Source organism: Archocentrus centrarchus, chromosome 14 (assembly GCF_007364275.1).
Source record: "Archocentrus centrarchus isolate MPI-CPG fArcCen1 chromosome 14, fArcCen1, whole genome shotgun sequence".
NCBI classification, from domain to species: domain Eukaryota; kingdom Metazoa; phylum Chordata; class Actinopteri; order Cichliformes; family Cichlidae; genus Archocentrus; species Archocentrus centrarchus.
The window spans coordinates 31,763,956-31,907,678 of record NC_044359.1 but is presented as its reverse complement, the minus strand read 5'-3'; the positions used below and the strand labels follow the sequence as shown (position 1 = coordinate 31,907,678).

Below are 143,723 nucleotides of genomic sequence, written 5' to 3'. Positions count from 1 at the left end.
GATGAAGTCCATATGCCTATCCTGCTGCTGGGACAGCACTGCAGCACCGCCCCCTATCGGTGCGGCACGGTACTTTCTACCTCACCCTGTGTATGTCCTCCGTGCATTTATGACCGATCACAAAGAATAAATATGTCACACATTCATTCAATCCACAGTATTCCTGACTTCGCGTCATTACCCCTAATTCATAGCGGAAACCGGTAGTTTACTTCCGTTTGCGCTGTTGTTTACGGTTGCGGGGTTACACGCTTGCCGTTCATTTAAACATTTTGACACTGCAGTTTCTTTTACCTGGCGTAAATGGTAAAAAGCAGCGAGGACAATTCAGTAACAGTGCCTCACCCGTCACTTCTCACTGACTGGGTAAATGATATGAAATTATGGCACGAAGTCAGCTACATCGACATTATCAAATACCTTGTTTTTTCCGAAGATGTTGATGGCGAGGATTCACGTAATTATAAGAGCACCAGATTACCTTCAAAACAATAAAATCAATAAAGTAATGCTGAACAAACAAGGCAACGTTGATTTTCCTTAAAGCAGCTGTAGAGCCGCACCAGAGCAATGGCCAAGCTAAGCACTTAGCATGGGTCATGCTAAGGGAAAGTGGAGTGTTTTTTTTTTTTTTTTAATTAATTAATTCGGACTGTTTACTGATACAAACAGAAAGAAATAGCATACAGTAAGTATCAGAAAAAACAATTCTACACACAATAGTCATACTGCACAGTCCAAGGAGATAATTAACTTAACAAAAAAGAAAAGAGAATGCTAGGGGGGTTCAGGATCATAAGAAAACATTCAAAGCAGTACATTCCTCAATGGTTCGAAGTGCCTTTTGTTTGTCTTTGATTGTCCGAATGTATTGCTTGACCTCACTGTGAAAAGCAATAAAATGTGGTTTCCTTCCAGAGTATTTGCAACAATGAATATGATATTTTGACATTAACAACAGAAGGTTTATCAAGTAGCCAGAGTTATTTCTCTGTGTACAGTTTTTAACAAGACCAAACAGTACTGCCTTCCACGATAAGACAAAGTTTTTTTCTATGTTACTGTGAATAAAGTCACACAGTTCTTGCCAAAATGCATTAACAAATGGGCAATACCAAAACAGGTGAACAACAGTTTCAGGACATGTATCACAAAAGCTACAGTTAGTATCTATATCTTTCTTGAATCTGCTTTTTACATAAGATTTAGCAGGATATATCTTATGGATAATTTTAAAAGAGACTTCTTTAACTTTATTTGTAATCAGATATGTATTTGGGAGAAGCCACACCTTTCTCCATGGTATCCCATCCACAAACCCATTCCAGTATGGAATAACATCCGGTCGTGTTGTGCGGTTATCTAGAAATAATGTTCTTATAGCTCTGTTATTTCTTCGCTGATCAGATAGACAAATTTTCCCTACAGGCGTGTCTGCTGGAGACAGACAGGTGAGGTCATAAACGTCAAGTCTCTTTTGGCCCTTAAAAAGCATACATACACCAGAGGGGATGGCTCCAAATACCCTGGCATAGTCTCCAGGAGTTACAGGGATATTAAATTTTCTAAGAAATTCTTCATAGGTGAGCAAAAGGCCTTTGCTATTGAATAGCTGGTCAACCCATATGATGTTGTTCTGAAACCAGTGTTCCAAAAACAGAGATTTCTGTTTATATAAGATGTCTTTGTTATTCCAAATCAGAAAGTTGTGGGGAGAGAAATTATGGTTGTAGATGAGGGACCATGAGAGAAAGGCCTGGCGATAAAAAGCAGATATCTTAACAGGGATTTTATCAATGTCATAGTTACAAATAAGAAAAAAGTCAATACCACCCAGCTTAGACAATATATGGAGAGGAATAATATTCCAAATTGAAGTTGGGTTTCTAAAGATTTGCTTTAAAGTATTAACTTTGAATGTATTGTTTAAAGTGTAAAAATCCAGGATATCGAGACCACCATTTTCACATGCATTCATGACAACTGACTTCTTCAAATAGTGATTCCTATTTTTCCAGACAAAGTTAAAGAGCATTTTATCAATAACTTTTAGGGTCTCATCAGAGAGATGCAGAGCCAAGGCTGCATATATTAGCCGAGATATTCCTTCTGCTTTGCTGAGCAAAACTCTTCCTCTCAGTGATAAGTCACGTAAGAGCCACTGATTTAATTTACTTTGGGTTTTCTGTATAATTGGGTTGAAATTTGCGGTGCTTCTTTTGTTTTGATCTTTTATTATTGAGATTCCTAAGTATTGCACTTCCTCCTTTATGGGAATGCGATACAGTTCAGGTTTTGTACAGTTCTTGATAGCCATAAGTTCACATTTATTAAGATTGAGGCACAAACCAGATGCCTTTGAAAAGTCCTGAATTACATTAATGGCTACAGGGATCTGGCCTTCATTTCTCAAAAAGAGTGTTGTGTCATCTGCAAGTTGTGTTAAAATTAGTTCTCTGCCAAGGAGGGAGATGCCTTCCACAGTACTATTTTTGATATATGCCATAAGCTGTGCCACCAACAGAAAGAGGTAGGGGGAGGCAGGACAGCCCTGTCTTATTCCTCTAGAAAGATTGAATCTGGGGGATGTGCCACTTGGTAATTTAATAGAGCTGCTGCTGTTCTTATAAAGTGTCTTTATAGCAGAAGAAAAATAAGTACCAAAGCCAAATTTATGCAAAGACTGTAGGATAAACTGGTGCTCCACTGTGTCAAAGGCCTTATAGAAATCTAGGAACAGAATAAATCCATCATCATCTAGAATATCAGAGTAATCTATAATGTCCATAACTAGCCTAATATTGTTTGTTATGTGTCTTTTAGACACAAAACCTGACTGTGTTTCTTCAATTACTGAGCCAAGTACCATTTTCAATCTTCTTGCAAAAATTAAAGCAAATATTTTATAGTCATTATTAAGTAATGATATTGGGCGCCAATTATCAATCAGGGAAGTGTCTTTATTGGATTTGGGAATTAGTGTTGTTAGTCCTTGCGTCATGGTTGGAGGAAGTTGTTCATTTTCTATACTTTCCAAATAAACCTCAAAGAGAAAGGGAGCCAGATCTTCCGTGAAAGATTTGTAAAATTCTGAGACCAGACCATCAGTGCCAGGTGACTTATTATTTTTTAGTTGATTGATTGCATCTATAACCTCCTCAAGTCTAATAGGATCATCACACAGCTCCATCTCATCTTCGGAGATGTTTTTAGCTGTTACGGAGTTCAGAAAGGCATCAGCCGACCTCTGGCAAAATTTGGAACTGTATAATTCTGCATAAAATTGACTACAGTATATGGATATTATCTTATGATCATCTGTAAGCACCCCATTCACATTTAGCTTATTGAGACTGTTAATCTTGGAGTGGTGTTTCTCTAAATTGAAAAAGTAGTGAGAATTTTGTTCTCCCTCCTCCAGCCATCTTGCTCTAGATCTGACAAAGGCACCTTTAGCTTTCAGATTATACAGTGTGTCTAATTTAGTTTGCAGAATTGAGAGTTCTAGTCTTTCACCCTCTGACAATGTATCTGGGGTTTTACTAGACAAACAAGTGATCCTTGACACCACATTTAACTCCTCAATTTTTCTAGATTTGGCTAAATCACTGCTGAATTTTCTTAAAAAAGTACCAAGCTCGAACTTCAGAAGCTCCCAGTTGACGCCAAATTGTTCCTCTTTTCTGGCTTTAGACCAAAAGTGTGAAATCATACGCATCACCTCTCTCTTTACTACCTCATTCGTTAGTACTGAGCTGTTAAGTTTCCAGTATCCTGAACGGAGAGCACCTAATTGAGAGATGGATAATTTTATTTTAACATATATAGCCTTATGATCTGTGAGGGGAGTGGGGTGTATGCCCACCTCAATTTCATTTTTGTTAAAACCCTGGGAAATTAACCAAAAATCAATTCTAGATTGCTTGGACCCTGTTTTATTGCTCCATGTAAAAGCATTTTTATTAGGATATTTTACTCTCCATATGTCTTCAAGATTAAATTTATCCATGAATGCAGTGAAATTTGTATTTTTTCTATTTGTTGACCTTGGAGGCCCTTTATCAATGGCACTATCTAGTACAATATTAAAGTCGCCTCCTAACAGTAACTTAGCATTTGGAAATTTGGATAAACAGCTTAGCAGTATATCCTCTATAGATGCAATGAGATTGTTATTTTCCTGTCTTGAATTGTACCCATACATGTTGCATATTATGTATATCTGGTCGTTACATTGTATGGTTTGGCAAATGAAATGACCAGCAGGGTCACACTTAGTACATAAAACATCCCCATTAAACCTGTTCTTTAATGTAGTGACCCCCGCTGAATGCTCTGTGCCATGAGAGAGCCAAATGGAGTTACCCCACTGCGATTTCCAGTAGTTGGTTAAATTTGGCACAGAGTGAGATTCTTGTAGATAGACAAGGTCTATTCTGAACTGCTTGGCAAAAAGAAATAAAGCTTTGCGCTTAACATTGTTAAGCAAACCCCTAGCATTAAGAGATATTAGAGATAGACTTAACAGAATTAAACAATAGTAAACAAAGAAAAAACTTCGAGTAAAATTTAAGTAGTTTTAGTGTGCAACGTTGAGATCAGCACCAATATGCTATATTACACTAAACAGGAAAAGTGATTGAACAGTAACTCAGTAAAACCTTTATTTTCCTTTTGAGTTCCTTAAATTTATAATAAAGCCTTAAACAGTTAAATATGTATATAGAGCCCCTCTTTTTAGAAAACACAGCTCTATTAGGGATAGAATAAACAGTGTTAACGACTTCTAATCTCCCCTCGTTATTATTATTTCTTAATTTTTTATTTATTTATTTTTTTTAAAGAAAATGGTGGCTAACTATACTCCAGGCAGACGAACCTAAGAACAAAATGAGCCTGACAAAATTGGTTAAACAGCTGCCGTACTTCTTTAGGATAAATAGATTCTCTTCACCACTATGGCCGTATCTCTGCGCCGTTGATAAAACCTCTCCCCCCAACGAAGTAGGCCGTCTTCCCTTCCTCTCGTGCTTTCTTAATCTCTGGCCACAGTTTTTGTCTGTGCTCCCTTTCTTCCATGGTCAGGTCCTCCGTGAAGCGCAGACCTCTTGACTGTAGAAAGGCACTGTTCTTCGCTGCTTTCCACAGCTCCTCCCTGTGCCGCCGGGACACAAACCTTTAAGATTTAAGATTAAGATAGTGTTTATTTGTCACATGCACAGTTATACACAGTACAATGCACAGTGAAATGTATTGTATGTAACCTGATGATAACACAACGAGGCCTCGGGTTGTCATGGCGCCTTTTCCCCAGCCGATGAGCTACATCTATGGCGTCGAGAAGTTTCTCTTTCTCAGATGGAAGCACCTGTTGACATATACTGATGACTTCCGCACGTACATTTTCCTTTTCGTCCTCTGGAAGTCCCTGCAGCCTCAGGTTCCACCGCCTGCCATAGCTTTCCAGGTCAGCGATGCGTATAAAGCATTTCAAAGCTGACGCCTCATTCTTCTCCACTCGTTTTTCAATTAGTCATTTTTTCGTTCATCACTTTTAAGTCAGTGCGAATGGTGTCTACCAAGCTTTCGAGCGCGTCGCTTCTGGAGTTGATCAGGTTTGATAATGTGCGGACAGCATTGTCCGAGCCAAAGACGTCTGTGTCATGGGATTTGAGTAGAGTGGGTTTCTTGGCAGGAGGAGGCTTACTTGGGGTGATCGGCAGCGGCGGGAAGTCCTCTTCATTCGGCGGAAGCACCGTGCAGTCCATGCTGCCATTATAGTTGTGGTCGTTAGCTGCGATGCTAGCTTGGTTTTGTTTCTCACCGCAGGCGTCACTTTTTCTGGCTGACTTGGGCATTTTTAAGGCTCCAAAAGTTGTCAGACTTAGTTCAAGCAGGAGTATATTTAGAATAAACTTTGCTTACAAATGTGGAAAGTTTATATTAAAGTTTGGTGCCGAGAGCTCAACAAACTACGTGTTATCACGCTGCCATCTTGGCCCCGCCCCCAACTGTCCGGGAAAGTGGAGTGGTGCCTCCCCTAAAGGCACGTCACTGACTCACACACGCACGCACACGCGCTCACACGCACGAGTTCGGAATGTGCTTTGATGCTTACATCAAAGCACATTCCGAACTACTTAGAATCCTACATCTTTTGATGATGTCATCGAATTGACTATGTAAGATCTTAAGCAGACCCCTCATATTTAACTTTCTTCCAGTGAATATCAGGCATTTTAAAATAATTTTTTAAAAGTTTCTCAACAATTACCTGAACAAAGACTGCTCAATATGTTGGTCAACAAATCATATGTCCTCCTTAATGATCTTGACATTGTGGAAGGAACCATACTGGGAAACTCCTACAAAGTGGAGGATTTCCTTGGAGAGGGCGGCTTTGGTTATGTAACAAAATGTCTCAATATCCAAACCAACAAAGCAGTGGCTATCAAAGTCAACAAGAATAACCCTGAAAGTCTGATACGGGCAAAATTGGAGATCTTCATCCTCGAACAGCTGCGATGCTTGGATCCAGACAGGTGCAACATTGTGAAATGGAATGGCTTTTTCCTCGACAGGGAGCGTATATGCTTAAATTTTGAACTACTCGATCAAAGCCTATATGATTACCTGAAGGACCGCAAGAACCAAGGTCTTCCCATAAGTGAGCTGAGGCCAATTTTATATCAGCTGACAAATGCCCTGTCCCACCTGAGTTCCGGGGGAATAGTACACACTGACCTGAAACCAGATAACCTGATGGTTGTGGACCGCCATCAGTCTCCTATCAAAGTCAAAATTATCGATTTTGGACTGGCCCGTCCTGTGTCTTCATTGAATCCATGTGAGGATCTGCAGGTCGCTTGGTACATGGCACCAGAGGTAATGGTCAGTGCTCCATTTAATCAAGCCATTGATATGTGGTCCCTGGGTCTGATAGCTGTGGATATGGCCATAGGTTTGCCACTCTACCCTGGTGAAACAGAATTTGATGTTCTCAGATTCATAATACGCACTCAGGGTCAGCCACCAGACTGTGTCCTAGACCGTGGATTTGATACAGAGCGTTACTTCATACAAGAAAATTGCGGCAGTCGGCACTGGAGATTCAAGTCTAAACAAGAAATTAAACGTGACGAAGGATACCGATTGCAAGAAACACGATATTTTAAGCTTAAGAGTCTTGATGGTCTTGAGAAATTAATGAAAAAGAGAACAGGACACCATAGTGGTCAGGATTTGTTGGTCAGCCTGATTAAACAGATGCTGCACTTAGATTGCAACCAGCGCATCACACCCTTGGAGGCTCTTCGGCATCCCTTCTTTGACTCCAGCCTCTCTCAGAATTCCTCCAGAGATGCTTGCATTGACATGCAGAACAAAGAAGACCAAAGCCTGGTTCCAAAGCCTGGTTGCCAATCAAAGAGCCCACACAGCATTGACTGTGGTGTCCAAAACCCAGTTAAATTACCTGAACAAACACCGCTCAACATGTCAGTCAAAAAACCATATGTCCTCCCCAATGATCTTGAGATTGCGGAAGGAACCATGCTGGGAAACTCCTACAAAGTGGAGAATTTCCTTGGAGAGGGCAGCTTTGGTTATGTAACAAAATGTCTCAATACCCAAACCAACAAAGCAGTGGCTATCAAAGTCAACAGGAATGACCCTGAAAGTCTGGAACGGGCAAAATTGGAAATGTTCATCCTCGAGCAGCTGCGATGCTTGGATCCAGACAGGTGCAACATTGTGAAATGGAATGGTTTTTTCCTCGACAGGGAGCGTATATGCTTAAATTTTGAACTACTCGATCAAAGCCTATTTGATTACATGAAGGACCGCAACAACCAAGGTCTTCCCATAAGTGAGCTGAGGCCAATTTTATATCAGCTGACAAATGCCCTGTCCCACCTGAGTTCCATGGGAATAGCACACACTGACCTGAAACCAGATAATGTGATGGTTGTGGACCGCCATCAGTCTCCTATCAAAGTCAAAATTATCGATTTTGGACTGGCCCGTCCTGTGTCTTCATTGAATCCATGTGACAATCTGCAGACTGCTTGGTACATGGCACCAGAGGTAATGGTCAGTGCTCCATTTAATCAAGCCATTGATATGTGGTCCCTGGGTCTGATAGCTGCAGAGCTGGCCATAGGACAGCCAGTCTACCCTGGTGAAACAGAATTTGATGTTCTCAGATTCATAATATGCACTCAGGGTCAGCCACCAGACTGTGTCCTAGACCGTGGATTTGATACAGAGCGTTACTTCATACAAGAAAATTGCGGCAATCGGCACTGGAGATTCAAGTCTGTACAAGAATTTCAACATGACGAAGGATACCAAATGCAAGAAACACGATATTTTAAGCTTAAGAGTCTTGATGATCTTGAGAAATTAATGAAAAAGAGAACGGGACACCATAGTGGTCAGGATTTGTTGGTCAGCCTGATTAAACAGATGCTGCACTTAGATTGCAATCAGCGCATCACACCCATGGAGGCTCTTCGGCATCCCTTCTTTGACACTGGCCCCTCACAGAGTTCCTCCAGGAATACTTGCATTGACATGCAGAACAAAGAAGACCCAAGCCTGGTTCTCTTTCAGCAGCCTTCCTATTGCCAATCAAAAACACCACACAGCATTGTCAAAAACCCAGTTGAATTACTTGAGCAAACACCACTCAACACGACATTCAACAAACCATCTGTCCTCCCCAATGATCTTGACATTGTGGAAGGAACCATACTGGGAAACTCCTACAAAGTGGAGGCTTTGCTGGGAGAGGGCTGCTTTGGTCAGGTAGCAAAATGTGTCAATATCCAAACCAACAAAGCAGTGGCTATCAAAGTCACTTGGGAAGACTCTGAAAGTCTGGAACAGGCAACAATGGAAATGTTAATCCTCGAGAAGCTGCGATGCTTGGATCCAGACAGGTGCAACATTGTGAAATGGAATGGCTTTTTCCTCGACAGGGGGAGAATATGCTTAAATTTTGAACTACTCGATCAAAGCCTATATGATTACATGAAGGACCGCAACAACCAAGGTCTTCCCATAAGTGAGCTGAGGCCAATTTTATATCAGCTGACAAATGCCCTGTCCCACCTGAGTTCCATGAATATAGTACACACTGACCTGAAACCAGATAACGTGATGGTTGTGGACCGCCATCAGTCTCCTATCAAAGTCAAATTAATTGATTTTGGACTGGCCTGTTCTGTGTCTTCACTGGATCCAACTCTCTGTGTGCAGCCTATATGGCGCAGGGCGCCAGAGGTAATGGTCAGTGCTCCATTTAATCAAGCTATTGATATGTGGTCCCTGGGTACGATAGCTGTGGATATGGCCACAGGATGGCCACTCTACCCTGGTGAAACAGAATTTGATGTTCTCAGATTGATAATACTCACCCAGGGTCAGCCACCAGACTGTGTCCTAGACCATGGATTTGACACAGGGCGTTACTTCATACGAGAAAATTGTGGCAGTCGGCACTGGAGATTCAAGTCTGAACAAGAATTTAAACTTGACAAAGGACACCAAATGCTAGAGCCACAATTTTTTAAGCTTAAGAGTCTTGATGATCTTGAGAAATTAATGAAAAAGAGAACGGGACACCATAGTGGTCAGGATTTGTTGGTCAGCCTGATTAAACAGATGCTGCACTTAGATTACAACCAGCGCATCACACCCATGGAGGCTCTTCGGCATCCCTTCTTTGACCCCAGCCCCTCACAGAATTCCTCCAGAGATGCTTGCATTGACATGCAGAACAAAGAAGACCAAAGCCTGGTTCTCTTTCAGCAGCCTTCCTATAGCCAATCAAAAAGCGCACACAAAATTGTCAAAAACCCAGTTGAATTACCTGAACAAACACCGCTCAACATGACATTCAACAAACCATCTGTCCCCCCCAATGATCTTGACATTGTGGAAGGAACCATACTGGGAAACTCCTACAAAGTGGAGGCTTTGCTGGGAGCGGGCTCTTTTGGTCACGTAGCAAAATGTGTCAATATCCAAACCAACAAAGCAGTGGCTATCAAAGTCAACAAGAACCGCTTAAAAAGTCTGAAACAGGCAAAATCAGAAATGTTCATCCTCGAACAGCTGCGATGCTTGGATCCAGACAGGTGCAACATTGTGAAATGGAATGGCTATTTCCTCGACAGGGAGCGTATATGCTTAAATTTTGAATTACTCGATCAAAGCCTATTGCATTACCTGAAGGACCGCAGAAACGAAGGTCTTCCCATAAGTGAGCTGAGGCCAATTTTATATCAGCTGACAAATGCCCTGTCCCACCTGAGTTCCATGGGAATAGTACACACTGACCTGAAACCAGATAACGTGATGGTTGTGGACCGCCATCAGTCTCCCATCAAAGTCAAATTAATTGATTTTGGACTGGCCCGTCCTGTGTCTTCACTGGATCCAATTGTCCGTGTGCAGCCTATATGGCGCAGGGCGCCAGAGGTAATGGTCAGTGCTCCATTTAATCAAGCTATTGATATGTGGTCCCTGGGTACGATAGCTGTGGATATGGCCATAGGATGGGCACTCTACCCTGGTGAAACAGAATTTGATGTTCTCAGATTGATAATACTCACCCAGGGTCAGCCACCAGACTGTGTCCTAGACCATGGATTTGATACAGAGCGTTACTTCATACAAGAAAATTGCGGCAATCGGCACTGGAGATTCAAGTCTAAACAAGAAATTAAACGTGACGAAGGATACCGATTGCAAGAAACACGATATTTTAAGCTTAAGAGTCTTGATGATCTTGAGAAATTAATGAAAAAGAGAACAGGACACCATAGTGGTCAGGATTTGTTGGTCAGCCTGATTAAACAGATGCTGCACTTAGATTGCAACCAGCGCATCACACCCTTGGAGGCTCTTCGGCATCCCTTCTTTGACCCCAGCCCCTCATAGAGTTCCTCCAGAGATGCTTGCATTGATATAGAAAACAAACAAACAAACAAAAAAAAAATAAGACAACACAGAAGACCAAATCCTTGTTCTGTCTCAGTGTCCATCCCATTGGACACAAATGTATACAAAAGCCCAAACAGCATTGACTGGAGTGTCCAAAACCCTGCTGCATACCTAAATTCTCCACTGAGCAGCAACAATGAAGAGTTTGACATTAAATTTTAAACCACAAACGAGAGTGGGCAATTTAGCAGGAAAAGTGCAGATGCCTTCCACTCCTGTTTCTGCTGAGCAATCCGTTCTCATCAAATTTGCCCAAATTGTCCACACAGCAAAACCCAGTACTAGTTGAGTTATGATTACACCGGCCCATTATTAAGTTGCTCCAAAAAATATCATTTGGGCTTTGTTTTTTCTTTCTGTTTTCACTTTCCCCTCACCCACCAGGCGGTCGTGGCAGATGGCCGTCCCTCTCTGAGCCTGGTTCTGCCGAAGGTTTCTTCCTGTCAACAGGGAGTTTTTCCTGCCCACTGTTGCCAAGTGCTTGCTCACAGGGAATCACCTGATTCTTGGGGTGGGGGACTCTTGTGGAAATTGAAACAAGAAAGAAAGAAAAAGCCTATTCAATAACAGATTTTATAATCTTGATCTTGAACAAATAACCATCACATTCATCACAGTTTGTCTATCTGGGTGGTCAATGCTTAAAATGGTGTTCCTGTTTTAACATACTGTTGTAACTGTTTTAAGTCATATTAAATAAATAAAAATTGAAAGTCAACTTACATCAAGTGTTGTTTTGGAATTCTTGTATTATATTGTATTATTACCTTGACAACTGACCTCAGGAAACTCAACTGTCACGTCTACAATTAGACAATATTTAGTACACAAAACATTCTGTCGTAGTAAATATTAGGGATGGTACGATACCACTTTTTTATGTCTGATACCGATACCTATATTTTACATTTGATATTGGCCGATACCGATATAAATCCAATCTTTTTTTCTTTTTTTTAGTCTCTCACACAAAAAAATCAAACACAATATCAGAATTTGATATTGTGTCTGCCAGGGAGACTGTCTCAGCCCCTTACTTTTCGCCATAAACATTGAACCTCTAGCAGCAGCAATTAGAATGAACAATGATATTAAAGGTATCAGAGACAAAAACAATAAGGAGCACAAGATCTCACTTTTTGCTGATGACATCCTGACCTCTATAAATGACCCGGTGGTATCTGCTCCCCTACTCATGGAAACCTTAGAGGAATATGGTAAACTCTCGGGCTACCAAATTAACCAATCAAAATCAGAAGCAATGGTAATACAGGGTCACCTACCTACAAATCTAACAGATAGATTTAAATTCAGAACATCCAACCAGGGATTCAGATATTTGGGAATCTTTATAACACCTCAGTTAACACAATTATTTAAAGCTAACTATGGAAAACTAATGGATGAGATTAAGAAAGATCTTATGAGATGGGATATCCTATCCCTGTCACTTATGGGAAAAATCGAAACCATCAGAATGAACATCCTCCCGAGACTGCTTTTCCTATTCCAATCCCTACCTATAAATATACCTATGGCTATATTTACCATACTAAACAAATGGCTCTCAAAATTTATTTGGCAAAACAAACGCCCAAGAATTAGATTGAAGACTCTCATGTGCCCTAAAAAGCTCAGAGGACTAAACGTACCAAACCTTAAAAAATACTACTGGGCTGCACCAAATTAGGGCAATGGTCACATGGATATGCCGAGATGAAGATACAATTTGGTATAAGATGGAACAAGGTGATTGCTAAGATATATTCCTTGATAATATCTCCTTTGTAAACCAAAACACATGGTCAAAGAACAAAAACAATAATCAGTGGGTTAAGTTCACTCTATCGACATGGCCAAAGATCAAAAAGATACTAAATCTACCCAGCTCCTTATGTAGAGTTATACGAATCATAACCCTGAATTCCCTCCTACAGCAGGGTTACACAACTGGACTGAGAAAGGATTAACACTGCTAGGTCAAATGATGGAGAATGGAAGACTAATGTCCTTCCAACAACTCCAACATAAATATAATCTTCCAGCCCATGACCTATATAAATACTTACAATTGAGACATTATTTACATCGGCGGTTTTCAAAGTGTGAGGCGCGCCTCCCCTAGGGGGCGCCAGAGCACTTTAGGGGAGGCGCGGTGCGAGGGAAAAAATTAACCGGGAAAAGAAGCTATCTGCTTGCTGTCTACTGATGTGAGAGAAAGAATGGACAAATAAGATGTGAAAACACTGTTGGTATCTCAAACATTAAACTCAGAATCTCAGATGTAACGTTTGTTTGAGAAAACGGTTGAAAAATGAGTTTGGGGTTGTTCTTATCATTAGAAAAATGAAAAAAGGGCGTATTTGCCATACAAAAGCCCTGATAAAATAATTAAAATGGGATTAAATGTTTTAAAATGTTCATGCGTTAAATTTCATTCAGATAAAGTGTCATTTTAAAAGATAAGATGGTTCTAAAATAAAAGCAATTAGAAGGTGTTTTGTAGTGGCATTTGTTTGTGTGTGGGTTGATTATTGGGGGGGGGGGGGGGGGGGGGGGGCGCAGCAGGCATTGTGCTCCTTGGAGGGGGGCTCACCCTTTCATACTTTGAAAACCCCTGATTTACATAAACATAAGGAACGGAACACCTTACAAATGCCACCCTCTAATATGGAGAACTTCTTCCTTTCTGTATTAAAAGGAAATATAACTACTAGATACATATCCCATATCTATAAAATATTACAAGAAGAAACTACAACAGACACAAAAGACATAAAAGGGAAATGGGAGCTGGAAATTAATGTAATAATTGAAGATGAGGACTGGGAGGAGATGTTTCAGGAGGGTCATAAATTATCAAATAGCCCAACACTGAGAGAATTTGAATGGAAAATCAAATTAAGGTTCTTTAGGACTCCTCTTTTCACATCCAGATTTGGCCACACCTCTAACAAATGCTGGAGGGGATGTGGACTGATTGGAGACTTCACCCATATATTTTGGGACTGTCCAAAACTATCAACTTACTGGAAAGGGATACAAAGTGAAATAAAGACATGTTTGGGCATTACAATTCCCCTAGAACCATCTTTAATAGTACTAGGAATCTTTCAGAATAACATTCTAGCTCACTATAGGTTTCACCTCATTCTTCATGTCCTTGCAAAGAAAATGATTACGGTCTCCTGGCTAAAGCCACAGCCCCCTACAGTCTCTCAATGGAAGAATAGGGTTAGGGAAGTCTATTATATGGAGCAGATTACAGCAAAACTACAGATGAAAAGCGACATATTTATAGAAAAATGGTCCCCAATCGAAGCATTGTTCTCAAACCGCAACTGACTGTGATTGTGACTGCTATGACCTCTCTGTATCCTGCATTTTCTTCTGCATTTTTCTTTTCTTCTTTTTTAATTTCAATCTCTTCTATTCTTGAACTGTGGATAAACAAAGCCTCCTATGGAGCACAATACAGATCGCTGTATATATATATATATATATATATATTTATTAGGGGTGGGACTCGATTAAAAAAATTAATCGAATTAATTACAAGCTTTGTAATTAATTAATCGAAATTAATCGCATTTTAATCGCATTTCAATATTTGACATGAGAAATATTAATTTAAGTTTAGTTGATGAATGAATCAATATACATAAGCTTAAACTTCAAAATGTTGTTTATTTTCCCACCAGTCTACTACACAGACCAATGAAGGGTGGAAGTGCTCCTGTGATAAGCAAACTCCTGAAATTAAAGTTAAGCATCATAACTGGATAGTTTTATTCAACATTAATGGCTCACTTGTTATAGTTGGAAATTAATCATTCTCTCAGCTGTATTCCTTGATGTTGAAATGTGTTATGCTTGTTTTAACAGCTTATTTTGAATTTTGAAAGAATTAACTCTTGTGAATATGAAAACATTTGCTCTTTATTTGCCAAAGTTACACGGGGGGAACCAAATATTTCAGCCATCCAAAATATTGTGTTCCCCCTCCATGAAATGGGAACAAATTAAATTACGAGCAAGTCTTTTACGGTGTCTTTTTACTGAGATCAGAAGCGCCGTGAAGACAGTCAGATCCGCCTCTCTGGCTGCATATCGCGCTCCTGACACAGGGGGAACAGATTTTCACGGGGGAACAGAATTTCGCACACAGGTGTCGTGCCAAAGTAGTTATCCCCGACATAATTTGTATCCCCACCCTCGAGAGCGCGCAGAGGAGGCGGAGCCAGTTGCCATGCCTCAAAGCAAGCTCTTACGTAGTTCTGTAAGCTACTTTTTCAGTGTATTCGCTCCAATAAACCTAAAACGCTGAAAAACAAAAGTATCGTATCGTTTTGTAAGTAAATTGAATGAATTTTAATACAAATTTCAGGACATTGCAGTGTACTACTAGTTTAAACTGCACTACACACACTGTGTTTCTCCGTCTGCCAACATCTGTGCCCCCCTGCTAGATAGTCACCGTGCCTGTGGTAATTTCTGGAGAAAATGTCGAGGTCGTAAACCAGTATAAATATCTGGGAACAACCCTTGACGATAAGCTGACCTTTGAAGCCCACGTAGATTTACTCTGCAAAAAGGCCCATCAGAGGATGCACTTTTATCGGAAGCTCCGTGGATTTTACATTCATGAAAATGTTTTACTTTTGTTTTATTGAGTCTGTTCTTACATTTAATCTTATCTGCTGGTTCGGATTTTTAAATGCTAAGAACAGGAATAAGCTGCTAGGAGTTGTAAAGGTGTATAGAAAAACTGCTGGCACAGCCTTAATCAACCTCGCTGACTTACAAAAGGTGAGGTCAGTGAAAAAGGCCAGACTGATCCTAGCAGACCCACACCACCCACTGCACCAGGAGTTTAAGTCCCTCTGGATGCAGATATCAGGTCCAAAGATGCAGGACAAATAGATTAAGAGAATCTTTTTGTTCCATCAGCAATTAGGTTTTTAAATCATTTGTTGTGATTCTATGCATTTTTATGTATGTTTTACGGTATAAATTTAATTTTATCTTTGTTGTACTGCTGGCTGTGGAAATAATTGCCCCCTTGGGGATAATAAAGATCTTTGAATTGAATTGAATTGCTATAATGCACCCTTATTGTCCTACCATGACTGCTTTTAGTTGATGAATCAAGCAGAGTATGCCTAATAATCTGGGTGATTTTCAAAATGATTCCTTTTTCCTACCAAAAGCTAGAGGGGGATACACATTTTATCAGGCTGTGTGTCTCCCTCTGCCAAGATCTGTGCCCCCCTGCTATAATGCACCCTTATTGTCCTACCATGACTGCTTTTAGTTGATGAATCAAGCAGAGTATGCCTAATAATCTGGGTGATTTTGGAGATAATGTTATTTGCCATTGAAAGGAGCCAGTTGAGGTGGCTCGGGCATCCGATTAGGATGCCTCCTGGCCGCCTCTTGGATGAGGTGTTCCGGGCATGTCCCACCGGGAGGAGGCCCCGTGGTAGACCCAGGATACGCTGGACAGATTATATCTCTCGACACTCAAACAATTTACACTACAGCTCAAAAGTTAGAATTGAATAAGAAGCACCTTGTTTTCTGCTTACAATTAAATTTTCATTTAAATTCATTTTCAGTGGCGCAGAGCCGTGTCTCTAATTCACTGAACCTCCAAAGCTCCCAACAAACCACATTAATTAAAAGTACCATCAGCACTAAAGGAGGCTGAGGAGCCACTAAACAAATACTAAAATAATGGACTGAATACACTGAGCAGGACAGAAAAAAGAAAAAACGTTTTTTCCAAAGATAGTACTGACCAAAACTATTGTGCTGATTAAGAAAACAATCAAAGTTTTCAGCTCTGTTAATGTAATTACTGAAAATATGTTTCTACACAACAACATAACACAGAATGTTACATGTTACAAATGCTACATTAAATCAGAGGTTATATCAAACCTATATAAAACTACTATAAAACACAGTTATGTATCATATCGTATAACTGTAACCCTTTAACATGACATTAACAAAAGGCACTGTGAAAAAATGCACATTTGCTTTTACTTTTGCACACAAACCTTCAGTCAAAATACTAGTACTTTGATACCAGAAAAGGAAACTCTTTCAGTGCATTACGCACACATGCAACTTACGTACCAAGTTATGTGGTCCAAGAAGAAAATACATTTGAAAAATCTGATTATAGCAAAAGACCTGACATGCCATCTGACCTGCTCTTTGGAATTTAACTGAAGAAAAAAGTAGTTTAACTACAAACCCTCATGGCCCTCAGCAGTGTTGTTCTTTTGGCTCTGCAGCAATGGTCACGGTGGCAGATTTAATTAGTTTAAGCACTTTTTGCACCATAGAAATCAGCTGATCTTTAGTGAGCCCCTTTGATATATGTGTAGACCTTCATACTTTTCAGGGTGCAGGAGTGGGCTGACTAAAGTGTTAGCTTTTATCTCCATCGCATCCTAAACATTTTACCACAGTATTCCTGACTTCGTGCCACTACCCATAATTCATAGCGGAAACCGGTAGTTTACTTCCGTTTGCGCTGTTGTTTACGGTTGCGGGCTTACACACTCGCCGTTCATTGAAACATTTTGACACTGCAGTTTCTTTTACCTGGCCTAAATGGTACCACATCGGAGGTGGATACATTGCAATGATGTTTTAAAAAGCAGCGAGGTAACAGTGCCTCACCCATCACTTGTGTAAATGACATGAAATTATGGCCTGAAGTCAGCTACATCGACATTATCAGATACCTGTTTTTTTTCCGAAGGTGTTGATGGCGAGGAATCACGTAATTATAAGAGCACCAGATTACCCTAAAAGCAATAAAATCAATAAAGTAATGCCGAACAAACAAGGCAACGTTATTTTCCTTAAAGCAGCTGTAGAGCCGAGCCAGCGCATCGGCCAAGCTAAGCGCTTAGCATGGGTCATGCTAAGGGAAAGTGGAGCGGTGGGGACAGTCAGCTGTTCCCAATCGCTGATTAGGGAAATCATGTAGTGATGCTGCAGCTAGTCTGTGGAAGGTATATCACTGATCTGGATATCAGAGTGTTCAGATCACTGAAACAGAAACACTGGACTGGCCGAAAGCTGCGATCGGGGAGACACGCAGCTGTCATCTTGCTAACTGCTACGTGTTTACATGAAGGCAGGCATTGTGTAGGCTGTATGCTGTATTGTCACACTATAAATAACGTAAAAAAAATAAGAGGCTGTACATTAAAGGAAAACTCAAAACATAAGGAAAAAATACGGTAATAGGATGTGCAACTGGGAAAAAGAACAAATTTACAGAATAAAATAATTTAAAAAAATGTACAGACTGATGTAGTGACACCCGGCAACAGCACAAGTTGAATCCGAGCTCATATTCCAACTAATAAAGCCGCCTGTTACAGCACAAAGTAACCGAATTTTGTCATTAACTCTGGGTAACCGGAAGTACAAAACCGAACAGCGGAAGTAGCAGTCTGTCATGGCAGCCTACCTGTGCTCTTCCAGAAACCCGTGGATAAGCAAGACCAAAAGACAACTAGCAATTATGAAAACATATTTACATCCACAAGATTTTAGTGATTATATATATATATATATATATATATATATATATATATATATATATATATATATATATATATATATATATATATATATTGTAGCGTCCCTCAAACAGACCACAGCGAAAGCTTGTGCCAGTTTACTTGCTGTTTATTTGGAACCAAACACAGGCTACCGTAGGCCGTAGCCAACGCCAAAACAACAGAACTGTTCCTAGGAACTACTGCAATGCTCATCAGCCGTCTCTCTCCCTCTCTCGCACGCGGGCCCCAGCCCACACTCCCACCCCCCATGCACTCAGCCAATCACCAGCATGTTCTCTTGTAGACTCTCTATTATAGGTAACTAGAATGATTGACAAGCTTTGCAGCCTCTAAGTCATTACACATTTAAGGACACTCAGTTAATCCTATTGCTGCAGTGTAAGAGTGCCTCTGCCTTAACTAAATAGGAATTCTGAACACTATAACGTTAACACATCAAGAACTTATAACTCAGTCTGTTACAATATATATATATATACACACACACACACAACTTGTATATTCTTGTTTGTTTGGATTATATTTTTATTTATTTATTTTCAATTCACAGGTAGTTCAAATATCTTGAATGACAATCCAGTTGGTGGCGGCAATGCACCATGTCCTGTGTGCTACTAAAAAATTAGCAGAAAGAAGAAGAAGAAGCGCACCCTGGCGGTTTCTGTTCAGGCAGCTGTTTGGGCAACTGCAATCGCGGGTCCTTCTACTGGAGGTGACATTCAGTGGGCTAGCAGAAACGGGGAATCGTTGGCATCGGTAAACGCCTCAAAATGGCACAGGCAGTGCAGAAGCTGGTCGCTAAAGTACCTACTCTGGTTAACGGTAAGTTAGCTTTATATTTGGATTCAGTATGAATCTCTGAGTGGAGGCTAAGGTGGGTAATGTAATCTGCATTGAGAAGACTTCAGTAGGCCGGCGCTGTCAGCTGCACGGTAACCCGGCCGTCAACTGAATGAAGCAGCTAATGCTATCAGATATAGAAGGCATTTAATGTTGATATACTTTATTTGACCTTTATTGTGGCTAGTAGGCACAACGTTTTGTTTATACTCAAACACAGTCCGTGTAGCCGATGGCTAATGCTACCAGCTAACATGGCAGAAGCTCTGCAGTAACCCTGAAGACGCGAGTTAACTGCATTATTTTTGTCTTTTATCTCAGCCGCTGTCACCTACTCCAAACCTCGCCTATCAACCTTTTGGTACTATGCCCGTGTTGAACTTGTTCCCCCTACCCCTGCTGAGATCCCTAAGGCCATCGAGGGGGCCACAAACCTCATCAAGGGGTTCCAGACAGGACGTCTCGGTCAAACCACAGTGAAGGTACGTGCATTAATCCAAGACGCCTGGTTGTTGTCTATATGCAGGTGTGTTACTAAAATTATCATTCCTTCCAGTTATATCTGAAACCTGTGCAGATAGAAAGAAAGAACATGGAAAAAGATCAATTTTGATACCAATATCACACCAATAGCCCAAACAATAACGAAGATTAACTGCTCAAATAGCGTGCATTGTTTTACCATTATGATAAATTATTATTTTTTTTTAATTTGTTGATTGTTTGGCCATTGTGGGATCTAGGTTTGACTGCGGACATTTTCTGGGTGAAGAAAACGTGATGAAACTTTAACAGTTTTATGGTGAAACTTAAAATTACACATCCATATACGGTACCTTAAATTAATGTCCATATGTGCTATCAGTGTTTTTTGACACATTAGGTTTGGCGAGTTTTTCAAAAGCTGTAACTCAATACTGGGAACTTGACAGAATGGGGAAAAAAATTTGAAAAAGAGGCTGTTCAGGGGGATTCCCCCTACATCATAGCAAAATAAAAATCATGGAAAATACCCACTTTTGTCTGATCAGAAACCCGCTTTTTGGCAGACCGCTTCGGCGTATTATCCGAGGTTCCAAACAGGTGAGCTCAGTGAACGTTGCTAGTTTATGACGCGGTGATTGTAACATACCTAGTATATGGGAGAAAGCATGTGCATTTTAAACAAACCTGCAAGGATCGGTTCAGAAACCACAGGCAGATGCCGCATCTTTAATTAGAAAGAATCTGTATGCTAATTTTAAATGTCTGTCATCTTCCAGATTCACTCACAGAACAGTAACTGTAGCATTTTGTAAAATAAAGACAAGTGGATACTAAGGGTGTAAATTCCACAGTTTGGTTCATATTGTGGTACAGAAGCCTCGGTTTGGTGAATTTCAGTTCATTTGCATATATGAAAGTGGGGGAAAAAAATGAAGCATCAGGCTAATCCATATTGCAGAAATTTTATTATGGTACTCAGTAGTTTTCACCCCCCACATGCCTGGAGGATCTCCTCCCAGATCTGGACCTGAGCATCACTGAGCTCCTGGACAGTCTGAGGTATAACATGGCATGTCAGATGGACCAAAACATAATGTCCCAGGACTTCATCCCAATACCTAATGGCAGTCAGGGTGCTGTTACCTTGCCTGTAGAGGTCTGTGTGTCCCTCCATGGATATGCCTCTCCACACATCACTGACCCACCACCAAACCAGTCATGCAGATACCAGTCCTGCTGATGGGTTAAGGACCTTCTATGGCCCTGTCCATCTCCGTGCTATTGAGACTGTGCTGGGAGACACAGCAAACCTTCTGGCAATGGCACGTATGGATGTGCCATCCTGGAGGACTACCTGTGCACCCTCTGTAGGGTCCAGGTATCACCTCATGCTGCCAGTATCGACACTGACCCTAGCCAGATGCAAAACTAGTTTTAAAAAAAAAAAAAAAAAAAGTCAGTGTCTTCCACCTGTAAAACCATTCCTGTTTTGGGGGTTGTCTCATTGTTGTCCCTCTAGTACAGCTATTGTTAATTTCATTAACACCAAAACAGCTGAAACTAATTAACAACCCAGGCTGCTACTTAACTGACCCGATCATTATCCCAGAGGTTTAACTGATTTGATGCTACACTCTGATTTTAAAAAGGAAAAAAAAGTGCCTTTAATTTTTTAAACACACACAAAACGAGTATCATTAGACCACCAATCAGTGTAAGGTTTGCCACAGCTGCCTTAGATTAACAGTATTGGTAATTACAAAATAATTTTTTGTTTCTGTAATGGTTAATCCACCAGTGTGCACAAGCTCTTTAATCAGAATGACTTTTTAATGCAAAAATATCATTTTTGTTGTTATCCATAAATTTTCAAATTTGGTGTTTTACAGAAAGCAGGGAAAAAGTAAAGCACATATTTTATTTTATTTTATTATTATTATTTATTTTATTTTATTTTATTTTATTTTATTTTATTATTATTATTTTTAAAAAAAAGATTAAATAAGATTGTGCCAGCTAAAATTTGGGTTTAAAAGTGTGAATTTTTAGTTTTAAATAAGTTTTTGACAGATTTCAAAAACATTTGTTTTTATTTTTTTCATGACAGGTTTGATGACTCTATGGTGAAGGGAATGTGATGACTTACTGTAGTATTTCATTAGGAGGTCCCTGCATCATCACATAGTAATCGATTACTGACTGTCTTAAAGCTGTAATTGGCCGGGCCACAAAACATCAGAGAATAAAATATTTTTAAATTTTTCAATGATAATGTTTTGTGGTGAATAAGTTGCAACTTAAATGGCTTGATGCATTTCTTCCTACGCTTATCAAATCTGTGTGTTTTTGTTTCCTCACAGGATGCTTTAAGGAACGGGCTGGTGGCCACAGAGGTGCTGATGTGGTTCTACATTGGAGAATGCATTGGCAAAGGAGGCTTAGTTGGCTACAATGTCTGAATTTTGGACTTTAAAGCAGTTTTTCTTTTGAGCATTGTATGTTCAATCTAATATAAGAATTCTGGGAACCAATAAAGATGTTTATTGTTTAAAAAGTTTTTGCACTCGTTGATTTAATCATAATCTTTGCAGCAAAATTCTAGACTAATACAGCGCCAATCTACTAAATCTGAGCACTCAAAACGCTTCCTACTAGAAGTCCCAGGTTCACACACACTCATACAGTGCTTTTATCTACATCTTAGCACTTCTAACATTCACACAGACACTAATGCTCCGATGGCTGCAGCGAGAGCAACTCAAGGTTCTATTTCTTGCCTAACGATACTTTGACATGTGCACTGGAGCAGCCAGGGATCAATCCATTTGGGACACAACCTGCTCTACCACCGGAACCACAGCAACCCCACTTTAAAGTAGTGTGTTTAAAATTGGTCTGTTGATTGTATCTTCTGATATATGATACATCTTTTAAAATGAAGTCACAACAGGACCGTGTTACTGATACGCTGGGTCCTAGAACTGAAAGTAGCTTTGATTTATTATTTTTTTTCTCCCGCAGTTCTTGTAATCTACCAGCAGGGGGGGATGTGAGTGTTAATACCACAGCATTGTTACTGCAAATTGTGGTTTGTTTTTTCAAAGGGTCATATAATTATTAATAGAAAAAAAAATTAAAAACAATGTGCCAATATCTATTTCTTTTCAAATCCATACAAAGTGACAAAGCAGACCCACCATTTCCAATCCAGTAGATCATTTAATTTGGTGAAATAGCTCAGCTGTAGATGTTTTTTTTTTTTTTTGAGTAACTTCAGACAAAGCTCTGTTCATTTAGTTCTTTATTTAAACACATTTTTTTCACATACACATTTTTTTCACACATAGAACCTTTGGGGCAGGCATGTTACTCAGAGGTTGATGAGGTGGGGCCACTGAGGTGGCCCCGCTCGGATCCTCGTCACTGTCTGTCCCCAAATTTTATTTGCACTTTAGACATGGAGGGTTTTGGGGGGGCAGTGTGGGCAAGCACTGACGACCAACAGTTGGTGCTTGTGGCATAACTGTCCCCTTAATTTTAACTGCACCCTATACACCCCATTCACTCACAAACATTAACACACAGACCTACAAGCTGGGGAGGAGGAGGGGTGGATGGGTCATCTTACACCCCGATTTCTTACACCTCGCCCAGGGTAGGGGTCGGGTGGTTCCTTGGGGACCGGGCTGGTGGCGTCCTGGGGTCGCTGTTGGCCCTGGGGTGGTTTCCACTTGCCCCGTCTTCAGAGGGTGGGTAGCTATGGATGAATGTGTGTCTTTGTGTATTTGTCACCGTCTCCGTGAGTATGGGTGGGTGAGTGAATGTGTATGTATGGCATATCTGTGTGTGGGTAAGTATGTATGGGCATGTATGAGTATCTGTGTATAAATGTGTACACGGGTGTCTGGGTGTGTTTGTATGTATGGCTGGACCTGGGTCTGGGCCTTGTGCCTTGCCTCCTGGCCGCTCCTTGCTGGTTGCCTCCTCCCCCCTACCCCCCTGGGATGGGGGTGCCTCAGGGTTCCTGGGTGGGGCTGGATGTTCTGGCGTGGGTGCTGGCCTGCCCCCCTTGGGGGTGCGGTGCAGGGCTGCGTTGGCTTCTTCGGCGTGGGGGGGGGCTCTGTGGAGGGTCGGGCGGTCCTTGGGTGCCGTGGGCCCGGGGGCCCTGCCGCCGGTCAGTGCAGGGGGCTGGCCGCTGGGGGGGGGACTGGCTTCTCATCGCCTTGGGTTCCCTGGAGCCCTTGCTCCTCGACTGGGGGGGCTCCGTCTGAGACCACCCTCTCTCGTCTGCTGGGGTGGGTGTGCGGTTGTCTTTGGACTGAGTAGCCGGGGGTCTTCCTGGCTCTTGATGGGCTGCTGGTGGCCTGGGTTTCCGGGGGCTTTCCCTACCTGCCTCTAGCTTCTGATGGGTGGAGCTGCAGCGTTTTGCCCTCATTGGTAAGTACGTTCCATGACACAGACACAAACATGACACAGACACAAACACCCACTCAATCACAACTCAACAAAATTGTTGGTGTGCGTAACATGCTTTGTTAGTTTTGTTTTTCACACACAAATTTATTTTTGCAAGTATTGATAGTATTTTTTTATGTTAAAGTGATGAACTATCTGATTAATAGACTTGTGCTCTTTCACCCTTTTTTTTTTCTCTCCTTTTTTTGCTCCCTTTCTCTCTCCCTTTTTCTTTTCTTTATTTTCCTCTTCTTCAGCCTGTCAGCTCTGGCTGTTACATTGTATGTGAAAAAATAACTCAGATAAATAAAATAAAGGGTTAAAACATCAACAAGAAGAGCCTATTGAGAACCTATAGAGCTCATCTTGAAATAGCAAATATGTTTGGCACAACAACACATTCAGATCACAGTTCTGCTTGCAAGATCTACCAGACATGACAGGCTTTAAAAAAAAAAAAAAAAAAAAAAAGAAGTCCCAGGTTCACACACACTCATACAGTGCTTTTATCTACATCTTAGCACTTCTAACATTCACACAGACACTAATGCTCCGATGGCTGCAGCGAGAGCAACTCAAGGTTCTATTTCTTGCCTAACGATACTTTGACATGTGCACTGGAGCAGCCAGGGATCAATCCATTTGGGACACAACCTGCTCTACCACCGGAACCACAGCAACCCCACTTTAAAGTAGTGTGTTTAAAATTGGTCTGTTGATTGTATCTTCTGATATATGATACATCTTTTAAAATGAAGTCACAACAGGACCGTGTTACTGATACGCTGGGTCCTAGAACTGAAAGTAGCTTTGATTTATTATTTTTTTTCTCCCGCAGTTCTTGTAATCTACCAGCAGGGGGGGTGTGAGTGTTAATACCACAGCATTGTTACTGCAAATTGTGGTTTGTTTTTTCAAAGGGTCATATAATTATTAATAGAAAAAAAATTAAAAACAATGTGCCAATATCTATTTCTTTTCAAATCCATACAAAGTGACAAAGCAGACCCACCATTTCCAATCCAGTAGATCATTTAATTTGGTGAAATAGCTCAGCTGTAGATGTTTTTTTTTTTTTGAGTAACTTCAGACAAAGCTCTGTTCATTTAGTTCTTTATTTAAACACATTTTTTTCACAAAAAAATTCTCGTCTTTATAGCAATTATACTCTGGTTGTCCATTATCTAAGTAAACATGCACAGAATTAAATAAGGGTTAGTTCAAGTGGAAAAACGTATAAAAAAACTCAACAACTCGTGACGACCATTAGATAATATCAAGACATGACAAAATGAAATATTCTTGGAATTATAGTGAAATTGTAACAAAACATCTTCATAAACTGACTGTAGTGCTCATACCTTCATTAGAGAGCGATTTTTAAAAATAATAATTCAATAATAATGGCCAACAATGTAATGACATCATCACCTTTAACTTTGGGTAAATCTAAAGATGTATAAGTTAAAATATTCAAACCTTTATTGACGTGTTACATACTGACATGTTGTAATATTATCCAGCAGATATCATCAGTTGCCAATGAGGATAATACTTTACTGTGACTGCAATAATTGTATATTTCAATAATATCTAATAATAAAAAAACTGTCAAGAAAATATGGTTTGACAGCACAATTCAAAATGTAATACATGCTGTGTTGCGTAGCGTTAAAAAATATATACACATTTGGAAGAAGCATCATCATCCTTAAAAAAATAAGCAGTGAGACAATTTTAAAATGGTTGCAAAAATATATATTCCAAAAGCATTGATGTATATTATGAAACATAGAAATCTTTTCAGAAAGAGCTCAAATATCAGCGTTCACTTGATGTTGCAGATCTTCACTGAGGTCCCAACTCCAAAGCCTGGATAGATGGGCTCCACAAATTTGGTCTCGAACCTGTGCAGGAGGGTCATGGTGTTGCGGATGCTGTAAAATGCCAGCACCCCCGCAGTGTGGTCCAGATACACACCTATCCGTGGGGAGTGGGGACCACTGACGGGTTTGTCTACGCGGTTGTGCCACGCAGAGTAACCGGAGTCGGAACAAAGCAGACTCCAGGATTTGTCGTTATAGCCCAGCAGACACAGCGAGCCTTTGCCCTTTCGGCTGATGCTCTTATAGGCCACTCCGATGGAGAACTCCCCGCTCCACTCAATCTCCCAGTAGAAACGGCCTGCGGATAAGGCTTCTCGGCACAGCACCTGGGCAAAGCTATCAAACCTCTCCGGATTGTCTCCGTAGGGCTGCAGGTCCCTGGTGCGGGTAACTTTCCTGCTGTTCTCAGAGATGTACAGCTCCTTGTAGGCTGTGTTATGATCCAGTTTCAGTTGGCAGAAGTCTGAAGAAGGAGAGTTAAAACAGTTTTTACAGCTTTCTGAGCGAGGTTAGATTTATTTTAGTTAGCAATTTAATATTGAAGCTTTTGAAAGTTGATCTTATTGTAACTATTTTACTGCTGAGTAGATCCCTGTTTGTCAAAGGAAGGCGGGCTTTGAAGCACAGCAGGTGCTACATGAGATATATTTTTTTAAAACAGCGATTAAAAAGTTCAAAAGTTAAATAAAAATGCACACTTTATTAGCTACATTTTAGATTCCATGTTAATGTTTTCAGCAGAATTGCTTCAAACATTACAAATACAGAATTTATGTGTTTGTCATTTACAGATTTATTGTTTAATATGCTGCACATTGATGGCACAGTGCTGTACTGCTGTATTACACCTCTTCATAGATAGGCTTTTTTCCACCTAAGTACTACTGCACTGGTTTGGGGGTATTTAGCTGAAAAAATATCTAAAAAGTGATAGCGATGTTGACTTATACTATAATTAACACATAAGATTATAATTAGCACAAATAATAAATGTGTGGTACCTCATTTACCAAATAACTTACATTTCAGAAAGTCCCCTCGGCTCTTTGGCTCAGGAGGAGGAGTGTTATCCACGGTCATTTCTTTGCCTGCAGATGAAGAAGCTCAGTGTGAGGTCAAGGTGAACTTCATGCGCCCACACAAATGCCTGTAATTCTTTCGCTGGTGTGGTTTTGGAATGTTATGCATTTTGCAGTTACCTTCGTTTTTTTGACTACACTGTCAGCCTCTATAATAATTAACCTCTTGCAGTCACGTATTGCTATGGAACACTCACCTCTGCTCCTTCTGTCCAATGTTCGACTCTCTGTAGTGTAGACTGGGACCTCGTTCACTACAAAGAGGAACATATTCATAGTTAGAAAATAGTTTTTGATATTTCTGCTCATCATGTGGAAACATTTTATTCCTGTTGCTCACACCTGACTTGGAAATCTTAAGCAGCTCCTCTCTGCCAAACTCCTCCAGGCGCTCCTTAATCTCAGCCACAGCTTTCCTGACAGCTCCGAAGGAGAAGTCGGGATTCACAGTCACTCTGGGTATGAAGCCGTCATCAGTGGGGGTGCAGAGGTAGTTGAAGTTCTGATGGAAAAAAGGAAAGCGAGGGTGGTGACATGAACATTAATGCATAGCGCTGAGCACCTACGTCCTTAACACTGTGACAAATGTGTCACGGTGTTAGTAATGTGGAAATCTCTTGTTCCACCCAGTTGTTAAGAAGGGCTTGATATTTCGTTATGGTGTCATTATGAATAATCATTACCTGATTTTGTTAATTAGGAATTCAATCTCTTATTTTAATTAGTTTAGTGTGCGATAACAATTAATATTGTGGCAATAAAGCATAAAAAATGACAGATTTACTGCAGCAGTGCGCCACCATTAATGTCCGCTATTGACACAGTTTGTGTAAAGCTGTGTGTTACCTGCAGAAAGTGGATGTGGTCCTCGGTGCTGTACAGCTGCTTGAGGCCCGTCTCCTTTTTCTTCAGCTCATCAATCTCTTGTTCCAGTCGCTCGATCAAAGCCTCGGACTGGTTGAAAGCAGCCTTTTCGTTGATTCCAATCAGCTTGGTCACCTCTGACCTCATCCTCTCAATGGAGCGAATCATTTCCTCAAACATCTTCTGGCTCTCCACCATGGCTCTTTGGGCCGAGTTCTGGATAAAACGGATGTCATTGCTTTACAGAGGAGACTAAAAGCCACTTCAGCTTGATCTTGGGTAAACGGGGTAATCTCGGGAGATTTGCTTTGTGTGAAAACGAGCTGGTCGTTTACGTCCTTACCTTGAGTGAATCCACTGCGGTCTTGAGTTCCTCCAGCTCTTTCACCCTTTCCTGGCATTTTTGTTTAATCTCAGCTTGGGAGACTCCCAAAAGTTTCTGAGGAATAAAGGAGTATTACAGAGGAATCCATTTCAATAACTTTCCAAGCATTCATGCTCATGCTGAAAGCTCACCTGGCTTCCTTACACTTATGTACCATTGCAATCATATAAGATGCAGCTGAATCTTGTGTGTGTGTGTGTGTGTGTTTTATTGTACTAATATAAAGCCTTGAATTTGTGGGATCAGCACAAACATTCTTTCTCATCGAGGACTATCTGGTGTTGCCCCGTGGCATGCTTAATAAACCCCACTCAAAGATCTCCTTAATACAGCCAGCTTTTATCTCAGAGGGAGAGGGGGGTAAAAAAAAAAATCGTTAGAGGAATTCTGGCCATGTCAGGAATGTGAATCTACCACTGTCTGACTTTTAAAGAGATGTTTCAAGGTGCACGCAGCGGTGACATGAAGAATAGAAGGCTTCTAATTCAGCTTTTACTCGAGCCCACCAACCCATTCTTCAAGATAAGCTTGAGGAATGTGGGGAATCTAGGGAGGGGGGAATCAACATGAGAGGGGGGATGGGAGACAGAGCAGGAGATGGAGTGAGATGTGTTAGACTCAGGTTGTAAATCTTTAGATGAGAGAAACCAGACTCCCCATGTTGTAAAGGCAGCAGCAGGATGAGTTACTTCACCGTGGCCCGAAAATCCTTTAACCTACACGTCAGCTGTAAAAACACGCCCAGATTACTCATTTAACTGCAGTTGCTATATGACAGTATCTGTTGGCATTCATATCTATGCTACATTGTGTTACAGGCAAAGTGAGTCATTTGATTGTGCATTTCTCACAGAGATTGAACCGAGGTGTTGAATGCCTGCACTCCCTGACATTCCGGTACAGACTCACTCCCACAGGTGGGAGCAAAAACAGGGCTGCAGTTTCTGTGTATTTATCCCACAGCTGGATCACCACATTTTCTGGAAAGCAGCTTTGGTTGTCGACAACTATAAGACACGCCTCCGGCTTCTGCCTGGCTAATCAGAGAGCTGGATTTGTTTTGGCGGCTGTGAATGCCTGCCAGGATAGCTGATAGCCTTGGTGAAATGGGTCAAAGTACAATCACCGGCAGTAGTGAAGGGGAAGGAATTGGGAAAAACACCCTGTTAACTCAAGTTATTCCAAAGAGGTTGTATTTCTAAACTGTTAGAGAAGAGTTTCATTTTGTGGTTTTTCTCAGCAACTACTTACTTCTTCTTCTTACTTTGTCTATTAAAAGAAGGCATCAAAATAGACAGAAGATTTTTCTTACCTGTTTCTCACCCCTCTCCGCCTCAGCAGAGACAATGTCATGGCCCCTGTGTTCACTGACTGTGCAGATGGCACAGATACACATCTGATCCGTGCGACAGAAGAGCTCCAGGGACTTCTGGTGCTGTGGGCAGATCTTCCTGTCCAAGTTTCCCAACTCATCCACAAGCTTGTGTCTCTTGAATGTGGCTGATTCATAGTGTGGCCTCAAGTGCTTTTCGCAGTAAGATGCCAGACAGTTCAGACAGGACTTCACCGCCTTTAATTTCTTCCCACTGCAGAAGTCACAGGGGACGTCACTTGGTCCAGCATAGGTGTTCCCCAGGGATGTGCTGAGGTTGAGGTTCAGACCGCTCTTCTTGATCTTCTCAGCCACCATGCTCAGAGTGGCGTTGGGCCTCAGTACAGGCCTCTGGGTGAATGTGATCTTACACTGGGGACAAATGTAAATCCCTGTGTAGTCAGCTTCATTCCAGTAGCCGCTGATGCAGTCCATACAGAAACTGTGACCACAGGGGATAGCCACAGGGTCCCTCAGTAGGCTCTGACACAGAGAGCAGCTGAAGTAATCTGGAGAGGTGTGATCAGCCATTGTGGTAGACTCAGAACAGTCAGACCTGCAGAAACGCTCAGAGAGAATGCCAGAAGCAGATAGGGATTTCGTCGAGTGTGCCTGTAAGCCCGCCCTCAAGAGTGTGGTACAGCCTGCCAGAGACAGGACCTACTTGTATTTCTAAATTCCAGAAGTTATTGATTGAACGCAGACAAGGCCCTCCCCCCTCTCCTATATTGAGCCCTGCCCAGTTCAGATAAGCAGGTTGAATAAGGAGGGAGAGGGAAAAAAGAGCAAAAGGGAGAAGGCGGGCAGACAGGAGAGGGCAGAGAGAACTGAAGTGAAAGAGTATGAATGAAATCTAAAACACAAAAGCTGTGATAATAAATGTGCAAGAAAATGTTTCCATTTCCCTGCAGCTTCCTCTTCTTTCACTCAGATTTCTCATGTGGCTCATCTGGGACTGAACTGCGCACACACTTCTTGGCAGCTGTATTTCCACCTATTGTTGTCACACAGAATCACCATTGTCTTGAACCGGTTATAGTCCGACAAACATGCATGCAGCCTAAGGTACTGTAGGAATTTCAGGGACCACCCAATAAACAAACACAGAGACACTGAGAGCTCGAACAGAGTTTGAGAATGACTTCAAACATCTCTGCTTGATTCTTTTGCCATTTAAAAGTTGGTACTAAGTTCACAGTTGTAGTATTTGCTCTGTAACCAGCCGGACTAGTCTGTCCACTTGTTACACAGCAATTTGGATCCGTAGATATGTGGTTAGTATCTATTTGTTCAGCAGTAAGAAAATATGTTTGAAACAGCAAATGTTTGCATGAATGCGTGCACGTGGGCATACACAAATAGAACATTCCTGTCATGTCCAGTTGTTGTTACAGTGCATGTCTTGCGTAATTGTGTGTGTGTCTCATTCATGTGGTGATTTTTTTTCAAAGCACAAAATGTCCCTCTCATAATTCCTGCATGTATTACTATTATAGAACAAGCCAGGGGAAAAAACTCCTGAGGAGACCCTGACTCTCTCCACAGCATGAAGTGTCTGCTGACATCATAGCCCTCGCATTAGCATTTCAATTAGGCCTAATCTACTGCTTTCAACTAATACTAATGTCCAATTCACATGCTTTTTTTCAGTCTGCTGCTTAGAATTCCTTTGAAAGTGCAGAATGTAAAAAAACAAAGCAAAAAACATACAAACATAAACTTCTTTTCAAATAAAGCTTTGCAATATATTTTTGCCTGATCTGGAATTATGTAGAAAGGTAATCTTAAGGTTGTAAATGGGACATTTGCTCCACCTTCAATTTTATATCTCGCATTACTTCATACACTAGGTAGTTTCACCTCCCCATATTTGGTCAGGTTTCTGATAAGCCAGTTTTTCCTTCCTTCCTCCAGAATAAAGGGAGTACTCTGTGCTTACAGATTAACCACCTGTTTGTGGAGAACAGGACATCCAAGGGGGAAAAAAAACCCTTTGAATCAAGCTGAGGTTTTAAATGAGAGTGCATGTTAGAAGAGTGAAAGCACAAGTTTGCTCAAACATGTTCTGTACTTCACTCTAAAGCATGCTAGTTTTTTATTTACTGAGATTTGAGTGGCAGGCGTGTTATCAGACTGTTTTCTTCAACAAAGCAGACCGAAACTCCACAATCATTCACAGTCATATATTTTCAAGTTCAAGGGGAAAGGTCACCCTTTATTAAAGTGCACTGAGCATTGTTTCTTGAGTGCAGGAGAACACAAATGGCTGTTTGCTCAAAGGCAACAAGCACCCATTTCACTGAGTGTGAGTGATTTAAAAAAAAAAAAAGAAGAAATATTTAAAGAGATGTGCAGGACTCAGTTGTCAGTGTATACACAAAATAAAAGTTTGCAGAAATAGACATTGGCAGGATGCAGGAAAAAACGGTGCATCACAGCATGCAGATGGCAGATGTGCAAAAAGCCATCTGTATGGGACTGACTCAAAAGCAAAGGAGTGCCATATTTTTTATTTGTCGGGATAATTATGGACAAATTTAATGTAAAATAAAAAAAGATTGTGTGCATGGTTTGTTATTGATGTAATATATATATATATATATATAGTGTAATTTCATAGAACAAAATGATGTAAAATCACACTGAAAATCACAGGTGTGGCTCAATAGAGTGTGTGGCCCCCATGTAGCTGTGTACACACCAAACAATGAAGCATGCTCCGGATGCAGGTGGATGGTATCCTGGATGACGTCCTTCAGGACCTGGATCAGGGCATCGATGAGCTCCTGGATAACCTGCGGCCTTACGAGGTACTCAACTATGAAAAATAAATATCCACTTCCTCTAATCCCTTCGGCCTTTGAACCATTACATCAAGCAACAGTCTTCAGAAAACTTGACCTCCAGAATGCTTAACACCTAGTCTGCATCAGGGAGGGGAATGAATGGAAAACAGCATTTAAACATTCCGCGGGGCCAGTTTGAGTATGTGGTCATGCCTTCTTGCCTCATGAATGCTCCAGCTGTGTTTCAGGTGCTCATTAATGATGTCCTGAGAGACTTTTTGAATATTTTTGTGTTTTTTTACCTAGATCTCCTGATCAGTATGGCAAGTACTGCAAAGACTCCTTGAAAACAAACAGTTTATCAAAGTGGAAAAGTGTGAATTTCATGCTAACTCTGTTAACTTTTTGGGCCTCATCCACGAAAGTGGGCAGGTAAAGACGGACCCAGAGAAAGTCAAAGTCACACAAACTGGCCTACACTCACCTAAAAGAAGCAGCTGCAGTGCTTCCTGGGCTTTCCCGTTATTATCACTGTGTTACTTGTAAATGAAGCCTGATTGCTTTACCCCTGATTGGTTTAACCTCTATTTCCAGGTCTTTTCTGTGGACAACCAAAGCAGACCTAGCATTTCAGAAAATCAAGGAGAAGTTCAATTCAGCTCAGTTCCTGTTCTGGTTCATCTGGACGCCCGCAAACAGTTTGTGGTTTAAGTGGACACCTCAGACTCTGGGTTGGACCCAGATTTTAATCTGCTTCCTTGTGCATCCTTATCCAAGAGATTAACACCTGCAGAAAGAAACTATGATGTGGGGAACTTGGAGTCGTTAGCCTTAAAGTTAGCTTTGGAGGAATGCAGGGATTGGCTGGAGACAGCAGAGAAACCTTTTCTAGTATGGACTGATCATAAGAACTTGGCTTACCCACAATCCCCAACACATCTCAACTCCGACAGGCTAGGTGGCAGTCGTTTTTTTGGATGGTTCAGTTTTGCCAAGTCCAGCAGAATGACCCTTGTGCTGGATCCCCAGCTATCTGTTCATTCCCTCCTCCGTCCATTCTAAGGTAATGCACTGGGTCCACACAGCTACATTTGCCTATCACCCCAGGCATACAGAAGAATTAAATCTGCATACCCTCCATGCAACATCACCTGCGCTGCTGCTGCTGCCTATAGAGGCTGACCAAAAAGGCTCTTCTCAGTATGGCAGAACAGAACCAGTGCATGGCCAACAGGAGGAGGACTCTGGCCCCGCAGTATCTTTCAGGTCAGAAAGTCTGGTTGCCCTCAAAAGACATTCCTTTAAAAGCTATCCCTCACATACTAGCTCATATATATCTTGGTCCTTGACATTGATAAGATCATAAATCTTTCTGCCATACATCTCAAGCTTCCTCTATTCATGTGGATTCACCCTGCTTTCCATGATTCTCAGCTAAAGCCTGTAACTGTCAGCCCTCTGTGTCCTCCAGACGTCCCCCCGTCTCCCACTAGTCAGCCAAATTCCGGATGTGCAGCCGAATTCCGGCCTCCAGTTTTTGGTAGATTGGGAGTGTTACGATCCAGAGGAGCATTCTCGGATCCCTCGCTCCTTCATCTTGGACCCCTTCCTGAACGTTGTCCAACAGGCTATATCCGGACAAACCTGGTTGGCCACCTGGGGGTGTCTGTTTGGGGGTGGGTGGGTGCTGTAGTGGCTATGTTTTTGTTTTCTCTCTTTTAGGTGGATGACTGGGCTGGCTGAGCTCCTCTCCACCTTTGGGATGGAGCTGTGCTGTTCTTGCACACCTGGTAGTCATCTACTTATCTGAGGGCTGTGTTTTTTAAGCTCATCTGTGGCTGTGGTTCCCGTCAGATTGTCCAATCACCTTTAGTGGTAAAATGCCTCACCTCGTTATACCTTGCTCTTGTACTTACCTGTAAAGTAATCTCCCACTTTAAGGACTTTGCTCCGCACCTCCCTTCTCCTGTGAATACTCACCACTCTCGCAGCCTCTCAGCCACACCATCAGGTCTCAGCAGCTCTTGGACTCTTACCTGTCTGCCCACTCTCCGTCACTTTCACACACACCTTAAACCCTGGCCAGTCCTCTGTCAAACCTCTTTCAGCCGGACCACAACTGTACACTGCAAATAAACTCACTTTAACTGTCATCAGTTGTTTTGTCAGCTCCTTGGGTCCAGTAAATTTTGGTGCACAATCATAATTGATTGGTTAACAATCTTGTGCCTCATTGTTAGGCAATGATGCTAGTTTTGGTTGTACTGTTTGTGGAGTTGGGGAAACCGGCAGTCTGCTGAGGCTGAAGAGGTCACTTGGATGGGTTCACCCAGTGAGGTTGTTGTATTCAGATGAAGAGAACAAGCTTCCTGGGAGACTTGTGCAACCTGAATGGGCTGCAGGCAAAAAGCAAAACTAGAAAAAAATCAGTCAGGAGAGATGAGGAGAGCAGTGGTCTGTGGCCATCGTCTGCAAAGCTGTTCTCTTTTTTGTTGTTGTTGTTGCCTCTCCAGTGCACCTGTTGTCACTTTCATCTGTGCCAAAGTAGGCAAAATGGATTCATAATGGTTTACACTTCCTAACCGGACAGATTGATACCCTCAAAGTTTAACTTTGTGTTACACTGTGATGGCTGAGAGTGCTTTGTTTTTTAGCACTGCATATGAAAACTGAATCACAACGTGAGAGAACCGATGCTTCAAAAGAACCTCAGATCTCAGCACTGTTTGTGTTTTTGGAACACACCCCTCGAAGAAGAGATCGGGTCACATGGAAGGAATAAACTTTGACAGATGTTTTTGATCTTCTTGCTCCTATCATTGTGGTTGCTGGAACTGGTTAATAGGCATATAAAAAAATGAAAGCATGTGCAGAAGACAAGGTGAAATATTGTGTGTCTCATAATTCCACACAGACACGTGAGTTTTTCTCCTCCAAAGCAAAACAAGAAGAGTATTTTTATTTTATGAACACAAAGTCCACCGCCAGGCTAAAACAGGGAGAAAAGGAACAATAAAAGAAAATGGCAAAATGTAATATGTAACAACAGTAAAATCAGCTTTCTTGTTGCATCACCGCAAATTCCGCTGTAACTTTAGAAGGGTGTGTTGTTAGTTACTGGTATGGAATCAGATTATGATCAGACAAGCCCTATTACTAACTATGTAACTATGTCTGTAGCAAATCTGCAATATTGCCCAGATCAGTGACAGAAGCCCTTTCTGAATGTCAAATGAAGCAATGAACTTGAAATAAAATTTGTAATTTTTATATTTTTATGAACCAAATTCATATCACATTTGGATATTCATGATATTGCTTATTACTTATTGCTTTCATTCCATTATCGAGTCACCAAGTCCCAGTGGAAGCGTACAACCACAGTGAGTAGAATTTCGGGTTAAATAATTATGCTACATTTGGTCATACATGTCAGCTGCAGTTACTGTTGTTCACACACAGCAGACCCTGTAACGCTGGCACTCTGTTTAGGTCCTGCTGGCTCTCACACAATGGAATCTTTTAAGCAGGCTTTCTTGGCCCTCCTGTTATCTGGGCTATCAAGTGTAGTTGCATTCCTATCTAGCCCCGAAACTCCGTCCTGGCTGGGAGGTGTGTTCGCTCTAAAGTGAAATATATGGAGGAAAGTGTTTTTGTGAAGACGATGAAAGATTATTAGTAATTGCTTTAGGTTCTTATTGGTGGACGCTTTTACAATTTAGTTTATGTGTAACAGGAATTCAGTGTTGGGTTAAGAAAACTGTGGACATCCTGTCAGAGGAAATCAGCAGTAATGCAATGCAAAGTAAACGCAGTTAATAATTAACTGGTCACAGGTGAAGTCAACATTGCAGTGCCTCAAGAAGACCAACAGATTCAATCTGGCCCAAGCTAACAGAAAGGTTATTTTTCATTTCATCTATTTTCAGTTTCTCACACTAAAAAGACTCACTACAATATGGGCTGCATTATGGTTACTTAAAGCATAGGAAGAAAAAAAACCCCTCTATATTTAGAGGTCACTTTGCATTGTGACGTTAGTGGGAATCATTGCATGCCCAAAGAGAACAGTCTGCCTCCAATAAATCTTTGACACTCAGCAATTAGGAGACCCTGAAGTGTGGAGTGTGACACACTCATTACTCTACTTTGATTATTTTAGATTTTATTTTCATATTTTTTCTTTCACTTATATTAGGTAGCAAATAATACTTTAATTATTGTAAATATTACTTTTTATGGTTTAATTGCGCATCTTTTCAGCTCAAAAGTGTTTGAAATCTTTAATGTTTGTCTAGTTCGTCCTTTTGTTTTTTTATGGTGTCAAAATGTAATAAATCGAAACTGCAACAAACTACAGCAACTGCATCCAACTCTTTAGATCAAAACTTGTATCTTCAAATCACACATTTCATTCATTCTCTTAGCATTCTGTAACACATAGAGGAACTCACTGTGTCCTTTTCTTTCTCCGCCCTTGTTTTACTGGTTTCGGCTCAACCAGTTTATCCTGCCTCTCTGTTTACTCTATATAAAATGCACTCATACTACCTGTACAGCCACTCCAGTCGCCACTGTTCTTACACAAGTAAGGCTCTGCCTTCACATCACCTACTCAGCATTAGAGGGAATAGAACCAGATTGTCTCCATGTCTTTCGACCAAGACACCTGCTACCTTTGTAAGGAATATCTCAGGGACCCTGTGTCCATCCCATGTGGCCATGTGTTTTGCTCCATCTGCCTGAAGACATACTGGGACCATGCTGAACACACGGGCTCGTTCCTCTGCCCAGAGTGCAGGGTCACCTACAACAAGAGGCCCACTCCGAGGCGCATGGGAAGCTCCAGGAGCTCCACGCTCCAACGCAACGCCGACTCCTTTCCACCTCCACCTCCGTCCCCTGACTACAACTACGCCGGACCCCAGGACGTAGGCTGTGACATCTGCATCGGTAAAAAGCAAAAAGCCATCAAGACCTGCCTGATGTGTCTGGCGTCCTACTGCGAGAAGCATCTCAAGCCTCACTACGAGTCAGCCACTTTTAAGAGGCACAAGCTGGTGGACGAAATCGGCCACCTGGACAGGCAGATCTGTCCGCAGCATCAGAAGGGTCTGGAGCTGTTCTGTCGCACTGACCAGATGTGTATCTGTGTGCTGTGTACAGTGAAAGAACACAAAGGGCACGACATGGTATCAGCTGAACAGGAGAGATCTGACGAACAGGTGGGTAACACGCTCCTTAGCTGCCTTCCACTGGCTTAATATCAGGGACACTAATAAAGCTAAAATGGGCTTTTCTCAACATGACAAATAATTATTTTAAAAAATTAGATATTGTTATTTATGATTTAAAGTTGTAACTTGGTTTACTATAACACTGAAAGGGTGGGACATAAAGCATGAAAGAGCAGCGAACAGTCGAGGCCCATTTTCCATACATACAAAGATAGAGCTGTTGGCTTCCGGTGGCAGCTTTGAGCTGAATTTAAAACATTTCAGTCAAAAAAGTCTCGATTAGACGATTTAATTCATTTGAGCTGCTTATGTGTGAAGCTGTTGCCATAATAATCACAAACATTACCCATTGTTTAACACTTAGCAACGGCTGGGTGCCACTCAGGCTGAGATCCAGGAGAGGATTCACGATCGTCTCAAGCAGATGGAGGAACTAAAACAAGCAGTGGATGCTCTCAAGGTTTGTGCACCATTATTACCCATCAGACAGAAATGAGCACACTGACTGCTACAGACTGAATGGAAACTTACATCAGCTAACAACACTGGCGGCATTCCTTCTTGCAGGAGTAATAACGGCTCCTTTCTGTGTGCTGGTAAAAACCAGTGTGACACCAAGTTGACTTATGACATAACCACATGTTTCCTGTGCAGACCTCAGCCCAGAGGGCACTTCAGGAATGTGAAAAGATGTTTGGCGACATGATGCACTCCATTGAGAGGCTGCAGCAAGAGATGGCCAAGCTGATATCCTCCAACAAGAGGGCAGCACTCAACAACGCCGAAGGCCATTTGGAGCGTCTGACCAATGAGATTGCCGACCTGAAGAAGAGAGACAACGAGATCACTCAGCTGTCCCGCACCGAGGACCACATCCACTTCATCCAGGTAAGCAGCAGCCACTAAACAGGATCATGAAGGCATGTTCAGTAAGATTGCGGATCGATCTATAATTAAAATTAAAACTTGGAAGAAAAACAAATATAAGCCATTAGATTATCTTAGTACTGTTGCTATTTTTTGTCATTAGAGTTACCACATGCTGATAGCCCAAACAGAGGCCGAGGAGCTGCCGTCAGTGAGCGTCAACCCTTACTTCTCCTTCGGCCCAGTGTCTAAGGCCGTCTCCGAGATGAAACAGCATCTGAACGAATTCAGCAACGAGGAACTGGTTAAGGTAGCCAAGTCAGGTGAGTGTGAAGACAGCACTGAGATCTGATGATGTCATTTTAATCTCACTGTATAATTTTGAACATGTTAAGAAAATGTGGCCACTGAAACTAAATAACTTTTTTTTGTTCATTTGCAGTTAACAAAATGACCTTCTGTGAACTGGATGATGCTAAAAAGAAACAATCAATAAAAAGTGAGTCGGCCTTTCAAGAAATTGATCTTGACTGTCTTATTGCTCATACATACAACAATGAGTGTGGGTAGGAATAAAAATAGTACAGATAGTCAGATTTAGTCAGTCCACAAAGCCACAAGATATGATACTCGGAAATGATACTGACTCATAGTTCAAATCTTGCATAATTAGACCCCATTTCTTTCTGTTCTCCTGTTAGATTGCTTTAGTATGTTGAGATCACTCAGTGCTGCTCAATGTTTGCTTTTATCAGCAATGTCAACCTAACAGGTTAAACACACCTCTGAAACAGAAATGTGCTGATTTGCCTGATCATTGATAGTGTGACATTATGAACAAGAATATTACCACTCCCACATGTTAACTGTTTCACTCTCCCTTCATTATAGCACATGCATTGTGCAGTGTTGTTGGTAGTCTAATGGGAATAATTCTTTGTAAAAAATTCTTAAATTCTTATTTTCTGTGTCTCTCCTGTCACAGGCGATGAAGCTCCCATGTACAAGTCTATGCCTTTCAAAGAACCGCAGTACAGGGACGACTTCATGAGATGTGAGTCTCAGCTCCTCTGATACTGTTTTCTGCTCTCTCTGCTTGGTTCGCTGCATGACGCAAATTAGATGCTGATGAGGTTCTCTGTCAGACCCTGTGGTTGGCCACAAAATCTGATCTTAGAAGCTATTATTTGTCCCACAGTGTTGGCAGAGATTGGGACTGATTTGCTGCAGATATCGTACACCTAGGTCATGTTTTACTTAAGTTGCAGTTTAATCTCCTGAAACCTGAGCTCTTGTTTTGGATGCATTATCTACAAACTATCTTCGACACTGGGAAGAATTGAATAGTCATTAAGGTTGTAAGTCTCACCTTGCAGCTAAAGATAGTATTTGTAAGGTGGAATTCTGTTTGTGGTCAAACTCACAAACAGTGTCTGACACCTTTTGGCATTCCAGATCATAGGCCGAGCAGATCTAGCCGAGGGCATCGGATGTCCCACCAACTATGACCTGCAGAGTTGGCGGTACACAGCAGTCAGGTGACATCTAACTCCTGTGACTATTCTGATTTCTGTGTGCAGCCAGAGGGTCTCCCACTTTTCCTTCAAAGCATGTTTTGCAGTTGTTAGTTAATCTTCTACCACAATGAGACATGTTAATTACACTCTGCCGGTGCATTGGAGAGGGGTGCTTCAGCTGGTGTAAAACAGAAGCTTTGGCGTTCTTTGGTTTCCTCATTTACATTTAACCTAGAGTAATTGAAGGCAAGCACTTCCCCTTGTTAAGTAAATGATTAACTTATCTTCCATCCATCAGATGCTTGCCAGCTCACTCTGGACCCAGACACAGCCTACAGACAGCTCTACTTGTCACGAGGGAACAGAAAAGCTGCCCTCAAGAGAGACCCCCAGGCTTACCCTGACAGCCCTGCCAGATTTGACTCCCTGCCCCAGGTCTTGTGTAAAGAGCCACTCGCTGAAGGCGCCTACTACTGGGAGGTAGACTGGAGTGGGGAGGGGGCCTCCATCGGAATCAGCTACAAAGGCATCAAGAGAACGGGCTACGGTGACAGCTGCCGCATCGGCTACAACCGCAAGTCATGGAGCCTATTCTGCTCTGATTCCAGCTACTCAGCCCGCCACAACAAGGACCAAATAGAGGTCAATGCACCCTACGCCTCCCGCATCGGCGTTTACCTGGATCATGCTGGGGGTGCGCTCTCGTTCTACGCTGTTGGGGAAACCATGTCTCTGATCCACCGCTTTAAGGCCAACTTTAGTGAACCTGTCTATCCAGGCTTCTGGGTTTGGTATGAGTCAGCCATCACCATCACCCAGCTGTGATTAAGTAACACATACCCAAAGATCAATGTACAACAGTGAATAGGCTTTTGGTGTGGAATGATATAAAATACTGCTATTCTGATTAAAAATAAAAGCTTTTGTTTAGCTTTTCCCTCAATATTAAAAGTTATGTTATTTTTTTTACACAGTTCATTATGTGTTGATGGGGAAACTATGCTTGATGAGCAAATATTCTACAAATCATCATGTGTTCAATGTCAAATTAAGTGTAGAAAGTCAATGAGCAGTTACACTATAATTCAAAAATGATATAGTACATGCATATTTTACACTACAATTCAAAACAATGAACCTATGTGCTAAGTGATCACCATTTATGATATACCTTTTTTTGATCAATAAACATTTGCTAACAAGCATAAGCTGTGATATTTGTTTTGTTTTTTTTTTCTCTCCTTTCTTCTATGATGGCAAGTTTCCTAACTCACTCTTCAAGCTAATCAGCTCTCAGCCTCTATGGTCTAGTTTCCTGATCTGTAAGATCAGAAAGCACTCAAGGGATTTTTAAAAGTAAGACATGTCCCCGCATTACCCTACAAAATTGCTGTACAAATGTATTATACTGTTACCATCACTAACAGTAAAATAAATGTAATAAAGTAAAATGGACCCAAATTTTGAGTGTGGACTAGTGTGTTTGTGTGTGGTTAAAGCAGTTTTTGGAAAGCGGTGTTGATTTTGTGGCACTCTGAGAGGTCTGGAAGGAACTGTACAGGAACAGGTGATGTGTAGATAAGAGGTTTCTGAGAAACTTGAGACTCATTGTGCAGAATGAAAGTATGATCAAGTCTGTAGAAAGAAATGTTTCACCAGCTTCTTCATTAAAAAGTTTTGAATTAATCATTTTTTGTGTAGAAACTCAGGAGCTGCAAAACTTGTTACTTGAGCTCTCCTTGATCAGCTTAGAAGATAAAACTATTCAATCCGAGTGTCGTATGTGGGCTGTGTGGTGGGAAGGGATGAACCCAAATGCAGGACACGAGACAAAACTAAACTCAACACATGATTTATTTGCTGAAGGTACAAAGGAACAAAAACACAAAATACAAAAACCAGAATCTCAAACAAGGCTGCACTAAAAGGCAAAACACCAAGCCTGGGAGAAACGAAAACTCAAAGGCCTAAACTAGGAAACAAGGGCGAGAAACACAGACACCACCACAACAAAGAACAGAGAAAACCCGAGGGCTTAAATACACACAAGGAAATCAGGGAGAGTGGAAACAACAGGCAACAACAGGTGAAACAAATGAAGCTAATGACACAGAGGAAGTGAAACTAAACAAAGCACAGGGAACACAAGACTGTCAAAATAAAACAGGAAGTGACCAACCATGGCACGCAGACTTAACAGAACGCGAGGAATAAAAGACACAAGAGGCACCCCAACACAAGGGAGAAACAAACACAGGAACACAGACGCAGGAAGACAAGGACCCAGGAAAACAGAATGAAAAGCAATAACTAAACTCAAACCTGGCATGCAAAACTACAACAAACTGAGAACCTGAACAATGAGAAAAACCAAGAAACACAACCCTGGGCCTTCAGGTGAAACTTGAAAGTTCTGGTAGAGAGGATATGAGTGTTTGGGGCAAAAACTGAAAAAGCCTTTTATATACAATAAGCTGATGAAAAGGAGAAAGATGCTGGCAAACATTTATCTGCCATCAATGCCACTAAAACCTTGGCTTCAGCTTCTCTTGAAACTAAATTCTTAAACCTTAAACATAACCTGGGGGTCTTGCTACCTCTGGTGGCCAAACATCTGCAGTACTACTTGGCAAGACTTTCACTGTGCCTGCTCACTGCGGTGACAGCTTCTACAAATACATCACAGCTTTATTAAGATATTTGAAATGTCCAAAAAGGACTGGAATGATTATAATGTGGGTACAATAACACAGGCACAAAGATGCTTGCAAAACAGGTCATTTCTTTGTTTTTCATATAACCTCTACATAAATCCTGTTGGCTACAATCAGTTTACTAATATAAGCAAATCACAGATAGAAAACACAGAAACATCCTGAAATCAACAAGTAACCAGCTCTTCGTGTCATTTACCACTGCTTCCACAGAGGGCAGTCAACCCCGAGAGCAAAAACAATTGAAGGCACTGTTTCTGTACGGACACATTTACCCTGCGCACCACCAGAAAGAAGCGCTGCATTCTCACGTTTTCACAAGCGCGGCCGTGCAGGTGAGTGTGGACGATCATTATAAGAAGCGTTAACTCCAGTGTTCCACACCGTGGTGTTACGTCCTGTAAGTTAATCGTTTCGTGTTCTGCTAAGCATCACGTCTTCGTCGCGCTGAGCAGGAGTTACTGAAGGCAAAAAGCTTTGAATGGAGCTAGCCGATCCGCTAACACAACATTAGCTGGCGTTAGCATTGTTTGTCGCTATCCTTGCTCTGTTAAGTTAGGGTCAGATGAGACTTGTACATTTCGTGTACCACTTTATTAAATGCGTGTTATGGTGACACTTGAGCTTTCCGTTCCTTTTTTAAAGAAAATCAAAGTATGAGGAATAAAAAGCCTCAGAAAATTGGCTAATGTAACGTGCGGCACTCTGTTGTGGTATACGTGCAAGTGTGTCACTATGACAACAAGCTGACCAGGACAAGCTCTTCTAACAAGTTAACTGTTTAACAACTTATCCAGCTTAATACTGTGGTGGGGGTTTTTCTAACAGTGCTTTTTTTTTTTTTTAAATACAGTAGAATAGCTAATATTTTTAGTTACCTGTCGTTAGACATTCTGACATACAGTGTGATGCAGTTAGGGTTTGATCCAGCTATTTCAATGAAAGACATATGCCTTTTTATTAAGAAGTGGGGTAGGAAACTGCAAGATCAGTTTATAGTGGCTGATGAATCTTTTATGAATCAATGATTTGTCTGCTTTTACAGATGGCAAATACAAAGGTTCCAGAGGTTCGTGACATCACACGAATTGAGAGAATTGGTATGACTGAGACCTGGATGCAAATTATTTTGATTGTTTACTGTGTGGTAGCCATAATAGATACCTGTGGTACCTGTTTTTAATATTTATTTCCTGTGACTTAAGTTATTTTATGTATATTTTCACCTTTGGTTTAGGGGCGCATTCTCACATTCGTGGCCTTGGTCTGGATGATGCTTTGGAGCCAAGACAGGTAACATTAAGTCTCTTAACTGTGACACTTTCCAGCTTTCATTCCAATGGAACATGTAATAGGCTTGGATGAGCTTAAATTTTTAAGTTAAATATCCTTGGGTATATTGGAGATGTTCCTTTACATGTGTATGTGAAACCTGTTCCTGTTCACCTGCAGGTTTCTCAGGGGATGGTTGGCCAGCTGGCCTCCCGTCGAGCTGCGGGGGTCATCTTGGAGATGATCAAAGATGGCCACATTGCTGGCAGGGCAGTACTGATCGCTGGCCAGCCTGGCACAGGAAAGACTGCAATTGCTATGGGTAAGGGCTGCATTGGAGGCGTTCCAGAACATAATATCATCCTCCTGTTTCCTTGCGTTGATGTAATTGGCTTAAGGCATGTTTTTGTCAAGACAAGAGTTCCTGCTCCCAGCTTGATTGGCAGAGCATAGGTTCACCCGACGCTTTGTTTTTAATGCAGGCATCGCCCAGTCTCTTGGCCTTGATACACCTTTTACAGCACTGGCTGGTAGTGAAATCTTCTCCTTGGAGATGAGCAAGACGGAGGCACTTAGCCAAGCTTTTAGAAAAGCCATCGGAGTGAGGATCAAGTGAGTGCGCAAATATACAAATAGGGTTTGGTAAATCTTCTTATATGAAAATAACTGTTATTAACTGTTTATTTGTTTTTTTACAGAGAAGAAACAGAGATTATTGAAGGAGAGGTGGTAGAAATCCAGATCGACAGACCAGCCACAGGAACGGTAGGCAGCTCAGAGTCATAATTTAGTTAACCCAGTCTTTCTGTGTGGTTTCGTTGGAAAATATTTTACCAGTCACACCTTTGGTAATGATACAAGGCAGGCAGTACTGCTGTTATGTGTAGAAGAAAGCTAATGAATCTATAAATACTATTGTAGAGCTGTTTCTATAGACTTTATATAATTTATTGAACATTCTGTTCTTTGGACCAGGGTGCAAAGGTGGGTAAGCTGACGCTAAAGACTACTGAGATGGAGACAGTCTATGACTTGGGCAACAAGATGATTGACAGTTTGAGTAAAGAGAAGGTGCAAGCCGGGTAAGTTCATTAGTTGATCTTTTAACAGGATCTGTTATATATAAATTTTCACAGTCTCACTCAGGCTTGCACAGTAGCCACATCTCATCTGAGCTATTCTTCTGTTTTTTCTTTCCTCAGAGATGTTATCACTATTGATAAAGCCACTGGCAAGATCACCAAGTTGGGCCGCTCTTTCACCAGAGCCAGAGACTATGATGCCATGGGAGCTCAGGTATGCTGTCACATCACCAAAATCTTTCTGTTGTAACTCACCTGAGAGTTTCACACTAATAAAGTCACTGTATTGGCAGATTCTTAAAATGCATGAGGATAAGATGGAGTTCCTTTGTGTCCATTCGTCTTGCAGATTAATAAAACCTGTTATCATAAGCTTACTACTGTATAATGCCACTCTGTTTTGTGAATAGACACAGTTTGTACAGTGTCCAGAGGGAGAGCTACAGAAGAGGAAAGAGGTGGTCCACACAGTGTCCCTCCATGAGATAGACGTCATTAACAGTCGCACACAAGGCTTCCTGGCGCTCTTCTCTGGAGACACCGGAGAGATCAAGTCTGAAGTGCGCGAGCAGATTAATGCTAAAGTGTGTGAGTGGAGGGAAGAAGGAAAGGCAGAGATCATTCCAGGGGTAAGTTTGAGTGTGTGTCTGTAGGCTTGTATTTACTTTTTTATATGTTTGTGCTTAACTCTTTTCTTTCTTTGTGGGTGTAGGTGTTATTTATTGATGAGGTGCATATGCTGGACATGGAGTGCTTTTCCTTCTTGAACCGTGCCCTGGAGAGTGACCTGTCCCCAGTTCTTATAATGGCCACCAACAGAGGCATCACTCGGTACTGTTTTTGCACACCTGAGTTTTTCACTTGCTCCACTCTGGTCATTTTTTTGTTGTTTTCTTTATGAATGAATGTTATTTTTATGTGTGGTACCCTTTTTTGGGTTTGTTCATTTAATTTCTCACAGTCTTGTACTTGTGGACCTTAACATGCTGTAAATGCTTTCTACTATCATGCTGCTGGAATGAAATATTTTCATTATTTTAGAAATCCTAAATATTTAATACATATGTAAACCTAGTGAGGCTGCTATTACTTTGTAATCTGGGTCAGTGATGTAAACCAGTTGTACTCCTGAGCTATTGTTACAAAACTACTTCTAACATCCAAGTAGAAAAACTTTAGGTACTTCAGGAGAAAAAAAATGACCACAACAAAGAGTGGAGTCCCAGCATTTTATTTGTTTCTATTGGCTGGTATCACATATAAAACACTGAGACACGACTACAAGGCAATTAACACATAATGTACCTCACACAAGCACAAATCCTGGCAACGACGTCGGCTACTCAAGTAGGTTACTATGTAGCTCTACAAAGAATCAGTGCAGAAGTCTAACAGGCCTTACAGTCAGGGTTCCACATAAAAAAGAATATTTAATTGTATTGGTGTTTCATTTGTAATGTGCAGCATTGTATAGCCACTCTTTCATTTCCTTACAGAATCCGTGGTACAAACTATCAGAGCCCTCATGGCATCCCCATCGATCTGCTGGATCGGCTGCTCATCATCGCCACCTCCCCTTACACTGAAAAAGAAACGAGGCAGATCCTCAAGATCCGGTAACAATATGTGTCCATAATTGGTCTTTGTTTCCATCTTCCACTGCAGAGGGGTTATAAAGCTGCATGTTTCCATTTCAGATGTGAGGAAGAAGATGTGGAGCTGAGCGAGGAGGCCCACACGGTCCTCACTCGTATCGGCATGGAAACGTCACTGCGCTATGCAATCCAGCTGATCAGCACTGCAGGACTGGTGTGTCGCAAACGCAAGGTAAGCTTGGTGTGAAGAAGCAGGCACAAGAGTTTTGTATGAATAACATTTCAGCAGTTTTGTCATACTTTCTTTAAATGTTGATGTTGCTGGCGTTTGTCTTTTGTTTCTCCAGGGGACAGAAGTTCAGGTAGAGGACATTAAAAGGGTTTACTCTCTGTTCCTGGATGAGGCCAGATCCTCTCAGTACATGAAGGAATATCAGGATTCCTTCCTCTTCAATGAAACACGTGAGTTTGCTTTTCATCCTCTGTATCTCTGTTAATGTGAGAGTTTCTCTGCCATTTGTGACACATCAACAGTTCCACGATAGTGTATTCACACAAGCTTAAGTTAAATCAAAAGCAACAAACAGACTTACTCTGAGGAGTAATTAGTGAAGGTTTCAGTTTTAGCTTACTTGCTAAAACAGATCTGTGGTGAAATATAATACAGTGTGAAAAAGAAGTGTTTCCAGCTCAGTGCTGCTATAGTGCTAGAAAAGAAGATTCTTTCTTTCAGCTCCCACCTCGGCAGAACTTAGCATTGAATCCTCAGGACCACGTTCCGCACCTCCATTGTTGAGGCTGCTGCACGGAGCTACTGCTACAGGGCAGTTGGTGCCTGTCGTGGTGGTAATCCCCAAACCAGATGGTGGACACCGGAGGTGAAGGGAGCCATCAAGCTGAAGGAGGAGTCCTGCCAGGCTTGGTTAGCTTGTGGGACTTTGTAAGCACCTGATCGGTACCAGCGGGTCAAGCAGAACGCGGCTCGGGTGGTGGCTGAAGCAAAAACTCAGGTGTGGGAAGAGTTCAGCGAGGCCATCGAAAAAGACTTTCAGACTGCCTTGAAGCGATTCTGGTAACCCGTCAGGTGATTCAGGATTTACTCGTATGTAAAGGATCAGTTCACGAAGCGCGGTGGAAACGCAGGCTCGTTCTTAAGCGTTTCGCTGGTTCATTGAAACCGACATCAGCACTAGCACGAGCACCGGCACTTCGGCGGTGGAAACATAGTATACGTCTGAGGCCGTGGTCCTCAGCCAGAAAAGAGTGCCCACTCCTGGTTCGAGATGAGTTGCTGCCCAAATGGACGAATTAAAGTATCTTGAGTGAGGGAAGAGGGGAGTGGGAGATTGACAGGCTGCAGTTGCAGAGATGCGGACACTACACCGGTCCTTGTGGTGAAAAGGGAACTGAGGGTAAAAGCAAAGCTATCGATTTACCAGTCAATCTATGTCACTACTCTTATGAGTTTTGGGTAGTGACCAAAACAATTACATCGTGTATAGAAGCAGCAGAAACTTCCTCTCAAGGTTAGCTGGTCTCTCCCTCAGAGACAGGGTGACGAATACAGTCATCAGAGAGGGGTTCAGAGTAGAGCCGCTGCTCCTCCACATCGAAAGGAGCCAGTTGAGGTGGTTCAGGCATCTGACTAGGATGCCTCCTGGGTGAGGTTCTCTGGGCATGTCCTACCAGGAGGAGGCCCCGAGGTAGACGCAGGACTCATCAGGCCAGCCAAGATTTTATCGATTGGCTGGCCTGGGAACGCCTCGGTGTTCCCCTGGGTAAGCTGGAGGAGGAGGCTGGGGAGGGGGAGGCCTGAGTTTCTCAGCTTAGGCTGCTGCCTCCACAACCTGGCCCCAGATTATTGGAAGAAGATGGATGTAGGGCTGTGCAATTAATCAAAATTTGATTTTGATTTCGACTGTGTGTTTACAAAGTCAGCGAGTAGTCATGTTAAATAATCGTGATTATGATGTTTTTTTTTTCCATAATCGAGCAGCCATGGATGGATGGATGGATGGATGGATGGATGGATGGAGTAATGACAGATGTTTTTTTTTTTTTTTTTTTATGTTTCAGAATTGGCTCCTATGGACACCTCGTAATGAAGACGATGCTTGTTTTCATACTCTGTGAAGTTTTTATGCTTTTGATCGTCATCTGGGCTTGTGTCAGTTCAGAACTGGAGTTTTTCCTAAATTTTATTTCAGCCTTTTTGAGTTAATTGAATTAGACTGAAGATAGAATTTAAATTTAAATTGAGTGAATCCACAGAATTTCCCCGTAATTCCACACTTTTCCACAGTTTTTTTTGTACTGAAATTCAACTTAATTTTGAAATGACCTGATTTCTGTTCATTACTGTGGCCTTGCAGCGTGAATATCCATTCCCTAACTGTTTTTTGTTGTTATTGTTTTTTTTGACCTATCTTTACATGGTTTATTTTTATGAAAATAAGTAAACAAGCTTTTCAAAGCACACAGAGATTCTTTCTTCTTTGTCCTTTTAAACTTGATTGCTGCAAAACAGATTTTAACAAATAAAAAAAGATTTCAGGTCCACATAAACATTGTAGAAAACTAAAAATGAAGTGAAATGAGGTACTTTATTTGGGAAATTTTGTTAAAGTTGTCAAAATGATAGTGAATAATGGTTATCCCTCTCTGCCAGACAAATACAGTGTATTATATACGGTGATAGCACGTGGTACAAAACATTTCCTGTGTCTATCCTTGTGGCACCGGAGCTGAGTCAGTCTGTTAGAGAAGGCACTCTGCCACCTGTCCAGTAGTGGTGCAGAGGTTGGTCAGGATTATCCATGATGGAGAGTTTGTTTGGTAACCTCTCCACTGCAGCTTCAAAAGTGTCCAGTTTGCAGCCAATCACAGAGCCAGCTTTCCTGCTCAGTTTACTCAGTCTGTTCTCACCAGCTCTGATGGTGCTGAAAATCTCCACACATCCAAGGATCTCAGCTTCCTTAGGAAATAGAGTACTGCAAGTCTGAGGTGTAAAGGGGAAGAGGGACGGAGACAGTGCAGTCCTCTGTGAAGCTCCTATAGCATGCATCACCAAGTCAGGCAGAGCACTGCCCACTTTCATATACTGCAGCCTGTCTGTCAGGTAGTCATTCATCCATGGCCTTTAAGTATTCAGAATAATTGCATAAAAATGTTTACATACTTATTGTTATGAATGTACTTAAAATAGGTACCACAAGGGGGAGCTCAAAGATCTTTATTGTAAACCTCATTCCAACCAATGACTAGATTGATTCCAAGAAACAATGCGGTGTGCTGCTGAGATGAATGTGAGCTCTTACTCTGCATTCAGTAAACAAGTTGGACAGCATTGCAGCCTAAAAATATCTTCCTGTTGAATCATTTAAGTGTATCGTTTGACGGGTGTGACCTCATCCTGTAAATGACTGCAGCTTGTCCATACCTAAGTCTGACACAATGTAGGTGGTAGCAGGCACTGACGCAGTCACACTTCCTCACTCCGAGATTTTATTATATTCAAATAGTTGTACTCTGTATTCAAATATTTAAACCCTGTAAGTCTCATCCTGTCTTTCTTTCTGCTGTCACATGTGGGGTTTATGATGTAGCCCGTTTATTCATGGCATAGTCATGCATTAACTTGTAGTTTTGAAGTTATACAAGTGGTTAAAGTGCTGTTAGATATTAATGAGGTTATTTGGTTGCTACATCAAATGTATTCCAAATACAGCAGCTGGAAGAGCTGGAGCCCTTCCATGCAACTCTGAATTGGATAAGTGGAAGAAAATGGATAGGTGTTACATTTAGTAGCTCACAAGATACTGGATTTTTGGTTCAATATTCATACTGTTATTAATTCAGCCTGTGACTTATAGTACATTTTCCCAACATTTACCTTTTAAAAAAAAAAAATTTAAGGGTTTAATTTACCATAAATACTAACCATTAGGTAGAAAAGAATGTAATAAAGGTCAGTTTTAAAGAATAGAAGAAACAAATGATCTCGTGAATACTTTTATGTAGTAAGTACTTATCAGAAATATATTTCATAGATCAAATGTGATGTGTGTGTGAGCTGCAGGCTAATCTGAGAGTATTGTAAACAACTGAGTTAGAGATGCTCTGCTACACAAACTGTGACGACTCCATTTCTAAATAAACCAAAGAAGCTTTTTCTGAACCAAATCTTTATATCAGCATATACTGGACAACATGCTTATCAAGCTGTATTCATATGTCTGTGATAGGCCAGTAGCATCCAATAATATTAACAACAACCCGAAACTCAAATGTGAATATCACCTATTTGTTTCAGTCAATTAGAGCAGATTTATCACTTTTACCTGCATATCTACAAGAGCAGTGCAGACTGCCTGCTATGTGATGCTGCATATTTAATGTTTAGTTGGTGACTGTGGGAGAGAGTTCCTACCCTGCTGCCTACATCCCATAAATCCCCCTCAGTCCCACGAGGCTTCTGTTGGCTGCTGCCTGCTACCACATCTGATGGATTCTCCGGTTGGATTTAGGCTGGGATAAACTTCATAAGGCTTTGGTTGTTTGTATCTAAAGCAGGGTGTGTGTGTGTGTTACCCTGCTTATGGGATGAACCAACCTCAATTTTAGTATTTACAGAAGTGATTTTTTTTTTTTTTTGATCGCATCTTCCATACTTCTTTATCAGCCACAGCGATTCCTCTTCCTCTGAGCAGAACTAAGAACAGTCTCAATGCATTTAATATGTATTTGAATACATTTGACCTCAGGACATTTCTTTTTCTTCAGTGTCAGTGTGAATACAAATCATTGTTTACAGATCACATTCAGCCTGCCCCCTCTGGGTGTGAGCAGGTTTTCTTGGATTGGCTCCCGCTCTTTGTCTACACAGCACTGTCCACAGGCTACAAGGCTGCACAGCATGCTAACATGTTGTGGCATTTTGCCTGTTTCCCAGATTTGGGTGCCCTTTTTCTCTGCCGCACTAAAGCCCTGCTAGTATTTTGCAAATGTCGTCTTCACAGATGCCTACCATTCCACTCTCCTTATCTCTTTTTTTTAAATCAATAATCGTTGTTTTGTAGGTAAGCCATAATCATTGAAGGACTTTGAAAACACGGCCAGCCTTTTGATTTTCACCTGGGTCACGGTGACAGGGGGGCGAGCACCGTTCTGCACTATCGACTGTGTCAGAGGTCATTTGACATTCTCACAGTCTGATGAGCCTCTCTATGTGAATCTCATTAGGCAAATGTATCCATGTAAAAATAAGTTCCAGCACTTGTGAAATGAACTGGCATTGATCAATGACATTGATCTGAGATATTGCCAGTAAAGGGTTAGCAAGCTGATTCACTGCTCAACCTGGATGTGACCAATGATGATGCCCCATTCTCAAAGCTATCCCTGCTTCACACTTGTCACGTCAGTTTTTAAAAAAAATTATATATATCCATTAACCCTGACTGCTACTGTATCTAACATACTTCACTCAAGCACTTCTCAGACATGTGTTTATGCTGTTAACATAGCAGACAGGAGCTCAACAAGGTCTAAATAAGGTTCAGGAAGTCAATACAGAAGCACTATTTCATCCAATAATTCATTGAACAGCATCCCCATATTTTGTCCTTGTTTTCTACGTTATTGTGTCTGTCCTGTCACATTTTTCTTGTTTGACGTCATGTCCTTTTAAATAGGATTTAAGGAATCTGGAATGTGGCTTCTATTTAGGCACAGTATTCATACCCATTTCCTGAAGTTTCCAAGAAAAAAATAAATCTTCATCCCCTTTCTCTCAGTGCCATATGTGAAAAGGCAGAGAATGCCGCTCCTGCGGTCAAACCAAAGAGGAAGGTCAGTGGAAGTGCATCATGCTGTGTACGCTTTCACATGTGGCAGTGAATGTGTACGTTCTTTGATGCCAGAAAAATATGGTTAAGTGAAGCAATTATGCGACCTCAGATTTGGTTCTAAGTAAATTCAGGGATTATTCAAAAACACATGTGAATAATATCATAAGGCAATTTTCCTATAGGCATTTGATGGTTAGCACTGTTGCCTCACAGCAAGGAGGTCCTGGGTTTGAATCCACCTTGGCTGGGACCTTTGTATGTGTGAATGGTTGTCTCTCTGTGTTAGCGACCTGTCCGGGGTGTTCCCTGCCTCTCGCTCTATGACAGCTGGGATAGATGCCAAAACTGAACTTCTCTTAAGGTTGTGTGGCAACATGCAGTCAGTTTCCCATCATTGTCTGACTTCATGCAATGCCTGGTAGGTCACCAACCATTCTGAATTATGTATTAGCTCCATTTGTCACTCATTCCAGAGGTATGCCTCAGTGACATCCATTTCTTTGTGGTTAACATGTCTCAGCTCTTTATCCCCTGGTTGGTTAAGAGCTGAGGAAAGTGAGAGCCCACAGCAGGGAGAGAAGCTGGAGTGAGCTATACATCTTTGATTCAGCTAAATGCTGGGCAAGACTAACGTTTGGCTATAAGGATACACTATTAGACTGATCATAACAGAAAAATAAATAAGTCAATGCTGAACAAGAATTTAAGTTGGTGAATGGTGCTTCATTAGTTAACAGCAAATGTCCTTATTCATAACCCATTAAGCTTCTATCAAAAGGCTTTCAGATGACAAAAAAATTGCCATTAATTGATTAACAAGCCTGAGATGATTTAGTCTGTATTCACCCTGTTAGCCTTGTATTGAAACAGCTTTTTGTGTGCTAGATTTCAACTAGAATATGGATTTTTATTTTTAGATATTTGTAAATTTCATGCAAAACAGGCTGACCTAACCCAAAGGCAAGAAATTCAGCCAGCAGCAACACTACAAAAGTATCCCAGTTCCTTATGAAAACCATGCACATAGCAATCAAATAGCAAGCAAATAGGCTGCAAGCCTGAGTAGACATATTTGTAATGGTAATGTCATCGTGCTGATGTCAAACAACTAGAAAGCGTGTGCTGTTTGACATCTTAGGTTAGTGTCAGTACTCTGCTTGCAAGCTGAGGTTCATCAAAATCATTAGTTTTGCCGAAATTTTGATCATAAAGAAAATGTTACAAAAAGTGAATCTTTGACCTGATGGTGACACTGATTCTCTCCAGAGGATGGCAGTTTTTTCACACAATTCTATGGCAACTTTGAAAGTGTGTGAAATGAGACTGTATATTCTTGTGAGTCCAGCTTGTGGATCTTTATATTTTCCACTGATGTTGCAATGCTACTGGTGGTGCTGAAGGAAAAGTCAGAAGGTGATCATCAGGATTAATTTAGGCACCAGATTTCTCTACAAAACTTCAGAGCGCTCCATTCAGTCTGGAACAAAGAGTCAGACCAGCTGATAAACACTTACATCCCCAGAGCCGGGCTGCTTGTGTTTCTAAAAATATCAGATTCTTGGTTTTTCTGTATGATTCGCTGCTTTGACAAATGGACAGTGTGCATTGTAGGTACTGAGCTCAACTTAGCCACAAAGTATTAGAGCGAAACAAATTCAGCTGGAGAGAGAGCACTTAATTACCCAGGGATGTGCATATTAGCCATATAGATAATGTATTCCTGGAGTCAAGCACTTTTAATTTCACCGCACAGAGTAACAGATATCCTCAGTGGTGTGCTGTTGCAGGCATGGGTTATTTGCTCTGCCTTCTTATCTGCATGCACCTGTATGCAACCTGAAAGAGATGACTATTATTGCTGTGTGTAGATACTGCATGTATACCATGTAATTTGCCTTTCTGCTTCCATTCATGCAGTGCTTTCCATTCATTTCCTCAGCCAGAACTCCACACACGAATCATTCACAAAGCAGCTTCCACGCCTCTGCTTCATGTGTGGGTCCTGTGAATGCTGATGCTACCCCACACATAAGGGCACATGCATAAATAGCCTTTGGAAATCCTTCTGAATCATTCTATGCTGCGGTGGAAACATCAGTTCTAAATATGGAATTGTGCGATTAAAAATAGCAATTCAACCCGAGCAACATCATTCACTCATTGCCAAGCCAAGTGTAAGCTCATGTTTAATTCAGCAAACTCTGGTATTCCGAACTCACACTCGCTTCACCCGCGACACTGAACCCACCGTGGTGCATAACAAGCACATTGCGGTAACGCTATTTCATTGTCAATTTGCATTACATCCTTGTTAGTAAGCATGCAAATCAGATTAATCCCTCATCCCGACGGGGGCGTCACTGACACAGTTTGAAACGAAGTTACTGTTTCAAGGCCTGATGGGAAGCGAGGATCATTATAACTGGCTGTAGGGTAATGACGTCCTCTCCAAAGACAGCAGGCCTGGCCGCTACCTGCCATGTTCTTGACATATGTTCTTGAGTCATTTGCTCCTTCACTGACATTGCTCAGCCCACCACCAGCGCATCTCTTATTCATTCCATGTGGGCAGACAGCTGAGAGGAGGAGGCCACCTCGTGTTTTCTCTTGAACATGTGTCAGCTTCTTTAATCACACAGTAACACATGCGGACCTATGCATTAATGCATGCTCTGACAGCTGAAGGTCATCTAGCTCTACAGGGCTGAACTGAAGTAGAGGAGAGGAAGAGCATCGCTCAGCTGTAAACATGGCATCAAACGTGCCAAGTCTTGCAAATTTGCATCTTATAATTCTTCCATTCTTAACTTCCATTCAAGGAAAATAAGTGTCTTTTTATGCATTGATTTTTTAATTCTTTTTAATTCTGGTATATGGTGTACCTCAAGGATCAGTTCTTGAACCACATCCATTCAAAAAATAATATATGATTGTGTGACTCCATAAGTGGGTGAGCTCACATCTCACCCAGTAAAAAAGCCACACTAGGTCGTTTTATAACTGACTGACTGTTCGTTTTATTGCATTTAAACAAGAACATTTCAGAAACATGCTTTTTAATTGTTGAAAGTACAAATTACAAATATTCATATACTGTGTCTCTTAACTCGGTCTTAATTCTAATAGCATTATAGATGAGTACCTGTCTTAATATTTACTACAGTAGCGCAGTTCTCTCTTCAGTAGCTTCAGTAGCTATAGGCTAAAATCAAATATTGATGATGGTACTGGATGTAAAAACAGCAACTAAATTTGTACAAATCATCCTGAGGGGAGCAACAATGTCTCAACTACATTCATCACACTCCAACCAATAAACAGCATTTCTATGTCACCATACTCACAAAGACAGCATGTAAAAGTCTAGCACAAAACATCTTTACTGTTCACAGTGTTGGTCCAGTGTTGTACCTTTTTGTCAGGGCAACTGGCAGCAAAAAAAAAAATCAGTAATTCTGTAAAAGTCGATAACCTTTTTGATGAGAGACACAACGAGAGAATTCAGATTCATCCTCTTTCTGGAGCTGATCTAGGACTTTGATTGGGGGGATTTGGTTCAATCAGGGTCAGCTCGCTCTACCTTTATTAACTGATCATCAGCAAGTGTGAGCACCTCTATAAAAGTTGAAGTTTTGGCAGTTTGCTGGTCTGGGGCATTCAGCTTTGTGTTAACAGAATGCTACAATCTTCCCAGGAGCGGACGTCCCAGCAAATTCACCCCAAGGTCAAACTCTGCGATGCTCAAAGAAAACACAAAAAAATCTAAGAGCTCCATCTCAGAGTCTACAGGCCTCAGTCAGCATGTTAAATGTTAAAGTTCATGACAGTAAAATTAGAAAAAGACTGAACATGTGTGGCTAGTTTGGAAGGGTTGCCAGGAGTAATGGCCCAGTCTAAGTCCAGACTTCAGCCTGACTAAAATGCTGTGGCAGGACCTTAAGAGAGCAGTGCATAAATGAATGCCTGCAGTGAACTGAAATCACAGGTAAAGACAATGTAAGACACTGATAGTCATACAGAAAATAATTATTTCCAAACTCTTGTTTTTACAGGTGGTTCTACAAACTATTGAATCGTGGGTCGTATTTAGATTTTTACGCGACTGTGAAAACTTTATTTTTCACACGTAAAGATCCATAATTGGTGGTGATCAATTAACTGAAGCTATTACAAGATATATTCTTGGTATTTTAGACTCTGCACTTCTGAGTTATTTTCCTGACCATATTTTAAAGAGAAACAATGAATTAATGAAGACCTTAAAGATGTGAAATTCTAATTATTGATATAAATAATTTGCAGTTGCAGTACTGTGATAAAGTCTTGGCAACCCCTCGTTTCTTTAAATTTTGCTTCTTCTATTTTATTCTTGAGCAATATTTCTTTATTTTGTTTGTTCATTAAGCCACTTAACACTGACCTGTGAATCATTCAAGCATAACAAAGGCATCTAACTTGAGAGATGAACCAGTGTTGTGTCAGCACACAGCAGACAATGTAGCATAGAAGCAATTTTAAACAGTATCTTTAGGCTTTGCCTCCAGCAGCCTGTTGCAAAAGCACATCATTTATTCGCATTTCTTTAGCTGAATCTACGAGGCATGCCAAAGATTGTCAGGCATAAAAATACTATTTTTGCACCAAGAATGTGATTCTTGTTGGTACAAGCTGAAAACTTGGCATATCAACCTGTTGTGCAGTGTGTTCTTAAAATATTTAAGAATATTTTGTATTCCACTTGTCTGGTGGAGGACAAAAGAAGAAGTGGCAGGACTAAAAATCTACCTGCAGCAGATTAAAAAAAAAAATAAGGAAAAAAGAGATGAGAGATGCATCTGACCCTTCAGCTGATCCATCTACTGTTCACTGAAGCCTCTTCAGCTCTTGAACACAAAATTATGAACACAGAAAAGTACCGTCGGATTTTGATCCACCTTGCAAAACAATCCGGAAAGTGATCGGCTGCAGCTGTATTCAGCACGACAGTGAGCCTAAACACACTGCCAGTGCAGTAAAAGCATACCTGGATAGAAAAACACACACAGTGCATGAGAGCCCTTTCAGACTGAAAGCAGTAGGCGCTGGTTTGCGCCGTGCAACAGCTTCCCACTGCGTCTAGCAAAGAGCAGAATAAGCCTAACTAATAAATTAACAAACATAATTTTTTTGTTAATTTATTATTTCTTTTATTATTATTTACTGTAGTTATTCCACTTAATCAGAGCTGTAACAGTTCCCCTGTCTTCTGTTTTAATCCATTTATATAGTTGTATGTGTGATAACTGATTGCAGTCATTAAGTTCCTTGTGCAGCTCTTATTAGACACGTCTTCTAAAGAGCAGTCAGTATATTTTTGGCACAAAGAGTTTAAAAAAAACCCTGATTTTTAAACTCCATCTCTGTTTCATGTGTCATATTACAAGAAACCACAATAATATTGGATCTATTTGTCATTGAAATGCTCTTAATTACATTCATTTGTTCTTCTGCTAGTCATGTTTTCCACTTTCTCTGCATTTCTTAGGTGACATTTTATTGGAGTTTGTGATCTGAACGTCACTCAAGCTTTATTGTTTCATTTTATAATGACAGTGGCTGCAGACCTGAACAGCTCCCTGCCTTAAACGAACCTGTGATGAAGCAATGCGCTGTTTCCGCTGTTTCCCCTTAATCGCACTGACAAAAGGGAGTCATTTGTAGTTTTTGATCCTCTTTGTTTGATAATATAATATAATATAATATAATATAATATAATATAATATAATATAATATAATATAATATAATATAATATAATATAATATAATATAATATAATATAATATAATATAATATAATATGCACCATAGGCTGGTGGTAGACATCGCCTGTCAGTTCACATATTCTGCACTGAATGGTTTGCTCATCTTTATAAACATGGTCTATGGTTTGCCCCTGTAGAAGAGATCAAATTGAATTTGCTTTTACAGCCATATAAATACAGACATCTCTATTTCACATGAAATGGAAAATGACTGAAAATCCCAAACTGTTGCTATCATCATGTTTAGACTGTGCTTTAATGAAGGTGAGTGTGTTTCTGCAGCGTGAGGCAGGTTGGGCCAGTCGGCGGGTGCTGACAGAGGGGAGTGAGATTCACAGCGGAGGTGTGACGCCGCAGACTGTAAATACTTCTGCTTCATGTGTTTTCTTCTAAAAACTCCATTTAAGATGAAAGATCGTGTTTTTATTCTTTTGTTTTTTGTTTTTTTTTGAAAATGCCAAGCTTGATTTTTGCTGGTAACACTATTAATCATCAGGTCAGTCTAATTGCAGCATGCAGTCAAACTCTTTGTGAACTCTTCTGAAAACAGACTTTCCCTCAGATACAGCAGCAGCTGTTATTTTGGTCTGTTATCCGTTATTCCAGCTAGTGCTGGCAAAACAACACTGTACATAAAATAGACTACACTATATTCCCTGAAGAAGTGATGTTAAGTGATGTTTCTTGACCAATTGTTATTTTAAATCCTTGCCATAAACATAAAAAGTCCAAGAATAGTTAAATATGAGTGTCTGTCACCACATATTAAATCTGTTGTGTTCTGAATTGAGTGACTCCCAAGATGAATCACTTTCAGATGTAGTTTATAACGTAAATAATTTCAGGTCTTTGATTTAAAGCTATTTCTGTTTTTAAATTGCTGACATTCACTGATAGATAGATAGATAGATAGATAGATAGATAGATAGATAGATAGATAGATAGATAGATAGATAGATAGATAGATAGATAGATAGATAGATAGATAGATAGATAGATAGATAGATAGATAGATAGATAGATAGTATAAGCTCACGTTGAGGAAATTAGACAAACACATTAGAAGACACTTTATTTAAAGGCAACATTTTATGATTTAGCTTAAACTTTGTGCTCACCTGGTTTAAATGTGTCTAAAACATGAATGTAAAGGCTACTTTTCACAGCAGGGCATGTTTTCTGAAGTTTTTTAAAAAAAAGAAAAGGAAGAAAGAAGGATGGCTGAAGCCACGCTGCTTTTAGATCCAGAACATGTTGACATTTTGAAGCTTCACATCCACCAGTGGCTATTTTTTAACCTAAATTTACCCTGCGTGTTGCCCTTTGTGAGTTTAAGTGGGCAAAGTGCAAATGGAAATTCCAGCGCTTGCTAGAATGGCTCCCCTTTTCCTGTCTACGCCCCAGTGTTTCCTGCCTGCTGCATATGACTAGGTGTGTTGACTTTCAGATTGGTGCATCGGACATTGGGGTGCATATTTGTCTGACTGTGGGAAAGGGTGTTGCTTCTTTGGGTCGTTCACCAACCAAACACTAAGTCTCCACTTTGAGCTTCCACAGGCTCCTGCATGATTTAACCCTCTTCAAACTGAGGACACATCAGATAGTGAGGTCAGTTTAAAACGTAGTTCTGCCTAATTAAAGGCCTCACAGACAGCGTCTCCAGTCGTCTGTAGTCACAAATGCAGTGTATACTTACTCTTTGTGCTTCTACAGCTTTGTCATAGACCGGTCCATTAGTGCCATTAGCAGTCATATGGGGTAACTGCCCTTTCTAATGAGCGTCTGCACAGAGAGTGCCTTTTGGTGAAGGTGTCCTCACTTCCAGGGAAGGTAAATATCTATTTTCTACTGAATCCACAGCACGAATGGAGCCCTGCGTCTGTGATGCGTCAGAGTGTCTGTAAACCACTCTGGGGACTGGAAAAATTACTTTGCAAACTGAGCCTTACAGAGGCCTGCTTCAGTGCACCTGAACAATACAGTGGTTCATTCATGGATCGGCTCCTGCCTTCTCCCACTGTGATGAAAATCGGGTCTTTGTAAGCCTCTGCAAAGATGAGGAGGGTGGAACTAAATAGGATGTAGGTCTCAGAAGTCACATTTATATCAAGATAAAATAGTTTAAATACCTTTGATCTGACTCATCCTTATGTAGCTTCACTGCAGCAGAGCTGAACAAAGGCACAGACAGATAACTCTTTGACATTTTGTTATGAGGTCTGCAAAATACTGCTACTGTGAATTATGTACCAGGCTGGCTAATGATGGGTACATACCATGGTAAGTGTAATAATTAATGGACAGAAATAGCGTATCACAAACCTTAAATAAATGCAGTTATTATCTAGAGGAATCACAGCACATCCCATGTTTTTCAATAGTTCAGATTTTACAATCCCAAAAATGTAAATAAAAACAATGATGCAAATCTTATGAACCAATATTTTATCAAAATAGAAGATAGAAAATAGATCATGATATCATCAAAGGATTCAGAGGATTTGGAGAAATTTCAGTGCGCAAGGGACAAGGCTGAAAATCAGTCTCAGATGGCTGTGATCTACGAGCCCTCGGGCAGCACTGCATTAAAAACAGGCATGACTCTGTCATGGAAATCACTGATGGACTGAGGAACACTCCCAGAAATCACTGTCTGTGAACACAGCTCATCTGCAAATGCAGTTAAATCTCTGTCATGCAAAGAAGAAGCCATATGTGAACATTATTCAGAAATGGCTAAAGCTCATTTAAAATGGACTGAGGCAAAGTGGAAAACTGTTCTGTGGTCAGATTAATGAATTATTTTGGAAGACATGGACGCAGCATCCTCTGGACTAAAGAGGAGAGGGATTGTCTTGTTTGCTATCCCATCCAGACGACATCTTGTTCAGGGTAGATCTTGAATATTTCAATAAGACAATGCTAAACTACAGGCTGCATCTATTACAGCAGCAGTGCTTCATAGTAGAAGAGCATGGGTGCTGAACTGATGTGACTGCAGTCCAGACCCACTCAAAACATTTGGAGCATCACAAAACAAAAATACACAAAGACCCAGGACTGCTGAGCAGCTAAAATCCTCGATCAGACAAGAGTGAAACATTTCTCCCCCAAACGTCCAGCAGCTGCTCTCCTGGGTTCCCAGACATTTGCAGACTGTTGTTGAAAGAAGAGGGGATGCTGCACAGTGGTTAAAAACAGCCCTGACCCAACTTCTTTGCTGCTGCCATCAAATTCAAAATGGTCCATGTTCTCAGTTTAAACATTTGTTTTCCAGGCTCTGTTATGAATAAAATCTGGGTTCATGAGACTTGCAAATAATTGCACTCTTTATTTTATTTACATTTTACACAGCATCCCAACTTTTCTGGAATGTGATTTGTATAAAATTGTAATCCCCGGTTCAGTCTGTCAGATTGATTTATTACTGCAGCAGAATACAGTTACAGCCTGGTGTCTGGGCTCCAAGAGCATCTCTCCCTGCAAATATGATACACATAGAAATTAGGAAGTGATGAGTAAATGTACCCCCGGAGCCTACAAGGCAGCAGGAGGCAATGACACGTCAGAGGAAATTTAGCAAGTTAAACAGATTGCCAGGAGTTTTAGGTATGAGGCGTGAGGGGAGTGAAGCTCTAGTAAAGTGAAGCGTCATGTTGCTTAATTTAACCCGTCACCAGTATCTCACCATTATTTCCCCTTTTTTTCTTCCTAAAATATTTGAATGTTTATTTTAAGAGCATAAATACACACACAGTCACATCCATATGCCAAACACAGCTGTTATACACTAATATCTGCACTAAAGCAACCAGAAATAAACTTAGCACTATAGTATCTAGTTTTTTCATGAACATTAAGGTAATATATAAACAGTTTGGAGTTGAAACTGTACCAGGAATAACAGAGGATTTATAACAGCATCCTGACATATTCATGTGAATGCTGTTGCTGCCTGTAGTTTAACTCGTGTTCATTCACAGCACAGAACTTTTTTCTCAAATTCGCACCAGCTTGAAGCGTCTTTACACGGAAGTCTTAAAATAGATCAGGGGAAGGTTTCTTAATGAACACACTTATGGCTGGGAATTCATTTGGTCCTGGCATAATGAAAAGACAGAGAGAGAGACAACACAATGGCGTGAATAGGTTTATTTGATTTACAGACCTGTACATTTTCTATCAATCCACCCGCGGGAGCGTCACACTTCAGTTCTACAAGAATACCCTTTGAGCTCTTGGAGACTTCACCTGTTATGACTTCCTCTAAAAAATAAAAATAACTTCTGTTTTTCTGCTCAACATGAGTTTATTTATACAAGACTCTTGTATGACAAGAAGCACGTTCTCGATACATCACTTCAGTGATCATTAACACACATTTACTCAATACAACAGACTAAAGGACGGACTGGTGCTAAATCAACGTAATTTTGGCAACGTGAAACTCAGTTCATGACCCATCTGACCGGCGCCGATGTCCCTTCTGATGACAGATGACAGTGTGCCAGCATTTAGAGGCTGTAAAGTTAATGCCAGGCTGTGGTTCAAATAAATCCCTGAACATTAAATGTGCAAAAATGGTTTAATCTGTTATCCTAAAAACATACTTAAAAAAAAAAAAAAAAACAAATAAAAATAAATGAGCTTAACATGAATGCAGAATTTTGCATCCTTACAATGAGACAACGCGTCTCGAAACCACCCCATTGCATTTATTTGTGTCTATGTGTAGATGTCCAATCATAGTCCCACTTAACATGATGAATCTTTGTTCTGTAAAAGGGGGATTGTGTTGTTTCATTGTGACAGAAAAGAAGAACAATGAGGCATTTTTAAACCCAATGACACAACATCTAACTGTAGTATACCAAAGCCTTAAATTTCCCTTTATAGAATATTCTTCAATATGTAACAAACAAATAAATACATTGCATCCAAGCCATCATTTACAATATATTAAAGTTGCTGCATGATATAGCTTTGTATATATATATATTTATATATATATCTCTACTGTAGTTATTCAAAAACTCATTTGATAACATTAAAAAGGGGAAAGGAGATCAATAAATGGAAGGTAAGAAGCTTAGTTCATTAAGAAGAGGAAGGTGTGTAAACACATCGGGTCGGACAGAATCACATTCAGAGAGCTCCACGCAGCTGGAGAAAAAGCTAAAGCTAATGATCTGGCAACAAGGACACAGCCCACACAGGACCCCCCGCACAGCCAGTGAGTCATGCTCACACATCAATGCTACAAGAACAACCTCAATGTCTCCTGTTACTCCTCAGCTAAGGTCAGTACATCCTCTTCGTTCGCTGTTTTCTTGGAGTTTCTGCAAAGTGCCCCCCCCCCCCCCCCCCTTTATGCACAACCTTTAAAACCTTCGATTCCATTAGTGGCTCAGAGGTTTGAGAATAATAGCATTCACCAGGTAATATTCTACAAAAAGGATCCTTCAAAGTAGCTTGTATTTAATACACAAACAACTAGCTGCAGCCTTCCTCACTGACTTCTTTTTTCATGAGATATTGCATTCAATTTGCATATTTACAATATGACACTCTAATGCATAGAGTAATGAGATTAAATTCTTGTCTTTCAGCTCTTGGAGATACACATGGGGGGGGTCCTTACTTATCAGTTTTCAAAGATAAGAACTCGCCATCCGCCTTAATGTTAGGCTGAAGGATTTCCTCTTCCTGTCTGGGATTTTGATTCCCCTCGCTAATAAAAGGATGACTGCATCTCCAGCTCCTTTCAAAGATCCTTTCTCCTAATCATGGAATGGGATATCTACAATTGCGAGGGGAAGGGTCTCTTTTCACAATGCCGGTTATTGTAGCCACTGATGACTGGACTGCAATCCATCATTAAAAGTAACTCTGTCTCTGTGTGGGTGATGTGTCCAGAAATTCAAAACCAACCATCAGAGAGCGACCTCTTTAAAGGGAAACCCAGCTCACTGATAAGGCAGTGTGAATTAAAAAAAAAAAAAAAAGGTTGGTTTCTTCTAAATTTTTTTGTATTGCTTCTCATGTACATAAAAACACAGTCAAAAGAGTAGCATATCATTTACTTTTGGAAAAAGCATGAATATAATAAATTATAAATATAAATTATAGAAACTATACATATCCAGTGTCCACTTTAAAATTGCCCAGATCATTATTATGAAACAATCACAGGCAGAATCCTCCAGTTTCAGATCCAACATACACAGAAAACACAGAATTGAAAAATCACAAGAATCCTAAAATAACGTGCAGAAATCTGCCGTGTTCTCGGGCCGTCGCCCGCACTCACCGAAGTGCTAAAAGCTAAACGTGAAAACACACACGGGGCTCAAAGAGAACATCTGTAGATGTGAAAGCTCCAGTACTTAAGGCTTGTTCAACTGACCGATCGAAAGTGACACCATTTTTTTTTGGCTCTAGGTTGAATGCTATGTTTACATGCACAGGAAAACTGTCATTGTGGGAATATTGGATTTATAGTGTAAACACTGAATTTGAAGTTTTTATCTTATTACTGCAGTTAGGTTGTGGTGACTAATGTGACAGTCACATTATCGGAGGCTTCTTTGCACAGATAAACAACACCTGCACGGCTGCACATTTCACTGCTGTTGCATCACTCGCTCCTGGCGTCTTCAGTTTTACAGATTTGTCTGTTTACAGGCTCCGAGCACAGAAAGCCAGAGCAGAGTGAGATGCGGAGAGTGTGCAGGGAAGCTACAGAGACACTGATGAAGCTTTATGGCTGCACTTAACAAATGATACTGCATCTGGTTTTTAGCAGAAGATGCATGGATTAATCAAATGCAAACGATAGTGTGCATGGAAACATAGCTAGTGATGAATTCATGGGGACTGTTGGTGGTCAGTGCAAATCTGAAGGAATGTAATGATGCTATGGCACTTGTTGCGGAGTGACGGCTGATAAGAGACAGGCAGGCAGGCAGACAGGGCAGGTTCACGGTCAGCATTCAGTAGTATAGCATCAGGAGGCAGGAGGGGTTAGGGAAGATTTTGCCACCCCACCTCATCCCTCAAAGGTTCAGTGCATCCTCGCAGACAGCGGTGACGAGGACACCATCTAACTGGAGGCTGGTTTGAGCACACAGCTGAGCACCTTCTCACCACGCTGTGATTTAGAGCCGGTTCAAAGGAGGGGCAAGACGCTCCCTCTTTCCAGTTCTAAGTCACCTCGGAGAGAATGTAAAAACAAAGGGCAGCAGGAGCCAAGAGGAGGATGATGATCACGGGGGTGATGACAGGGAGCAGGACACGAGCGTGGGCTTTAAAGAAGCTGCCCTCGCTTTCTATCACCGTTTATTCATCCTTTTTGAGTTCAGTTGTGCGTTCAGGTAGCTCCTCATTTGCTTGTCACCTAAGAAAAAGAGAGAGAGAAATTAAGAGAGAAGGGGAGAGAGGGGGAAAAAAAGGTGCCGTTAGATTCTGGCTTCACCACAGGACATTCTCATGTAATTAACGTTGAGGTGGAAAGCTCCTGGGCCATCTGGTATGACCCTTCTGATAACACCCGCACACCAGGACCAAGCCTATGACCTAAATATCTTCTTGCACAAAACATACCAACACATTACGGTTTGTTTAATGCAGATTCTCCCCAATCTGCAAGCCATAAGCCACAGCAACGCACAGTTGTTTCTCCACAAGGACCTGCATGTTAGATGTTGCAGTCTTTCTGCCTCAGTTTATGTGTCAAACACAAAGATTAATGAGGGAAAGGCTTTGCTGGGGTAAAAACATGAATCAATACAGACAACATAAACAAATGCTCATAACACTAGGCGATTAAATGATGAAGTGATTACACGAACAGACTGATATTATTTCACAATTAATTCCAACTTTGTAAAATCTCTTCTAGCTGCTGATGCGCACATGAACGAAGATCGTGTGTGGAGAAAACTTTACACCAGCTGGAGATTAGACCATTAAGCTTTCACGGTGCCACACTTGTGATCTCTTCAGATTGGATGAGTGAGGGATGGCGGCGCGTCCCGCTGTTTGTTGTGGTCATTTACGTTGCCCTGGATGCTCCAGCGCACATGCTACTACCGCTGCTACAATAGGATTAGTGGAGAGAGCTCAGCAGAGTGATGCTCTGAGCTGGTGTCTCACGCTCTCTCAGTTGCACACATATATAGAAAAGTGAGATCATACCAACAGGGGTAATTAGCTTAAACAAGAGGATTAGTAGATTTTTGGAAACAATGTATTTTGGTTCCATCTATGCAGATCCAACCCTCTCTGGGATGAAGCATTTTTCTCTATTGTTAGTTCCAGTTGTTGCTGTAAACTCACTGAATTGTTTATGAGGCAGACTTGAAATGAAAATACCCAAATGCTAGTGTGATAGAAAGATAATTAAGAGTTGTGAACGCTTTGATATTTGTGGGACTGGCCCGCCTCCTCGCGGCTGTATAATTACTGTGCTGGCTTCTGCAGCAAAGTGGGGGACTGACTGATTTGGCAAACAAACACAGACTAATCAAACCAACATGCAGCAGTTTTGGGATGCAAAAAAAAAAAAAAAAAAAAAAGGCAAATTGTTACTGAGCCAACTAAGCTGACATTGCTATAGATCTGATTGGCTTCACATTAGAGGAGTGAAGAAACCAGACTAAAGGCCACAGATACAATAATGAAATCACAGTATTCATAATATTATAAAACAGCAGCCTTTGTGAATGCAATAAAAGCTACACAAGTCACACCAAAGCCCGTGTGCGTGCGTGTGTGGTCTGTGGTTACTGTCCTAGCTGGCACCGTGAACCCACTGAGCCCTGTTGACTGAGGACTCTGAGCTTTTGTTGAATGATAAGAGAGGGAAGAAGGAAAGTATGTGCCTGCAGCTGTATAAACAGTTATAATAGTTAAAGTTTGAACAGCAGTGAGTTCTGTGAGTTTTGCCTCATGATTTAAATTTCCTGCTCGAGTAACGCGGGATTGCAGTTACTGAATAAACGAGTGTCAAGGTCCACTGTTGGATCTCACGCTGATCTTTTGACAGCCCCCCAGCTCGGAGATGTCCTCGAGTTATTGTGCGGCGGGGTGGGGTGAACCTGGTGGGCAGAGGCCAGTTCCTCTTGTAAAGGAAGTTAATTGGATCTCAGTGTGTTTCATCTCCATCTGGGATTGCTCCGCCGGAGATTAATAGCTTGCGATGTATAACAGCTTAAGCGATGACTGCCTCCCTTCATCCTCATTTATTCAGCAGAAGTGTCTTTTTCTCTCCTCCTCTAAATTCCTCACATTCACTTCCACTTCTTGTCAGACTTAAACTCTTTTTCACGTTTAAATATTCTCCTAAAAGTTTTCCAGTGCTTTACAACAGCGGGTTATGCATACTTCCTGGATGTACCTTGAACAGCCAATGGAAACAGCGGTGAAAGTGAGTGTGAGGGGTGAACACATGTCGTTGACGTGCAGGTAATCTGTTATCGGTATTGATTTGTGAATCAGACCCAAGGGAGGAAATGCTACCTGCCACTAACTGGATTACCCTACGCAATAAATTTGTTGGAAATCAATTGCTATGGCGATTGCTATATGTAGTTCTGCTGCGGAGCAGAAATGTCACAGGCAGATTCAACTCTGACCTCATGCAGCTGTAATCACTGTTCTCTATAATTAGCACCCTTTGACAGCAGGAACGAAACGCTTTGGCTGCTGGTGTGACAGAGAGCTGATGAGAGCCTCGGGCCGAGAGCACAAAGTGCAGCTGAAACGCAATATGTGTGGCAGCGGCGTAGGAGCCTTTCATGTCACCTGTCATTAGCTATGCACGCTAATATCACCCTGCCAATGGTAATGACACTGCAGTACTTACAGTAAAGGACAATACTAGTGCTTTTTATATTTTACAGTCCATTAAATACAAATGTGATATCCTTTATACTGCTGCAGAGTATTTTCCAAAGCGTACTGCAAGTTTTTTTTGATTGATTTTCTGCCTTCAAGGCAGACACCGCCTCCCATCCATCAGTGCACCATGCAAATCAACTTGCAGAGCTCTTGCATGTAACAGGTGATCAATCACGATTGCACTTCTCTTTACTTTTTTTTGGCCAAAATGATGGTTTGCTATATGGGGGCGCAGCTGCATGAAACATCCTCGTTGTTTCTCATTGTCACACTCACATTTTGACACTACAGATTTGAACTTCATCTAAAAGCAACAGAAAAAAAAAAAGACCAATATTTGCATTTTTGCTTTCAAAACATCAGCTGTTTCTTATTGTGAGTCCTGAATAATTCCATTCAACTTGATTTGTTTCATATAGCGCCAAATCCCAACAACAGTCGCCTCAAGGTGCTTTATATTGTAAGGGAAAGGCGCTACAATAATTACAGAGCATTAACTACAGAGTAGGATTTCAGATCAGAGAGGTCATTCTCTCCTCCGCCTGCATGAAGTCGCACCCTCATACGATTCTTCCACATAATCGACTACTTCTCCCAAATACTGCAGGCAGCTGCGATCCTGGCAAATGATCACACTGCTTCCTAAACGAAACTCTATTCATCCTGTCAAAAATCCGACGCCCCTCTTATACTCCGGTTTTTATATGTTACTATGATGGAACCGTGGTTGGCATATTTTTATATTCTGTGCAAAATAAGAACAAATATTTGCTTTTTTTTCAGGGAATCTCCCACCAATTCTAAAAGGAAGGATTGTGTCCCTGAGGACACAGACAGAGCATTACTAGAAGGTGGTGAACTGCATGCATCAATGGCCTGGATTTTTTTTTTTTTTTCCAGTTTATGAACATACAGCAATTTGATAAATATTTAGAGGTCAAATACACCGACGCAGGGTTACAAAGACACGAGTAAAACCTCTGCCTTTTTGGCTCTACATGATAACCTTTACAAATAAGTCACCGCAGATTTCTTGTCTTTCTAATCAGGGAGTCAAAGTTTATCCTTGTTATTCTTTACCAGCAACTGCAGTAACTCTCCATTGTGCAGAGTTGGCTGATTTGCTGCCAGTTATTGTGTGCTTTTCTGCTGAGTTAATAATTAGGGAGGTTTTGCACCATGTGTGTGAGTGTGATAAAGGCAGGAAATAGGAAAGGCACCTCAGGTCTTGATAACACGCCAAGTAGTTGGTCAAATACCCACAATTAAAAAAACTCCCTGAGTAGAATGGAAAGCCAAATGGATCAGAGATCAATCCTTTATAAAGTCCACTGTCATAAAGCTCTGGGCGGCCTCAGGTTAACGTATCTTAGAAGTTCTGAATAGCTTTGTTTTCAAATCCCTCTGCCTTCTAATGAAAGGGGCTGCTAGGTAGTGAGAAGTGTAATGTAAATGTTAATGACCCGAGACCATCTCTATTATTCAGCAAGTTAAACTGTAGAATGGCCAATGTTAAAAGCATTAAGTGTGTTTAGGATAAAAGGTGATTTACCTGGTCATACCCTGACTGAAGAGGGGGGCTGGGTCGACTGGTTGCACCTGAAGAGAGAAGAATCATTTTAGGACATAAGGAAGCATCACTCTTAAAACCACACACAATCCATTCTATTTTTCCTGAATCCTTGATTTTTCTTCATATTTTCTTCCTAATTTCCCACATCACATGTCAACAGTCTTCCTGTCTTTCAACAAACACTCCATCAAGCTACACTAGATCTGCACTGTCAAAGCTCAGTGGCGTGGAAGATGAGACAGTTCTGCTCTCACACATCACCAAGTGTGAATGTGGACTGGATGAACGTGTGTGGGAAGAGAGGGCGGGGTGGGGACATGCACTGAACCGGAGCTATTAATGGCAACCCTGCAGCCAAAAAAAGCTAACAACCTAGAAATATTAAAGCAATCTTTAAGGCTGTAAATAGACAGCCCCACTGAGTTACTTGTTCAGCTTTGTGGCTTTTATAAATAGCTCAGAGTTACTGAGGACACACTCAGAGGAGGGGAAAAAAAAAAGAAAAGATGCAAAGCGCTCTGTATAGTCAGAGGGAATTTATAAATTGGGGCTTTATAGCATGAATGGAATCTATAAATATCCCAGTCCCCAAGGTGCTGTTTGCTGCTTCTTACTTTAGAGCTGCTGCTGTTTAAGTTTGATGGGATATTTACTACAAATCTGTAAAACACTGAAGGCATTTTGTGTATAGTGTAGGTATGCAACTGTGTTTGCCGTGCACAGATGCAACACACGCGCGCGCACACATAAGAAATAGTTTTGAAGAGTTTTGTTCTAACTGATGGATTTACTGGGCAGTTATTTACTGATGCTTCAGATTTCAGTGGCAAGCCTACAGGACCCAGTTTGGGGCTGCGGTTGGTGTTTATCCTGCTACAATAGTTGATTTGTAGAAGAGAAGAAGAGTGCACAGATTAAGACTGATAGATGTGTTACTGCACACTTGGACTATCATAAGAACACTATATGAATTATTTATGTATAACAAACACTTGACCCTTCATTGGTGAGTATTAAAGACTCAACAACGCCAGAGAAATTATTCAACAACTTTCCACCCTAAAGTTGGTCTCATTAACGGCCAAATGTAGGAAACTGATTCATAAAATAAAGTGTTTGATAAATAATCAAAAACCTATAAAGCTTTTATAAAACTGTTGTGGCTTTAAAACTCTAATTACTCTGATGCTAACCTTCACACATGTCTACATAAAGGCTTATATTTGCATAAAGCACACAACAATGACCTTCCGGTCTGTTTAGTGTGCCCATTTCATATGTAGACCTCTGCATCTGCTGCAATATCAGCTTTGCCCTGAACAGCATCATGTGAAAGTCAAGCGGTTGTGGTTAGATATAGTTTGAGTGAACATTTGCCATCTGCTATGCAATACGCAATAATGTGGTTAGATAGTTTGAACCACAGATTTACTGGCACATTGGCAAGAGTGAGTCTTTTTCCATGTTCTGCATGTTTTCCTCTTTTCTTCTTCTTCTTTCTTTTTAACCCAACAGAAGCCGCAGCACGGCTTACTTGTTGCAGCGATGGATGTATGCATTCAATAAGACCTCTTTAAAACTGCATATTAACATTTCACAGAGGAAATATTAACAGTGTGAATGACAGCTTGACCCTCGCACTACAAAATGTGGCAAACATACTAAAACATAAAGTCAGCAGTTCCACATTTCCCGTGCAATTGTTGTAATTAATTCAATCCTAAAATTATATATTTTGGTCAAACTCGGCCAAAAAAAAAAAAAAAAAAAAAGCTTGTAAAGTGTTTATGTGGGTGAAACAACCAATGACTAACTCCACAAGGCAAACGCAGACAGACTTCAGACATCACACTGCCATCCTGTCTAAAAATGTCCGTCATCTTCAGCAGGAAGGAAGTCATTTCTTAGAACGCTGGCACCAGGGGAGTAAGCGATGTGATAAAAAACAGGAAAAAAGTAGTCAGAAAGAAGAAGTCTGAAAGAGGATGAGTGTGTTTTTGCCTTTTAAGGCTATGGCCTACTACAGCGTTGCCCTCCGGGGTCACATCGTTGGTGTTTGAAAGAGGAAAATATGAACGTATGAATGAGATGGGCGGTAGCTGGTAAAAGTCTCAGTAAGAACACTTAAACAAATTGATGGCTAGAACAGCTTGTGTCAGCTCTGGAGCATTTTTAGCTGACTGGGACTTTCTGTTGGCTCGGGGCCTTTCTGGGTCCTCTGGGGTTGGCACCAATGTTGGCATCACTTGGACAGCAAACTCTAGCACCAGTGCAAAAAAAAAAAAAAAAAAAAAAAAGAGGTTCTACACTATTTTATCTGCACTGTACTGAGAATAAAACAAGCATTACTGACACTTCCTCAACTTTGTGGACTCAGATGCCGTGTTTAGAACTTTTGAAGCTTTTGCTCAGAAAGTCGGTGGAGGACAAGTCGAGCAAGTTTTAAATATTTAAAGAATGAGTGACTAAATAATAAATGAAATAATGGTGAGTTATTCAAACAATGTCTGAGTCACTTACTGGTTCTCGGCCTTATCTTTGTCATCCAGGAAATACAATGCAGTGGCCAGGAAAAACATGCCCCCCAGGACGATGATGAAGGGACAAAGCATGAGGGCATAGCCCAAACTGAGGAACCGCCACAGTGCTGATGTTGTGTAGCTCTGCTGAAGGGCGTCGGAGATCTGCAACCAGGCCAGACACAAATACACAATGACGCACACGACCACAGACACACAGAAGAAAAGATTTTATTCAAACTAATCATTCAGAAAGTGCTTTATTTATCCTCTAATGCTCTGCCACACTACGTGCTGCTTACACCCTCACAATAAGCACTTTAGCGGAGTGAGATCTGCATATTTCATCACTGCAACAGATAAAACTGACACATGATGTAAGGCACCCTGTTTTTGTCCTAAAAAAGGCAGGATTTCACAGCTAGCTGCTCATCTCGCCGCTTCGGTAACACTAGCATTCAGTCTGCCATGCGTGGTGCTGAGGAAAACAACAGCTGGAGAGTGGTGGGTGTGAAGTGACCATTTCTACCGCCCAGTATCACTCACAAAGCAGCGCTCACGCAGGCATAGATCACCGCACCGACAATCGTGACGGAGAGGAGGCTGCCGGTAGTGGCTGGAGCTTTTAGCAGATTGCATGGAGGTGTGCACACTATTCTGTGTGTGAGTGAGTCTGGGCAGCAATAGGTCGCGCTGGCTGAAACACAGTCATTTCTTCTTATGTCAGCAAAACCAACTTCTCTACAGGGAAAGCTGGAGAAATGCTGACAGGAGTATATCCAAGGGAATGACTGTGCGCGTGCAGTATGCGCTCGTATGTGCAGCCACGTGCATGCTTAATAAGGAGTCATTACAGAAAGTGAGAGGATGGTGGCAGAAAATGAATTATATAAACACATGTGACCAAATCTCCTGTAGGTCCAGCAGCTGTGTGTGAGGCTGCTACAGAGGCTGTTTAGTCAGGTACAGTCAATTGTCTGCAACTTGCAGAGTACAGCTTAGCTATAAATATACAGAGAACTGCCGCACGTCTAATTATTAGGCCAGAAAGCATTTCTTGGAAGATTGTTGAGAGATTGTCACTGGCATTCCCCTGCCACCCACTCTGCCTCTGGCTATGTCCTACTTGTACTATATAGGAGGAGTCCATTATGTGTGTCTCAGGGGATTCTTATGTGACAACTGCATTAGTGTACGTGCTGATGGAGAGGAATCTTGGCCCAAGCTCAAGAGAATTTCAAACATATTAAAGCGGTTTATTTTTTTTTTTTTACAGGAAGTGGGAGCTGTGTGGCACGTTGGCACCGATATCTGCCGGCGTTCCCACGTAGGGAAACTATGGCGTGCTAGAAACACCGCACTGGCTTGTTGCATTGAATACGTGATCTTTGTGTCTGTTCGATGCACATGTCAAAACCTCACTGTGAACCAAGAGGACTGACTCACTTGCTCACTTTCTTCTGTGGTTGCTAAGCAATAACCACTGGTCTGTTTTTCTTGCGACTCTCTACTTTGCTCGTTCACAGTATTTTTGACAGTCTGCACGGGCGACTGCATATCTGCCCGCACTCTGCCTGCGTCACGACAAGGCCATCACGCTTGTGTGCTAAACCTCATCCCAGGAACTGAGGCACAGAGTGGTGACGCACTTGAAGCATTCTGCGCATTGTTAGTCTTGGGTTTGTGGAGGACTGAGAAACCCCAGGGTATTTGTTGTGTCACTCAGAGGAGAGTTGTGACCCTGGAAGCCTGAATGGACGGATCCGGGGTGACTGCCTAACTGCGGCGCTGTGTCTGGGTAATTCTGGTTGGCAGTGACAGTGTGTGTGTGTTTGTAAGGTGCATTATGCTGACATTTGGAACTTGGACATAGACTGTTGGTGCTATTACCAAAGTTTTATGGGCCATTTCCTTCTTCATAAATGTGGTAAGGTTGCAATCAGTGTTCAAATCTAGCACAGGGCTTGTTCAGGCAGGTCACAAAGTGACATCAGCTCAGTTGATTCTCTTCCACATAGCCAGTTGCCTAGCTCATAAAGAGCAACTCTTTTATACTGTTTTAACCTGAAAATAGTGCAGCCACGAGCTACTTTGCAACCCACTTTCAACTGAGCTGATGTCACTTTGTGACCTGCCTGAACAGGCCCTGTGCTAGATTTGAACACTGATTGCACTGCTCCTCCTTTCATGCTGTATCTCACTTAATCCCTTTCATGCCTCTTGTCATGGATGCCTGCTCTGTTCTGTGCCAGCAGGTCTTGCCGCTGCTCTCTGACTTTCAGCGTATTTAAGCGGACAACAAAGCTGCAGTGCCAAATATAAGATATACTGTCCAACTTAAAGCACAATAATTTAAAGCAGAGAAAAGCTTCAAATCTGCCCTGCTGAAGAAGTGGAACCAGCAAATGTGTTGCATTCGTCCCTTTTATGAGTGTGTGGTTTGACCATTTGTTAGAGCACTGATGATACCTTTATGTCAGTGGATTCAAGGTGATTCAGAATGAGTCACACAGTTATCAAAGGAAAATGTCTCTGTGTGAAGTCTATACAATACAACTTATTTATTTAATTTGTAGACACAATCCAGTGCCAGCCTTTAAGCCTGAATCACAGAATTTGGATTTTCTTTTCAATGCTAGTTTTGATCAGTCTTTTGAAAACCTTGTCTTGTAGCTGGAAGTCATTTACTGCTTCTTTTATTTAGCTTAGACAGTAGTTTAATGCTTCCATTTAAGGGGGAAAAAAAAAAGTCAATGCAGCTCTGCAGACACCTGCGTCTGCGTGAGCCTGTCAGGCCAGTTTGATTCACTAATCAAACACTTCCAGCGCTTTTGTTAACACAGCTAACCTAGGCTGTGAGCCAGGGGCATGACAATAAAACACAATGTAAACACATAACGATAAGGCAGTCTAGCCTCTGAGCATGTCACTGGCTCTAAAGTACACAATCAACACTGATATATAAAGTTGAACATGTAGATAGTTTGTGGCATGCTGTATGGCCGTGACATTACTTTGTCGTGATTTTGTTCCCACTTTGTGCACACCTAACAAGAGCGCGCACACCGTGTGCCTCTGCAGAGCTGCTATTTAACGTCAGAGGCGTTTATTCTCAGGTTGAAATGTGAAGAATTTTACTTGACAGCCTGAGGTGAATCCTGTTTCACACTTCACTGAATTGCAAGCAGCACTCTCATTCTGGTCTCCTAAATGCTATTCTTTGGTCGTATACATACAGTCTGAAGGGTGGGACGTGTTGTGTGTGTGTGTGTGTGTGTGTGGGGGGGGGGGGGGGGGGGGGGGGGCGTGACCTTGAGAGTCCCAGTGTCCCCAGTATGAACCATTCTCATCTCCTGACCAGTTGAATACACTGAGGCCCCTCCTGGGAGCCGTGAGATTTACCAGAAAAGGCCACTGACAGCCTGAAGAACAGTGGTGAAATCACTACTCTGTTCACCAGCTCTCCTGAGATGTGTGCTAAAAGCTCCTCTTGTACCCCACTTTGCAACATCCTACTTAAAGTGAGAGCTGAACTGGTATCTGAATACAGTGTGTGTGTGTGCATGTGTGTATGAATGGGGTGTTGAAGCGGTACTTTCTAGATTTGCAACATTGAGTAAATCTTGAATGCATTCCCACTTCGCACCCAGATCACCCCGCAGGGCTGCTGTTGGGAGAGTCTTACCAGGCCTATCAGGTACGGACTTCCTGCATCACCCAGGAGATGAGAGGTGAAGCTCTGAAAGGCGACGGCTGTTGCTCTCCGTGTGGGAATGACAACAAACTGCAGAAATATGAAAAGAAACAAAGGTTTAAAAAAACACCAGATTGTGCAAAGTGACTGCAAAACAGAGGTGGAGAGATTGTTTGAATAGCTCCTGCAGTTGTTAGCTAAGCATGCAGAGCCCACCTCAGTGGGTCAGGACACTCCCAGGCAGACCTGCCAGTCTCAGTAAAAACTGTCCACAGTGGTCTATTTGTGTCTCTACACATTCATCACGGTTTCAGAGCATTATAACTACAATTCCAGGAGCTGCTCGGCACATCCGCCTTACTTGAAGTCCAATTTCATTTGGCCCACTGGACCTCCAGCTTTAACTTTTAGAGACCAAAACATATATCAGAGAAAAGGCTTCCCTCTGTTTGTTTTCACCAGCGGCGTATGACTCAGCCTCAGTTAGGGCAGCAATTATCAGCCCCACCCGAACTGTCGGTCCACTCACACATTTCCAAAACTGCATCTAATTTAACAACCACCAACTGGTATAGTTTGTCGCTGGAATTTCCAGTGACCCAGAGGATAAGTACTGGTACTCAGTGCTTACCATTAAGATGTCTGCTGTTATGGCCCAGTTCAGGAAAAGCAGCGTCTCTCCAATAAAGATACAAACCTAAAGCAAGAAAGAGATGGTTAACGTTCACGCTAATTATGATAGGTCAATACCACTGATTTAAAAAAAAAAAAAAAGCCGACAGAAGAGAAGGTTGCAGATATCACACAGCTATCGTGTGTGGGAATGCACTGCAGAAAAAAAGTGCTTCGGTTGGGGTGGTTTAAAAAAACATGTTATTATGTCATGGCCCAATTATTTGTGGATACGCAGGCCTTCATTGTGGTACCACTGAGCCGAGTATTTAACCCACGAGCTGAAAAGCAGCAGCGGATGATAAGAAGTGTTATCAAAGCTGTATACTCAATGTGGAAAACTTTTAACTTGCTAGATCTATATGGGTGGAGAAGAGAATATAAATATAAATACCATATGAACACACAGGCTACTGTATATACGCGGGTTGGCAGCAGCTGGTGCTTCTGCTCTGCTATTTTTTTTTTTTTTTAAACAGCACCACAGGGATTCGTCCAACACAGTTTAACGCAGCTGATTGATGTTTGTTTCCTGCTGGGGAATAAAACTTCTGCTAGTGTTTCCGGACCTACAGTAAAGTACAGAGAGCGTGCAGAGGGAGTCTGACAGCAGAAATGTAGACATGTCTGTCCTGAAAGCTGCGAACCAGACACCGTGACCGACACGTTGCCTCTTAGAAGACAGAAGCGTGACCTTTCCTCAGATTGGCTGCGTGTTGACGAGACAACAGCTGTGAGGGGTCAATCAGCCTCCACAGAGCAGCAGCGACCGTTACAACCACGTCACGCCTTCTAATGTGACACGTCTGTCAGTTTTTTGCCGTGAAACTTGAGCTGATCTTTTACAACTGCTGCTGTACTGCAAGGTGATTTCATATTGTACAGTAGAGCAGTCTGAAAAGCAGCAGAGCCATGCTAGTGTTAAAAAGGCTGTTGTCTTTGCTTTCTTGCAAAAACACACACACACACACACACACACACACACACTTGTATTGTTGGATCTGAGAGAATCACCTGTCTCTTCACCATCTGTGACTGACACGCAGATAGAAACCTGGTGTCACTTGAGTCCATTAGCAAAAAGTAAATCCTATTTCTGTAATAGAGCAACTGTATAAAATTGAGTTGGACAGATCTGTAATCATGTAATTAATATGGATACTTCCGCACCTCAGGTCTAATTGGCTGAGTCATGCTGCTGTCAGACACCTGATAAATGTGCGCCTTTGACCTCGAAGAAGTTCAAATAAATCTTACTTCATTAAATCTAAATCATTATTCATATCAGTAATTATCTGTCACTTGGGACCTACTTCGTTTAGTATCTGTTAAACGTTTGCAGTGTTTTACTCGTGTGCTACTTAATTAATATAAACTATTTAATTTATATTTTTACTGAAATCCAAACATATGTTAGTTTATAAAAACAGGTATCATCCTTGCCAGTGACTTAACAACCTAATCACACATATGATTGCATACTTGTTAGACTTGGAGCCACTCTAATCGCTGCACACATGAGGTTTAAAAATGGTCACAGAGCTGGCTGTAAAACTCAATATCAGGCCAGACTTTCCAGGGAAAACCAAGGTCACACATTTAGGATATGGAAGCCTGTTTGTTATGTTTCCTCTCATGCATGGGAAAGTTTTTGCATGTTTCGACCATTATTACAGGCCAACTTGTTGAGAGTCACTTCCCATTCCTTTGCCACTGATAAGAGTGAGAAATTTGTGCTTGATAAGCCCAACATCCCAAAATACAATGCTTCAAAACAGTGATTGTTCAGCACCCTTTCCTGCTTCACAAGGTAATTAGGCACATCAGCACTGTGCACATTTATCAAGTGTTGGCCAGGCAGGCCTCAGATATGTGCTGCAGCTTCTGTGGCCCCATCAATCTCACCTGCAATTAACGCTAGTCACACTCACTGCATCCGAGACATTTTGCTGCTGTATTCACAGATTAACCCCACCCTCACAGACTGTCTCTTTTAATTGTCAGCTTCTAAGACTAATCCATACCTCACATATTATTATCCCCCTTTAAAAATCATCAGACCTAGCACTGCTCTCTTTACTTAAACTTCATCCACTGCAGACACAATAAAGTCTATGGGACAGTTGCAGGAAACGAGCCTTACATAAGCTCCAATGATGCTCTTCTTGGCCACCACAAAGATGAGGCAGATGAAGATGGCTGAGCCCAGCATGCTGACGGCGCACACGAGCGGGTCGGCTCGTTCCGTCTTCTGGCGACACAGGCGTGTGGTGAGAGCTCCGATGACCACGCCTAACAGCCCCGTCACACAAGTGATCGCCCCAAAGACCATGCTGCAGGAAATAACCAATATTTAGATGCACACATTTTAAAACATAAAAAAAAAAAAACTGTGATTGGTCAAGCCAGGAAAAAAGAGCTACTTTCAGCTGTTTCCTCATTCACAAGGTGTTGCCACAGCAGGTAGCTCTGCATGTTTGATTTGGCAGATTTTTTACACTGGATGCACTTCCTGATGCAACCTTCCAGGGATTTGTGCCTCCTCCAGCAGCACGTAATTTAATAGTTTTGACTTTTTAATCTGTGATACTCAAATGTTGCAGGCATCCTAATCCTTACAAGGTTTCACATTAACCAAGTAAACAGAAGCCCTCTGTTTGAGTCATTAACCTCTCACCTGTCTGTGCTACTGCAGATCTCTTTTGTGCAAGCCTCTGCTGTCTTCTGCACCACCCGGGCTCTGAACAGGTAGCCAGGAATCCATATACCAAACGCACCCGTGGCAAAGGAGACTGCTGCTGATGCCAGGGAGGAGAACACGTAGCTCCGACTGGCAAAAAAAGAAACACACAGGACACAAAAACACAAAAATCAAACAGATGATTATGATGGCTGGTGACTGGCTTACATACTTTAAGGACAAAAATAAACAAGCTCCTGTTATCTGTCACACAATATAAAGCATCTGATATCTGAACTGCAAGCAGACAATAAAAACATCCTGGTTGCGCAAGGTTAGCAATAACTTAAAGCAGCTCTAATGCTAAATAGTGAGGACACTGAAACAGTACGCGGCAAAGGCTGACAGGTTAATTAAGCTGACAAAAATAGCACACTTTGTTGTGTTTCCATAGAGTGGGTGCTGCAGCTAAAAGCCACACTGTGAGGGAGATGTTGTTGCTCACCTGAAAGTGTTCCAATAAATCCACAAGGGTGTATTAGTTATTATAATTTACAACACTTTTTTTTTTAAAGAAACAGACCCACAAGTCACATCAAACAAAGAGCCCACAGTGTTGCATGTGCAGTTCAGCCGTGCTGCAGGAGGGTGGAGAGAAACGCTACTGTTTCATTCCCATTTCAACTATAGTTTAAATATTAGAGAATTATGCCTTTGAATATTTATTGTTATTGTCAATTACCACTATAAAACATCAGAAAACTATGTGTACATATTTTTTCTTCGATTACAGTAATGTTTCATTTTTTTCCACCCAACAGTTTAAACCTACTGATATAGAGTTTAGTATAAGCTAAAACACGAGGAGAGCAACACATTCTCACACTTAGAAAGCTGGAAACAGCAAATTTGGGTATTTTTGCTTAAAAAAAATGACATGTTAAACTTTTCCCTATTTTTTCTTTCATATACTGCTATAATGGTGGTTGCTCATATTGAACATGGCCCAAGTTTCAAATAATGAGGTCAGTGTATGTAAAAGTAAACCCTGTGAGCCAAAAGCTCCGGCTCGAGATTTCTCTGTATGATGTTATAAAGACTCTACATTTCTAATGTGTACACAGCAGGCACATGGCTCTAGCTATGAGCACGGCAGCCCCACTCAGCTGCTCTTTAGGCCTGTCTGTGAGGGGCAGCAAACCAGAAGAAAGTAAAGAGAGGAAGTTTCAGACAGAGAGCAATCTGACAGGCAACTCCAAGACCCCAACACCCCCACCCCCAATCATAGCTCTGATCTGCTGAGGGAAAATTGAAAATTGGGCCTATTCTCATCACTGAACAGGTAAACAATTTCCCCAAATCTGGTCTACTGTCTGAATCTGAGCAGTGGCCTTACTTCTTGGCGAGTGCTTTCATGTCACATATCCAGGAGGTGCGGGTCCTTATGCGTCCTCCCAGCTGATCGGCGCTGCCTCTCTTTGGGTCGGGGACAAAGAGCAGGATCAGAGCTGCAGCAGTCATGCCTAAAATTGGGGACACCTGAAGGGACAAGAAATCAGTTCAGCGAGACCTACGTGGGCTCACATCATGTAAACATACAGCAACGCAAGGGGCTAAAACACAAGCTAGACAAAGAACATCATGTTTACAGTCTGAATGGACGGCTTCTGCGTTATGCCTGACATCCTATACAAGCCTTCTAAAATGAAGGGCATTCCCTTTGCTTGCTCTACTTTCACCGTGTGTGTTAATGTGTGGGCGTGGGCCAGTCTGTGGGTATAAGCATACAAGAGTCTAAAAAAGCCTTTTTGGCTTTGAGAGCTGCTTTGTGAGGTTTCAGCGAGGTGAAAACCTCATAAAGTGCCCATCTGCTGTTATATTCACTATCATCTTTTATGGGTTAGGTGGTAGCATGTTTGTACCTGTGCGTGTGTGTGTGTGTGTGTGTGTGTCTGTGTGGCGGAGACAAAGACAAAAGCCAGGACGGGATGCGTTAGAGTGGATTTGTTTGAGTAATACAAATTGCTCACAAAAGCAAAACCAATTTCGTATGTCAGGGGAAATCCCTCATGTTATATTTCGATGCTCATAAAAGCCCATTTATATGCATAGGTGCTGTGCTGCTGTGAAACGCGAGTGTGCGAGAATGCGTACGTGTGTGTGTGTGTGTGTGTGTGTGAGGTTTTCACTGCGTCTGATGTGGCTCATAATGCAGCTAATAATGTGGCTCAACACAGTGAGTGTGGTCTCAGAAGTGTGAGGATTACAGCAACACTGATAATTTCCTTTCCCATATTGTGTCTTCTCTCCCGTCTCCTGCTTCTGCGGAGCGACTTCATCTGCATCAAAAATCTTATAATGTGCTTTCAGAGCGAGGCAGCGTGATGGAAGAATGTGCAAGTCTCACTGAAGTGGAAAACAAATATTCGCTTTTCTGGCACAGGTTACGCACTTATGTTCCTTCATAATTATTCTAAAACACAAGGGGGCTGCGACCTTTAACCTTTTACTCCCATGGGGTCCATTAGACGCTTCCTGTGTGGATGGTGGGCTATCAAATAAATTAGCTACTGCCCTCTCCTGCTACTCATTCTTTGGATCTCCTTTGTTCCTTCATCCCATCCACATTTTCAGGAAGGTAGCTGGAACATGCCGGGCAAAAACAAACGGAAGCGCTGCAGTGTTTTTTCCTCAAATAAGGATACTGCTGCACAGAAACCGTTTTATGTCTACTTATTTATTTTCCACTGCATGCCACGCCGGTGATTAATTGGCTTTGAGATTGTTTTATTGGAATGTCACTGCGGCTGCTTTGGAACAAGCCACCCCGCTCTTTGTTTTCCATTTAATGCTCCACAACAGCAAGAAGAAATGAACTTCCTGCCGAGGAAGCTTTCGTGTCCTGGAATCTCTTCCATCGCGAGAATGTTTAATGTGCTCCTTTAAATGTCAGCCAGTTCAGACGAAGAGTGAGGCCATAATTTGTCTCGAGGGTTGTAAAGGTAACCCTGAAGTTAGTGGTTAATGGGGAGTCCTGTTAGGGTTTTCACTGGCCCTCTCCTTTATGGTTGGTATGACTTATAGAGCAGTTCAGCTCTAAACATTTGGCCTCAAGTATTAAGCAGAGTCTCAGCTTTGACAACAGTGATGTATACTGCAAGTTTAACACCTTTCTCCCCCAAATATGTAGTACAGACATGCTTTTGTTGCAATACCCTATCAGAAAATTTCTACTGATGAACTTATCTTGAAAGTAGAAATGAGCCTTTTATCAAAAGAGATCCAGGTTCATTTCTCTGAGCAGCTTTGGGGCATTTTGCTCAGCATTACTTAGTGGCGTTATACTCTGCTTTTTGCTCAAGGACATTTAAATGCCTTTAGTGCCTGCTAGTTCATCTCCTACAGGTGATTCTTGCTTTCTATAAACAGCATCTTTTCATCACATCTTTAATTAGGCTCAGATATAATTTCCCTCTCGTGCACTTTCTGTTCTTGTCCTTTTTGATGTGACGTCAGGAGAGATTTGCTCGACCAGTCACAGTACGCAACATAGCAAATACCTGTAACTGTACCCGTGGCGTGCATTGCTTCAAGAACAATCAAAATAACAGAAGCCATGAGATAATAGAAATGGCTAAACCAAATGTTATATTTCCATAAGCTCCTGCAGTGAAAAAGACACTATTCACAGGATGAGGATGGTCTGAGACTTTGAGTCTTTTTTTCTCACCAGAACTGGCATTTATCCTAGTTCAGCAGAGACGGCATCCATGAGCAAAATTTAATGAAAGATAAATGTGTTTACAGCAGCTGGGGTAAAAAGCTAGCACCAGCCTTGGAGTTTATTAGAAATCCACTTTCCTTGCTGCTGCTATTGAAACAGATCAGAACCTTCGCAGCCTGCTTTTTTCTTGTCTGAACCCATAATGGAAGATGATGTCAAACATTTTTTTTTTTTTTCAGTAATGGTTCTGTAGGAGGCTGGAGGCTGAGCTAATGCTGATGTGCGTTTGAGGATCTGAGCCTCTTGCTCTCTGTTCTGTCATGTCCCTGAAATGTTAGAGCCAGTGCCCCCTCCCACCGCCCCCACACATGATGGTGATGCTCTTACCCTTAGTGCCCAGTGCCAGTCTCCTGCAGCCTCCTTGGCGCTGGAGCCCAGGATGTAACCCAGCCCGCTGCAGAGGGACACACAGATTATGCATTAGTATCAAAACACAACATGTATTGTATATTAGTCTGCGCCTGCTCCAGTCAGGTTTATCAGTGTATGTCACATAATAGGATAATGGCTTTTCCCACGGCAACTTCATGATGTGATGTGATGTTCAACCACACCCCAAAAGTGCCCTGCTGCATTCAGACCAGACACCGTAAAGGCTGTTTGAGTTCAATGATCTCATTTATCCTGCTGAATGCAGGAGACAGGTACACAGCAGTCATCAATGGCTCTGCAACACTCCAGTACTCAGGTAGGCTCTTTCTTTCTTTTTGCCAAATTCTAACCCCATGATGTGAAGACAGTGGGTCAGTGGATCAGGTGACGGTTTTCTGAGTAAATGTTACTGTTCCCAGCTGAGCAGAATGGAATCGAGGTTCAGAGTGTTGCCTTTGAGATGCTCTTCTGCTTGCAGTGAGCATTTATCTGAGTTAAAGTTGACTTTCTTTCGGCTTCTGGCCATTCTTCCATGGCCTCTGCCATGAGAACTGCTTCTCACTGTTTGTTTGTTTTCTGTTTCAGTCCGTTTCAGATTATGTGTGAAAATTTCAGTATATTAGCAGCCGCTGAAATGTAATGGTACCATGTTTGAGTCACTTCTAACCTGTGTCCCCCGGTCTGATAGATCACTGGCTGTTAAGACGTGCGCTTTAAAAAATCACTGGAATTATGTGTAATTAGTCGAGTGGCCGGTCAGTGTGTGACTCAGTAACATGCGTCAACTGAGCCTGTCATTTCCATCACTTAAGCTTGAGCCTACACTACTACACACATCCTGTTTTTACTCTGATTAAAGCTGTAGAGTGTTTGGGCACTTGACACGTAGAACTTGTGACGTGTTCCTGATTAAAGCACCGGAATTTAACTATCTGGTCTGTCTGTGGGCACGTGATTTCTGTGAGTAGTCACAACGTGCAGGTGCAAAGTAATTTCTGCGAGACAACAGAACGCAGTGGTTTTCTGGCCACAGGCTTCGCAGTCTCAGTAATTTCACTGTTTGTGTTTTTTTTAATGGTGTTTTGTGTTTAACAAAAGAAAACTGCAGTAAAATGTTTGAGGGAAACATTCCTAGATTAGATCAGATCAGATAAACCGCTATGATAAGCCCCCGAGAGCAGAGCAGCATCAGCATTTCAAGGACAAAAAGGATTCATATTGACAGTGTTCTTAGACTGACAAATGAAAATGTGGGGATTATCTTCAAAACAGTCACATAGTAAAAACAAAGCTGGTGAGTTTGTAAGTGATGACTGTGACTTGGACGGCTTCCAGGAAAAAATGTAACCGTTGGAAAAGACGTTGTTTTACACCCCTGATGCTTCGATGCAGGAAACAGGGTGACACCAGATGACTTGATGAGTATGAGAACAACATGAGCCCTGCAACAGGCTGGCGACCTGTACCCTGCTGTACCCCGCCTCTAACCCTATGGTAGCTGGGATAGGCTCCAACCCACCCATGACCCTGAATGAGATAAGTGGAAGAGGATGGATGGATGGATGGATGGATGGAGGGATGGATGGATGGTTGGAGGGATGGATGGAGGGATGGATGGATGGTTGGAGGGATGGATGGAGGGATGGATGGATGGTTGGAGGGATGGATGGAGGGATGGATGGATGGATGGTTGGATGGATGGATGGTTGGAGGGATGGATGGAGGGATGGATGGATGGATGGAGGGATGGATGGAGGGATGGATGGATGGTTGGATGGATGGATGGTTGGATGGATGGATGGATGGTCAAACAAAGGTATGAGTAAATGACTTGGCAATAGGGACACTTTATAGAACACTTTTCCAGCACTGTAAAATAGTGGCTAACTTTAAACTAAGTCTTTAAATTTTGTATTTTTTTAACTATCTAGCTTGCATTACACTAAATACCATCACAATTTAACTACACGTTTTTTTGCAAATGCCTTCAAATGATGACATCTGTGCCATTAATAGACTCCCACAGACAATCTATGCCAGACAGCTGTGACACCTTGGCCCCAAGCCTGATGTGCAACACTATGTTGCTTTAAAACGCTGCTTTTCACAGTTTTTTTAACCTCTTCACTCCAAACTGCATGTGCAGAGACTCTCAGCAGAAGATGCTGTTTCCCTTGAGAATGACAAACTGGAACACCAGAGATGATCGTTCAGCTGTCAGCTGTTATCAGGACTGGCTGCTAAAAAGGACAAAACATGTTTAACTGGTTTTACACACACAGCAAAGGTGGAAACAATCTGCTGTTGTGCTTCCATGCTTAGTTTTCCAAAAATAACAGTGCAGCGCAAACATGCTCAGACACCATATAATATTTCCAGTGAGTGACTAACAGCTAATCTTATCAGGGTCCAGCTAGAGAGTGCTTGAAAAGTTCAACACAACAATAAAACTTGACCATGAAAAATACACTCAAATCAAACACCAGCGTGACCCAGAAATATTTCTGTGGGGCAGAGCGTGAAAAAGATGGAGTTTCAAAAAAAGAAAGATGGAGGGCAGGGGAATCCATTTCCTATAAATCCACTCTAATTCCTGGGGTCATTTCCTGGAAATGGTCACAACAGCCTTAGTAAAGACAAACAAGTGGGAGAGTGGATAGGATGTTTGACCGCACTACACCGAGGCCCCCTCTTTCAGCTTCTATTGTCTGTGTTGCCGGGCAGTTTACAGTGACCCAAACAATTTTAGCAAGTCATAACACAACCGCTCAAAGGGCAGATTAGACTTTCCTTCTCTTATCTGTCTCCAGCCTGCTATCAAAAACCAGCTATAATGACAGAAATTTCATATAACACTTATGTTAAGAGAGATGCAGAGTACGCACCACTTCGCTTCTCTCCGTGTGAGTGTGTCTGCATGCAAAAGATGGAAAACAGCATAGCACGCAGCAGCTCTGGCACATGGAAATTAAGAACTGTATATAACCATAAACCTCAAGTGAATCCTGCGCTGCATGACAGGTACATTCGTCTTTTATTACTTGGCTTTGTTTGTTTTCTCCCTGTGGCCCCTTTTTCTGATTAAATGGACTGAAAAGACTAGAGATTTGAGCTTAATAACACCGCCTCCTCACACATTCCCATGCCACATCTCCAAAAAAGCCTCCAACCCTCCGTTAAGCTTCATATAGGCAATTGAAAGTTTAGATTTTCTTCTGCAAAAGCCTTTGTGAGGCTGCTTCTGAAAAAAAGGGAGCCAGATAAGAGCGACCCTCCCTATGTGAGGAAAATTTCATTTATGTATAAGAATGTTCCGTAATTCCCTTGGATTTCACTTCTGAAGAACAGGCTAGATTGGATAATAGGATTAAAAGATTCATCACCATAGTTTCAGAAATAGCTTTATATATATATATATATATATATATATATATATATATATATATATATATATATAGTTCCCCAGTGTCTGCTCCAACAGTCCAGGCCCTGTCTGCCTCTTACCTTCCCAGGGGGATGGCCAGGTAGAAGACAGAGAGCATCATGGTGCGGCTGTTACTCGTAAATAGGTCTCCTATTATGGTGGGGGAGATGGAGGAGTAGCTGGATTCTCCGATGCCCACAAGTCCTCTGGAGAGCACAAACAGCCAGAAGTGCTGTGAAGAGGGAGGAAGAAGGACTGTGAGGTTTGCTATTTAGCTCAGTGTGGAAACGTTCAGAGAACGATGTTAACCTGAAGTGACTTTTTGGGGTTTTTTTGCTTCAATAAATAGAATTTCCATAAAAGTTGAAATTTAAACCACCAGTTTGTTCTTACTTTGCACCAGGTAAATTCAAAACATAATGGAATATCCTGAAGTAAGGTATTACATGTATATTACAGGATATAAGTATTGCTTTTAAATATTACTTCACAAATAGATCAACTTTTGGTTTTCCAAAATTAAAGCCCTCTGCTAAATGGACTAGTTCTTATATAGCGCTTTTCTACTCTGGCTGAGCACTCAAAGCGCATGTTTACATTTACCCATTCATACAAGCACCTCCATGAGTCTAACATTCACATATATTCATACATGCAACTTGGGGTTCAGCATCTGGTCCAAGGATACTTTGGTATGCAGCCTGAAGCAGCCAGGAATTGAACCGCCGACCTTCCGATCGGTAGGTGACCTGTGCTACCTCCTGAGCTGCAGCCACCCCGCTTCTGCTACACGCTGCTTCTTTATATTTTTTTAATGGGACAAATGCACATGTTTTATAATTAAATAATTATCACCTATGAAATCTGCATCTAGGCCCATGATATTGCTGCACTGGTGCCCGCTACATGCACATACTTGTCACTGGGTTTAAATATTATTTATTATATTATTATAAAAATTAGGAGGAGATTATCTTGATCAACTTAATCTGATGTAAATTAGCATGGCATATTATCTTATCAGATGTAACACACGAATAATTAAAGAGAGGAGGAGGCAAACTTAAAGAGGCTTTAACAGGAGCGAGCATGCTCACTGAGGCACCTGTGCAGGCAGCTGGATCGTTAACTGTTTCCGTGACAACCACTACTCACTACCATGTCTGCTTAGAGAGAAATCTGGATCCTCCCACTGTGTATTTACACAAATTACAAACATAGTGCACAGATTAGTGTCTGTTGACTAATAATTAAAAGTTGCTGCTTTTAGAACTTGATCCACTTATGATCTTTTATGATCTTTTCCTCTTTACACATGAATTAAACCACTGCAGCCGCTCATAATGCAGCTCTGTGTTGTAGCTGCATGTAGCAGATGCAGAGTGAGGACAGCAACACCTTTTTCAATGATGTGTTTACAGTTTCCCAATGCTTAAGTTTTGCATTACTGTATTTCTTGTGTCCTAATCCCATGCTGTATATATATATTTGTGTTTGTCACATTGTTTCAAATGATTTACAGAGTCTGTTTTTTTCTTTAATGGCCATTTGGTGGGATCATGATAGCTCTTTTTTTGTGTTTGTGGTCACTGGACTATTATCACCACTTGGAGCAGAAATGCTACCAGCAGTGACAACAACCAAAAAGTTCCAAGCAGCGCTGCCAAGGAAGCGCCACAAAAATGTGGTTTGGAAAATGTAAAAACAGACTGAAGATTACAAAGACATGAAAGAGAAGTTTGAGCTCATCTAAACTTTTCATCAGCTTTCAGTCTACGATCAGTTAAATCCAATACCTAAGTACGTCTTGTACTTAGGTACAAGACGTACTTAGGTATTGGCACAAAGGTGCAAATGTCACCAAGCTATCCAGGAAAGTATACCACATTCACTGCCACACTGTCATATTTTAACTTACTAACATGATAGTATTGGCTAATAATCAACTATGTGCATGTATTACTACATGATATTCATAAGTAAAGTTTTAGAAAATGTGTTTTACTTTATTACAGGGCAGACTGTCTCTTCTGATGTGCAGATTTATCTAACAGAACACCAGTACTGGGACATCAGGTGCATTATCAAGTGTAAATAGATGTGATTTTGTTTTCACCCTTTCAGACAGTCATAAAATAAAACAAATATTTCTCATGTTTTAACTGATAGAAACGTGCTTCTGTATTTAGTCCAATAATAATAATTAGTAATCTTGAACGTCAAAGTCGATGCAACTTCATATTTGGAACAGAAGAGATGTAACAGTATCTAGTGACTGCTGACAGACGCTGTGGTGTACAGTCTATTTTCTTTCATGAACATTGTATCTTGTTTCCCGCATGCTTCCCTGCTTCCAACTCTTCTGTCATTTCGGACTAAGTCACCCCCCCCAACCTTTCCCGCTTTCCCGCCAGTCGCATCACATGACCTTCCCCGCCCCTGTGCTCATCTGCACTTCACTCCCTGTATTCCTGCCCTCATGAATTGTACTGAGGGAACAAAGACAATTCCTGGCCAGATTGTCTTTGTGCTGTTGCCAGAGATTTCCAGCTATTCATAGATGTGTTTTGCTCCTGTTTTTTTAACCTTTATTTGCTAACCTGGAAGCCCCCCCCCCCTTTTTTTTTTCTGTTTCTGCCTGCTTTGGAAGTTTGCCTGTTTCAAGTAAACTACAAGTGGACTTTTACCTGTTTGTCCCTGAGTCACGCAGTCGGGCCATTTGCGTCACAATTTCAACACTAGGGGAGCTATCAAAGACGATATCATCATAAAAGGATAAATTGTCCCATGCAGTCAGCTGTATTCATTGTCCTCGTCTCACAGCATATGAGAGGAGACTGAGTGAATAGAGTCACACGTTCCCCAGAATTAAGATATAAACAGAGTTGAATTTGGAGATAAAACAACAAACAAAAACTAATTTGCTGCACCACAACATATTCAGCTTTTGGTTTATAGTGATGAGCAGTGAGCAACAGACTGAAAGTAATATGCTTCAAATCTCAAATTACCAAGAAGTGAGTTTTAGTTTTATGAAATAATCTCACGGTCACGGGGAAAAAGTATGAAGCTTCACTTTGTGACAGTGCTGGATTTCTGTTATGTAAGATCTGACTTATCTTCTGCGAACCCTTCCAAAATGCCCCGCAGTGTCTTAAATGCACAATGATAGGACTCAGTTGTAAGTGGTCATTAACATTTCATTACATGTCATGTCTCTCATCTCTCAGGGTGACAGCGCCACAGTGCTATTACATAACAGCCATCGACTCATGTCTCATTTGCCTGGCACACTCAGGACCATGTCTTGAGGGTGGAGTTACGGTTCGAGACAAAGGACATGAGCCATCAGCGGCCTTTGCGGGATTTGTCAGAGCCCCTTAACTTCAGCTTATCCATAAGCGGTCTCGATGTAGTTCCTGCTTAGGCAGAGAGCTGCAAGCTTGTCTCCCAGCAGTCGAGTCTATAGGGAATTTAAGTCCGAGGACACCCTCCTGAGACCAGCTCTGAGCTGTCACTTTCTTGCACTGCTCAGGACTGAAATGCCATGGCGGTGGGTTTACTTGCTATAACTGTGCTCTGCAGTTATGCCATGTGCTCCGTAAATTTAACTAACATAGCCTTTAAAGAAACATATTACTGCAAGACTGTCACTTTGTTAGATTTATATTAGAAATGTCAAGAATGTAAAAGGGGTCTGTCCATACACCGCCCACATGCACGTCCACGAGCAGAGCCTTTTACTGTAATACGGTGTCTGCTCTCTGTGGGATACCCCTTCCCCCCACTTTATCGCCTCCACGAATAATATGATTATTTAAAGCATCTCAACATCTCCTAGCACACAGAAGCTTTTAGAGACACACAATCTCAGTCCACTTGTGAAAGAGCAGTGGAATGAGTCTTATCTTTGAAAGCACTGTAATTGAGACAACTGTGAGACATGGGCCTTCATTAGTTGACTGGCTGGTAGCCAGTGGGAGAGAGAGTGAGTTAGGGAAGGGGACATAAAGAATGTCTACAAAGGCATAGCGGGTGTCTGACTTTATGAGCGTGTCATTTCATTTCGCTTGCCTTAACTTCGAGCATATCCACATCATAATAGAATAATAACCCTGTCTATGAAGGGCAGGCCAGGAGGATAACAGTGGAGGTGTTGTGGTGCGACTGTTGTATAGTTTCTATCAGAGTGAGAGCCATGCCGTACCTCTTTACCGATGAAGGAGCTCAGCAGAGTAACAGTGGACCAGAAGAAAATGCCACAGCTCAGGATGACCTTTCTGTTGAAGCGGTCGCCCAGGTAACCAAAGATGGGAGCTGCGACCATGAAGCTACAGATGAATACTGTGCAAAGAAAAAGGAGGACAGTTTTGAATTTAGTGAGAGAAGATGACTGTAACTCGTTTAGATATACATGTACTGCACCAGGAGACTCTGATTCAGTTATTAAGTCAAGACCTGTCCAGATCAACTGTCTGATAGAAGTCAGCCAGAGACACAGGAGAGGACAGCCAGAGGACACCTCCATTACACTTCACCTACAGCCTGTACAAGAAACCTGGCTAAAGAATACTAAATAGAGACAATAAAGTGCGGGTAAATGTCAGTGAGAGAGGCTGTCCAAGAATCAGTTTGTGAACATGAATTTATTAATCTGATGTAGCAGTTCAGAGCAGGAAAACCTACAGTTCTGAATGGAGTCAGATACAGTAGCCCTTAAAGAGAGAGAGGAAGAGAAAACTAGGATGACACGTAGCAAATGCTATGAGCAAAGAGGATGTGGAGAAAAAATAAAGAATGACAGTGTTTAATGCGTCACAGCTGGGATTACCATTAAACTAACCATATGTAAGACAATTAATAGCAACACCGACCCTGACCACTTCATTTCAACCTCCATGGTTGCGCGGCCATAAATAATCCCTCCATCTTAATCTCCTGCAAGTGAACTTATGTCGCAGTGAAAAGAAGTGCTCGAAAATGCGTTTCCCTAATTGCCCCGCTGCTGACTGGATAACTAGGCCTCAATCTCAGAGGTTTTTAATCAATATTTATGAGACGGGCTAATCCAAACAGAGTTGAATTTTTAAAGCTTTCAAACTGAGTTCTGCGTCTTTGCGAAGGGGAAAGGGCAGGGATGTTACTCTTGACAGCTGCGGGAGGGGATGGGGAGGCAGGCTGGAGTGTTTTGACACATCATCAGCATAAACATTCAGAGCAGATGAGATGAGAGAAAAGCGAGGAGGGGGGATGTTATATAAGATACATTCATCACAGTCACACAGCTGCTGAGGCCAACCAACAGGATAAGGGACAGTAATCAGATTAAAGCATAACTGTAGTTTTGGACATGTGATATTTTGTTCTGATAAAAGGGAGGAAAAAATGTCCTTTTGAAACCCTATTTTGAGGCTAGAGTTACCTAATATACTGTAAAAGCAGTGGTTTTATGTAATGATGTTGCAGGTATTTATATGAAATAACTCTGGGCAGGTAGTTAAGCTGCAATGCCTGATATGTTCACATTTTAATTGATTGAAAACTCTCAAATGTTATGTACGTCATAATAAATGTGTGATGCTTAAACATTTGGCTTTATTTCTTTTTATATTGCTAAAAAGTCCAAAAATAAATATAACAAAGTGATTTTTGCAAAAACAAAAAGAATAAATAATCATAACCTATAAAAAAACGGCAGTAGTATGCACAAAAAACACGTCAGATATAGTACTTTGTATGAGTATACCTACACCTACGTCTTAAGATGCATGTTTAATGATGTTAATTAAAACATTACAACATGACTTTATGTAAAATTCAAATCTTCAAATTCTTTTATCCATCCTGTTAAAATCCAGCGTGACTCTGCAGTGTTATTTTTGGGGAAGAAAAATCTCATTTGAGAAAGTGAAACGTAATCTAAAATCTAATTCAAATTTAATTCCCACTATTATTAATGAAGTTTGGGTTTTTACTGGAGCTGGGATTGTTCCTAATGAGCATCTCACATCTCTCTCCCTCTCAGCCTTGCTGCTCTCCTACTTGCCTCCATCATGACCATTTACTTGGCTGAGGGCTACAGGCCTATTGTGTAATGCTAAATGACTCTGATGACTGCTCCCTGCAGGTCCAGGTCTCTCAAAGAGCTTTGCCAGCTCACCCTGCAGCCATAGTACTGCTGGAGTTACCCATCTGCACGCACACACACACACACACACACACACACACACACACACACACACACACACACACACACACACACACACACACACACACACAGAACTAGTGGTTCTGCGGTGCATACTGAAGATAAGATGAGGGAGTAGGTTCATAATCAACCACCACCAGCTGGTCCACGTGGGTTTTAAAAGCGGGGGACAGAGATCACTCCTCTTGCTGTTCGGCAGCCTGTTAAAAACACTGCTGATGACCTGAACTAGGACCACACACTCTGTGTGTGTTATTTTATGTAATTTTGTAATTTGATGATAAGTTATACCATTTTTCGCGGCTCATTTTCACCTCTTAGCGGTACCGGCACATGTGAATTAAGTCGGGTAATAATAGTTTGCTCGCATTTATTTTGTGCTAATCTTTCTGCTTTGTGAGCAAGAAAAATGAATCCCTTGTTAGTGCTGCTGTAACACTCTCTGATGTGATTTCAGCTTAAGTGTAAGCAAAGAAGAAGACACCGCGGAGAGAGAGAGAGAGAGAGAAAAAATCCTTGGTGTCAAACTTGGCAAAAACATACTATAACAAATATCTGAAATACCATTTTTAGTTTTGAAGTGAAGACATGAAGGGGAGCGCCCAACTGAGCAAGTATGCAGTTATTGCCAGGAACACATTTTCTGAACTCCAAAAGAAAATAATAAGATGATAAATAACAGTCACACTTGAGTTACAAATAGATTGTTTTGTTTCTTGACAAGAGGCAGAGGGGATGTTGTCAGGTTGTTTGTCGTATGGAGGGGAAAAAAAAAAAAAAAAAAAAGGTACACCCGGCAGTTTCTGCTTTTTCTCTTATTAAATTCAATCAAGTCAGAGTCAGCGCTGATAACCCGACTGTGTTTTAAAGATTCAGATCTGGAGAGGCTCTTTGACCTAATTCACACAGGAGCTTCAAAGAGACTCAAGTATTAAAAATGTAGCTTTGTTTACAATGACAGATATCTGCTGCACTGATTAAAATAGAGCATGTTCCGATAAGCATCACAAGACACAATGCCGGCAGTCTTTCACTGCAGCCTTTTCTCGTCAGTTATCCAGTGTTACACCGTAGATACAGAGTGGCATAAGAGTAATCAGCATGATACAAAACACATGCTAGATTAGCTTCACACTGACACTACTGCTCCCAGGAAATTCCTTATCACTACAAAGAGCGTCTAGAAAAGAGAGTGAATATCGTCCTGCAAGGCTTCACTCCCAAATACGACATCTGTCAAACTTGGAAACAATAAAGTCTTCCTCAAACGACAACTAACTTTGAGAGGGCGGGTCTGTTCAACTCTGTTACTCATTATGGAATATCACATCTTATTCCTGTTATCCTATATTTGATAGATTATACGTGAAAAAGGCACCCAGTGTTTGCAGCCCTCTGGATGTTATGGACACAGTATAATGGGGTTTGGCTCGATTAGCAAGAAGTGACAAGAAAATAAATGTGTTCAGACTATTTCAAGACCTCGTAGGAAGGACAAACAAACCATGACTAACAATAAGTCTTCACAGCCACCAAGTCCCACCCAAAACGCTGCAGACATGTGTGTAGACACAATTATACACACACACACGCATTTATATATTTATATAATAACCATAAATGGCTCTGTTGGGCATGGTAATAGGAAAAGTTAGATGGGCATAAAGTAAAGTCTTGAAGCATATAACATGTTGCCCTCTCCTTGCATTCCTGAGCTGAACACCTCGGTCTCTTTAAGTTTCAGAACATCACGACTCCACGTGTTAGTGTGATCTCCATAAGCCCCTCCAGAAAGAACAGGTAACAAATGCACAGCAGGAAGCCCTAGCAGTGATGAGCTGATATCTGGGGAAGGCACGCACTCGTGTTTACACTGCAGGCCAAAGGGGAGGAAACATTTTTATAACTTAATTTACAGGCAACAGTCACATATCAGCTCGCAGTGTACAAGCACTATTACCCAGCAATGCTCACAGTACTGTTTACACCTTGTTTACTTTATGGATATTGAGAACAGAACACCAAATAATCCCTTTGAAGAGGCAGGAGATATTCCTAAAGGTTTTCATTGTGATAATTACAGTGATTGCTGTTGGGGTGTAATTATGATCATTGACAATGAAGGCATTACAGAGCCATTTATTTTTCAGAGGAGTAACTAAACCGTAGACTGGAAAACCACCAGCTCTGCCTGCCTTTATCGCAAGTCGTAAGCTCTGACTGCAGGGACCCCTCTGAGAGCAGTCTAGTACACTTGTTTTTGTATTTTAAAGCCTCTGTAGAGTTGATATATTAATTATTATTCTCCATGAACTTCATTTTTGCGTTTTTATATAAAAAGACTGAGTCAAAGCAATCAAAGTCTAGATTTAGCTAGTAGCCAAATCAAGTAATTTTTTTTCTTTAATGAGATCACACAACCCCTGCGTGCTTCTGACAGAGAAGTCAAATTCTTCTCACAGAACATACCATAAGTTCTAATTTCTTTTCACATGTGCACACACGCAAACATACACACACACACACACACACACACACCTGATGTTCTTCAAATTCCAAAGAACATGCTGTGCATATTTCTCACAGCACCTCAAGCGAGGAAATTACCGTAGACTGACATTTGAGTGAGAAGACACCAGCTGTGGAGAAGTCTATAGACACAGTCACAGCTACACTGGAGACACTGAAGTCGGTATTTAAGTCTGACAATTACATTGTCGCAAAGATGCCAGACACACGTGATTTGTGTTATTCTGTAGTTGACAAAATCAGGGAAAATGTGTCACCAGTGAGCTAATGGTAAACAAAGCCTCCATGGCTCATTCATGCCATACTGTTTAAAACTATCCTGACATCATCATCATTCATCATCACTTATTATCTTTCATCATGAGTGGCACCTAATGAACTCATCAGCAGAGTAAGGCTCCTGGCGATTTGGTATCGGTCTTATGATTGTAGGAATATACTCTAAAGAGGACTATTCTGGGATTCAGATGGAAAGAGGAATGGAAATTTACTCTATTGTTTTCCCTGCTGCTCAGAAGCTCGCTGTCCAGTAAAAAGAAACAGCACTGAACTCAGAAACTGAAAACAATTGAGCAAGCTGCACCGCAACCTCTCGTAACACACACACACACACACACACACACACACACACACACACCCATCCACCCACACACACACACCCACCCACTCACCCACACACACACACACACACACACACACACACACACACACACACACACACACACACACACACACACACACACACATTTTCCTGCTTCACATGCCACACAGAGGGAGACTCTAAACACCGGACATCCAGTCATCACTTTGATTGGCCAACAGAACAATACCTCAAGGGATGACTCACCCCCTACGATTCAATGCCACTGTGAATATTGCATCAGGAGGAGATGCAGACACACATATGTTGAATGTGTGTCTGTGATTGATATTCACTGAGCCTGTACAGAAGCATTTCCCTATGAAACACTAGAGTCTATGAAACACAGAGAGCACCTGTGAGCCTCTGCATCCGGCTGAGGGTACAAAATGCTCAGCAGCCCATTTGATCCTTTTTCGCATTTTTCGCAAAAACGCACTAAGGTGCTTCTCTCGCTGTATGTGACATAATTCACTTTTTTTTTATTTCGAGGGTGATTGACAGCAATTTTCACTGGAAAAAAAAAAAAAAAAGTGGAGTTAAAGATGCTGAAAGCGTGGCTTAATCCCTCACCAATGCAGATGCACGCAGAAAGTGTTCTGCTGCTTTCAAGCTCGCCCTGTAAGCCTTTACCTCCGAGATTTGACTTTTCAAGTAAATGGGATTTGTCATGGATTGAAGTGCTGTTGCTCAGAAATAAAAATCTTTTTTTTTTTTTTAATTTAATACAGAAATCAAAGGGCACAGAGCTTCTTTGTTCTGCTGAGGCTGAATGCGAAACTGAGGAAAATCTATAGAAAATGCACCTCAAGTGAACGCTTAACAGAGGGGAAAATGTCAAAGTCAGACAGGACTCTTTACTCAAATAACACAAACCAATAACATGTGACATAATGGATAATTATCACATAACTTTGCTTGCAACACTCTGAAAGCTAGATTGCATCAATTAGTCTAAAAGTTCTTGTTCTCATCTATTCTTTTAAGGATTGTGATGTTATTCGCACAGTAGCTGTCATCTTTGTAGCTGTGAAAGCTGACAGTGGGGACGGTCCGACTAACTAAGGGACACCAGTGTCAGGAATCTGAATGTCTGTCAGCTGCCAGAGACTGAATTAGAGGAACAGGAGAAGCTCATCATATCTGCAGGTCTGTACATGTCTTCAGGCTAGGTGTTGTCATTCAGGGACATTTAAAGCACCGTAATGTGTCAGTGTGACCTGTTCACTGTGCGTGTGTGTGTGTGTGTGTCAGCGCTCAGTGCAGAGCAAACTCGCAGCTTTCCATAAATACATCTTCCCTCCTCAGTTTCTGTTGACTCTCCTCCACCTTTGTGTCTCTGCCCTTTCCATTATTACAACAATTGCTGCAACCGGAGGTATTTGTATGACTAGTAAACGATGCATGAGTAATGTCTGTCAGTAAAAATAGTTGTTTTTTTTTACTTCTTTCTCCCTCTTGTATGAGATCATATTATTATTATCTATCTATTATCAGATAGGATTAAATAATCTTTTTTTTTTTAATCCTGAGGAATGTCAGGAATGTCAATCTCAGACACTGCTGCTATTGGAGGAGAGTCCTGTGAGAATCTCCCGTCGATACTTTTAGGACGTCATGTCTGTGTATCACCATAGCATTATGATGACTCACCTGACTGATGATAACAACAACAACAAAAAAAGTTTGTTATTTAAATAACAGCGTGAGAATGATTATCCGTAAAGTTACCAGTTCAAACGCTGTGTTGAAGGTGCTGGTATTGATGTGGAAACACAGCAGGTAACCCAACCCTCCATACCACAGATGTCATCACACACAGAATATGTCAGGCACTCCAAACACATGTAACCTTTCTCATAGATGAAAAAACATTTCCTGTAGTCAGTTAAAGGATTTCCTCTTGAATTGCTGACAAATTAACAGACGCACCATCAAAAGCAGCTAAATGAATGAATCTATCCGCAGTGCTGGACATACAATACTGTGTAATTGGCATAAGATGCTGGCTGACACATATCTGACAACACCGCCCACCGTATCTGCAGCAAAACCCGATTCTGCTTTAGCTTGTTCTTAACACGTCAAGCTTTCATAGTAAAAGCACCCGAATTCAAATTGTGATTTAGAGACGTTTTGTACAGTCACGTACATTGAAGCACATACAGAACAGTAGCTGAAGGTTCAGGATGTGTGAAGGGACACTTGTACTTCTGAGTAAACCCTTAACCTTCATCGTGTCATCGTCTTCATTGTAGGAAGCGATGAAATAACATCAGCACTGGAGACAGTTGATATTACGTGATGGATTACACTGAACTGCTCACGTTGCTCCTCTCTCAAGGTGTCAGCTTTGTGTTACATTTGGAAATTAATAAATATAGATGCAATTGTGCAATTACAGTAATACAGAGATTAAAACAACATCAGTCTGGAGGTTCGATTTAACACCAAACTAACAATAAAAGCATTCACAGGGTTAGAGTTACTGCTGTTTCATGAAGGACTTCTGAGTATCAGTATAGAACACAGTCATTTACTTTGCCTGCTGGCTGTGATATGCAGCTGAAATAAAAATGAGAGAAAATCAATAATAACTACAACAAAGGCTGGGATGAGATGTTTCGTGCATTTTATTATTTTGATTGCGTGCTAATGAATGAAAGAAAACTTTAAACACAGGATTTTGACTCCACTCTGACTGACAGAGTGGAGTCAAACTAACCTAAGCTGAGAGGACGCTCTTCCTTTTAGTCAATCATCTTCTAATCATGTGTCCACTGCACTGTGGCCCCACAGAGCTGTCTTTTCTATAAGGTGTGCAGCAGCAGTGGGAGTGGCAGCTTTGGGTTTTTTTTTTTACCCTTAATGATTACTGGAATTGCCTGTGGAGGGTGTGACACATAACTTTAGTTTGAGTAGGACACCAGAACCGACCAGTGTGTCTGACTGAAACTCACACATTCTCATACATCACTTTCCTGCCTCCTGGATTTCCCTTAATGCGGAGCCCCAAACATTTCTGCATGCCTCACATTTCTGATCACCGCTAATTCTCCAAGAAACGCCTCAGTTCAGATTTCACCAGCGCTCCTTGATAAATGCCACATGAAGCCTGGGAAATACCCGCACAGCTCTGTTTCTGTCAATCTGAGCAGCTTATACTGTACCTGCACAAGCTGCCATAGAGTGCAACTTACTGCAATATCAGCCAAAGCCCCTTTTATTTTATTCAGTCTTTCAACTATTCTAAGAGCTGGTAACTTGTCACAGCAGCAGTGTGAGAGCTGCAACCGGTAAGAATCGCACAGCTGCAAACATCAGCCTGGCTGGCGCGAGTGCACTGGAACATCATCTTTTACACATTACTGCACATATCAGAAGCAAACACATATGGTACGAATAAAGAAAGGTGCTTCCTTAAATTTTTTAAGATAGAGGGGAGAAAAAAAAAGCCAGATGTACTTTGTGTGATGTTCCAGACTTCTATCCAAGCGGCAGCATTAAGAAAAACAAGCTGTTATTTTTTTCCAGGGATACTTTCCTGTGGCTGGAGACATGGCACCGAGCTGAAATCCAGTGGCAGAACGCTTTCTTTCCTGACATTTCCTGCAGTAACTACAAGAGCAGCCGACTTAATGAGAAGCTCAGGGTGACACGACCGACAGCGGGTCATGTTTATGTTTGTGCTACCCTTGGTTTGGGATTAATGGACTATCAAAACTGGGGCTGACGTTCACATACACACACACTCTTTTAAACCAATGAAAGCAGCCCAAATGAGCATGCAGCAGCCCCATCTTTGACCTTGAGAGGTTGAGGTATGCTGGAATTGAGCACGTGCGCTTGACTGGGGGGATGTGGTGTGGGTTCTTAATTGATCTGTTTATGTCACTTGGATGTGAAGGAATGGAGCAGCAATCGATCAAAGCTTGTCTTCATTTTCAGAGAAGCAGAGAAAAAGAAAATCAGCCAGATTCACTCCTACAATTATTTTTAAAAAAAGAGCCCTCTTTTCAAATCTGTGTAGCTCTTCCACCACATTCCATCTCGCCTTTGAGTGCAGCTTCTGTGGTGCTTAAAAATAAGGGGTAATTAGACATCTGATAGGACATTTACATGAAAAGAGGTTGACAACATATATGTTTAAGCACCCCTAAAATCCTGACTGGATTTGCAGTCACTCATCAGCAGGGCTATTGGTTCAGACACAGGAAGTGCAGGGGAAGGAGATCTGGAACAGGGTGCCAATCATCACCCAGCAGCTGCTCTCCTCTGAGACATGGCCTATAAAAACAGCCCGAGATGGAGACACACATACACACTTACGCACGCATGCATCATCAGGTCATAGTTCTATTCTCATCATAGCAGGAGAGGAGCCACTGAGCACCAATGCAATGCGTTTATTGGCTTTGGAAATCAATAGTGGAGATGATTAAACCTTGCTACTTAAAGGGAGGAAAATGATGCTGTCTTCACCCTCCCTCCCTTTATGTCTCATTCTCCTGTAACTCCTATAAGGTGCCAGCGGAAGCAACAACAAGACAACAACAGCTGTCAAACTGCTGAGAGTGACAGAGAGGAGGTACCAAGGGATACCAACGAGGTCAAAAGACAAAATAGAAGCAGCTGAGACTGCCCAAAACAGCTGATCAAGCAATGACAGCTCAACTTCCCAGTGCGTGAAAGGAACTCAGAGAGGTCTTCATTCATAGATTTTTGATTGACATTGGCCATAAACTTAGACACTTGACTTCAACTCGGATCCAATAAACGAAAGATTTGAGACAGCATCAGATAAACGCTCATTTGCAAAACAAGCTGATTTCAGCATAGAGTGACAACTATTGTGGTTTTTGGGCTTCTTTGTGTAGTTTTGTGTAGTATATATCTGATATGTTAGAGGGGCTCAAGCCATTAGTATCACACAGCACCTGTGGCCTCATTCCAAACAACTCTCTACTGGCAGACTGACACCATGTTAAGACTGGGGCACTCTGTGTGTGTGTGTGTGTGTGTGTGTGTGTGTGTGTGTGTGTGTGTGTGTGTGTGTGTGTGTGTTCTGGTGTTGTATTTCAGATGTGGTGGGTAGCCACACACAGGGCACAGACAGTCTGTGAGCTGTTTCGAGTGCCGGCTCCTTATTAAGCCACCGCCCCCACCGCACATACAGCCCGACTGACCCCAATATCGTTCTATACTAAACTACTGGAAGATAATTATGATGCCAGGATCAATTATGGGGGATAATTCAACCTATTAAGTCTTTTTTTCTGATTTGCCTCAAAGCACTTGACTACAATACCCACAGCAGTTTGCAAGAGGAAAAAGCACTCTCTCACATTTCTCAGTCTGGTTAACAAAAAGGTTTTAGACACCCCCCCCCCAACCAAAGGTAATACCATCCAGGTGAACCCCCTCTCCCCTTCCACTCTTCCATTAACCTTCCATGCCCTCCACACCCTCTTGGGACAGGTCCTGTTCGCAGATGTGTGTGAGGGTCACTCACTTCACAGAGCTGCTGCTTGAGGGCCTGTCATTCGGAGGGTGAGCGCTGAGTTAAGGCCGTCCCTGTGCCCGGACAGGTCTGCCGAGTTCAGGTGAGAACATCTCATCACGCTGATGGACGGGGCTGGAGAGCTTCGGGTTCAAAAAGCATGCCTTTACGCTAACGTGACAGACACCTCATCCTCTTACAATGAGAGCTGAAACGTCAGCCCCTCAGGCAGTAATGACATGCGTGCACACTCCCAGCCACAAAAGAAATGAGCACATACCTTATGTCAACTTTTGTTGGCTTATTTTGAAAGCAACATGATTGCCAAATCACTGGTGCTGCTTAGGCTGAGCCTATCACAGGCTATTTTTCCACGTGTTGTCCTTTGGCATCTAAACACCAGTTCGCACCAACGCACAGCAAAAAACAGCAAAGTTAATGCTAATCACGAGAATTTATTTGACTTTTTCTTTTCTAAATTTAAAATATGATTATATTAAAAATGGGAAAAGAAAGTGTTTCACTCAAAACAGAGTAAAAAAGTAAGTCAAAGGAAACACAGCAGCAGGTCTAAAGTGCTCGGGCTAGTGTTTCCTAAAAGCAAGTAACTTGTAATGTCGAGATATGGGGAATTTTTCATTCCAGTAGTTCTGATCAAGAGCCAATGCAGAGAGTTCAAAAAGGGATTCTGACTCAGTCTTATTCTCTCGGATCCTGCAGTGTGTGGGTCACTGTTATTGTTTTTCATCTCTGAGGGTGACCTGGCAGCAGAGACCGAGAGAAAGCCTGAGCATACACCCACCGCCTATAAAACGCCTACGTCGGCAGTTTGCGTTCCCAGGTGGACCGAAGCTTGTAGGAAGGAGAGAAGGCAGAACAGGCCTGCAGGTGCTTACAGAGGTGGGAATTGTTCCCTCTGGAGAAGGAAGTTGGTGGTGGGGGACACTAGAAGGGACATTTGAAAACCACACACACACACACACACACACACACACACACACACACACACACACACACACACACACACACATGCACGCACACACAGAAACTCCTTTCAGACATACACTGTTTTCCATTAAGTGGATGGCATCTGAGCATGTCGCCTTCGTGTCTCAATGAGTAACCAGTGGCTTTGCTGTGAAACATTTATCTATGAAGCATTTTCACTCCTCATGATGCAGAACAGCGATCTCTCTTCACCGGTGCAGGGGCAGCTGCTGTAGCGCGCGCGCACACACACACACACACGCACACACGCACACACGCACACGCACGCACACACACACACACACACACACACACACCCTGCTTTTACTGAGAGTGGCTGAGAGAACTAAATGTTCAAAGTGTGGCTACGGTTCAGCAGAACTGATGCGGACATGCTTACAACTACAAGTGCAACAATTCTTTTGCATGTGTGGCCAAAAAAAAAAAAAATCTCAGTCACTGTCATGAGTGTGAATCCATGAACAGAGCTAGAGATTCTCCCTTCCAGCATCCGGACTACATCATCCTCGTAGCCTCTTCTTCACACCTACACTCCTTGTCTGCACCCACCCACTCTCACAGCTCAAGGCCTGTACATACAGCATTCCTCAGGCCTGTGTCAGAAAAGAGGCAGCCTGGGGATCAGGGGCCAAGTGGAGTCTGAACCCTGACAGACCATACAGGCCGGGTAAACCAATCATTAGCCCGGCTGGGTTCCTCTCAAAGACTTGCAACTGAGGACGGTGCAGTGGGCAAATCAGTTGTGCATGCAATTGGACTAGCCTACTCTGTGTATTTAAGTGTGTGTGAGTGTGTGCCAGTGTGGCTGTGTGCATAACCCACATAGTGAGCCAATACAAGCAGAATTAAGAGTCAAACACCCTTCACAGTTTCCTGTTCCTTGTTAAGAGTTTGTACAAACACGCAGACATCACCGAGAGTGTTTTTTTCAGGAAGGCAGACTGAAAAAAACAGTAATTTCCTTTTCTTTCCCTCGTGTTTTGCTAAGGCCAGGTTCCTAAAGGTGTTCCTCATTCTACACATTAGGACATTAAACATGTATGTCAAGGTGTCAGAGTTTATTTCATTTCTTGCCTCCTTTTGCTGAAAAACATCCATATAACAAAGATCACGACGCACAGGACAAAGCATTTAAAGCAGAGAAACTTGATGACAGAAAATAAGAAGTTTCCATATGAGGATCAGTTTGAGTGGAAATGAGATTTGAAAATGATGAAATGGCTTAGTTACTGAAAACACTAAAAAAGAAAGTCACTTGCAACACAGATTTCTTTCTCCTGTGATATTTTTGTCCTTAAAGCGCCATCAGCCTAAAAACATCGAGTGAGCTAGATGAAAACAGTGGACAGTATTCTTCCTCTCCTCAGACTCAAACCCGTCTGCTTGTCCTCAATAGCACTTTGTGTGTAAGGTTGTTGGTTGTTGAATGGGAATGAGAGCACACAGAGACAAGTCGGGGTCCTGTCCTCCAATAAGAGGGCTTTGCAAAGGTGAATTAATTGAGGTTCTGTGTGCTAGCAGGAAACCCTGCCCTAAGCAGGACTCCTCAGAATCATTGGGTGCATGCATGCGGCTTTCAGGGGAACAGCCTGCCTGGCTCCTGACTCTGTTTCCCTTTTCTACTAACCTGCTGCTGCTGCGAGAAAACACTGCTCCCACAACTTTCTTACCCAGGCAAGCCTGTCATACAGTGGTGCTATGTAAAAAATGTAAATAGCTTCAATTTCTACATTCTTAGAGACTTCTAACTGCACACCATCACACCTCCAAACTCCTGGAGGTGTAACGATCTGACATTTTCTTAGATTCTGTTGCCCACACAAATTATTGCAGCCTTCTACACAGAGATGCAAATGAACAAAAGCATTAGTGGGTTGATTATGTAAATTATCTCCATAATATGCAGCTTTACCTTCTGTAAATGCGATTTACCAGTTTACCGCTCATGTGTGAACACAGAAAATGAGACCGTGAACCGACACTGAGTACTGTCGTTGTCCTAGGCTGAGATCAGATGACAGATTGGGGTGACGGCCTCTGCCTTTCATTGTTCCATCCATTTTAAATAATATCAGAGTCACACAGTAATCACAGTCACCACAGAGAAAGAGCTAACCATTTTCACGTGCAATTATGAGATTAAAGGAGACCTACCTGTTTGCAACAAGCCGATTCTGCTGTCTGACACATCGTAATTCCGCTGAATGTCAAGCACAACGCCTGCAAAGAAAAACATAAAGATGGCTTCAAGATATAAAAAGAATCATAATCACAGTTACTGAAACACTGAGGTCTATATGACTTACGGCTAAATTCATTCTGGCATTATGAAAGCCTTTTGTGGCTTGTGATTACTGTTGGACATGATGGTTAGGTACTTAGAGGTTGTCATTCACCTTACTTCCCTGAAGAGCAATGTAATAAGACTGATAAGTGCTCTTTTGGCTGACATTCAGCGTTAAACTTTAGTAAGTGGCTGCAAAGATTTTCCCACAGGGTGTTATATATGAACAATAACTGGTGTTAAATCGCTAAACACACCTTCTACAAAAACAACGCTTGCAAACACAAACACACACACTTTCCCCACCATTAACTTCTCACTGGCTCATGCACAGTAAACTACTCTGGGGAACAGCTCCGGCACAATGACTGCAGTCGATTTTGGTTTTGCCAGACGACACTGCGAATGTGAGGTCGCTGTCAGTCACGCAGACGCACAGCGGCAGCACAACATCGCTCCACTGCGAGAAACCACAAGGTCTCTGAAATTGTTTCAATCCCATTACTGTAACCCAGGAGCGGCAGCACTGATGTGAAAGTCATTAGCATGCTGCACATCATACTAATGTCTTAATAAGGTGAACGGCATCTGGTGCTTGGCCAATTACAGGACAAGGAATGCTTGTGAACAGCTGAGTATCTGCTTATCACAATACTATGACTCGTTTGTGTTCTTAAGCAGGATAGACAAGAAACCTCATAAACTTTTAAACACATCATAAACATCAGAGGATCAAGATGAAGAAGAAGAAGATCAGATGGTGATAAATTAGATTAAAAGAAATCCCTAGAACGACCGTGTAGCTTTAGGTATTGGCAAACATGAAGCAACAAGTCATCAAATGCTTCTGCTCGCCTTGAGACTACCAGCTTTAAAGTCTTCATTTCTAACTGAGAATAAAAAAGGAATAATACATCTCAGCTAGAAATCCTTGCACTTCAGATGCGATGTAGTGTGTCTGGTAGTGTTAGCTGACTCTGTCAGGCTGGCAGGCTGGTCCTGGGGATTGCAACACGGCTCATGAAAATGCAACAGCAGCATGACTAACATTTTAAGAAGCTGGCGCCCTCTGATCTGTCTGCTCCCCTTGTATGAGTTCAGTATCACCTAGCAGAGCCTGACCTCTATACTAGCTTTTGTAACATTCAGAAACAACTACTGAATAATAATCAGCTGTAATCACTCTGCAGAATAATGGTAAATGGACTGGATCTTATACAGCCCTTCTCTACTCTACTTTGAGCACTCAAAGCTCTTTATACAACACACATTAATACTGCGACAGCTGTATCAGTATCCCCAGGAAACCTTGGCATGCAGACTGGAGCAGCCAGGAATCGAACCACCAACCTTCCAGTTAGTGGGTGACCTGCTCTACCTCCTGAGCTACATCAAGTAAAATCAGAGCAAAGCAGGCAAGTAACACAGCTCACTATAATAGATGTAAGCTGGTTCTGGTATCCTCTGTGCTGGCACTGCCTGTTTGTCGATGGTGCCACGCAGAGGCAGGTGCAGGTGGACCGTGACTGGGAGCATACATCAGATTCCTCTCAGCTGAGTCAAACCACCTGCACACATTCTCACACTGCAGGAAGCATTCTTGTTCAGTTGCTACACTAACAGTTTTTAACTTCTTTCTCTTTCAAAATCACCTGAGTTACGTTACTTCTCACCTGGTTTCAGTGAAACCCACAGTTCAGCCGCATGCCTAAATTCCTCAAATTCAGGTGCTAAAATAAAATAAAAACAAAACAAAACAAAAAAAAACTGTTTTACGTGCCCTTGGCAGACAGGTTGAAGCTGCCCCCTGTCAAGCCTGTCAAACAGCGACAAAATTGTTCAGCAGTGTACTGTACAACTGCAGCTGTACTGTAATTAGCCACAAAGACATGCGTGCACACACACACAAACAGAGCCTGCTGGGAGGGGGATTCCTACACCAGATGGTGGAGCGTCCCTCCTGGACAGAGGCTGAGTTAGCCTGAGCCACACCCGTCTACACTCACCACACAATTAATGAAGGTACAGTTGGCTAAATGCTATTTCAGATTAGCAAAACCGAGCTGAGGATGGTTCATGAAGTAGAGATTCGGCCACTATTTGATACGGCTGTGTTGTGACAACTCAAACAAGATAAGCTCTATTTAAAAGGCACGCAAATGAGAGCCTGAGAAGTTAATACGATACACACAGCACCCATTCAAATGTGCATCCGTTCAAATAAGAGGTGGAAGTCAGATTAAAGCAAGTGTATTGTATGAGATTCATGTGCAATGAGCTGTGTAATGAATTGCTAAGCTGTAAGGGATTACAGAGAGCCGGGAGTTCAGTGTTTGTGTAGCAACTATCTTCTCTACTCTCATAGAGGCAATCAAACTCTGTCCTTTTGATTTCTCTTTCACAATGATTAGCTTGCACTCCCAAAATATTTCATCTTTATCAGTCTTAGTATTTGCACACTTTTTTCCTCCCTCAGCTGTGACTCTCGGCTGTGCAAGTTCTAGTTCTGCAGACTAAAACAATGTCTTGAAAATCCAGAGGCGCTCGGGGATGGATCTGATGTTGAGGTGCTGCAACCCTCGTCCAAGCCGGCAGCACCCAGTTTAGTTGCCATGGCAATGCTGCACGGGTGCTCGAAGAGATAAAGGTCAAGATACCACAAAGGAATTTAGCTTTCCAAACTATTTTTTTTTTCCTCGTGAAAATGATCCGCATTACATCTTCATCATCACTCTGATTCAATGCAGCAGACTTTTCTCACAATGCAGCACCTGCGAAAGCTCTACTAAACCACACAGGTTATTACACAACGCCTGAAACCTTATGTAGCATAATAACATCTGTAAAATGAGTGGGTTTATGGGGTACGTCACATGACATCACTGCTGCCTTTGTGAAAATATTGCAAGTCAGCCCCACAGAAGCATTTAATTAATCAGCGTTCTTGAATTTCTGAAGACTTGGTTCCAAAGAAACATCCAGGGAATGTGGATTTTCCAGACTGCGCACAGTAACACCGGCTACTTCCATTTTCATTTAAGGTAAAGGCACTCACGCAGCAATGCGCGATGACAGCTACTGGGCATGCCACTCCCTTCCTAATATACCATAAACTCTCTTAAGTTTGTCTCGTTTAGCTTCAAGCAAAAACAAAAAGTGTATCAAACAGGCTCAAAGCAGCCAGCTGTCACTGAACTATTACAGCACAGTCGGCCTTTACGACCGACCTGTGCCGTGACGTGTAACAGTCCAGAACCACATTTTTTTTCATGAATTTATTATGACACGGAACTGTATATTCCACTGTATATGGCTGCGCACTGCAGTTAAAACAGAGTTGACACAGAGTCGGGTACAGCTGACACTTATTCCAGCCGCTCATAAAGTCTGCCTTTATGGACGCTTTTTTCAGTGTAGCTTGAGAAGAAATGACTCAAATTGGTAGAACGTTAACGTGCCACAAATGGGGCATTCAGAGTAATGAATGGTGAATGATCACTCCTCGATATGAAAAGAACTTTCTTCCAGTCTTATTTTTTCCCATTATAAGGACACCAGACGATTGTAGGCTTATAGTAAGGACTAGAATTTCAAAATCAAGGAAAATGAGCATCACAACACATCACAAATTCAAAAGAGCATATTGATAACATATTACAGGTTTGTTTTTTTTTTTGTTTTTTTGCCTTACTGGAGGCGAGCCTGCAGTGTGAACAACAAATGTTTAAATGAGTATACAGCATGTTGTTTTTGCAAAGCCAGCTCTTGCGCAGTGACGTAGATTTGCCATTATTGCTCCACTGGGACCACCACACACTCACAAATACACCTTAAGTGACAAACACACCCATACCAACACATGCCACACCCAACACAGCCATACACACAGATTTGCTTGCAGAGGACAGATTTCATTTGATATCATATGCCCTACAGAGACTTGTGGATCTCCAGCCCTGCTGATTCTATTTCTGCTCAGAGAAACTAGGTTAACGGAACGAGGGACTCACAGTCCAATTTAACAGCGAACGGTGAGGGTGAAACACAGAGACAGAGCAAAGGAGTCATAAGGAGTGAAGTAAGATGGTGGCTACATCAGATCAGTCAGGACTAGGCTGGTTAGTGTAGCATATGTTTCCTTTGTTTATTATAAATGTGTGTGTAGTCCCCTTTCCCCTGGTTTCACTGTGAGTAAGTCTGAGCGAGAAGGAGCCAATGGATGGAAGTCATTCATTCTGGCCGGAGTGTGACAGGCAGCGGTGAACCGCTCTGCTGATGTGGCCAATCTTTCTTCTCCATTACTGCAAAGAGGGTGATTCCTTTTCATGTGTCACTCCCCCCATCATATAAATATATGAATAAAAATAGTCTGGGAAGGAGAATGAAGAGAAAGTGTCTCTTTTCTGGTTCCTCTCGTGCCCAATTTTTGTACTTGAGCACGTGACAAACAGAAGAAACCGCCCTGGGAGACAGCAGCAGAGTGCAGAGGTAGGCCGAGCTGCAGAGCGTCTCAGACTGCTGCAGAGGAGAAAGCTGACCACAAATATGCCCGACTGTGGCCGGCGGGCTCCTGACCGACTGCTCTCCTCCCTTGCCATGTGGCCGCACTGGGCGGGGGAGCAGTTTTTCCATTCCACTTCCTTTGCCCGCCACACAGAAAGGAAACGTGATGCAGATGTCTGGGAAACAGCGTATAGAATTCGCCTGCACGGGAGGGCTTCAGAGGATTCCCCAATAAAATCAACAGAGACGAGGACTGTGTGTGTGTGCACACTTGACACTCCTGCTTCCCCTGGTTGCGAGTCGAGCATAAAATGTTAACCAAAATCACATGTGCTGTAGACTATGTCAGAACTCCAGTAAGATTTTTTAATACGCTGAATGAAGTCAGTTTTTGATGACTCGTAGCTGTATGAAGCAATTTACATCCTACTGTTGATTTTTATTCTACTGATTATTGATTATGGCAGTGCACCAATAAAAATCCAATAAAGAAAACAGCTAGCAAACACACTAAATGCAATTAATGCACAATAAAAAATACACAGTGCATATAATAAAATTTGTAGATGTGATGTACTCAGCATTTGTCAGACAGTAAAGTGTTTGGGTGTCCAGAGGAACACTCTAATATAAGGGAGGAAACCTCACTTAAAACCTAGCAGTGAAAAGCTGTATTCAGATTGATATTAGTGATATTAATGTTGTGCTAAAAAATAATGCAGCCTAATCGTTCACTTCACTGAGACAAATGAATTGACATAAAAAAAAGTGTAAAATAGTTCTGCACAAATTTCCTCCCACACTTCTCCACAACTGATCGTCATCATCATTGAAATCTATGCAAATACGCTTTCCTGACAGATTATGTTGCGTTGTGAATACTGATTCTACAATTTATCTCTTGATAACTGAAGAAGTTAATGCAACTAATGTCACTGTGATAACTTTCTAGACTTGTAAAATCCTTCCTGCAATATCATAATTCACTGTGCAGTGTTTTGCCAAACTATGATGAACCTTCACGTCGTGGGTGCATTATTCAAACTGTCCTCGCTGCACCATTTTTCATATTCTCACCTGTGGCAAAATGCAAATCCTTTTTCAGAACATTTCTCCTTGTGTCAAGATGAACCCTGAATACTTGTCATCTATGCAAGATGAAAATAAAGACTAAAGAAAAACGATGTTGATGGTTGGTGGTGCGTTTCTTTTCACTTTTTCTCACTTGGCTATCTGGATATGGGACAAAGAGTAAGGACAACTGATGGTTTAGGTTGATTTAAAGATTGTAAAGATTAAGGGTGCTAAACGTTATTCGCACAACATATTCAAAAAGACCTCCTTCCACTGTGTGATGATGAATATGCTGTTATTTCAGAAACAAAACCCTGTGACACTCGAGACAGCTTTCACTCTAATCTTTTAAATTTGTGACAGCCAAACTGGGGCGAAATCAAATTAAACTCCTGTAGGTTTGCCAGCTTTACCACTTTGATTAATAGGGATTTTTCTTTCCTCCTAATTTTTCTTTCACTAATCAAAAGCTTGAATTCAGCTCAAGGGCTGCCGTGCATTAGTCCCAGCCAGTACGTGCTAAATATTTGATGGCAGAGGAGAGGACGCACGGGGAAGCATCAGGGAAGCAGGCTAAACATATAGCTCATCAATAATACATCCGGGGGGCCACTCCACTTGTTTGTATGAGATAATCCATTAGCTGTATTGGGAAGAGATGCAGTGAAGCGAAGCAAAGGTATTCGGGATTAAATGAGCCTGTAAGACTGCCAGGGGATCTCCGCGAGCTGCACTCATTCGCACCATCGCTCTCTCGGGAATACTGAACAGCAGTTGAACTCAACCTTGAATGGAGGAGTGGGTTTATGGGGAATTTTGAGAAGCAGCGACGCTGACCTGAGAGAATCATTACAAGGGCTCGGACAGTGTTGTGTTTTAATGAAAAAAAGGCTGAGATGGAGAGTACTCCTTTCACCAAGCCACAGAAAATATCCTGAGGTTTACATGTGGCTGAATTTTAGACAGAATCTCACAAAAGTCCTGATTGATGCAACTAAGCTGCCATTACTTCAAGCAGGATATGCATCTGCAAGCAGCTTCGCCATCCTCCTTCACCCCAGCTCCTCCCTTCATGTTGCATCTGACTTAATCAGGGTCATATGTGTTGACATTGATGCACGCGCTGGTCTGTATGGACGGGTCTTACCACTGAGATCCCTGTCTGCAACTTTCCATATATGAACACAGAAGACTGGGAATGTGTGCTCTTCTGACCTCATGCTTCCCATATATGCATGTGGAAAGAGGGCAGGTCCCAGAACAGAGCCATGCCAACAACTATAAATTACTGCAAATGGTACAATCATGTTTTGGCGATCGTGGTAATGACTGACATGAATAAATTCCCTTTATGGCACGAGAACCTTTATACGATAAATACCAGGATGTTTATATTTGACAGGATCTATTTGGGAGCAGGCAGACCATGATAATATTTGCTAAGCAGCATTACACACTGCATGCTAGGATGATGGAAAAGCAGTTGCTACTGTAAGTATTAGGTTTTAGATATTAAATCAAAGGATTTAGCAAAGTCGCATTTTGACGTCATAGTGCTAAAGAGAAAAAAAAACATTGGAAGTTTTCATAATTTATCTCCTGGGAATCCTGCACAATTGGTCATGGAAAGCCTCTGGCTTCTGGACAAAAGTGCCAAAAAAAGCCAAACACAAACAGTACGCACCCTTTTTTCCTGACAATGCTGAGCTCCTCCTATGTATGTGTATGCAAATGCATGGACACTATCAAAAGGTGGCAAAAGACACAGGCCAGATAACATCACCCCGCATGTCCGTGAGCCTCGGTTTGTGTGTGTGTGTGTGTGTGTGTGTGTGTGTGTGTGTGTGTGTGTGTGTGTGTGTGCGTGCAGCCTGGGGCAGCACGTGTGTACTTGAAAAATCCTGTCAGTAATCCCAGCGCTTTTTTACATAACAGTGAGAAGTCCGGATTAAAATCACTGTGCAGCATTTTTAATGAGTTGTCATTTTTACTCTCCTACCTTCTCCTCTGGTCTCTGTGTGGTTTCATGATGGGATGTTGAAACAAGCTGCCTTTTAAATTATACATAATGTCTTTGCTAGACAGGTTTACTTTACGACATCCTTTTGAATTATTGGAACATGAAGCATAATGATCTAAGATGATCCTGAGATCACTTTTTTAAAGAACATAAGGAGAACAGATTTCTGTGTTCTCTGCATGACACCTGAGTCATCTGCTAATTCTGACTTTCCCCTAATTTAACCCCAGTGTGAGCTGTGAAGCATAACAGTAAGACCTACAGCCTGTCACTGCAGGTGCTTTTTTTTTTTATTAAAGGAGTGGGTCCACTCCAAAGTGACCTGAAGCTGGAACAGAAGAAAGAAGACTGGCTAAATTTTGTATTTTCAGCTCAATTTAGCATCAAACCAGCACAGCACGGCTATCTTCTCTGGATGATAACAGAGCTGAGCTTCACAAAATGGAGAATTAAAGGACACCCTGGCCCAGCTGATCCCAGATATGAAATACTTATAGCAGAGTATGGGGATTTAATTTAGAAAAAATCTTTAATAGACTGAGCTGCCATTAAAAGAAATTAAATTTTTATTGAAAACGAGTAAGATAAACTAACCTAGACAAAAATAAATCAATAAATTACAGATTTTTGACTTCTCTGGTTCAGTTACTCTGAACTCAGCAGCGAGCCATTAAGAACCGAATGGGTCTCAGGTTTCTTGACTCTAACACTGAGATGGCCTCACATCTCTGACATGCAATTTAGCATCCATTTTGTTTCAGGGCTGCTCAGCTGAATCACAAAGAGCTTAAGTATGACTGATGAAACAAGAAAGGGTTCTCCGGTTTAGGTTTTTATGTGCACGGGGGTGTCAGTGCACGAGTTTCTACTCGCAAGCATCAATCACCATTTGGGCTAAAACTAATGGGACAGATCTGCCACTCTTACCCACTTCAATAAGAACATGCTTTACTGTAACGTCTATACTCTGAATAATGCTACAGTGTTTCCTGGGATTGTTTTTTTTTTTATCAGGCTTCCAGCTGAATTCCCATCTCAACGACTGCCAGCAGGAAGACCAATCAAACACAAGAGAGCATTTTTATTCGGACTCGACCAAGGTGACCCCCTCTACCACTCTCCACCCACTACTCCAAAGCAATCCTATGTCACTGTCACACGGTGTCTTCATTTAAGAGGGTAGCCACTAATTTTCAACTTGTCCCAGTTTACCTAAGAACATGGAGTTCATTTTTCATTGTCTCATGAATTAGGTATGCATTTCATTACCTCCTCTGCTGTTTCAAACACTCAAAGAAACCTAAATATGTCTTTGAATCTTGTGCTTGGCCACACTGGGAATGAAAAAAAACAAGTTGATTTTTTTTTTGTGTGTGTGTCATTATATTAAGAATATGACACCACTTTAAAAGCTGAACTTTCTGCCTAATTTGTCAAACACAAGGTGAGTCTGAATTCTTCTCGGCGTGGGAAAATACCCCAAGGAAACTGTTTTCGTTCCTTTCAAACTGCATCCACATACCAGGCCTGTTTTGTTAAAGGACGGCCCACATACCTACCGCACAGCAGCCTCGGGCCACGCACAGTTATCTGTCATTAAACTATATTAAGAAATATGCACGTAAAGCTTTGCAGTGCCGGTACCTTCATCAACAACCTCAAAGGCAACACAGGTGCTGCAACAGGCTTTTAAAACATCACTAAATATCTATGTCATGTTAAAAAGGAAGCACCACTGCATTTCACGTCCCCCCTAAGACTCTTAGCAAGAGAATAAACCAACATGAATTCAAAATTTTTAAAGTGGTGTGAGCTGCCTGCAGTTATGTATTTATAAATGGACCATTAAACATTAATAGTGCCAAATAAGCAAATGAACGCTGTGATACTCCAACCAGTCCAGAGAGGTGTAACTGAACATTCCAGAGTACGACAAAAACAAACATATAAACCGAGCCTGTCATTGTCTCATCATAAACCATTTCCCAGAGCGCAGACAGAAGTCTTCAATCAAGATATGCAGTGTAGAATTATCCAGAGGTATAATTACAAGTTGGACCGATTAGGAAACACAATGAGATGATGCCAGATTGCATCCCTATATGAATTTTAAATATCTGCGTACGCACATACGTTTTGTCCCTGCGGCAGCGCAGTCTCGGAGCCCAAAACCAATCGCACGTTCTCAAAGGAGTTCAATCCTAAATGTGAACCTCTCACAGCAGAAGAAAAAACACTCAGTGCTGTTAGTGAGTCCACCTCTGACCCAGGCTATTAATGGAAAGAGCCCAAACTTTGGCAGAGGTGAACACCCCTATTCCAGCACAGCCCTCCCCACAAACACAGCAACAAACACAGTAATGAAAAATCTGCTGCAATCGCATTGAGCACTGACACATGACAGATATCCACAAAGCAAATAAAAACAAAGAGCTGATAAAACATGTGAGGCAACTCACACACACACACACACACACACACACACACACACACACACACACACACACACACACACACACGGGCAACCTTATCATAGCCTGATTGATGGATATCAGAAGATGACATAATTAATGCCTTTACCAGGCACCTGTATTTACCCAATCTCATGTAAATTGGGAAATGGACACTTTTTAAATATAGTGGCTACTAAACAAACACTCAAAGTATTATTGTACCAGCTGTGGGAGCTTCCAGGAGCTGGGAGCTAATATTACTGTAGGTCTGTGTTCCCAACCGCTGGGTGTAACTGCAAGCAGGTCAATATTAGATTCCAGTCCTCTCAAGAGCAACTTGTTAATGTGTCAGAGAAAATCCAATTTCAGCATGTCTCGGGGCAGCGCGGTTTCATCACTTCTAACAAATTCCAAGCTTTTCTTCTGTTGATCAATATCCATTGTCTGTGCGTGTAATTTTGCAATGATACCAAATGGATTGCACTGACTTCTATTTCCATTTCTTCATTGCATGTTTCGCCAGCCTCGGCCAAAGCACTGCTCTCAGGGGAACAATTGAATATGACCTTCACAACACAAACATTTCACTTGTTTGTGCTGCTCTGTTTTTCTCCCTTCATGTTGTTATTTCTCGCGGTGTGTTGAAATGGAGGGTTTGGCGTGGCTGGTGGGAAGGGAAACATACAGCGAGCAGTGAAAAGGTCAGATATCTGACGCGTAAAAAAAAAAATCGGGCATATGTTTTTTGTATTTCTATTATGAAATAGAGCTAAATATTAAAGGGAGGGAATGCACAGGGGAGAGAGGAAAGCAACATTTTGCCTTTCACATTTTTCACGCAGGGATGAACTGCTTTTGACAGCATGTCAAATAACACCAAAGTGCGCAACACATCTCATATCTTTCCTCCCTCCTTCGTGCTATCCTTCCATCTGCACGAGGAGACAAATCTCAGCATTTTAATCAGGTAAACACTCCTATCTTCTCAGATAATGACACAGAAAAGGAGGGGCACAACTTACAGCGCAATAGAAACTGGGAGAAAACTCACATTTCTGCTCTTGATGTCTTATTTTTCTTTCCCTCTTAAAAAACTCCCAACTGGCCTGAACTTAGAAGATAATGTGTTTCTCTCAGGGCTGTAATCCTAAGGCAAACCCTTTACACCAAAGAAACCACGGCCTCTTCGTCCCTGTGTCCACAAACACTCCTGTGGCGACAAAGAGGAGGTCAGTGATCATCAGTTCACAGCTCAGATTTACTTGTCAAAGGTCATTTGAGGACTTCTGCAAGCACTGTTGACTCATCAAACTACTGTAAGTTTAAAGATAAGCCCAGATAACAATCTCAATGATAGGAAAATAAACTGTATGTAGAATTGGCCCCTCAAATCCCCACTTTGACATTCAATCCTATTAAAAACACGATACGTTTTAAATTAATGTGTGGCAGCAGGCTGACTTCTTTAGCCATGGTTTACAGCTAATATCAATTTCCTCTTAAAACTATCGTGAATAAAAGCTCCTGAAATGAGCTATTAGCATTTTCTGAAGTTATAAGCCGCATCTTGTTGGATATTTCCAAGAAGAACTAAAATCTCATCATGTGTAAGTCACGCTGAACTTGAACATTTGTAAGCTTCCTTGTTTGTGTCACAGTCAATCAAGCACTCACAGATTTAAATCAGGTTCCTTCAATCGAGGCTCGTGTTGGTTTCCAGCATATCACACCAACTCTTTATAAGCACTGCTATAGTTCACCTGGTTGAGCCCAGACAATTTTCTACACGTTACCCCCCCCCCCCCCCCCCCCCCCCCCCCACACACACACACACACACACTCTGTTTATGTTTTCCTCTCTATGCTCTGCACTGTATAAAGGCTAAAAGCCCCCCCACCCCAAAACGTGCGCTCTCTCCTTCTTGTTTTCCAGTCGCTGTTAACAACAACTGGCATTACCGCTGTCGACAGTATAAAAGAGAGATGTAGCTTCTGAGTATAAAAAGTGAAGCCAACGTGGAAGTGGGGTAAACTAACTGGAATCATTTTATAACAGCCATCATGGGGCAATACCTGTGGTTTCAAAACCATTTCCAGTGATAGAAATGTATGGGAAAAGAGCCCTGGGACTTAACCTCAGTAAACACTTTCCTGATGAGTTTATGGTTCAGTCCTTTTGGGTCATACTGAATAAACATTCAGTCCATTTTGTAAATTTTAGTCATTCTAAGTTTCATAAAGGAGGATTATCCAGGGCGAGTTTTCCAGCGACTGACAAGCTGTTAGCCAATGATGGCACAGTTTCACGATCAGATATATCCTTCATCTGGTTTCAAAAGATCAAGATGGCGAAGGCGAAAATGCTCAAGGGTTCAAAATTGGACTTCACAAACAAATGGAAATCACAGTAGCTACATCTACTTTTTATTCTGTCTCATTACATTACTAATAGAGGCACAATAGCAAGTTGAAGCTAGCTAGCAGCAGCTTATCTACAGTGATGAAGCTACTGGTTTCTAATATTAGCCAAACTTTGTATTGAAATGCATCATTAACTGAACATCTGTTTAATCATTTTTAATCATGCACTGCTGAAAAAAAACAAAAAAAAGAAGTGTAAATATAGGTTAAAAAATGTCAGTTTTGAAATAATATTAGAAAAGTGTGTAACAATATGTGCACATGTTGCTAATTATAATTAGCTACATAAAGCTATTAATGCTTGGATAAAGTATGCTAGCCTGGTGACAGCTATAACATTCAGGTAACAAGTGAACTGGAAATGATGTGAAATTGGGTTAATTTATTTTTCGTTCAGTTCAGTGCCTTTATTCCCTCCTGTTAATGCTCTAGCTGCTGACTGTGGCGTTGCAGTGCTAGGAGAAAATTACCATCCAGTTGTTTTCAGAGCACCAACATCCACCTGTCCCTTTCACCACATGCAGTATCGTTCCTACACATCACCTCAACCCCTGCTCTGCAACGTAGGCAACACTGCATAAAAATATCCTCTCCAATATGCAACATGTGTAATGATCTCATAGTTGTGATGACAGATGCAGTTGGTCGGGTTGGATTGATGCCAAAATAACAGTCGTACGGAGGAGGTATGAAAGCGTCACCCAAAAGAGACCATGAAATAGCGTATTCATGGGGGTCACAGGGTGAAAGCTGCTGCAATGGAAGCTTGCCTACTTGGCGGTAAAATCTGGAGCAGCCACATGAAAGGGCCTCCACTGGCAGAGGAGGAAGTTCTGTCTAATTCCATCGGTTACTATTACAGACGTCGGCTAAATCGGAGCCTAAAGAACACACAGACTGTTTTCTCACAGCAGAGGGAATGGCACGCTAGAATATAGACATAAAGAAAGATTAGTGGGATATCTGTGGGAAACCAGTCTGGAAAAGTCCACTTGATAGAAAGTCCGCTTGAACATCTGTCAAATAGCGTCAATATTTTGCTGTCAACGGTGGAATAAACGCTGTCCAGATTTTGCGGTGGATGTTGACTTATAGTCAAAAACGTGGAGAAGTGATGACGCCTCCTTTCAAAGAGATGTGGATTTGAACTGTACAATGCAGCTCGTCTAATTTGAAACAGCTCAAGATCAGATGGAAAAAGCGAGAAAGACGCAGCAACCCTATAAAGTAAATTACTAGAGGCCCTTCCATCTTTTTAACGCTTCAGCTATTGTTGGGGGACCTTTAATGTGAATGCTATAAAACAACAGAGGGTGAAACTAGGGAGAAGAGTGCAGGGTGAGACAACCAACAGCTAAACTAGGACATGGCTCACAAACCACACTGTTTAGTAGTGAGAAGACGCTTCTTTATCCCGACGTATTCTGCTGCGACACTTCGTGTTACTGAGAACATCTGCTGTGTCACGTTTCTACCAGAGGCTGAAAAACATGTCACAGCGGTGCTCCGTTTGGGATGGCGCACAGTGACATCATTATCTGCTTTTGAATTAAGCAAAATGAATTTATTCTCAAATCTTTCCAACACACACACACACACACATATACACACACACACACACACACACACACACACACACACACACACACACACACACACACTGTATTCACTTCTCTTCTTTTCCAGAGTCTGTGGAACTGAAAGTGGAGCTTTTTCTTGTATTTTGAGCACTTCCACCCGAGAAGGAGCAGTTTAGGTTGTTGCAAGAGATGTGCAGAAAGCAGAAAACAAGCACATTCTTCCTGTCGTTGCATAAAATGAAGCAGTTAATGCAGAGGAGTGCCTGGGGCCTATGTGGACAGTGATAATAAGAAGACACAAAAGGAAACTGGACAGAGCTAACAGGAATTAATCTGCCTGGCCAGTCAGACTGGATAGATCACTCCATCTTTTTTACTGTCTAACAAAGAGATGGCCTTAAGAGGATTATTACCAAAGGGTCGGCTGTGTCTAAATGCAAGATGCCAAATGTTTCTATGCGTGAGTCATGCACCTGTCCAATGGGATGTGACCCTGTTTTGAAGAAGTCCTCAAATGACATCTTGACTGAGACAGAAGTGTTAATCTGTGGCTCCCCAATATTTCTGTCCTGCACAGATTAGGTTGCAGTCTGTACCCCGCAAACTATGTGCGTGCACACAGGGGGGTGGCTACAGCTAACACAAACCAGGGCTTACTTAATTACCAAGTGCAGTGTGTCTGCCTCACATATCCTCATATTCTTAGGAAAAAAAAAAAAAGAAAAACTCTTAATCCCCTCTTTATGATAAGCTGTCGAGGAGCTTGGACTGTCTGCTGAGGGACTACATAAGGACCAACACCAGGATTTAAGGTTTCAAAGCCACCTCAAATTAAATTAAATGCAGTAGCTCTCTAAATCTCAAAGCTCTTATGCACTCTAAAAGGCAAATGTAATATAAGTGGCTGGGGGTTAGATGACTGCTTCCAAAGGCCAGACACAAGTGACCCAGCTAAAGCATCGTAACTCATCCAGCCGCACCAGCAACCACTCCAATCTTGTGTTTTCGAGACCCCATCTCTTTTTCCTCCACGGTGGTGTTCTGAGATGCTGTGAGAAGCGAGTGATCGACCTCATCAGGACACTACTGAATGTCCCGGACACTCCCAGTTTCTTCCTTGTCTGCATCACAGCCAGTTGTAAAAACAAGAACAGGCTTGTGACATCAGGTCAGGTCTGAACCATCAGCTGAGCAGCAGCTGAGCCCGAAGTCCAACTCACGGCACAGAGCTTGTAGTTGTCATTCACACCCTCCTTCTCTTCAGCACCCACTGAAACTTAATAGCGGTCTCTTCTGTGTCTGTTCGCACTTGGATTTGGCCCATAAATGTGCCTGACAGAAACCAGATCACTGTATGTTCGCCTATTCCACAACACAGAAATATGGAAATTGGAGAAATTTGAACTGTTGGTAGTCCTAGCTGAACGCACCACATAACAACAGTGTAACATGTTGAAAAAGCATTTCATTGAGTGGTGGAAAGAGCACTTAAAAGAATGGAAAATTTGAACAGCTCATTTATAAATTGCTTACATTACAGTACATTTAATGTAAAATCAGTCGCAGCACAGAAATCTGTAATTTAAGCCAGACTGTATGAGACTTCCTCAGTTACTCTAGCCCCACACTGAGATATGCAGCAGCTCAAGCCTCATATAATTGCTTTGTTCTCAAGCTGTTCTTCCTCACAAAGCAGTGGTATTAAACATTCAAGTCTTGTATAAAACATATTGGCAGTAAATCTATCAAACCCAGAACACACAAACCTCCAGTAAAAAAAAGAAGAGAGACATTGTGACTTCTCCCTTCTTCTGTGGTTCTTACAATCATCTTGGATAAGCCACGTGTGGGAATCAAACCCAAAGGTTTTCTTGTTTGTGTGTGTGTGTGTGTGTGTGTGTGTGTGTGTGTGTGTGTGTGTGTGTGTGTGGCTTCACCTCTTATGTGGGGGATTAACAGAAAGATCCAAGTCTTTGACTCTACTGCTGTGTTTTGCTGCAATTTTCCCATCATTGTTGTAGATCAGAATAGCCCCTGGTGTCTAGAATGGTCACCCTGTGTGTCTGTGACAATGCTTTAGTGATCCACACAAACACACACTACAGTAACATCAGTACAAAGACCTTTTGAGGGGAACAGCATCGCTCTGGCTCAATGCTGCCTGCACTCTGCGTCTGCTTCACTCTGACTGCCTGCCTCTGCAGCAGGCAGCCCCTCCCTCTACAACTCTCTCCTCTCATTCAGCTCCTCTTGAAATGGTGGGGACAATCTTTTCTAATGTGTGTGTGTGTGTGTGTGTGTGTGTGTGTGTGTGTTCCTCTGTAAGTGTGCCCTCATGCTTGCTTAATTGACATTAAGATCTATGAGCTGGGATGCGCTTTGGGTACCTGCTACTGAAGGGATTTGAAAGAGAAAAAGAAACAGGAGAAGCAGAAAGCAGAGCGGATAGAAGGAAGAAGAAACTGATGGAATATATGAAACAAGGAACTGCTAGTGGAACTGACTCTTGATTTTAATAAGAAAAAATCTAATAAACATTACCAATAACCAAAATCCCCCATGATATCCACTTCAACCGCACAAAATTAATATTATTATATATACTATATCATATAGCTCTTTGTAACCCCCACCCTCCAGCAAACATTGCGCTACCAACAGATGCACTGCTTCCACCACCTTTTACTAGCTCACACTACAGGAGAGGAGGGAACCACTAGAAGAGAGACAGATGAGCAAAATGGCAGATTAGCTGATAGCTGATGCTGTATTAGTTGGGCTATATGATTGCTGGTCCTCATTTTGCTCGAGGGGTCTGATGCACACGCTGCCCATGCATAATCCCAAACCGTCAGGCGGTGTTCAGGTGGCAGCAATGGGAAGGGACATCCCCTTCTCTCTCTGCACCGCATGCTCTAAACACAGCCTCTCTCCAGCGTGGGTTAGCCCGAGATGCTGCATCCACCACCCCTCCCTAACCCCATCCTTCTCTTTCCTCCTCCCTATCACCACTTTCTCCTCATCCCTCTCCAGTCACTCCTCCACATGTCACAGCACAGCAAGCGCTCTGAGATCCAGCAAAGTTTTTACGGCTTTGCAGAGGATTTTCTCCCCCAGCTCTTCGTGTGAAAATTGTCAAACAGCCGACAGAGGATCATGATGGAAATGAGAGAAAGATAGGATTGCTCCAGAGCCCCTTAATGAAGGGTTTCCTCTGATCAAACCATGAGGAGATTTAAGGGGACGGAAGGAAAAATCACCCCTGTAGATGGGGGACTTGCTCATCCATGATTGAGGATGAGGATGTGGTTTTTTTAGCTCTATGTGCTGTGACTGAGTGGTGCTTAAAGATGCCACTGTACAACACATTCTTGGCATGGATGTACATTTTGCAGCTAAAACCATCCTGTTGTGATGATCAGGCACCCGAGGCTTTGTGGCTCTGCAGCTGACAGACTGGACCTCAAACCTTCAGGATAATGACTGAGTACACATTATTCTGTTTGGATTGCCACTTCTTCTCTGTGCCAGGGGCTACAGAGACAAATACTACCAATTACTTCAGATTATTGAATAAAAAACCAGAGATAACCAGGAAAAAAGTTAAATGCGACACATATTTCAGGTAGACTGTTAATGTGCAATCCTATCAAGTAGTCAGCAGCAACAGAAACCTGCCCTTTAACCAGGAAAGCACTTCTTTGCAGAGAAGAACCTTCTCTCTTATTGAACACACTTCCCTCTATTCTCTTGCTGCAGCAGTATATTTAACCCATTCAGGGCCGTCAACCAATGCCAAAACCTCAGTAAGTAGCATAATATGAAAGCCAGCTATATAGATAAAGCAGACATGAGGAGAAATGTTGGTCTGATGTGACAATGTTTACACTGTAACAGTGCTTTAAAGTGAGTATATAATAATTTTTAAAAAAAGCTTTAATTTTGATTTTGTAGACATGTAGTTTCTTAAAGTATCTCACTATGTCTTGATTTGATTTTAACATCTAGTTGCCACATGCCAGTTCATTTATTAAGCCATTTATCAATTTCACAATTCACTACAGGCTTAATTTCCATCTGCGCACGGTGCTCAGCTTTAATGAAACATGCTCTGGATCTCAGCTCCAGTACAGTGAGGAAATGCGGACACTTGATTAACAGGATTAACAGCACATGGCCTCATCGCAGCATCACACCGCGGGCTGGCAAGATACGGAGCTGTTAGGTGCCGGACAAAAATCGCTCCAAGAAACAACGAGGAACTGCCTGATTCTTCATAGTGATACACACACGCACTCTCCCCTTCTTGTTTTCCAGTCGCTGTTAACTGCTCTGACAGATCAGCCCAAAGCGACGTCGCACTCGGTGCGTAAGCTTGCTGTGGGGATCGCGGATGGAGAGCCGATCGCCTTAATTGATCGATCCGCAATAATCTAGAGGCCGCGGGGGAAAGCCATTTAGGTCAAGCCTTTGTTGAGTGACAGAGGAGACGTGTATCTGTTTGATCTAATCAACGCTCGCAGCGAACAGTCCACAGCGATGAAAACACACACACACACACACACACACACACACACACACACACACACACACACACACACACACAGCCTTGCGGTTTAGCAGAGTCCACTGCGCTCGGGCTTGCCCATTGTTCCGCCCGTCTCCGCTAAGGTGAGCTATGAGAGTGGAACAGCTTCATGCAATTAGCGCAGAATCACTTCAAATAAATAAAGACAACTGCTCCACTTTCTTAGCCCGTCAGATAAATGAAGAGCAAATATTGTGATTTGGCGTAAATAAAACAGAGTTGTCAGGTCTCTTACCGGCTACAGTGTATCTATCCATGTAATTGAGGACGTTCCCAAAACTGAGGATCCCGGCGGCGGCAGCCGGTGAGCGGCATTTCAGCAGCGCCGCACGGAATTTCTGCCCCGGTTTGCAGGGGTGAAGGTCCGGGTTGGATATCAGTCCGGGACTCATGCTGCCCGACAGCGTGCGCACCTCATCCGAACTGCTGCAGCCTTCAATCTCGCATCCATCGCTCTCCACACACATTTTCTGGCACCGAAGATCCAGCGCAGAAAAAGACCGAGGAACGGTATGGAGTGGAAAATAGTTGAACAGGGACCACACTCAGCGAGGCTCAGAGATTTCAGCTGAAATTAATCGCAGTGAAACTGTTGTCTAAATTTCTAAAGCGCAGGAGCAGCTCTCCTCGGAATCATATTTTTCTACCAGTGCGAGGTGACAGACAGCCTGTGCGCTCCTTAGTTTTTTTTTTTTTTTAAGGATCGAGCGCTTAGTAGGAGGGAGATCTCATCACGCTCCGCCCCTGAAAACCTGCAGCAACAGACGGAGCCGCACCTGATACTGAAGTGCGGCTGGAAAAACCTTTCTGTTAATTCTAAGAAGCGCTATACAGTGGTGGGAGATGCTTTTATTTATTTATGCCCACATATATAAGGGAGCAAAAACGGTTGAATATTTAAATATTTCGGTTATTATTACTGAATAATTATTGGCTAATAGAAGTAGGTCACTGAAGATATATTGGTGACTGCATAAACGCTCTTGGTGTCCTATATTTTCAATAAATGGACACGCACATATTGGTATTTGAATTTAATTGTATCCCTGTAGCCTGTATTTGTTTCTAAATACGGTGTCAAAATTTGATTGATTTAGTTTAGGTCGCCATAAATAGTCACACAGACGTTTGAGTTTCTGATTAAAAATAAATATGTTTATAGATACCCGCAGATATGGAAACAGGCATGCTTACTGGAAGGAAAGAGGAAACGCCTTAGACTGTTAGATGAGACTGATGATGAAGTCTATTATATCATACGCTAATTAAGGACTACCGCGCTTGTACTTTATTTCCAAGAATTTATTATTATTTTTATTATTAAATAGTCAGGTTTTATTTCTAGATGTGCGAGAATCATATGTAAAATGGTCACCAGAGTCAATAGTAAGTGATTACGGGGCTTCCCCACCACAAGGTGGGAAGGCAGCAGTTATAGTCCAACGTCACAGAAAGAAAAAGCCCTCATGTGTCATTGTTGTAATCTGTATACATTAAACTTTGTTCGTCCTTTTTTATCGGTGGTCAGTACATTTGGAGTTCCATTGTTCAACCAAGCAGGAAGGAGAAATGAGAGTTTCAGAGGAGTCTTTGAACTTTTCCTGTGAGGCCACACGTCATCAAGCCTTATCCAGCATGTTTTTCCTCAAATGTTACTACACTTCACTTTATTCATCGACAGGACTGAAGTATTCCAAATCAAACTCTACAATTACATTTTTATCTTGAATAAATGGGGAAAATATTCATGAATATTCCTCAGGACATGCCATATACCTGCCATACCTGTCTGAATCCAAACAGCTCGCTTATCAGCTAAATCTACTTGTTTTACTGCATTGCACACATTTGGGAGAAGTTTACAGATAAGCACAGTGGTTTAGACAGCTCCTCGATGACACTGAAAATAAATGGTTATTATAATTGCAATAAAGAAATCTGCGTAACCAATTTATTTTTCACTGGCATTTATATGGTATTTTTCTAGTCTGCCTGACTGCTCAAAGTATGTTACATTATAAACCGTATTCACGTCTGCACACATATATTCATACAGCGCTTTATTCTGTGCACTTGAGTGCATACATGCCTACGGCCACCAGACCAGAATCCCCAATTTATTTAACATGCATGTCTTTGCAGTGTGGGAGGAAGCTGGAATAGAGGAACCTGGAACCTTCTGGCTGTGAGGCTTGAGTGCCGATGATTGTCCCACCATGCTGCAAAATGGGTGGATAAAGTTAAAACTGGGTGTCAGAGTTCATTGATTTAACACTTGGACCCACATGCTAGATTGTGCTGTTCTGAGTTTTGCACCAATGTGTCTCATCAAGAAATTAAGAAATCAATATATTTGGAGCTGAGAACACATTTGGGTCGGACGTTTGCAAGTCATATTTATTTGCAAAGCCTTTTCTTTCCATTGGAGAGCATCCACGCTCGCCAAAAGGTGCTCGGTTTTTAATAGATTGCAACAACAGCTCAAGACACACTGAAGGAGATGTCAGTGCCCTATAAAACGGGGTTGTCTTCATGGTTGTTTCTATGGGATGGCAGGTCATGGGGAGGCAGGAGTATTTGCCTAAAAAGGAAAAATACCTGTTTCTGAATAACTGGGAGACATCCAGTCCAGCAGTCCAATCCTGAATAGTGTTTCGGTGTCATCTTTCTCACCATCCTATTGTGTACACAGTATTATTTTGCCTTTGCCAAGGCAGGAATCATAACTTCTCCCCAGCATGATTGACTACATGTCACAGAAAGCAGAGAGCGGGGAAATTCTGGTGGAACTTCAACAGAAAAGTGTGAAGCAGTGCAAGAAAATGTGAAATTTTGTTGATTTAGCATGAGGACTGACTTCAGTGACGGTGTGAAAGATGGGCATGCTGAGAGCACATTCCTGACAGTGTAGTTTGTAGAGCAGACACAGGCCAACAAGCTGTGCTCTGAACTGGGCCGCCCGTAAATGACTGGGGAATTCTTGTTCTCTCATCTACCTGACATGATATGAAAATGAGAGCTATTCAATTAGTTAAACACCAATGGAGATGTGGGGTGACACCAATATGGAGAAGATGAGGGAGGATGAATCCTGGCATCAGTAAGGGAGGAGGTTGGAGGCTTGCCTGGCTGTGCTCTGCAGGCTTTTAGCCTTGCCAGAACATCAGAGTAATGGTCTGAATGCATTTGCATGCACCAAAAAATGAACTCCATTGGGGTTTTTTTTTTTTGGGACTGATTTAAGGAAGTTCATCCTTAAGCCCCTCATGATATTTGTTTTACAGCACTTCGAAGCAGTCAGCCACGTACTTCCCAATAACTTTGATGTCCAGGACATTCTGCTTGAAAAGTGCGATGCAAACACTGCAGCCGGCAGGGTTACCAGACTAGTAATACAAGAATTGCTTTTGTAATGCTGCAGACTTAATGACCAGCATAGGAAAGGATACAGGAAAAGAGAAGGGGGCCAGACCAGCCAGTGGTCTTGTGTGGGGGGTTTAGGAAAGAACCCTAGTAAAGACTTGCCCCTGTCTCACTCTCTGAAGCCCCCTGCTTCCCCTCTTTCATTGGTACGTGTTTGATATGCTGGTCATGTCTGTGGGATCCTGTGTGTTTTTCCATCATGCAGAGCGGCTCGGTGGGCCCGGACCTATCTCTAGCCTTATTCTGCTATGTGGCTTGGAGCCACAGAGTCACTGCCCCGGCCTTCCTTCCTGTCTAAGCCCAGGGCTGAGCCTCCAGTGCAGGATGGGAGATAACCTACTAATCGCTGCACCCAGCGCCTGCAGGACGATAAGGCGGGCTCTTTCTGCGTTCTGAAACATGTGCGTGCCAGCAAAGTTTAAATGTCCCACTGACACATGTCTATCAGCTGTGTGTCTATCAGCTGCTAAACACGTCTTCACCGCTCTTAGCGCATGAATTTGTTTGGCAATTATATTCCTCGCCTCATACTATACTCAAGCAGTAATCATAATGAGAGAAAAAAATCTGACATTTATATTGACTCTGGTTGTATTTTTATTGCTACTGTCTAATGGGGATCATGTGGTTTAACTTCCAGCATTTTTAAATGTTATAAAGAATCTCTCCATCACCACACTGGATGTTGATGTTGGAAACGACTGTTGTTTTTAATGAATGTAAATGTGTACTTCATGCTTCCTGCCATTTTTGTTTCAGTCTGCCTATTTCTATGCACAGTTAAACAGGCGATATGAATATTTTTCTCCCTGTGCTGAAAAACTGCATCTCTTAGAAAATTGTACAATTACACTTTGGTCAGCTGAGGAAAAATAAGCAGCTGTGCGTTTCTTGTTGTCTAATTATTCTAATCTATGCAGTACAGTTTCCATTTAACACCTGCTGCCACTGCATTTCAGAAAAATGTATAGTTTTTCTCATAGTTTTTGGGGGGATTATTTGTCCAGCCCAATTTAGATCAAATTGGTTGTACAGTATGTGGCTGCCCATGAACTTAAATGCATTTCATAAGTTAACATTTTAAACACGATACTGAACCGAAATGGTGAGGAAATGACTCACTCTGGTCATGCTACAGAAGTTTAACTGGAAACTTATGGAAAAACAAAGAAGCAGAAAATAGTTCTCAACAAGATGGCCCATCTTGAGACTAAGCTGTTATCATTGACACATGTTGGGAACTGTGGCGTTCAACAATGAAAGCACGCCGTCCTTGCTGATGTCTGGTGGCGTTAGGCCACCCCTCACATGCATTTGTTTTCGGAGCCGTCTTGGCTTTTGCCGGTCTTGAGGTGTGGGCTGTGCCATTCTGACCTTCCCTCATCCGCTGTGACCTTGTGACCTGTGGATTGTCTGTTCCTGACTGTAGCTTACAGGAGTGACTCCCCACCCCACCCCACCCCTCCCACCCCGCCATGCCCTCCTGAACTCAAGCAACAGAGCGTCTGGCGGCAGAGCAGCTGGGGATTTGGGTAGATCTGGGCTGATGTCTCCCCTCCTTGGAAGTCTGATCTGGGAGCCGTACTGTGCAAGTGCAGCAGCAGGTGGCAGGGAGACAGCAGTGACTAAATATAGTGTTCAGGGGGCAGAGACTGATTCTTTTATCTGCTCATTAAATTATTTATTCAACAGCTCCATCCAAGTTGGAATCTACGGGCCCAGCTCATCAGTCTGAATTGATTTGTCTGGGAGGTAAAACCACCCCAGACTCCAGCGTCCACTTCAATACCATCATGTTGATCTTGTTTCTTTGAAAGATTTCCTGCATTCTTCATGTTGCTCAAAAACTACATCACACTGCAGCAGATTGGAGAAATTTGAGCTGCCGTGTCACTGAGGCTGACTTGCACCGAGGGTGAGGGCAGATCTGTGTGGTACTTTAGCCCATATTTATAGGTTACATGGATCTTTGTAATTACCCTTTTGCTACGGCTGTGTCTGAGAATCAGCTCTCCTCAGCACAGCAGCCAGCAAGCCTCTGAAAACAGGAATGCTAAATACATGGGACCAAAAAGTGCATATGCCATTATAGGAACCTCAGATTTGGCTGCATCTCCAGTTCAATCCACATCTGTATTCTATGTTCAAAACAAAGGCATTTCTCGATGATCTAAAAAGACTATTTTGATCTACTGTATATCTTTGCATGAACAGGAAAAATCATTCACATCATGAAAATATAATAATCCCTAAAAATAGAAAATACCAAATCAAGCTTTGCAACATTGTTGTTTTTCTCCTGGTATCATTTCCTTCTTCATCTGACACCGTCACACAGCCCCTGCATTCATTAACACAACACCCAAATTTCTGCATGCTCATATGTCTGTGTGGATTATCACCCCCCCAACAATCCAATCAACACATTTCTTTTGTTCTTCTATAACCCACCCAATACACACAGACTGGTGCATTTTATAGAAGAACAGAAAACAATAAGAAACAGTGGCTTCATGTCAATAATTGTCCTAATAATGACTGCGCTGACACTTCACCGTAAAATCTGAAATATTTGTCTACACCAAAGACGTGAGGGGCCCACATGATGTAATTGTCCGAATAAGCGACAGTACAGAGGGTGGAGAGGGCTCTTCCTCTCTATGATGTCATGTCACTGCAGCAGTTTGCTGATGATAAGGAAAAAGTACGACCTCACATCCACAAATGTGGTTTTGCTCCTCTTATCACTGCTCTGCGGCTGATCGGTGGAAGGGTGAGAATAGCACAACCATAGGGTAGATAAAGCTCACTCTTCTGTTACAGTAAATATTTGCGATGTGCATGAGCCATTTCTGGGGAATAATGATATCACCACAGGATTCTGATTGAAGATTGCTCCGTGTATGAGCACGCTGTTCCATGCGAGCATGCCTGTTTTCATGACTAAAATGCTCCCCATCCCTAAGTAAACAGCGACTGTATCCGCTCTCCAACAGCAACTGGCTCCTGCATTGATTGGCCAATGCAATTTATTAGCCATTGTGACAGCTTCCTGTACAGCCAGGGTCGACGGGGGAAACGGAGAGGTATGCAGATAAAAGTGCTTTGAAACATGCCACACAATACCCATTGTGTTTTGATTACAGGTTGAACTCTTACCACTAGAATGTTTTCCACATACCTTTTAGTGTGCGTCTGTGCTTGCTTGTTATTCAGTGTGCACTGTATATCATGCCCCCCAGTCTATTCCCTCAGCAGAGTGAGCGATCACATAACTTCTGGAAAATTAAGAGCTTGAGACGGAAACGGTCAAAAACAAGAGGAAGTCTCAGTGAATTCCACGATAAAGCAATGGCACCTCGAACAATGAATAAGTGTCCTTGATTTTCAGCTTTCCTTTTAGTTTGCAACGTTTGCCAAGTTTGGTGAAAGAAATATCAGAAATAAGCCATAAATTCTGGTAAAAGATTCCACTTCAGCTGAGTGTCCTTCCATGCAGCAGTTATTGGGACAAACCAATAATACGATGACAGTGCAGACCAATTACTGCATGACCTTGTACTTGAAAATGGCAAGGCCAGTGACCTTTGACCTCCCTGTATGGTTTACTCCAATGCAAAACAATTGAAAGATGCAATGACATGCAGCTGTTAGGACTTGCCGGGGTATAGCAGACACCTCTGCAGCAGCTGTCTGAACAGTTTAGAAGCTGATTGACGAGGGGCTGTCACACTGGGCTACAGTATGTAAATATGTCCTATTTGTGTGGTTTGTGCTAGTTTTTGACAAGAAAAGTGAAGCTCAAGATGATGGGAAGGTAACACATATGTTCCATGAACACTCAACAGAGGTCACAAACTTAACCTGTTTAGAATTCAGTGTATATCAAGTTGAATAGTTGGTTTAACATGTCTGTACTGTGGGAGTAACGCATGTCAATCAGATTTGTTTTTTGTATAAGAGATCCTGTAACATGGAGAGAGGTGATTAAAGGGTGATATAGGGTTCATGCTTGTGCTAAGGTCCACCACTGGCAGGTTTCACTCAATACAGTGCTTGTGTTACATTCTTCTCAACTTTAGTACTGCACCTGCCTTTACTGTACAATATGAAATGCAATAATGCATGACAGGGAAATGAAAGTCCTACAGTGTAAGCACATAAACCTGTGAAGCTGCATTCTTTCTTCAACATGGCTTTGTGTTAAAATATGTTTTCCGTTTATGGGTTAGAGTGGGGATGGAGCCTCTCCCAGCTGTCATAGGGCAAGAGGCGGGGTACATCCTGGACAGGTCGCCAGAGCTGACACAGAGAGACAGACAGCCATTCTCACATTCCCAGCTACAGCTTTACATGCATGTCTTTGGACTGTGGAAGGAAGTTGGAGTACCTGGAGAGAACCCACATAGACATGCGAATGCCACACAGGAAGGCTGCAGCCAGCTGATGGTTTCAAACCCAGGAGCTTGTTGCTGTGAGGCGAAGAACATTGCAAATCACCACACTACCGTGTCACCCAAAACATGTTTGTCATATGTTCTTATACTGCGCAATATACTGATTTTTAGATAACTTATGTCAGTTAAGGTAATGTAGAGGACTACACTGATATGGGTATCCATATACTGTGTATAGGTTTATATTTCTGTGCTTGTGTAGTCAAGTCCTGAGACTGATATAACACCTCTAGGAACCCTAAATAAATTAACAAGCAGTCTTCTGGTCCTTGATCTCCCAGTCCTGAAAAACAGAGTGGTAAAAACTGGAAGAGAAGCACAATGTGCAGCAGCCATCAAGTTACTCCAATAGACCAGTCGACAGTTGAAGCAAAAGGAAACTTAGCCAAAAGGTTTGAGCCACCACAGTGCATTATATTTGGGCATTTAACCAGCAGATGTCTTACCACCGCACAAGAGAACTAAGTGCCCTCAAATGATTTAAGCAGACATCTTTACACATGGATACCACAAGGATCACATGTTGTGGAAGTGAACATAATAAAGTAACATGTGACCAACGCAAAGATAACCGCCACAAACCAAAAGGATTACTCAAACACAATTGCTGCAACACAATAACAAAAGTAGCAACCAATAATCCCACCAAATGATCTGTTGTCCCCACAAAACACATGGTCATATACCAAGTGGTCATATACCACAGCAAGTTACTTTAAATCTACAAAATTCAGTAAAGCACGTGTGCTAACCAACCACAAATAGAGAACCATTGTCCACAATGATCACAAGTGTGGTTCAACACCACAGTTACTGCCATCACCTGTCCAGCAACACTCATGTGATCCAACAAAAGCTTCACAGCACAGAACACTCACCTCATTATTTGGCATCCATGAATATTGATAGATGCACGCAGGCATGTACAGAAATAGTTGTGCATACACTACATGCCAACTTCATTCACTGCCAAACTCAGAAGCATACCCACCCAGGATAACCACCAAACAAAATAAGCTAAAACAGCAAAGCAAAATAACAAAGAAGTACTTCGATGGAAGGGCAGCACAGCCACACAGCTGAAACACACTTACTAAAGGGAGCTTGTTCAGTCACAGTGAACACCTTAAGTAACCCGTCACTTACATACCCAGAAATGAAAAACCCTCTGAGGGTTAGTCCCCACAAAAATATCAAAAATAGAGTTGAAATGATCCCAGACAAGCCCCCATTTATGTTACGACCTGGCTCAAAAGCTGCAACATAAAGTGGAGACTGACAATAGAGTTTTAAGAAACATGGATTTTTTTTTAAACTACTTGGTAAGCAGTTCTGAAACAGTTGCAACCCACAGAGCAGATGAGCAAGACATGGTGAGACTCCTAAGCTGACTTCAGGCATGTCTTTATCCACACCTCATCAGGTGTAGTCAATCAGCAATTAGCAATGGGACCACAGGAAAACTCTTTCCCTGCCATTGCAAAGGGTAGGGGTTGCAGAGCGGCATGACACCACACATGAAAGACAAATATCACAAAATGTGAATAAAGTTTATAACAATCCTTAAATGAATTTATTTAAACTATTTGTACACATAAACTATCAGCTGCAACATCACAATTATTAAAACTATTATTGTGTAGTTCTCTCTTGTGGTGCCAAACAGCAGGGGCTTGTTGAGATGGAGGTGGGACCTTGAAGGTGTCAGCTGGATTTGAATGTGGGAGACCTGGCCAGTGCCCTGGGATCTTTGTCTTTGTTATTCTTTTCTTTTTTTTTCAAATCTTTATCTTTGAATGAGTCTTTTTTTTTTCTTAATTATAATTATTTTAGCCATAAAGAAACTGTTGTTTGCCAGGCTGGGTATAATACTGACTTGCAAAGGGTTTCCCAACAACAGGGTTGATTACTCACATACATAATAATTACATAATTACATGTAACAGTTCTGCCCCACACTAAAGGATGTCAAAGACCCAGTTAATCTGCACATTATGTCACGCCAGATCTACAGAGGTCCCTGTGAACATCTGGTGAATCCATCGTGCCTCACTAATTGAAGAAAATTTAGACTCATGGGAACATTTCTGAAAGAATAATGCAGCTGCGCCATCTAGTGGACAAAAGTTGGAATGTTGTTTTTTTTTTCTTTGTTTTTAATCAAACCAGTCCTCACATTTTCTTACGGAGCATGGGTGCTGTGCATTCAGTTTTTAGATGTTTTCAGGCACAAGCCACTTAACTAGGAAACACAACCACAAATACAAAAACTGGACAATGATGTTCCTCCTTCCATTGTGTGCATATATTATGGTCCAGCCTGAGGCTCCTCTGGTCCTCATTAGGAGGCAGCAGCTGCATGCATGCTGGTTAAGATATTATTAGAGAGAAAGGTTAATTTGATGATCCTCATTGTGGATACTTGGGCAAATTTAGCATGCTCTTCCAAGTATTCAAAATGGGAAAGTGGATCTGCAGCCCATAGGCGAGCATCAGCAGAATTCAGGAGGATAATTAAGAACATAAAATTAAGTGGATACTGGCCTTACACACCTGAATCCTTGTGTCAGTAAAGCAGTGCTCTTGGTTCTTAGACGGTTATTTCCATCTTCTCCTTCTACTCCACTGCATGTCAGAAAGAAATATTTTACTGTGAGAGCATCTAAAAGGTATTTATTTTGTTTAAGCATAGGATGTACTAATAAGTATAGGAAAACGAATATGAAGACTAAAGAAAAAATCTCAGAAGTTAAATTACTTGGACAAAACCGTATAACAGAGTTTTGTTTTTATCTTTCCTTTGTTTACCCACTCATCCCATTCTTCAGGCACTGGACTACACTACCAAACTGTCTCACGCTGTATATAAAAGATGGACGCAGCCACTGTGATGGAATCATTTAGTGTATGAAGTCCTGTCTTGTCAAGGGAGATTGGGGTCATTTTCTCAGACACTTACACGTTAAACTTACATCTTGCAATCAGATGAGTCACCCCCTGCTGGCCAGTAGACAGAATGCAGGATTAAGACCCTTCCACACAGGCTTGCTTGCTCACCTACAATGTACAAACTACTCGTACTCGTCCATTGCCTTAACAACAAGTGACTTACTGCAAATAATGTATGATACTTGGAAACACATTTTGTTGATGATAAGTGTTCTTTAACTTGAACAGGATTTAAAACACTGAGATTTTAGTAGTAGTTAATTATTTTAGCTAGACGGGCCGATTAAAGGACACGTGAGATGAGTTTTGCTTACAAATTTAATAAAATACCAACATTTACAGTCAGAAAATACAACTGCATTGACTTTTCAAGTATACTGCATAGTGCCACTGACCTGTGAGGTAATGCTGGGATAATGTTAAAAGGGCACTTGTGAAATGTGAAATTACAGTGAGGTGTTGCAATGAAGAAAAACTGAAATGATTTCTTTTTTTTTTTTTTTTTACATTTTTTTTAAATGGATAAGGGTGAATTTTTCCTATCCTAAGTGTGGGTATTAAATACTATACAGACCGTAAAGCGATTTTAGACAAATTTCACACCAGCGGTTTATAACCTAACTTTACATTCACTGCATGAGTGATTTTGCAAGACATTACACATTTCCCGTGTTGTTCATTTCCAGCGAGGGCTCAGGTGCAGGATGCTGCTGTGGTTGAGTTTCTTCTGGTCACAAACACACACACACACACACACACACACACACACACACACACACACACACACACACACACACACACACACACACACACACACACACACACACACACAATTTTAAATTAAGCAAGGAGCGCTTGTACACAATAGTGTAAGACTGTGCTAGGACAGAACTGCTAAGCGAGTTGATGCAGCTGCATTGTTGACCATATAACGGCATAGCAGAATGGAAAGAATGAGATCCAAACAAGAATCACAATGTCGCCCTTATCAGCTGTGGCTCATCTCTGCCTCTGAGTTGCCAGAAAACTGGAGTGTCAGTGTGTTACTGGAGTATGTGTGCAGATTAGGGGAATTTGCTCTTAACTGTGTCAGGGCTATCTTGAAGTAACTGAACTGAATAGAGGACTACTGTTCAGAAAGGGCTGGGACACTCGAGCATGTGTGGGACAAATGAATGGTGAGCACCAGTGTGTCCAGCACAGAGACACAAAATAAAACTTAAAAGCAGAGTTGAGTTTGGTTGTATTGTGTCACCATGTTTTGGTGTTGGTGTCTTTTGTGTTGTGTTACCTCCGACTAGTTGCTGAACTGCTTTCCTGTCTTCATTAATGTAGGAGGCAGTGATGAGGAAAAACACTCCCCCTACAACCCCAATAAATGGGCAGAGCAGCAGGCTGTACTTCAGACTGTGGAAGTTCCAGTTAGTCTTGTCTTCCTGTATAGCATCAGAGATCTATACCAGCACAGGCAAGAAAACAGCATTAGTTAAAAAGTGATTTCCTAAAGCTTACTGCTGTTAAAGTAGGAAAGCTAGTTCTTTCTCACCACTCCTATTAGGTAAGGGCTCCCAGCATCACCCAGGAGATGTCCAACTGTGATCTGCAGAGCCTCGGCTGTGGCCCTTCTCGTCGGCATAACAACATACTGAAGTGAGAAGTACACACAAAACAACCTGTTGGCTTCAAGTTTCATCAGACATTTTTTAGCTTTTTATTCCCAAAATTCAGGCTTACCAGCAGTATGTCAGCCAGGACAGCCCAGTTTAACGAGAGCAACAGTTCGCCCAAGAAAATGAACACCTAAAAGGAGACGTTCGCGTAAACAGTAACTAATCACTTCATTTCTTTTTCAGTGATAATAAGTGTGTACTTTGATTTTCTCCTCCAAATGTATTTATTTAAATTGATTCCTAAAGCATCTGAATGTGAACCTTTGTCGTGACTAGAATTTTAAGTAAAGATGAAAAAGGAGGCTTTCTTTGATGTTTTGAGCCATTGCTCCGTGTTACATCATCAGTTACTGACGCTACAAGTTTGCCAGGAGGAATGCCAGCAAACTCTAAATGAACTGATGAGAATTTTGCCCGATAACGATGATGATGATGATGATGCCAGATGAACCATTAAAGGATCCTCAGTGTTTTTGAGAGGGATGTGTGTATGTCTTAATGGAGGACTGCTACCAAACACAGAAGTTTGTCTTACATAAGTGGCTGGAATGCTTGTTGATGCCACAAAGATGATGATAAAAAGGCACGGGACCGATCCAAGCATGCCCACAGCGCAGATGAGTGGATCAGCGTTTGGCACCTTGTCCCTAAACCGTCTGGATAAACCAGTGCCAAGAGCCCCTCCCAGAATGCCTGTGGCCACCGTTACAGCACCAAAGATATAACTGTACAGGAAGCAGAGCAGAGCACATGATGTGGTTAAAACACTGCATTGATATGAAGGTTGGCGCAGGTCAAAGGTCATGCTATACCTGTCTGAGGAGTCACATGGGTCATCGCTGCATGGATCTCTGAGTTTCTGGTAGATATGAGCTCTGGACAAGAAATTAGGCATCCAGAAAGCCACCGCTCCGGTGAGGAAGGCCAGGGCGGTCACTCCCAGCGATGACCATACATAACTTTTACTAAAGTCAGAGATGCAAGAAGTTTTATGCAAGAATGTTTACAAAAAGAAATCAAACCCCCGTTAACTGCTGGAATTAGTCTATTTTTAATTTCCACATCCTACTTTTTGAGAAGATACTTGACATCCTCCAAGTAAGAGCTCTGCACCGTAACTCCCTCTCCGTGGGTTTCTGCAGCACCTCTGGTTGGGTTGGGGCATAAAAAGATCATCAAAATGAGTCCCACCACGCCCATGATGGGTGTGATCTGATAACAGAGAAAAACAATGAGATATCACTTTTTTTCAATTGACACTTCTGCATTGTGGATAAGAAAAATGTTCTCACCCTCAACGCCCAGTGCCAGTCCCCTGTGAGAGCAGCAAACCCTGCTCCGGTTATGTATCCAAGACCACTACAAACACATGACAATGTGATCATAATGCATAAACAGGCCTATATATCGCTTTATGACATCTTTGTCCACTGATTTCGGATGCTGATGGAGCATAAACAAGACATATTTGAGTTACTCGTGCTTTCAATTGCATTTTAAATAAATTGCTCAAACATGCAAAAAAAAAAAGGGGGGAAACAAATGTGTGCATTTTGTTCTCTGACCTTCCAACGGGGATAAAGATGTAGAAGATACAGATCATGATGCTCCTTTTAGACCCAGTAAAGAGGTCCCCTATGATGGTGGGAGCAACAGTGGAATAGCTGGCTTCCCCGATGCCGACCAGGCCTCGCAACAGGGCAAGGAGCCAGAATTGCTACATAAATGACGAGAAAAACAGAAGCAATTTCAGCACGGTTTTGATCTCACACAACTACAGTCATCTGCAGATTGAATCAATCTACAGATGAGGTGATAAACGTGAGGGATTTCCCATCATTTTCAGTGAAAAGATCTATGATACCAGACAAAAAAAGATCTCAGACCCCCCTGTTTTTACAGTTTACCCCGCTCCTTTTCTGAAATGCATTTTTAGCTGTATTTCTCATACCGGTAAAAATGAGTCACTTGAGAGAGGAGGCTTTCCTTTCACGTTTAAGATGGCTGCAGTTAAATCACATAGATGCAAATATTAAAGTATTAGAAAAAGTTGTGCTGATGTAAAGTTTGCAGTCATTCATTAAAAAATGGATGACTGCAAACTTTCCAAACCTTAATGAAGACAAAATGGAAATTCTTTGAACTGAACCTGAATCCAAACGCGATTTGCTTACTCACAAATACACTGGCTGACAGGGTGCAACCGCCAGCTAAAAATCTTGGAGTAATTTTGGATTCTGAATCATGCTTTAAACATGACTCTGAACAGTTCATTCATGCTGTCATTTCTATGGGACTGGATTACTGGAATGCTCTTTTAGCTGGACTTCCTTAAACAACTACCAGTAAGCTGCAGCTTATCAGAACTCTGCTGCAAGGTTATTAATGGAAACCAATGACGGACAGCACATTGTGACTCAATAGTGTAGTGGTTTACACACTGACTTGCCATGTGACAAATCCCTGGTTTGATTATGGCAGGAGATCCAAATGCCTTTGGGGTTACATCAGGAAGGGCATCCAGTTTAAAAATAGGTCAAATCAAATATGTGGAGCAACCTCTTGAGAATAAATGGGAGCAGCTGAAAGTAGCTTTAATAACAGAGAGGGTATCTGACCAGTGTTAGCAAAGTTTTGCTGGCTTTCAGTATCACACAGAATTACTTTTTAAATACTCTTACTTTCATGAAGTCCCTTTACTCATTGAAACACTTTGAAATTCAAAATTCTCAGCCTTGAAGACTTAATTTCTTTTGTGACACTTGTCAAAATGTTTCATTTTCAAGTAAGAAATCAAAGTCCATGAAGTTGCCAAATTTAGTTTCTTGCCTGTAAGACCTAAAAAAAAAAATTGTAATAATAATTCAAGAAATGTACATATAAAAAAGATTACAAGAAAAAACACACATGCACAAGGAAGGTGTATTTTGGAGCATTACCACAGATGAATTCAGATTAATTATAAATATATACAGCATTAGGCCACTTCTTTTTGACCACATGCTTCTTGACCACACTGAGGAGCGTGATGAGCGTCATATATAAAGTCTGCTGAATTGACCAAAAATAGTCACCTCTCCTATAGAGGGTTAAGCGGGTTGCTAATGCTGAGCTGAGCGGATGCAGTTCGGTCTGATCCACAGTGGACAGCAGAGGTGGGAAGTAACGAAGTACAAATATTTCGTTACTGTACTTAAGTAGATTTTTTTTTTTTTTTTTAGGTATCTGTACTTTACTTGAGTATTTATTTTTCTGAGTACTTTTTACTTTTACTCCCTACATTTTTACACGAGTATCTGTACTTTCTGCTTCTTACATTTTCAAAACAGACTCGTTACTTTTTAACACGTCAGGGAGAAGTTTGTATTTTCGGTCAGTGCGCCGTCAAACATCAAACAAGCTGAGCATAAACGGAGGAATAATAAGAGACAGTCGTACTGGCGTATCGGATACAAAGGGATTAAATACACAAACCCATATAATTAATGTCTCATTTATAGCGCTATAATCAGGGGTTACAGCGGACCGGACCGAGTCCGTAAGTTGTGCTCGCGGGACATAAACAGCTTAGCTAGCGCATCTGAAGAGGAGCATGAAGGCAGTAACGTGTGGCAGGTAAATGCAACATTTTTTAAATGCTCAACAAATATCAGCAAACACACACTGTCTGCAGTTTGTCACACAGTGTGTCTGCTAGCTAAAAGAAGAGCTGCTGTATTTACAGGGAGAGCAAAGAGAGAGAAGTTCACTCAGAGATGGAGAAAGAGGACAGGAGAGGAAGAAGAGAGGTTACATTTAAAGGTAAGGACTGGAAAACAAACTGAAGTATGCTGACTTTGTGTTATTCAAAGATTGTATGAAAATACTGCAGTTTAGTACGTAATAAACAGGTTAGCTTGTACTGTATTTACAGTAAAGCTGTGTGTTCATGGTCAGAGTTACAGGTTACATCAGTGCAGCAGAGATGAGATTGAATCAAAGCTGCTGATGCTGAGATTCATTCACTGAATCCAACATTTCTACAGCCTGTATGCTGTCAGTGTAGGGGATGGAGATCAGCTCAGATAGCTGTGAAATACTGGGTTACATCTTTGTGAGTTCAGTTCATCCACACAGAGCAGTAAACCTCAGAGCAGCAGCAGCAGGTCAGCTGATCACAGCCTGCACACCAACGTCATTTACTGGAGCTCACAATAGAAAGCTGTGATTCTTCTCCCCATGCAGAGCTACAGCTGATCTTAGGGTTCCTCCACCTTCTGAATCCCACTGTAACCCCTGAGTATCCTCATGTTGGTGTTTAGGTGGAGGCACAGTCACCCTCTACTATGGAGGACACAGAGAATAGAGCTGTGTTTATATTACCTTTCACAGCTTGTGTCCTACATAACAGATTCAAGCTGAGTGCATTCATTAGGATTAAAATTTAGATTGGAATAACGTTTGTGTTACAATATTAATATAAAATAAGGTTCAGTTAGCTTTACACAAAAATAGCAGGTAGAAACGTCCTCCAAAGAGCTACTTTTACTTTCTTACTTTGAGTAAATTTCAGAGCCTGTACTTTTAACTTTTACTTAAGTAAAAAAGTTGAACCAGTACTTCAATTTTTACCAAAGTATTTTTTAACACAAGTACTTGTACTTCTACTTAAGTACAGAATGTCAGTACTTTTGCCACCTCAGGTGGACAGAGACACAAACTATTTGAATTGTTTTTTTGTGCTATTAATGTACCTTAAATACATTATTTATGTCTATTTTGTGAGTTGAAGATGATGATTAGATATTATTTCATGGCCACTCCATGCAGCTGCAAAGGGTTATAATATGCTTGTTCTCGCCAAAGTAGCTATACTATAAAAGCTGTGTTTGTAGACCTAATACTGAAATTCAAGGGCATTTCCAACAGAGCAAATGTATGATGAATTTGAACAACACGGGGAGAAACATGAACATGCAGCAACAGGAAGGACAAGTCCTGCAATGTTTTCTTGTAAAATACATGCAAAGAGACCTACTTCTCACTTACCGACTTGGTGACAAAAGAGCTGCCGGTTGCAGTCAAAAGCCAGACACTCAACCCACCAATCATGATGTATTTCCGATTGTAGCGGTCTCCGAGGTAACCAAAGAGAGGGGCCAAAAGTAGAAAACTGCAGATGAAAACTGTAAATGAATTGATGAAATTAATTACTTCCTTTAACGACCTCATTTATTTACAGTAAAGAAAAAAAAGGTCACTTGTGAAGCAACACCCACAGATGAATTAGTCAAAGTGTAACAGTGTCACAAACATGACTCACTCCTGCATGTGTCAGTGCCTAATGTCATATACATTTTTGCCTTGTAATGTAGCTCTACAATGCACTTGCATTTAAACAGATTTCATCTCAAACAATCGTTCTGTGTCTCTGTCAAATAGATGTTTCATCATACCTGTCTGCAGAAGTCCAGCCGTGCTGTCCTTTATATCAAAGAACTTTTTAATGTCTGTAAGGACACCTGTACACGGCAAGAAATACCATTCAGTGTAAGCCCAACATAACTGAAGGCAGTAAATAGTGTGTATCGACATACAGTGTTGTCTTAGCTACACAAGAAATCATCCAACCTGCTATTGTGTACCGTTCCATGTAGTTGAGCAAGTTGATGTAGCAAAGCACAACCATAGTTACATAGGCGCGTTTAGGCGATATGGCAGGTTTCTCCTCATCGTTGGGTGTGAGTGATGCGAGGCTGTTTGCAAAAGAGCCATAAGGTAGACCAGAGGCAGAGCCTAGGCTGCATCTTGGGATTGGGATGTTCCGGAAGGATGTCACGGATGTCCTTGGCTCCATAGTGAGCAGCTCTTCCTTCAGGTGGAATAGATGACATAACATTAAAACTCGTCCACAGTAGTTTAGATACTCAACAAACAGGAAAGGAAAGGAAAGAATTGCAATATAATGTAGGCATACAGCTCCTGCTTTCATCTTTAAGAAAGAAAAAGTGACTGACGCTGTACCGTATTTTTTGGGCTATAAGGCACACTTAAAATCCTTAATTTTCCGCAGTGCGCCTTATAATCCGGTGCGCCTTATGTGTGAATTCTTGTTGTGCTTACTGACCTTGAAACAATTTTATGTGGTACACTGCGCTCAAAAAATATGTCCAAATGTTTTAATGCGACTTTGGTAAGAGATGCTTAATAAATATCGACATTTTCCAGAGCGTACAAAGCGTACAACAGGGGGGGGGGGGGGGGGCAACACCCACCGTACGGTTTTCAAATAGTTGAGCGCTGCCGTCTGACCGCCGATGGCTGAGGAATCCACACCACTGCGCCATTGCTTGGTCTGCAGCGATATTTACTCCGGTCTGGGATCAGTTCAAAGGCCTCATTGAATTCTCTAAAACAGGCCATCATCGATTCACAAAATGACTCTACTGACGATATTAGACAGGAACAAGCTGGGAGTGCAGCGCAGCAGGTGTGGAAAGCAGCCAAAGCCGCCGGAGATAAATTCAAAACGAAGTGGAAGCATTGCTCGAAAAATAGAAACCGTACGCAGAAAACTATGATGGATTTTATTCTACATGTTCCTGGCCTATTTTCATCTATACTGCCCCGGATATTTATGCGTAATCTAGCGATCAGCTGTTGCCAACTTTTGTGCAACAAAACTCGCTGTTGGCTGTCTCAAAAGTTGCTAAAGGACGAATCGAGGCCCGGGGGTGAGTGTGCTGTCCTCCTCGGTGCCAAAGAGAGGTCCGGGCGATGCCACAACATGTGAAGGGACACGAGCACTGTATGTACACAAAACACGGTGACAGCGGAGTTTTCAGGTTTCCGGTGTTGTTGTTGTTGTTGTTTTTTTAAAATATTTTTCTTTGCTGATATCGGTAAATAGACAGGTGCACAGGATTTATGAAGGGCTTATATAGAAAATGAAGAAATGACTTGTTCCCTCAATAAAGAATATATTGCAGCGTCTGTTAAGACGTTGAAGAAGATGTTGAGAGATTGCCAGCAAAAGTTGCCCTTTTATTAACAATTAAATGGTTGCTGTGTGCCGCAACCAAAACAAAACAGTAACAACAACGAGACTGA

The 143,723-nt window shown here is 41.8% G+C and overlaps 8 protein-coding genes across 13 annotated transcripts in view; 4 read left to right on the top strand and 4 right to left on the bottom strand.

The window, feature by feature from the left end:
• LOC115792232 (protein NYNRIN-like) overlaps nt 1-173 on the bottom strand; it is a 5,026-nt gene extending 4,853 nt beyond the window's left edge. Inside the window, exon 1 of the mRNA XM_030746691.1 lies at nt 1-173. This exon is cut by the window's left edge and continues 11 nt beyond it. The gene's annotated coding sequence lies outside the window, so the exon portion shown is untranslated.
• Nucleotides 174-7,258: 7,085 nt separating this feature from the next.
• LOC115792186 (ribosomal protein S6 kinase alpha-6-like) lies at nt 7,259-11,638 on the top strand. Its single transcript, XM_030746625.1, has one exon. It carries the CDS (start codon nt 7,267-7,269, stop codon nt 10,945-10,947), a length of 3,681 nt encoding a protein of 1,226 aa, XP_030602485.1. The 5' UTR covers nt 7,259-7,266; the 3' UTR covers nt 10,948-11,638.
• Nucleotides 11,639-19,274: 7,636 nt separating this feature from the next.
• On the top strand, nt 19,275-22,503 carry LOC115792280 (ATP synthase subunit g, mitochondrial-like). Its single transcript, XM_030746750.1, has 3 exons — nt 19,275-19,445; nt 19,785-19,945; nt 22,310-22,503. The coding sequence occupies exons 1-3, from the start codon at nt 19,394-19,396 to the stop codon at nt 22,406-22,408; spliced, it is 312 nt and encodes a 103-aa protein (XP_030602610.1). The 5' UTR covers nt 19,275-19,393; the 3' UTR covers nt 22,409-22,503.
• Nucleotides 22,504-25,532: 3,029 nt separating this feature from the next.
• ftr82 (finTRIM family, member 82) lies at nt 25,533-30,710 on the bottom strand. The gene is made up of 7 exons (XM_030746645.1): nt 29,931-30,710; nt 28,577-28,672; nt 28,216-28,449; nt 27,712-27,871; nt 27,567-27,623; nt 27,313-27,378; nt 25,533-26,753 (listed from the first exon to the last, which is right to left on the bottom strand). The coding sequence occupies exons 1-7, from the start codon at nt 30,519-30,521 to the stop codon at nt 26,233-26,235; spliced, it is 1,725 nt and encodes a 574-aa protein (XP_030602505.1). The 5' UTR covers nt 30,522-30,710; the 3' UTR covers nt 25,533-26,232.
• Nucleotides 30,711-37,349: 6,639 nt separating this feature from the next.
• Nucleotides 37,350-41,851, top strand: ftr83 (finTRIM family, member 83). Of its 2 annotated transcripts, XM_030746647.1 has the most exons (8): nt 37,350-38,001; nt 38,378-38,473; nt 38,668-38,901; nt 39,044-39,203; nt 39,323-39,379; nt 39,866-39,934; nt 40,336-40,418; nt 40,696-40,832. In XM_030746647.1, exons 1-7 carry the CDS (start codon nt 37,426-37,428, stop codon nt 40,386-40,388), a joined length of 1,245 nt encoding a protein of 414 aa, XP_030602507.1. In that variant the 5' UTR covers nt 37,350-37,425; the 3' UTR covers nt 40,389-40,418; nt 40,696-40,832. The 2 variants fall into 2 exon arrangements, with proteins under 2 accessions (XP_030602507.1, XP_030602506.1); XM_030746646.1 differs by lacking the exon at nt 40,336-40,418 and having other exon boundaries at nt 40,696-41,851.
• A 1,498-nt stretch (nt 41,852-43,349) lies between these two features.
• ruvbl2 (RuvB-like AAA ATPase 2) lies at nt 43,350-49,544 on the top strand. Of its 2 annotated transcripts, none has more exons than XM_030746670.1 (14): nt 43,350-43,446; nt 44,157-44,211; nt 44,349-44,404; nt 44,564-44,705; nt 44,866-44,995; nt 45,082-45,148; nt 45,359-45,465; nt 45,586-45,679; nt 45,876-46,094; nt 46,178-46,296; nt 46,962-47,081; nt 47,163-47,292; nt 47,408-47,522; nt 49,137-49,544. In XM_030746670.1, the coding sequence occupies exons 2-14, from the start codon at nt 44,157-44,159 to the stop codon at nt 49,160-49,162; spliced, it is 1,380 nt and encodes a 459-aa protein (XP_030602530.1). In that variant the 5' UTR covers nt 43,350-43,446; the 3' UTR covers nt 49,163-49,544. The 2 variants fall into 2 exon arrangements, with proteins under 2 accessions (XP_030602530.1, XP_030602531.1); XM_030746671.1 differs by lacking the exon at nt 43,350-43,446 and adding an exon at nt 43,879-43,920.
• Nucleotides 49,545-64,605: 15,061 nt separating this feature from the next.
• Nucleotides 64,606-124,786, bottom strand: spns2 (SPNS lysolipid transporter 2, sphingosine-1-phosphate). The gene is made up of 13 exons (XM_030746660.1): nt 124,371-124,786; nt 105,367-105,432; nt 91,535-91,671; nt 87,408-87,559; nt 83,859-83,925; nt 81,144-81,286; nt 79,745-79,897; nt 79,211-79,400; nt 77,027-77,092; nt 76,387-76,485; nt 72,703-72,866; nt 70,162-70,208; nt 64,606-66,105 (listed from the first exon to the last, which is right to left on the bottom strand). Exons 1-12 carry the CDS (start codon nt 124,600-124,602, stop codon nt 70,166-70,168), a joined length of 1,512 nt encoding a protein of 503 aa, XP_030602520.1. The 5' UTR covers nt 124,603-124,786; the 3' UTR covers nt 64,606-66,105; nt 70,162-70,165.
• Nucleotides 124,787-135,280: 10,494 nt separating this feature from the next.
• The window catches only part of spns3 (SPNS lysolipid transporter 3, sphingosine-1-phosphate (putative)), an 11,969-nt gene continuing 3,526 nt past the window's right edge, over nt 135,281-143,723 (bottom strand). For 3 of the 4 annotated variants that reach the window (XM_030746658.1, XM_030746657.1, XM_030746655.1), the window contains exons 2-13: nt 142,245-142,485; nt 142,070-142,135; nt 141,663-141,799; nt 138,200-138,351; nt 137,927-137,993; nt 137,704-137,846; nt 137,447-137,599; nt 137,170-137,359; nt 136,699-136,764; nt 136,511-136,609; nt 136,256-136,418; nt 135,281-135,691 (exon numbers count right to left, since the gene is read on the bottom strand). In XM_030746658.1, coding sequence (XP_030602518.1) covers nt 135,621-135,691; nt 136,256-136,418; nt 136,511-136,609; nt 136,699-136,764; nt 137,170-137,359; nt 137,447-137,599; nt 137,704-137,846; nt 137,927-137,993; nt 138,200-138,351; nt 141,663-141,799; nt 142,070-142,135; nt 142,245-142,470 — 1,533 coding nt within the window. In that variant the 5' untranslated portion in view covers nt 142,471-142,485 and the 3' untranslated portion in view covers nt 135,281-135,620. The remainder of the gene's footprint in view (nt 135,692-136,255; nt 136,419-136,510; nt 136,610-136,698; nt 136,765-137,169; nt 137,360-137,446; nt 137,600-137,703; nt 137,847-137,926; nt 137,994-138,199; nt 138,352-141,662; nt 141,800-142,069; nt 142,136-142,244; nt 142,486-143,723) is intronic. The other variant, XM_030746659.1, reaches the window with a different exon arrangement.

Coding starts and splice junctions, on each gene's coding strand:
- ruvbl2 (XM_030746670.1), top strand. CDS start 44,157: ATGGCAAATACAAAGGTTCCAGAGGTTCGTGACATCACACGAATTGAG. Junction 44,212..44,348: donor CACACGAATTGAGAGAATTG/GTATGACTGAGA, acceptor CCTTTGGTTTAG/GGGCGCATTCTCACATTCGT. Junction 45,149..45,358: donor ACAGACCAGCCACAGGAACG/GTAGGCAGCTCA, acceptor TCTTTGGACCAG/GGTGCAAAGGTGGGTAAGCT.
- spns2 (XM_030746660.1), bottom strand. CDS start 124,602: ATGTGTGTGGAGAGCGATGGATGCGAGATTGAAGGCTGCAGCAGTTCG. Junction 91,672..105,366: donor AATCGGCTTGTTGCAAACAG/GTAGGTCTCCTT, acceptor TTCTTTGCACAG/TATTCATCTGTAGCTTCATG. Junction 79,898..81,143: donor ATGAAAGCACTCGCCAAGAA/GTAAGGCCACTG, acceptor TTTTTTTGCCAG/TCGGAGCTACGTGTTCTCCT.
- ftr83 (XM_030746646.1), top strand. CDS start 37,426: ATGTCTTTCGACCAAGACACCTGCTACCTTTGTAAGGAATATCTCAGG. Junction 39,204..39,322: donor GGTTAAGGTAGCCAAGTCAG/GTGAGTGTGAAG, acceptor GTTCATTTGCAG/TTAACAAAATGACCTTCTGT. Junction 39,935..40,695: donor CAGGGACGACTTCATGAGAT/GTGAGTCTCAGC, acceptor TCCATCCATCAG/ATGCTTGCCAGCTCACTCTG.
- ftr82 (XM_030746645.1), bottom strand. CDS start 30,521: ATGGCTGATCACACCTCTCCAGATTACTTCAGCTGCTCTCTGTGTCAG. Junction 28,450..28,576: donor CCGCAGTGGATTCACTCAAG/GTAAGGACGTAA, acceptor CGTTTTATCCAG/AACTCGGCCCAAAGAGCCAT. Junction 27,872..28,215: donor ACCACATCCACTTTCTGCAG/GTAACACACAGC, acceptor TTTTTCCATCAG/AACTTCAACTACCTCTGCAC.
- LOC115792280 (XM_030746750.1), top strand. CDS start 19,394: ATGGCACAGGCAGTGCAGAAGCTGGTCGCTAAAGTACCTACTCTGGTT. Junction 19,446..19,784: donor AGTACCTACTCTGGTTAACG/GTAAGTTAGCTT, acceptor CTTTTATCTCAG/CCGCTGTCACCTACTCCAAA. Junction 19,946..22,309: donor TCGGTCAAACCACAGTGAAG/GTACGTGCATTA, acceptor GTTTCCTCACAG/GATGCTTTAAGGAACGGGCT.
- LOC115792186 (XM_030746625.1), top strand. CDS start 7,267: ATGCTGCACTTAGATTGCAACCAGCGCATCACACCCTTGGAGGCTCTT.